Source organism: Crassostrea angulata, unplaced genomic scaffold, assembly GCF_025612915.1.
Source record: "Crassostrea angulata isolate pt1a10 unplaced genomic scaffold, ASM2561291v2 HiC_scaffold_140, whole genome shotgun sequence".
In the NCBI taxonomy this organism is placed as follows: Eukaryota; Metazoa; Mollusca; class Bivalvia; order Ostreida; family Ostreidae; genus Magallana; species Magallana angulata.
This window is the reverse complement of record NW_026441695.1, coordinates 1-144179: the sequence shown is the minus strand read 5'-3', so window position 1 is coordinate 144179 and position 144179 is coordinate 1. Positions and strand designations below refer to the sequence as shown.

Genomic DNA, 144179 nt, shown 5'->3' with positions numbered 1-144179 from the left:
CAATAGGTATTAATGAAAAATGTTATGATAGATTACATTATATAATAATATGATTTTAAAAAAAACCCAACCAAATATACATGGGTTAGTGAGTAAAAGAAATATTTTAAAGTACCTACTTTTTATCACCCCCCCCCCCTTCAAAGTGTCTCCAGTGGACCATTTACTGCTTGAATAACCCTGAAAATGAATTATATGTCATAATTAGCAAACTATTGTGCTGAACATACCATTAAAATGAAAAAGAATATTTAATTATTGTGCAAATCTATAGCAGTTTTAATTTCATTAAATCACAACAGGCATCTTTAAATATTTATTATTTAAAATGTGTGGAAATTCTATTAGGACAACATTTTAGTTTTGTCCATTCATACATGTAATCTTTATAAAATAAAGCTAAATGAAATGTACATAACGAACAATGCAGTCTTGTCTATATTTAATCCAGTTCCTCACAGTAATCTTTATAGTGCTAGCAAATACAGTGTTTGGACTTTCCATTCTTTACCTTTTCTTTGAACATGGAGGAAATGCGAGCTGTAATATTATCACGATATGAGACAAGTAAAAATCTACCATGGGCCTCAATCCTCTTTATGATCAAAGTTAGCGAAGTGCAGAACATTTACTTTGGTCACCAAAGTGATGTTTTAACACAATATTGCATGAAAAACAAAGTTAACGTAAACAAGTAAACAAAATTGAAGCCGAGGAATTTCGCTTCGTTTCTGTTTCATTCCACAATATTAAATAATATAAAACAACATGTAGGGAAAGTACATATAAATCCTACCTTGTTCAGTTAAATCCCATCTCGATTTCCATCCACTTGGTTGTAAATGAGTTAAATTACCAGATATATCTCTGAAGTCCACATTTTTATTCTGATTTGCTGCACAGCTGAAAGCGCCGTTGTGACGAAGTCAACCTCGACACGTCATCAGACGACTAAGGAATTTTATGATATCGCGAGATATGAAGAACAGTTGATGTTTTTGTTTCAGTACACCTTTCTTGAAGTAATCTAACCCAATACTTAATCATATTCATTTTGGTAGATGTTTGTTATAACGGAAATGCCCAAATCTCGTTAAATCTCATAAATAAAGGACGGGGCTTATGCAAATTTTTCTAAATTTCTTAACAAAGCTAAGTGACTGTAATGCAAATGCATTATAACTTAGTATTGCTTATTTATATTAGAGATTCCCAGGCAAAATGGTTTGCTTAAAAAGTGCTGACATGGCATATCAGTGTTCTGTCATGGAAAGAGGAAGCCTTAAAGGCCGGATCTGACCTAGTTGAATATCCACACGGACGGCAATTAAGCATGTTAGGGAGAAGGCCACACCCCCAACTGATAAGACTACAGAGTGAAGCTATAATTAGATACCTGCATAGCACAGAAACGTGTTGAAATAAAAGACGGCAGCACATGGTTTCCCTATTTATTTTTCCCGCTTTGAGTATACTTGTTTTATATAGCGCATCCATATATTATTTCTAAAATCAAATGTTTTCTTTTTATAGTTTTTTTTTGCCCTTTAGGCGTCTAGGGGCTTTCGGATCAGCCTTGATTGATACTGAAGTATGTTCTCTATTCACATTTTCATTCAAATGCAGAGATTTAAGGAAAGCACGCACTTTATACTGTTCACTTCCAAATGCTATTCTTTTGTCTTGATAGACATTTAAAGTGTTATTATAACTTTCCACAAAGTATGTATCTCTCCCTAAATTGAAATGATCTGAATATTTATAAATAGTGGAATTTACAATAACACTTTTGAGTAATTTAATTGCCACAGGATTTTCAAGTACAACTTTTGATGGTTCATTATTTGGATATTGTTTACTTCTTGAGCTAGGGTGGCATCGCTTGTGGTCATTTTGGTAATGGTCAACAATGTTGTCTAACAAAGTTCTCAAAGTAGTAGAATTGCCCTGACAATGCTTGGCAGCCCAGTAAAAATGTGTCGCAATAGGTTCCACTTTATCGACAAGTTCTTCGGACCAGGTTTTTCTTTCCTTGTATCTTGGTCCACTTGAAATATTAGTCAAGGCCTTTTTGATACTTTTGATGCCATGCCAAAGACCATTTTGATTACATGTAAAGCCATGTTCCCGTTCTCTTACATATTTAGTAATGGCCATGTTCCTGTTGTTGGTATGCACATTCACAGAAATGTCCCTGTTGTCAAAATCTTCATAAATTGTTCGTGTTCCAATTGTCTCATGCCTTTGAGAAACAGGATCCTCTGCATTTGTTACATGAGCACAATTAAGAACTTAATGTGATCGCTCCCCAATTGCAACGACACTGGTGTCTTGACCATTTGTTCGCCATCCATGCCGTGCATCAGTAATTATGTCTATTCCATCCAAGTTTTCATATAATCCAACTTCTTCAAGAATGGCAGTGTTGCACGAAACTTCATATTCTTCTTGTATAATTGGTTTATACATTTTAAAAAATGCGTCCCTTTTTTCAACGGAGAGAACACCAAGTCCTGCTGCATTACAGAATCTTGAATAATGAGAAGGAAACATTCCACTGCATAGAAATGCATGGTTGATTCTTTCATTAACAAGATACTAACCATTTGGTAGGTATGGAGATGATGCCCAAATGTAGGAATGTTTTCCTCTATTGCCCCTGGTACAAACTAATTTCAATGAACTGGCATGACTTCTCTTTGTGACTTTTTTAACTTCAAGAGTCCTTTTACAGTACTTCCCGTGGGATGCTGAAACATCGATCAGTTTTCTTACAGCTTGCAATGATGTCCCAAAAGTTCCTGCTTCACTTGACTCTTATTTACTTTAGTGTAAGTTGCAGGTGATTTAAAATCATCATCATTCGTTTGTAGAGATTGTCTCAAGGTATCCAGCAATGATTCCATGATGACCGTGTTATTAACTGGTCTCCCTAACTTGCTGACCAAAACTTCCCTCACATTTTGAAGATTTTACATAATTTCCTGCTTTTTTCCCTCGGTAATTGGCATCTCAAACTTGAAATTACCTGGCCGTTTTCTTGAAGTCTTGAAGTCTTCCAATATCTTTACAATGGTTACTTGCTATGTTGTGAAATGTAATTATATTGCTTGCACGTTTACGTTTCATAATACGGACTGGATCATTTCTTAATGTGGTGTACAAGGATACATATATTTATTTCCATAGGTATATTTATGAATCAAATATGATTCAAAGTTTACTCTTTATGATCAAGTGATTTCATTATTACAGAGCTAAGTGTATAGACCTTAGGGTTTATATATATATATATATATATATATATATATATATATATATATATATATATATATATATATATATATATATATAGAATAAAACAATCATCAAAAATTTCAATTTACCCTTTTGTAGAAATATAATGGAATGGACCAGTTACAATGAATCATGTGAAGTTGAAATATTTTACAGTGGGGAGGCACTCCCTGCATCCCGCCAAATGTCAGTAAATCTATTAATCAGCCCATCTCCCGGGGTGGACCCTCAGTGGGGATCAAAATATTTGTGGATGCGGGGGAAAATATGGTGAAAGTTATTATGTTGTAATAGATTTCCATGTAAATATTTAATAACAACTTCGATGGACAGAAAATAAGAATTTAATGCGTATAAAATGGCCACATACATGATGCCATGGTAGAGAAATCTCCTTTGGTACCCCATGCCCTAAAACTTACCCTCCAATTCTGGCCATCATTCTTGTAACAAAATGGAGGAAAATGAGGACACAAGTATAATTACTTTGAGGGTGAACTCTGATCAAAGGGAAACAATAATTCAATTCAACAATTTTAATGAATGGGAGTTAGAAGAAATGATATGTGACGAAAATACAACTGGGAATGAGGACATCAGTGCTGACGATTTTGAGAAGACATTCTGTATCCCGAAAAGTCAAAACTGTGATGAATGTGAACATTGTTTTTGCAAACCCTGCATAACAGACGGGAGAAATAGACAGATGTGGTGGCCTTCTGAACCAGCATTAACTGACAGAAGAAATACCTCGTTCCGAAAGGAAAAGTATAAGTTTTTCTGGCCAATGCTTTTCCATAGAGGAGTTTTTCTTGATGAAAGATATAGAGAGAGAAAACTAAATGTTCTTCAGTTAGACCCTCGGTTTACCAATGTTGCAAGCCATCGTAGGGACATTCTACGAGAATGTGTTGCAACTTGGTGCGAGTTTGGTTTCCCAACCCAAAAATATCCCATACATGGGACACCGTTGGCAGTGACTGTGTTATTTTTTTTTAAATTAAAAACAATATAATTATACACATTATTTTTATTTAAATCAGAAAAGTTTGTTCAAAATTTCTTTTTATTGGAATTTGTTTCTGTGAATATTACATCTGCCATGGACTCTTACCTGGTCAATGAAAGGTTCATGTAAACTGTGCTAAGAGCAGTGGTCAGGAGATAACAGCCGGACTCGGCAGGATGCACATTCACGCTTACATGCAGTGCATGTATGTGTTCTTTATTTATCAAATAAATGGATTTATTGGACTTAACTCTTTCTCTCTTTGCTGAGGTAGGATGATTAAAACATAATCTTATTAGCAACCATTTTGAAAGCGTCTGTGGAGATTAGAGCTTCTGGTGTAATGTAAACAAACCTCTGCTGTCAATCAAAATGGGCTAATTTGAAAATCAGTGTCACTTAAGAATTTTAATTGATTAATTCTCCCTTATTACGTACATTTGAAGTAAATTATATGTATTTTCAAATGCAGAACACATAACTTTATATACACAACAACTATCGTAAAGCGGTAATTGGTGATATTTGTATAAATTTGAAAAAAAATATCCCCTGAAGAGAAGAGTGGCAAGAAAATTGAAATGTCCTCCATTTCCCCGATTGGCTGCTATTTATTCCCTAGAACTGGCCTTTAAGATCAGCTACCTTTGTTCATGTTTATGGTATTGTAAATCAGGATTCAATAACAGCAGCTACCATTCTGCAAGATACTTTGAGTCGAATAAAGAATCTTAATGCAGCAATGCAGAATTTTTATGTACGGTCTGACAATGCTGGCTGTTACCATTACGTTTATGGCATTGGAGCTGTCCATGCATTACCAAATGAACAGAAATAATATGAATATAAACCGAACTGATTTCTGTGACCGACAAGACGGTATATCAATTTGTGATCGAAAAGCTGCTCATATAAAATGGTACATAAAAGGATTTGTGAATGAAGGAAATAATGTCTTGAACGCCAGTTACTTCAAGGCTGCTCTTGAAAACAAGATCAACAAAGTTCAAGTTATAGTGTCTTTGCCACCAAACTACCAAAAGTGTTTCTGAAATTACAAAACAGCAGTCAACTTTTTGATTTCAGTTATGACAACAGAAGTGTGACTGCTTGGAAGCAGTATGAGATCAGAAAAGGCAAAACAATGAATTATGATACTGCAGGAATTAATTTAAATTGGGTAATCCCTAAAAATACTCCTAAGTCTGTATCTAAGGTCACAATAACATCTCCACCCATGGAAACACAGACAAACGTAGATTCTTCATCACCATCATGTCAAGAACAAGATGCAACAGCATCTTAAAGTATAGATGTCAGCAACAAAGAAATGGTGGAATCATCGTGTGCAGATGACTGTCGTTTTCTAGGGTATAAATGTCGTTGCTATGGAGATTTCTGTTCCTATTGTTTTGTAAAAAGGTAATACACTTTGCGGAGATTATGGTTAAGTACTAATTTTTCGTAAATTTGGTATCTAACTGTCAAATATCTGTTGTAATATAAAAAAACAATGCCAAAACGTGCAAAAACCCATTGATTGAAAAAAATGCAAATTTTGATTCCTGAAAAAAGGACCTCTGACTACCAGTTTTTCTTTATTTTATTTCCTAGTATTGGGATATATCTTTAACTTGATATGGCATATATTATCTCAGGTAGTTGCGTTTTGTGAGTATTCAACTTTTGAAAAACTTAATTTTCCACAGATATTTCAATCATGAAAACCTTGTCATTTTTCGGTTACCATAGCAACCATACCAAACTTTCAAAAATTACGCAGAGACATTCAAATAATATCTCTCCATGCATCTTTTATTTTTTCAGTATCAAAAACAATTTTGACCTTCTCATTGATCCCCCTCTGCACTTGAATATGTCTAAGTTTGCATTTTTTTTTACAATGTTTCATTAAGAATTTACTATGCAAATCATATATGTTGCCATGGAAACCAATAGCAATGAATAAATTTGTTAAATTTGTCTAAAATGTGTTTTTTGTTGTTGTTCAAATGTTTTAGGGTGATTTTTGCCCAAAATAAAAAAAATTTGAATTTCCATGTAAAGGTCAATGATAACTGACACGGCCTTTTAAATACGTGTTGAATTGATTAATAAATTTATTTCTGATTTAAAGAACATGCCCATGTGCGCTAGAAACATAAACCACGCTGCGTCAAACACCTTAATAACATATTTATTTGTAGTTGACTTTTTATTTAAATTAAATAGTTATTTGTCAGTTTGTTTTAGCAAAAGAATACACTTACGAAGCTTTATTTGTTTTATATCTATTGAAATGCATACAGTATCACCTACCTTTGCACAAATTATTCTCTGTATCCCATTCTGTGTTTGGACAACATCCATACGGATACCTTTAAATTTTGATAAACACAACTTGTTTACCTTTTGAAATGCATGCTAACTACAAATTACTTTACTTACTTCTAAGTCGCTGATTTGAATTATAAATTAGCAAAGTAACATAAATTTGTAAGGATGCATTGCATCTTGTCATAAATTAGCTTTAACATAAATTCCTTAAAACCATTATATGTATATCTACTTTAATTGAATCATTAGTAATTTGATAACGAGTTGGCTTCTCAAAATGAAATTATATAGAATATTCCTGTTTATGTGTATTTCCATCTTACATTTTCTTCTACCTGGCCACTTTCAAACTAAAACCTTACCCGCTACATGGCCCTTCTTCAGCATCTCCAATGTAAAGTAAGGGAACAATAATTAAGTAACTTACTTTACTGATAATCGACAAATATATGCACACAGACATCATCTACCAAACGACTAATTTGAAGTATTTTTGTAATGTACATGCGATGTCATTCACCGATGTTTACTTCCCTGTATGGTAGACTCACCATTAAATATTTTCATGTCTGTAAAATTCCGGTAACAGATCAATTATTAAATAACAGAATAGCCTTTTTACCTTGTCAAATATAAATGATCAGCAGAGGTTAATTTCAGTTTGACGTTCAACAGAAAAAGCACAATCGATACACTAGGTCTGGATTAAAGTATGAAAATATACGTCTGATATTGTGATATCAGTGAATTATATAAATTTGACAAACTAGTTACGAGTATATAATGATCATAGTGAATAACAAATTCAGCTACTTGTGGCATTAAATTAGTCTCAGAGAGTACTAAAGGGATATTTGTTTCATGTCTGAAATATTTTTTTTTACTTATGTGCCACCTAAAATCTTTCATGTTATGTTTATACATAAATATTTCAAACACATACCTTAATTCAGATACAAAAAAAACAGGGGGACAACCAACACTTTGAAAGACTTATTTAGCCAAATGTTGACCATATATCATATGCCCCAAGAGAAGTTTAAAGATTTCTTTCTTTGAGAGAAGACCAGTTCATATTCAGTCCGACTAGCGAAAATTACCATGAATTTGTAAAAAAAAAAACACGTTATCAATATATTTAAAAAGCTTTGTATCAATACAAAACACTGCATTTATACAGGAAAGAGATATTAACTAATTTAATGTTTATGTAAATATTGCCACTGATTTTAAATTCGAGTAGATATTTCGAGCTCTAGTGAAAATCCCGTTTGCATTTGCATTTTTAATGTTATACGCGCCTCAGCTTGTGAGCATTTGATGTTAAATAAAAATGACCACAATTATATTGCTCTGTTTAAAATCTTATAAACATGTTTCTTTTTATTATTGTTATTTTTATATAACATCTGAAATTGTAAAATAAGTATTTTAATATAAGATAAAAACATGATTTCATTCATGAGTTCTATTAATTAAACAATGTTCCTTACAGAATATAATGACTCATTTCCCTAAATGCATTTCTAGCAAAACCTCAAGATCTTGCATTATATCAACAAGGTCCAAGGGATTTTTTTTTCATTTCAATTATTTTACCCATAAATTAAAACGTGAAAATATAGCTGTTTTAAATAGCCATTATTGACAAACTTGTTAATTGTTTATATGTATTCAATATTAAGGATAGGAGACATCTCACTATAAAATGTTAATTTTATCGCGGATTTCCTAAGTAATTCCCTGTAATTTCTTTCCTGTTTTTGTTTATGTGAATAAAAATGATATAACTCTTATTAAACGCGCCCATACTTATTTTTATTTGAGGAAATGCGAAAGAGTCAAAAGTACTACATGTTTTTAAAAATCTCCTATCACATTCAAATAAGTTTTTGAGAAATAAGACATTAAAGAAGTGGATAGACTTGTCATAAGTGGGGTGGACACGGCGTTTTTATTGACATTACTTTTGAGTATACATATTTAATACTTTTTCAAAGAACATTCCCAATTATTCTAAGTCAATAACAAACAAGAGGCCCACAGACCCTATAAATACTGGCATAATCAATTTCGTTTAGTAGGAGTGACATCATCTTATCTGTCACCTGAGTACCATAGCCCATTCTAACGCACAGGCCTGTCAGAAAATAACGAACATATCAGGAAATCTTACACATGTTCATTTAAATAATTTTCATTCTGGGCTAAAAAAAATATTGTACATGTCATGACCCTTACCCCCTTACTTGAAATGACTCTTTAATATTAATAATTTCCCATTTTCAAGATTGCTTTCATTTGGTTTTATTAATGAAGTATCATTATATGATTTTTCCGCTATTTCTAAAAATGCACTTTGTTAACAGAAACACTAAAAGATTACTAGCCTTCCTTAACCTAACTTTCTAAGGGGCTAGACAGATTTTCTTTAGCTAGGGTATTTTAATGAAAGATAAAAAAAAAATCCATGTACACTGCCTTTTCCCCCCATTAGATTTGCATCAAATCATTTGTCAGCAAATCTTAAGAACTGGGCCCGATAGCATTTTTAAAGGTTTAAAAAACACCCTCTCCCATGTTACTGAACTAGCTATTACAAACATCGTCATTCTTTCCTATTACATTAAAGCAATGTGAGCTTTATTTTTTACAATTTTATTTAAGTGCAAAAACCTGATAGTATAATAAGTCTGCATGTATCTTTTATTTTTGTGATAAATAAGATAAGAACAATCATTAATTTTTGTAAAAAGAAATATTTCTTTTCTAAGGAATATATAGCAAATCAATTTTTGTACAGGATGACAATAATTCAATTTTGCTCCAATTAAGGCTTCTTAACGCCTTCTCCCACAACAAAATATGGATAACAGAAATTTAAAAGCCATGACATGTTTTGGCTTTTAACTAGAAAATAGCATTTTCGTAAAAAAAAAATCAACATGAAAACTGCAGCTCATATTGTTTTAAATGTGTGTTCATCATTTATCTAAGTGCATAACCCCCTCTTTGGAACTAGACTCCTTCCATGGGTGTCATGGAATTAAAAAAGAAAGCGTTTGGTCTTTCTAGATATGCAAAATATGCAGTCAGTTTCTATTTAATGTAAGTATGTAAAGGGGACAATTTTTAACTGAACATAAAGTAGAATTACGCTATGATCATTTTGGAGCAACCCTCGAGCGAGATCCCCAACCCATTTGGTCGAGTTCAGATAGAGTTTGTGTAGAGAGATTTATTTTCCTTCTATACAAGGAGACGATTTTTAAACATTATGTATTATACACTGTAACACTATATGAAAGTTTGGCCCCGTCAGAGTGTCAAATTTTTTAATTTAAGTACTGAGTATAATTAATACAAAGACGGAAGCAGTATAGATAACACCTCTTGTAAATATTATTAAAAAGTTTGGAATTGGGTTTCAATTAGCCAATAATCGGTTTAATTAAAATTATTTTAAAGCAATTGCATCAAATGATGGCTTTCCGATCCAAATATTGTAGTTCACTTTTAATTCCATTTTAATTTTGTCTTTTTTAAACACAAAACCAAACCAGGAAGAAATAACAGGGAAGTACTTATAAATAGTTATTCGATATAAATCAATAGAATTCAATTATTAATTCAACAAGAGCGAAGAATTTAATCCTTGAATATGCTTTATTCAGGAAACATATATAACACGAAGACACTATATCTGCTCGTGCATGCCTAATACTAGAATGAACTTTTTAGCAGTACACAAAAAAAATTATAACTCTTTAACACGTCATACACAATACATACATACACACATAGTTCTAAGTAATTCCTTAAAAACATGTAAATATGTTCAGTATGTACATACAAAAACAATTTAAAACATACTGATACTATTAATCTTTTTAAAACATTTTTAACAAAAAAACTCAAAACATTTGATTATATACTGAGTATAATTAATACAAAGACGGAAGCAGTATAGATAACACCTCTTGTAAATATTATTAAAAAGTTTGGAATTGGGTTTCAATTAGCCAATAATCGGTTCAATTAAAATTATTTTAAAGCAATTGCATCAAATGATGGCTTTCCGATCCAAATATTGTAGTTCACTTTTAATTCCAACTGATAGTCTTATATGACGGCGCGGCTTAAGTGTCTTTCCTTCCTGGAAATATAACATAGAATTATTATTAATGTGTACAATATCCGGCAGTTATTTTATGGGGACAACATGTGTGGTATTAATAAACTATTTTTTTGCTGGTGGTGTTAGTTTATATATATCAGATGTCTACTTTCATTGATTTTGTTTACGAATAAACATCGACGAATTTTTACTCTTTTCGCGTTTAGATTAACTACTGTTTAAACTCCAACAGGTAATTACATGTACCTATTCCGAATGTGTTTCGTGTTTACCGTAACAGAGATTGCTATATAACTAAAACAAAATGAATTACATATAGATTGACTGCCGTCACTAAAAAGTGTCATTAAAGTCGAAATTTCACAAATTTACTGTTTTGTATACTTGAGTACCAGACATTTTTTAGTACAGATGTGCATGAAAAATAAAATAAAATATCTTAAACTCCTTTTAAGTACAGGTTCACGTAAGAATCAGGCAAACAGTGATAAGTCATATGTTTCATATTGAGATGATAATTTACTTTGAGAACAGTATATATAAGTGTTCTCAAAAAATGATAAAATTTTTAGTGAATCGTGCATAATTGTGAAGCTGTGTTACTAAAAATAGATCCACTCTGTCACAGTTTTTAAACACAATGAAAACACTATGGTATGAAGATCTGACAGGATTTTCAGAAATTCAGTGTCAATTCATTTATTCAAAAATGTTGGTATGAAGAGAAGACAATGCCCTCTTCTTTTTTCTAATGTTAAAGATGTAGTATCCCATTGGTTTCCATGGCAACCACGACAATAATGAGCCATACAGTCTTTAAAATTAGAGAAAAACGATCACTTTTATGTCTCTTTTTAAAAAAAACAGCAAACATATATGACTGTGTATTATAAATAAATGAATAAAGGATATTCTGAAATATTTTTTTACATAATAAAAAGTTTTGAAAAATTAACAGACGGTTTACATAATCTAAGCAATCATGTGGGATTCCTAACAAAATTTTAAAAATCTTTATCATTTTTACATGTATCTAAGAGTAATATTATAATTATATTGCATATTCATAGTTTCATTTTAAAACAAGGATTATACTTTAATTTCATTGATGTGTAAATGTTATTGTTTTAACCCATTACCTGTGAAAATAAGATCGTACATCATTATTGATCGGGATCGGATTACCAAATATTGTGTTTCAAATTTATACCGAATTATCTCAGACTTCTAAAAGATACGTTCATAAAGCAATCGCAACTTCTCGGGCCTTTCCGGCAGGCTCGGAAAAACACCTCGAATGTATTACCTAGGCGTCCATGACAACCCCCCTTTTTATAAAACTTGATATATATTCAACACATTTTACGATCTGTTGAGATGTAAGCTATACTTCATTAAAGTAAACGATATACACTAAATATAACACAGAAGCGACATACAAGGCTGTCTAGCCTATACTTAATTTAATGGGAAGCGACTCCATTTTGTATAAAATTCTTACATCCGGTGATGTTAATACATTCGAGGTGTTTTTCCGAGCCTGCCGGAAAGGCCCGAGAAGTTGCGATTGGCACGGGCCCTGGAAGTTATTGTAAATATATTGCATGTGCATGTATAAAAAAGTACTTTTTTATACATGCACATGCAATATATTTACAATAACTTCCAGGGCCCGTGGCGATTGGTTCATAAAGTTATCAAAAGTTTAGTTTTCAACAATATTTAATGATGTATCACAAGTCTTAAAACAATATACAAGTATGTCTATCAAAAAATAATGGAAGTAGCCAAAGTTAGCAAGTCTTACGATAACTAACAGGGAAAAGGAACATTATAAACTGTCCGACCTGCTGTATATCATGGTTATAGTGAGTAATATGTACAACCATTAAAAAACTTATATACAATATTGTTTGTCTCGGTGGTCAATAACACCTGAACCTACATGTACTTTTTAGGAATTCATATTATTTTTACGTAATTTTAAATGAGGTTGTTGGGGATGTTGACTTTAAAAAAAAATAACGCAATTCTTTTTTTTTACAAAGATGTCTGCAGATTTGTTAAATACCATGTACACCATATTAAGCAATTAAAATGAATTCATCTTTTTATGTGGACCCTTAGCCCAGCCTTTCCAATCAAAAATAAATATATTTTATACTATTACAATGTACAGTAAAACAGGCTCATATCTGATATATAAATTTAGAATATGTTTGTAGACTATATGGGGGGGGGGGGGGGTCCTCAGTAAGCATCAATTTATTGTAAGCGTAATTATTGTAACCCTGTATTATTTTAGATAATGTGCATTGGATACAGTTTAACCATTAAGGGCATGCTTTATATTCCAGAATTTAACAAAACATATAAGCATTTTTCACTCCCTTTATATATATAGATATAGATATACATTTTTAGATATTTATTCAAATATACTACAAGGTAGTATACTTAATAAAAACAACCATATGTAGAAAACATGTGTGACACCATAACAAGTACTTTATTAAACTGACTTCCAGTCATACATATAATAAACAAGTTGCACATGAATAACTCGATATACATGACACCATACATGTCAAAATGTATCACACATACTATAGATGGCTATATCAAACATCAACCAATAGATTACATATTGATTTTTTTCCCTCAATTTGGACCCTGGAAAGGCTAAAATTAAAGTTTACAATTTTTTAAAAAGAAAATCCTAAGTGAACGATTGCACACAAACAAGACATGTTTGTGAAACAACTATGCCCCCTCCTTTGGAAACATCTGAGAAGAAAATGCAAATAATTGGAATTTTTTTTAATTCCAAGGTCAAAAATTGCTCAATCATACCCAAAAAATAACTTTGCCTAGATCTTATTCAGATAAATCTGTATACCAAATTTCATTTCAAAATGTGGAACCCCTGCGAAGAAAATGAATGATAACTGTTGGTGGACTGGCCGTCTGACCAACAGACAGACAGAGAGAGAGACGCACAGCAGCAAAGTGATATGCCATACCTTCTTCGAAGGGGGGATAAAAATAGTGCATACATTTATATGAATGTGCAGCAGTTGGGTAAATGCTGTGTATACAAATTTATGCTATTAGAATATTCCTATATACATGTATATGTAGTCCAAAAATGTAGCTACCATCATGGTAATTACATAAATACAAAATATGAATTTCATGAAAATGCATTAATTTTAGTGCATATCATGCAGTACATTTCATCAGATGGTTATATTATTTTTACTCGAAGTGTTTTTGCCCCGGTGTGGGCCCTTTAACACTGCACCGTGCACCTACTCTGACAAATTTCCCCCCATGCATCAAACATTTTCTGGGGAAAACACTGTATGTAGTCCAAATAATGTAGCTACCATCATGGTTATTACATAAATACACATATTGGTAATTAAAGATGAAATCATGATATATCATGATAAGTACAAAGTATTTCACTTGTTATTATAAAAATATCATAGCATTCTGAGATTCTTTTTTTATATTAGAAATTCAATTAACTTAATCATTAGTTATTGTTCTGTCTTCCTTGGTTATTAACCATGCAGCTAAATTTGTCTTTCTTAATGCTAATTACACATAATTTTTCTTGAAGTAATGAGATATAAAATTTCTTTATTCTTTCTATACATGTATAATGGACAATCAGTGAGAAAGGGACATACATATATGCACTTATCTTCTACATAAATTAGTTATACATGTACATCTTATTACTGTTATATATATTAACATAGTTTTTTGACATTGAAAAAATTTGAGTGTGAAGTTCAATGTTAGTTATCTCCTCATATACATGTAGTTTGTAAGCTCTTTATCTGTTGGAGTTGTTTAAGGTCCTAACATAATCAATTGTTTTAATTTCTCTGATTGCCCTGGTGCAATCAGATTAAGCACTGGGTCAACACATTCTTCGACTTTTCGCTTGTTGAAACATTCTGTAAGATATATTCTGCCTCATCAGTCCAGTTTGATGTTATGACAGGGTCTGTGATTGTCAAAGTTCTGAGTCCTGAAATAGAAAGATTTAAAAACTAGAAATATTGTTACTTGTCATATGTAATGTAAAACAACATATAAATATTAATACACCAGTCATGTCAATAAAGCCTAGATAAAACATTGATTCCTATTCCAGTCTGAAAAGAAAGAATCAGTAGATAGGGAAAGTTGATGGTTGGGTGGATTGGTCTATGGGTGGATTGGTCTATGTTAAATAAAATTGAAGGTAGGGCCAATTGTGGAACCCTATTAGACACAATTAAATCAATGTAATCTTAGATGAATATTAATCAAAGAAGATTTGAACTTCTGCAATAGGATCTACCATGACCATTTATGATACACTGAATGGTTTGGAATAGGGAAAAACAACAGGGGATACTTGCCAAACCATTACATAAATTAAATAGATCTTCAAATACCAGCAACAAATATAATTGTTAAGGGTGGGGTACATGTGAATTGACCAATGAATTATAAAAATATGGGATAAGAGATAACCCCCGGGCATTTGCATACCAAAGTAATCACCACGTCTAATCATGAGCTGTATCAAAGAATTTACATGTACCCGTACATTTAGGGATGGGGATCTCTACTGGAACACAGCGAATTACCAGTATATATTAAGGGGGTGGAAATGACCTAATCATTATTTTAATCTTTGCAATTATTTTATGAAATTATATTATCGGTCAAATATTGTTAAAAAGAAATTTCTAAAAGAGTGAAAGTGTTTTGATTATAATATACATGTACTTTTATCCACATCAATACCGACAGGTGTTCATACCCCCAAGTTTAGTGAGGGAAAAAAACCCACCTTATTTTTACCCCACAATGAAAACAGCTGTGAAAAAAAACTACAATGTGGAACTTTTCATTCAAGATTGACTGGTGTTTTGTTTCAATTGTTGATTGAGGCATGAACATATATTAGTTTCTAATATACATGTAGGGATACATCATTTTTCAATGTATCTGAAAACAAAGGGCAGTGTAAGGCTACTGCAGTACATTTATTCAAATCAAGATATGAATATAAGTTATAACAACGCACCTTTTATAATTAGACTTGTAAATGAACAGATGAAAGCATACATTCGTAAAGTATACAGTTATATTTGAGTGTCCGGATAATTGCCAAAATCAATCGCTTTGATGTTCTAAAAATAGATTCGGGGAAAACCAGTATGATCACCGATACATGTAGTGAAATATGCTAATAAAACAAGAACTTCACTGCAGTTGTTAGTTAACTTATATCACTGTTTGAAAAAGCTTATTTCATTCAACATGTATAGCAATAAGATACCTGTATATAATGTGATTCTTTGGGGTATGACTTCCTTCGCTGTCCGCGGTTGGGTTGGCAGGTTGTTTGTCGGCCATCACTAAGTTTTAAACCTTGCAGATGTCTTGTTATGTCTCTGCAACAATTACAAAGGGTCACTGGAGTTGTTTATTCTGGATCGGCTTTATACAGACTTGTGAAACTGTTTGCGTAGTGTCCCGAAACCGTGTAGTCTTCTCGAACTTCCATTTTCGCGCACTAGCATACGTAGCAACGAGGCGCCATCTAGCGACGATATTGTGAATCAACCAAGAAAGACAACCAGATTTCACTCGAATTTGCTAATTTTAACGGCAATTTAAACTCGAAACTCAAACTTTTCAATACTTTTTAAAATTGGAAATCATTGTGCTGAGTGAGTTTCGTAACTATTTATAATCAAATTCTCTCGTAAGGTTTGCTGTTTTTAGTAATTTGATAAAAATATATGCTATTTTACTAAGACTTGCACGGCGTCAAAATTGAGCGCCTTGTCAATATATCGGGCCCGTATTCAAAAACGAAACGGAATATTTCAGAATAATTTGGCATATACATTCTAAACATCCCAGTTTCTTGCTGGGTAAAATTTCGTTTTATTTTGCGTCTTATCACTTATCACAAAATTTCGATATTGCCTGATTCTTACGTGAACCTGTACTTAAGTCGTTACTTTTTACATTATAGTTTACATGCAATATTCTTTCGCAAAATAAATAAAATAGTTGATAAATAATTTTAAACGCCATCAAAAGAACTATTATAATTCTTAAATGAAAACTGTCAGGGTTAAGTGATGCGTCAATGAATTAAAAACGGATTATAGTTATCATTACACTATCAAACGATATTATAGTTAATATTAAACCACTCAGTCCCCTTTCAATAAATAAAGAGACAGAAACACTCCCTAAGACGGCCGAAGAGTTTATAAATGAAATCAATAATGTATTCAATAAAGTATAATATTTTTCAATAAATTAATCAAATACATGTATTATAGTAGTCTGAAAGCATTGATGTATTTCGAGAAGGGTATGAACTTTCTTTAAATTATTACAATATATTTATCAGGACATGTATATACGTTAAAATGACTCAATGCGCATTGCAAACTTCACAAATAAAAGCCATCAAATCATTTTACGATGCCTGCAATCGTGTGTCATTTCCTCAGATGCATATATGCACTGAACAAAATACACTTCACTCAAAACAATCTGTGCAATAAGATATGATACGATTATTGACCGTATGGATTTACAGTAACATATAGAAAGACCATCTGCAAAAGAAAAATAAAGATGATTTATATTTTTTACGTTAATATTCAAGATATATATACATGTATAACTTTTTTACCAAAACACATACCATGCACTAAGTATAAAAAACTAATGATGTGTACCTTTTTTTCAAAATTGATGGCAGAAAAAATAGCATCAATTTTACGAAGAATATTGATGGGTTTTTCTGGTTCTGTAGAATTTTATTTTACAAACACAACCCGTAGTTGCAATGCAGATGGTCTGAAGTGATGGTATTTACGAATTCGGAAAGAGGTGGAAAATTAGAATATAAAAATGCCTTCCTCTTATACTAACAAATTTTTTTATCAAATACGGACATTGTTACTCTGGCCGAATTCTGGACAATTTTTGCTAAGTCTTTTAAGTATTTCGTATGTATGTTCGTCTCAATCTACGAATATAGTAAAATTGGTGTTTTTGGAGCATCACCGGCATGCAACACAGCTAGGCAGGGACTGGTAGATCATTATCTTCGCCATATCTTAATATGTTTTTCACCCTTTTCCATATCATCAAATTACAAGACATGATCCCAGTTTTCCCTTGTTTCTCTTCGACCTTGGAATTGGGCCATTTTCCTTAAGGTGATGTGATATATTTGTTTTCAATATTGTTCTGCATTTGTCAAAAATTAACAAAAATGCTTGCTTGCAAATTTCTCGATCATTATTATTACACAAGTATCTCATAGTATTAGTGGCCTATTCGTATCTTTCAAGACATCGCATGTGCTTTTGCTGTTTAACTTACACGTACCAATAAAAAATATACATTTCTGTTTATGTTTATTTGACTCGTTTAGGGATAAAATTGGAGCTGAAATGTCTCATTACATTTTATATGGAACCCACAACTTCTTTTTACTTTTTGCTTTACAGATGCAAATTAAAACATCCTCAAAAAGTGTCTCATATTCATTACTATTATCATCATCGTAATCATGGCCATTTTGGTCATTCTTCATAAGTTCTTAGATCAGAGTCACATCAATAGTACCAACAAATACACGTTGTATGATGTGCTTGCCTGGAAAATCTATGTTATTCATTGCAGTATGGAAGACCACGCATATTCGAGGGGGGGGGGGGATGACGATATGGGAAAAAGGGCTTATATTCTTTTTTGTATAACGCCACTTCAATACGTAATGATATCAGTATGGTATATAATATCAGACTATAACAGCTTATAAACTGATTGGGCTTGAAGACATAATGCAGTTAAAACAAACGGTTTAAAGAATCGTTGACGATAAATTACCTTATGCGTGACAATGTATTTCAAATCTTAATTATTTAACAAACCTTTGGGCTATAGCTAGGGCATTTTCAAAATTACACAAATGAGAAAAATGTAACGAAACGTTTACATGAATTTGATTTACACATTCAGTGTAAATGCACATTGACAACCACAAAACTCGATGCCCTACATGTAGGAGAGATTGTGCTGACGTTCGACAATTTAATTTAATTTGATTTTTACCAAAAACATGTAAACGACATCCAATATTCGTCTTTATGGAAACAAACGGATGCAGTCTCTTAACAGTACTGTTAAGACTATAGCCTTCCTCTGCGTCCGTCAGTCTGTCCGTCCGTCCGTCCGTCTGTCCAACTTGAGCTTTCCACATTTTTTTCTTTATGCGTTTGAGGAATAATACGAAACTTGCTGAACAACTTCAAACTGTCAAATTGCAGATCTAGTTTTCACTTTTGAGAAGATTAATTTTTATATTCCAATTTTTTAATGTTCGGGTTCGTAATCGGGCTCGGTGTGTTATAAATATACGCGGCCAGTATGTGGTCGGTATTGATATCGTGCGTTACTTGTCCATTCATTTTATCATTTCTAACAAACAAATAAAATTTGTTAAAAAGTGTTAAGCATTGTGTTGTTAATTTAATCGACAGGGGCAGGTTTCATCAAAGGTCGTACGCCCAGGCTTAGCTCTACGTTTAATCGACAGGGGCAGGTTTCATCAAAGGTCGTACGCCCAGGCTTAGCTCTACGCCGGGGTAGTTCGGGACTAGCGGGCTATTTTGCGCCAGACAAAACTTAAGCCAAAATTTTACGTCTACTCATGGGTAGGCATAAGTTACAAACATTAACAAAAACATGGCGACTTTGCTCTTGCATTGTTATACCAATTAAATGGGTGAGTTGGTTGGGAGAAACTGCATTTCTTGCATGAGAATTTCTGGTCCTTGAACAAGCTGTGGCGGACCCATAAATGCGATAATTAAAATACATCTGTTGAAATAAAAAAATAAATAATCAAATGTAGAACATGTGATCGAGATATTGTCTAGAGATGGTGTTAACAATGAGTTTAGATTAAGGGGGATGTTTACACCAAATAAGTGTAGGAGATTTTTGTTGCATGCATTTGTTACTAATAATAGGCAAAGTATTCAACAATAATAGACCTCAAAGTACAATACCCTATTTTTAAGAGAATTTTTAAAATATCAGTCTGCTTCCAGATGCTTCCTTATATGTACAATTTTTAAACATTTCTGTTTTAAAACTCTAATGAAAGTGAAATGTTATAAAGTTTGAAAATGAAAAAAAAAATAATCATGAATGAATTTTGTATGATTTTTATTGGAATCAACATAAATATGAAACTAAAATATTTAAAAATTCTTTTAAAGCAAACTGCTGGATAAAATCCCACAAAAATCTGAAAATAGAAACAATATTCGTTGCTTAATGAGATGAATAAAAGAAAATGAATGAAATTGAAGAATTAAAAGAAATACTGAATTATTTCAAAAATCTTGGTTTGAAAGATCCTGTTTAAGAGTTGTCCTTCTTGATTTTACTTGGTCTCAAATATCTTGGGACCAATTTTCTAATTTAAAAAAAATCACGAAGAAAAATTTAAAAAACGTAAAAGTATATGTCAAAATGTAGGAATAAGGTTAGTAGTGCTTGTGATAATGATGAATGCATTATATTTATATTTAACTCTTTAAAACAAAATGTTAGTAGTTACATTGCCTTTTACTTTTTTACAAACAATACAAATTATAAACATATACATACATTAGATGTCCATAGTGATACACATGTATGTATGGTAATTAAAAACATGCTCTTTTTCAAGATTCTGTCGTTCCCTCATTTGGCTTGGAAATCCGGCTTCCACTGCTATTGCTAGCCTACTTAGCTATATCTATTTAAATTAAAATACATTAGCTAAGTTTCAAACTTTCAATGCAAGTCTTATACTGCAAATGTTTTAAATTTGGGAAGTTGGAATCAATTAATACAAGAAATGGTACTACGGAACTTTAGTTTTATATTAATCATACATATAGGGTTCAAGTGAAAATTATCTGCTCACCTTTATCGATAATCCTTCACATATTTATGATCGTCTGTTGCAGATGACATGACAAATTTGTATTGCCAATGGCAGGAAAACAGTATATTATTAATGGAAGGAGTCTTTTCATTATCAAACATACTTCTTAATAAGAAATTCATGAAATTGTGACACATTCAAACGGATTATACTGCCTAATGATTCAATCAGTTCAATCAAATTTGACCTTTTTGTTTTCGCATAAAGGTCAGGTCAAGGTCACTACCTTTTTCCTCAACGTACAGGATGATAAAAATAAGTGTAGCTCTTTGTAGTTCTGTAGACATTTTTTTAAGATTTGAAGATTCTAATCTTCAATGAAAGCATAGACCATCAAAGTGGTTATCAGCTTATACAACTAAATTGGAATAAATATTTAAACTAAAATTGATATTGCTTAGCCCGCATTTCCCCCTATTTTCTTAAATTTTGAAGAAAATTTGATTATTTTTTTATACTTCCAATAATAATATATTTCTGATTTTTATGTATTATGAAGACTTTATATAAAGATAAAAATTGACAGAGAAGCTAATATATTGACCATTTTATAAGAGAGAAAAACTGATTTTAGTGATTTTTTTCACAAAAATCAATGTATAGAATGGGCGCTTTAAAAAGCTTATAAAATGTAGATTGATAGGCAAATCATATTTTAAAAACATATTCTGAAACCCAAGTATCATATTATTAGTTCACATTAGTAAAAAAAAAATCCAACATTAAATTGTTATTGTTTTTAAAATGCCAAAACAGACTCATTATAATCTGCAGCAATTCTGAATTGCACAACATGTGATATTTTCCTACGCCAATATTACGCCAAAAATATAGTCCTTGTTTGATTCTAAACATTGTTTACATTTTTCTGTGCCAAGTTGTATGATAGTAAAAAAGAAAGAAAAATATACTATTTTAATTTCCTTTCATCTTGATTTAATGAACAATTAATCAAATTTACGTTTGACAAGTCGAAAACCAGAAAAGACTCCTTCCTTATATCGATTTCATGTTTTCTCTACATAACAGCTGATAATCAATGTTAGTTGAAAGCTTTAATCACGAATAGAATTGACTTATTTTCTAAGCGTTTTGGTGATTTCAATTCTTATCTCATCTTCCTCGATAGAAGAGTTCAATTGAACGGTGTATAGCTATTTTGTACCACGACATAATGCTATCAAGCCGAAACAAAATGGCGTTTCAAACGGATGTCAGACATATTGTGACGATGTAGCCTTCCACATTAAAACTTATTTTCGTGAATTCAAAAACATTTTATGATTTTATTCAAAGATTTCTCCACATCAACACGTGTTTTCCCGGAGCCGGTCAGAAATAAATATATACAAATTATTTATTAGGCAAACACATTAGCTATTGAAGCTTTATTTTGCTATTCACTGGAAATAAATAAAGGTATAACCACGAAATTGTTAAAAAAAAGAAGAAGAAAAACAAGATATATGTGAGCCAGTGCTCACTAGTGATACCCCCGCTCTGATGTGAATATGCAAAATAAGCAAAGTCGACATTTAAATGAAAGCTGGTATCCGATCGCGATTGGTACAGAAATATATCCAAAATATGACCTGCTTTAACAAATAGTGTGTTAAAATTTCAAGCATCTGCGATCAATAGCTGCTGAGAAATCTTTGAGGAAAATTTGTTTGAAAATTTTGACTAAAATAAACAAAGTACTCATTTAATGGGAAGTTGACGTCCGATTGGTACAAAAATATATCCCACGAAATGGCATGCCTTAACAAACACAGCGTAAAAATTTCAAGCATCTGCGATAAACAGTTGCTGAGAATTCTTTGACAAAAATTTGTTTGAAAATTTTTGCTAAAAATAAACAAAGTCGTCATTTAACAGGAAGTTGACGTCCGATTGGTACAAAAATATATCCCATGATATGGCATGCCTATACAAATATTGTGTCAAAATTTCAAGCATCTGCGATAAATAGTTGCTGAGATAAATGCGACAGAAATGTTCGTTACGGACGGACAGACAGACAGACAGACGGACGAACAGACAGACAGACAGACACACAAGGGTAAAACAGTATCCCCACTCTCCTTCGGAGCGGGGGTACAACAAAGAAAGACGTTCTCTATCGTAACATGGCTGCTTATACATGTATATTCTTAATTCTGACTGATTTATTGGGTTTAATGTGCACTTGTATGTTTATATATACAAAAGTTAAGGCTAAACACCATGTGTTTAGCTGGATCTTAGTTTGTATCATATTGTTCATTACCAAGAATTATACGATTCATAAGTTAAAAAATATATACATAAGTAAAATATATATATATACATGTGTATATGTAGACAATTTTAAACAATGGATAATTTTCTCTATATTGTCATTTTTATATCTGTTTTTCAAACATAACGGAGTAGCGATGTTCCCGAACTCAAAGGACTACATGCCTTGAGGGCTTTCACACCTATCAAAAATAAACCCTTTCCTCACCTGAGATTTACCACCTCTCGAGTCTTTAGTTGTTAGCATGACTATTTAAGTGTCAATAAATTATTAACTAAAACATATGAAAATTACGATAACAGTTTGTCTTGTGATTCGGGGCTGCTGAGTGCAAAACTTTACTTTTAGCTCAAAATATAACACATGATTTATATAGATGAAATCAGAAAATGATATTGAAAAAGAAAGCCAGTCAAATGCCGTACAGGGGCATGCACAGGGAAGTACAGAGACTTACAGGGGATGCCAGGGGCTTACAGTGGTACACAGTGGATGTGTACAGCGGCTAGCAGGGGATCACAGGGTGTACAGGGGCTGTGTTCAGGGGCTGACATAGTGTGCACAGGGGTGACAGGGGAAGGCAGGGGATTTTCATACGAACAGGTTTTTTTCAGCCAGTAGTGTAAAAGGAAACTTAATCAAATATTGACACATCATTGCGATTAACATGATATGTTTCGTTTAACTACTCACGAACTCACACAAACTCTCTTTCTCTCTCTCTTCTCTCTTTCTCTCTCTCTCTCTCACTCTCTCTCTCTCTCTCTCTCTCTCTCTCTCTCTCTCTCTCTCTCTCTCTCTCTCTCTCTTAGAAAAGATGTGTTGCGTAAACAATGTGTTTGCTTGCTGGACAATCAAATGGATTCATAGACACGAAACATCTACTTTTTGCTTTCATATCTTATAACTGGATGTTTTTATAAATTATTGAATATTTGTACAAAAAGTACTTAAACATGCCGAAGTTTGGTTCTTGTGGCAAACATTTTAAAGGAAATATAAGACTTAATTTTTATACGTTTTATAATCTAGAGGAAGACATAGAGTAAAAGATAAAGAAATTAAAAGTATATGCATGTACAGGTATAATTAACCTTGTATTTTATTATTGCGAAATGTTTTCGAACAAGTATTGTTTATTTTCTTCATAATAGGAATGAAAAGTGTATCACATTAAATCGTAGAAATCTTTCTCCGATAACATTATACATAAACGCAGCACTGCGAGCATTCAACAAAATGGTAATGATACCGAAGAATGCCTTTTCATATCAAGCCAAAAAATATGAAATGGATCCAAAACATTTATATAGATATACAACTGTAAAAATTTCACGAGTTTTCGAATATTTGGCATATTTACAAATTGTTTAACTAGAATAGAAGCAAAGTGCCTAAAGGCCAATGTACACAACAATGTCAACAGTTCTGAAATTGTACCAACATGGATGTGAAATGTTTTCCACGGCCATATGACTTTCGTTCTCTTAAAACACGAGTTTTGTCCTCAATATAATTTAAAAAGTAGAGAGAATGCAATAGTTAGTCTTTGAAAACATTATAAATAATAGGAAACTTAATAAAACTAATGATTTCCTGATGGTTTTTCAAGACTTAGAAATATATTTGAACGATGACGTGCTTGAAAATGGGGTTGCTATGAGTCTGCATATGCTACAAGTGGAAAAATATATTCAGATTTATTAGCTAACCAGAAATGAGAAATTGATATAACTTACTATATAATGTCGTAAATGTTTAATTTAATAATGTTCTATTGATAAATATGTTGTTTCTTGAAAGAAAAAGCAAATGCCTGAATTGTTTCCGAACAACCCTCGAACAATCACGCTAATTCAGTTTTTTTTTTTTTACAATACGTATTCTGAAGTTTGTGAATTATGTGTGATATGTAATTGTTTTTCAGTAATAAAAAAACCTGAACTTCCTTATCATAATAATTGCATATCTACACTTTGTAGTCTTGAAAGAAAGACTTGTGATTTTTTTCGTTAGCCATACGTATACCTTGTATCACCAAAAAAAGCACGTCTTGTAATCACGACCAGTATACGCTTTACCGAAAGACTCAGAGCATTGCCTACTAGCGTTGCTCTAATAAGCTATCTTGATGAATTCAAATTTCATGAAACAAGATGGATATAATATTTTGAAATGAAAGTTATTGGGTGTTATTTGAACAAATATGTTATATTCATATGGGTGTATTGATCAATATTGTATTTTTTTTTTCAAAAAAGATGTTACTGTCATAGATTGACGAAGAACTTGATTGGATAACTCTATTCAAGCAACCATTTGGCGATGAGCAGATTCCACCAATTCCAAAACTCGTGGTCAGAAGACGGGCATTCTTAAGGCTGGATGGAGCTGTCAATATTGAAAATTATTTTGTAAAAAAGTCACAAAAATACCAAAAACCCATGTTCTATAAATTTGTACAAATTTACACATGAAATGAATGAATTGGCATTTGATTATCATTTTTTTTATTTTGTATAGTAGCAGGTATTAGCTTGTGCTTGTTAAACGGAAAGACATACTCTTAATCAAATCAATGTTAGCATAATTATAAGCATCATATTGCTCTTGTATTATTTTTAAACATTTAACACATTCTCCAAGCACCTTACTTTATTTTTCTCCTGATATTAGAAAATACACTCCTTACTTAATATATGTAAAACACAGTGTACATGTTCACTGTTCACATCGCCACTTTATAACTCAAGGTTTTGGAAATTTGTTGGAAATCTATACATGATCTGAACAACGGTGTTCACTTATCTCGGAAGATTCGTACTTTAGATAAAGCTATATTATTACATGTTTCAGATTTTTTCATATCTGCTGTTTCATTTTTTAATACATTAAAGTCGAATTCGGATATTCTTGTTTCTTTTCATATATGTTACGAACCTAATAAGTAAACATTTTAAAATCCCTTGTATATCAGCTATTTTGCATAAAGAGCCATGCGATTGTAAATACAAAGAACACACTTTTCTTTATAATGAACACTGTTGTATAAAATATCTGATAGTGTATTTAGTGCATTTGTCCTCCAACTAGACTGACATTTTGTTATAACTCCTAGGTAGAAGACAACGACATTGATGAATATGTCAGCATCTAATGTAAATGACATCGATATACTTGCCACGTTTACATCCACTGATGTAATCACATTCGTCTTTTTCACAAGAACACGTTTGACCACACTTTAATCCATAGTAAGGATATTGACAGGGTTTGCTGCAATTTATCCAATAGTATCCACTTGGGCAATCTTCATGGAAAAGAAACAAGTTTTATCTACCATTCTGTTTAGCTGTGAAAGTGTAAACGTTTAACATTTTTATTTACTTCTTGTTCTTATTTCATTCATCTTTTATATGCAAATGATCAGTAAGGATTGCCAGTGTTCTATTAATATACATGAATGCAGGATGAACTAGTACACCTACATGTATGTGTATGTATAAATCATAAACAAATCAAGAATAAATATTAAATAATACGTTTAATATTTTGAACATAAATCTCAAGTTTATGATACTTTTCAATCATATATAAAAGTATGATTATATATATATATATATATATATATATATATATATATATATATATATATATATATATATATATATATATATATATATATATAAAAGAAGCACTAGCAAACCAACAACACTCGTTATCTAAAGTGTCGGATCAAAAGAAACACGGTTATAAGATGAGATATAAAAAAGCATTAAAAATAACAAACGACATGGACTATAAAGTAAAATATTGTCAAATTTTCGGGACAACCCGTCCCTTCTTCAGGACAACAAAAAAAAAAACTACATAAGAAAGAAGAAAAACATCTACAAAACTAGCACTAAACTAAACTAAATAATATATAAAAACTAGATAATGTTTAAACACCGGATCAAAACGTGGCATCTACATCTTTTTATTTAAGAATTCGAGCCCGAGAAAGAAATATCCCGTCCGACGCAGCGGACGGTCTGTGAAGAAGTGCTGAAAGATAACGCGAACGAATTAACTTGCTAATTGGGGGTTGCTGTTAATTAAGTTGTACTAGTAGGATAATTCGTAGTGAAAGTTTGTATGGAAGATTGGCCCTGTAACAGACCACATAAATAATCATGAATGTAAAAACTAATGGAAGTGAAATAAAGAAAAATAACAAAACCGATTAAGGAAATAGCTAATAATTTGAATAATAACATGATTAATAGTTTGTACATGGACCGAAAAAGAAGAAAAATGGTGATACTGCTACGAAAACAAATCAGTACTTAGTTGATGTTCATTTTGGTGAAGTCACTTAATTTGTTAATGCCGTCAGGGCGGAATGACTTCAGTCTATGCATCCAAAATTTTTCTTTATTTTTTTCTCTCCGCATCTGTCCAGTTAGGGTTGTGATCAAAGACCAAAACCATCATGTTCTCCCATTTGTGACCATCTAAATTAAAATGTTCCCCGACGGGTTCTTTAATTTTCTTAGTTTTGATGGTGGAACGATGATTATTGATGCGGCTGCGGAGGTCTCCTGTTTCCCCTACGTATTGTTTCTGACAAAGTTTACAATTGATGAGATATACACAATTGTCCGTACGACAAGAAGTATTTGCAAAAATTTTGTAAGTACGGCCAGTAATGGGGCTAGAGAAGTCGGGTTGTCCCGAAAATTTGACAATATTTTACTTTATTGTTCGTGTCGTTGGTTATTTTTAGTGCTTTTATATATATATATACTTTGAAAAATACACGTTTTTTTACCGAAAAAGTATCCATCGTCCACTACTTAAAGCATTTACATTGTAGGAAATTATAATTTGCTAATTGGCATTCACCTTTATAACACAAATGAGAACACTTACCAATGCATATATTCATTTTTAAGTTCCAATGCGTGTTTGGACAACATCCCATGACATATCTACAGACGATATAAAGGACTTAAAATCCATAGTTAGTGGAAGTAATATAAATTTGTATTATGTAACAGATATGATTTTCTGTTTAATGTTTTCTTCAATTAAGGGGTTGTTTAGCTTGTGTTAAGACTTAATAAACAATGTCATAACATTTCCATACGGCGTTTGTGGTTTATATTAATTTTCGTCACTACCAAAACTTTTTAACTTCATCTTAATTGTTTTTTTTTATTATTCTGTTATATATTACTATTGAAATAAAAATTATTTATTTTATTTCAAAATCGAAAAATGAAATAGCATTTCTTATGTTTTGAAAAGCCCGTCGGTCAGTTAGTATTTCAGACCATCAGTCATGTTTTTTTTCTCATCTTAAACCACTGCAATAGATTTCTTTTTAAAAATTCAGTCTTAAGGACATGATGTGTAGACGCACGCACGCACGCACGCACACACACACACACACACACACACACACATATATATATATATATAACACAAGCCTTAAGGCATTTCGAATCTATTACGATTTATTTCGGTCTTTTCGAACTTAATGTTGGCCACGTATTAAACAGAGTAAATTAAACAGTTTGCAGGCGCAACGCCCTTAATCTGCTGCACACAATTCTGCTAAAAAGTGAAGGCATAAAAGGACAAATGTGTAGGTGTCTATATTACAGAGACATTTTGATTTCCTTTATTTTCTGGAAATTTCAGACCTTTTGAGCTGATAATTTTTGTCATATATTGAATAAAATAATGAACAGTATTTCAGCAAACGCTTCTGAAACCGCTGACAAAAGCATGATGTGAATATCGCAAGAAAATTCCAATTTCATTCTATTCAAATGTTTGATGTACCATGAATATAGAAAACTGTACATAAAAAATATTATTGGTATAAACCAAGTACGTTTAAATTATTACAATTTTAGTCAACTGAAAATACTACCGAGTTAAGTAATTTAGGAAAATATCTTTAGAAACACTCAGAAATGTGTTGGTTATAGATAAATAGTCAAGACTTTGATGAATTTAATACGTATATTGCTACATATTATGTCTTACGTTGTATATACATTATGTTTTCTTTGCATCGGAGCCATTTGTCTTACGATAATAAACTAAACTAAACCTTACGTAGATGACCTTAAAATATCCGTATCGCTTGAATAGCCCCATCACCCTAGACATATTACGTAATCGAGTAATCGAGTATATTTACATAGCTGGTATTCTCGTAAAGTACACAAACATTTTACGCGCATTTCTATCAAACGCGGCAACCACTATTTGATTTCATGAAGGCATATTTTAATTAGATTTCCACTGCCAGCGTGTTTAGATATCCTTCTTTTGAGCTACATTAATAAATCTGATTCTGGCTCTTAAAAACCGCCAGAGTTGTATTTTCATGATTGTATAATCATCGCATGTTTTTTTTTTAAATATTTACATAAACGCCTAGTCAAAATAAAAAGGTGAAACAATTTATCCTTACATATTTTCATTATATCACTATAATTGCTTCATCACTTTTTTATGATTTTTTAGCTACCTGCACATGTATCTTAAGTTTGACAACAACATACATTCCCGGGTTTTCCATTTAAGGGAAATAAAACAACGTTGTTTTACTTGTTTTTATAATAAAATGATCAGTATTTATCCAAAATAGAAACTTTAGAAAAAAAGTCTTACTCGTCGCATGGTCCTCTCTTGCTTGATCCTAGGCAAAGAAATTCAATATACACAATAGCGGTGATATGGACAATTTGTGCAAATGTCGAGTACATTTTAAATCATTCAACTTTACAAACCATTTGTATTTGCTTCATTTGGTGACAAGTTCCTGGTATATATTATGTTTTTTTAATCAGATTGTATAAATAGTTGACTGGTAAAGCGTATTATTCAACTCACAGACTCACTGACCTTTTGTTGACATTTGGTTTTTTCTTTAAAAAATATGATTTATTCATCTTTAATTTGCTATAGAAAGGCTTACAATCGCATTTCTAAGATGTGTATGTATATTTTTTATTGGATAAAATAGGCGTTTTGTTTGATTTTTAAATACAAAGCGTTGAACCTTGAATTTCAATGTTGATGATCGAAATGTGTATCTTTCCCTTTTTAAGATATTGTCAACATAATACATGTACGGCCCAATGATGTATCTCGACGTCAAATCACAAGCATTTTGTAGTCCTTGTTTTATCTCTCGCTTTCTTTTTTCTCAATGAAATGAAATTGTTCGAAAATTGATATGTCGCGGTGATGAACTCAATACATCATATTCCTGATACAATGTAGTGATTGGGGTCTAGCAAATTGTTTTGCTTGTTAAGGGTTTTTGTGTATGTAGCAGAAGCGCCGACTTTGACGCTGTTAGATATTAATTTTCTTTTGTTATTGTGCTATTAATGAAACTGAAACAGCAGATAATTGCATGTTTGGGCATGAACTTTGTTTTTGCACAGCTCGGCAAAATACACTTTTGAGGGACATCCATATCTTTAGTTATCAACAAAATGTTAAATGATACAACTCTAAAAAAAAAATAGATCAAATTGATGAAAACACTTTAAAAAACGTCGCTTATCATCAATGGAATTCCTTATATCGGAACAAATAACTTCCTTGTTTTATGTTTTAAATAAAACTTATACGTATACATTTTACCATGAACTTGATATTGAAAAATAATAAATTTGTACAATCTTTTCATAAACTGAAAAAAGCAAACAACTGGATATGAAAACGTACTTCATCTCATTGATCAAGGAATTCAAAACTTGATAGTTTAACAAAATATTAAAAGAACTACAAGCACAATAATTAACTGCTAATTGACGTCCGGATATTTCATATTATCAATATTATATTATCTATAGAAGTGGTGCTGAAAGTGTCGTAGTACAATTTTATAAAACTATAGCCATTTGTTTTTCAAAACTTCCGTTTTTATCCAATACCATTACAACTCTTCGTGGCACAGAACGTTAAAATATAATACAAAATAGCAATGAATATGATTTTTCTCTATGTGTAATATTATCAAGTACATTATCAAGGGGAAACATTTTGCGTTAATAAATTGTTAAGTTTAGCCACTTAAACATTTAAGCTATTTCGGTATTTATAAATCAATGTTTTGTAACACCGAATGAATTGCTTCAATCAAAAAAATATGTTGAAGGTCATGTACATGTCTGTCTGTTTTTCTTTAATTCTAAATATACGTCAATAAAATTTGAATGTGTTATCAGGAATTAACAAACTTTTATAATTTTTGTAGTACATGTATCATCTTTGTAATACACAGTAAAGAAAATTTTCAACGTAAGAATAACTGCAGAAATTAAACTGAACACAAGTACACTTGTATTGAAATTTTAAAAAAAGGAATGCTAAGCCTTGTCAGTTGAGGACCTGATTTTTCTTTTACTCAGGCTTTTTTCTTAGAATACAAATCTTTGAAATTTAATTCGTATGTTTTCAAACAAAATAGAATGTGCAATGGGATCTAAATGCTCTTTGTGTGAGATATTTACCTGTCTCCAAAAACCGAGGAAATCATAGACCGATTTCCAGTTAGAAACACAATGTTAATTCATTGTTGCTATTAAAATGTGGGATTTACATGTATTGTATTTCGTGGAAATAACGATAAAATTAATGAGTTGAACGCTAATTCCAACGACCCCTATCCGTTATAGATATTCACTGATAAAACCTGAAAAAAATATAATGATTTTCCAAAATATCACTGTATATAAAGGGAATTTATTTTTTTAAAAATCCAAAAAAAAAAGAAGCTTTCGTTCATTTTGACATAATTGAAAAATATACCAGATGCCTTAAATAATTACGACCGAAAAAAAGTAACTTATTACAATGATATAATACACGACACAGAAACACTCCATATTATAATCCTGCCCCCCCCCCCCCCCCCCCAAAAAAAAAATGAATAATAAAATATATACCGAAAGCTAGTGTGATATTTTGTGAAGAACAAAGAAAGCAAAATAATTTTTTTTGAAGTCCCTATTGTAGCGTACTTGTATATTGTATTGACGCAATTTGAACTTTGGTCATTTCTGCACTTAATAACTTATAAAACAATCTATAAACGGATATGCAAAATTCTCCTGGTGATAATGGAATTGCAGCGCAATATCTATCGCTTATTTATATAAAAACAAAATCGGCGTCTCACACCGCCGAAAAATTAAATTCGTGTTGGGTCAGGTGTTATGAAACCATGAATGAACGTAATTTGTGGGGGTCACTCTCTTTTAAAAAGTTTGAATTGTCCTCATGGTAGAGGGAGGTGCGCCCTAGACTCTAGATTCAGGCATCATACCCAAGAAATCGTCATCTATCACTCAAAATCTCGTATTATTGCAACATGTTCTATACTGGAGCACAAAAGTTTGATATATTATTAAAAACATACAAAAACGTTTTTATTTACGTTGATGCATCCGTTTGGTAAACAATGCTTATTTCCTAATTTACATAATGATATCTAAATTACATTGGCATATTCAATTTTATACTGCGCTCGACTAACAGTTGCAGAGTAAAACATTAAATGTACACAGGAAAACTATGGTTGAAGCTTCAAATCAAACAAAGTACGTAAAATGAAAAAGGTCTAACATTGTTTACGTTAAAAATCTACTCACAGATTTAGAGACAAGTCATATTTGTAATGATAAAAAAGGAAAGAAACACAATTTCATTTATTTCACAAAACTTCTTTATTTGTTAAGAATATATATGTATCTTTCAAGTACATGTACTCTCTTTCTCTCTCCTTTCTCTCTCTCTCTCTATCTGTCTCTCAGGAAAGCTGTGTTGCGAACACAATCTGCTTAAATAAACTGGACTGTCAAATGGATCCGCAGTAACGAAACGCAAATCTATTTCTACCTTTCATATCATAAATCCAACTGCTTTTTTTAAACTACTACATTTTTGTAAAAAACGCACTTGAACATGTTGAAGTATAAGTTCCTGGGACAATCAATTTTAGAAAAATGTAAAACGTATACTTCTTACAAACTGGAGGTAGACTTATGGTTATTGATAAGAGAAATCAAAGTATTTACATGTATAACATTGTGGGTTTTTTTATTGCGACACGTTTTTGTACAAATACTCTTCGTTTTTCTTAAGCTGAAATACAGAGGATAATTAATCAATTACATTCAGTCATAGAAATCACTCTGCGATAGCAACATATGCTTAGACATTAACGCGGCGCAGCAATTATACAACAAATTGGTTAGTGGTTTCGAAGAACATCTTTTAAGACCAATATTAATAACGTGAAAAGGGTCTAAAGCATTTACAAGAACTTTGTACTGTAAAAAGGTGGAGAGCTTTCAAACATAAGGCATGCTTGAAAAATTGTATTTTAACTTGAATAAAAGCAAAGTCCCAAAGACCGATGTACACTGGTTACAATCAACAGTTTTGAATTCATAACAACATCGATGTGAGAGGTTTTTCACGAGCATTTGTGTATTGCATTTAAGTAACACAAGTTTTGTTCATAAAATGATTTAAGAATTAGAAAATATGCTATTGTTAGCCTTCAAAAACATGAAAGAAAATTTCATGTTTTCTGTTTGTTTCTCGAGACTTAAAAATATATAGACGGTGACGCGTATAACAATGACATTTCAATAAGTATACACATGCTACGAGTAAAAAAGAAGTATTCGGATTAAAAATCTAACGACATAATGATATAACTTACTCTTTTATTTCATAAATGCTAATTGTATCTTTGATAACGTTAAGTGATTAATGTGTTGTTTCTTGTTGTTTCTTGAGAGTAAAAGCAAATGCCTGAATTGTTTTCATACAGCCCTCGAACAATTCGGGTAATTCATTTATTGTTTAACATGACATCGATCCTGAAGTTGGTAAACTCTGTGTGATTTCTATTTTTTTATCAGTAATTAACCGTTCATTATTACAGATCTACACTTTGTAGTCGTAGAACAAAGACGTTTGAATTGTTCGTTAGCCATACCTTGTATTACGACCACAAATGTAACCTGAATGATTCTGATCAATCGTCTTTATATCGCATGCCTCATAGTCACAGACAGAGGGTTTACTGGTAAGACTCAGAGCAGTGTTTACTAGCGCCGCTCTATTCCGCTTTACTGATGTATGTAAATATTGGGAAATAAAATATAGATAATGTTTTGTTAACGCAAGTACTTGTTATTAGGACAAATACTGTTCTTTACTGTTTGTGTACTGATTAATAATATAATGATGTTATTTTTAAAAATGATGTTACTGTCATGGATTGGCGAAAATCTTGATTAGGTAACTCTACTGAACCAACCATTCGATGAAGAGCTGATTCCACCAATTCCAAAACGTGTTGTCAGAAGGCGGGTATTTTTTACGCTGGATGGAGCTGTTAGTATTGAGAATAGTATTGTGTAAAAAGTCACATTAATACAAAAAATCTTAAGTATCATTTAGGTGTAGAAATTATTACCTAAAATGTATGAATTGGCATGAAATAATCATTTTCCTAATCTTGTAAAATAACAGGCATTAACTTGTGCTTCTATCTTCAACGGAAAAACATATCAGTAAGGAAGGAATCTTTTTTTTCGACTTGTCAAAAGTAATTTTGACTAAACATGCATTTTATCAAGATGGACGAGAATCAAAATATCATATTTCCCTTTCTTTTTTACTATCATACAACTTGGCATATAAATAGTAATCAAAGTTTAGAATCTAGCAATGACTATATTTTATATCACATGTTTTTTGCAATTCAGAATTGCTGCAGATTCATGAGTCTATTTAACATTTTTCATATTACTGTTGGATTTGTTCACCTAATGTGAAGAAATGATACGATATTTGCGTTTCCGAATATGTTTTCAAAATATGATTTGGCTATCAAATTACATTTTTATTCGCTTTTTAAGCGCTCATTCTATACATAGATTTGTCTGAAAAATCACTAAAATTAGTTTTTTTCTCTTATTGAATGGTCAATATATTTGAATTTCTGTCAATTTATACCTTTATATAAAGTCTTCATAATATGAATTTCTCTCTGAGTAAATGGTTACTATATTAGTGTTTTTGTTGTTTTATATCTTTATATAAGGTCTTTAAAATGTGTAAAAAATCCCAAATATTTTAATATTGGAAGCCTTTAGAATTAAACAAATTATCTTCAAAATTTAGGAAAATAATAGAGCATATTTGGGCTAAGAAAAATTGATTTTATTTTAGATAAATATTCCGATTTAATAGTATAAGCTGATAGACATTCTGATATTCAACCATTTCATTGAATACTAGAAACTTCATATCTTAAAAATATGCCTAAATAACTGCCGATAAAAACATTTTTTTTTCATCATTTCAGTTGAGCAAAAAGAAGTGGTCTTAACCTGACCTTGATGCGAAATCAGGAGAGTCAAATTTGATTAAACTGATAGAATCATTTAATTATATGATTGGTTTGATTGTGTCAAAATTTCTTTAATTAATAATATAAGAACTAGGTCTGATAATGAAAAAACTCCTTAATCATAAATATTAGCATCACATTGTTTTTGTAATGTTTACCATTTTTGCACATTCTAAAAGCATTTTATGTTATTTTCTCCTAATTATAAAAATTACATCCGTACTTAAGGTATATTCCACTTTTCAATGTTCTTGCATCAAGAATTTCCTGAGAAGTATATCATTGAAATCCGTAGATCAAACATACTTTAAAAATACAAAAATAATAGGAGGTCATTTTTCATCCCTCTGAGTTATGGTTAATTTACCTTGACCTTTTTGCACCTAAAATGCGATTTCAGCCTAATCAGGGTTTGTTGTGAGTATTTTTGATTATGCAAACTTATTTCTTCAAATCTTGTTTTTAATTTCAATTTCAATCAATGGTCAGACTGAATAGAGAGATTACGAAAAAAAATTGTACAAAGCTGCATAAATTTTTGTATGATCTTTTTCACCTAAAATAGGCAATTTCTATAATAGTTACAATTTGATTTGAAACAAAAATGTTTTGAATATCAAAAATCTTGTAAAGATAATCCAGTTTGCCTAGAAATGGATTTAGTTTCATAATTTTAAATATATGGCTTCAAAAGTACAATTTTCGCAAAATTCAGCTTAAAAATTTCAAACATTTTCTATATATTTGCATTTTTAAATGCTAAACGTCTATCACTCTCTTAAAATTTAATCTTATACATGCCACAGAGGACCTAAAGAACATGTCACAAACCTATCAAATGTGAATAAATAATAAAATAAAAAGAAAAGTATATTGAAAATCTATACAATTGTCTTCGTTTTGTCCTTTTCGTTGAAAAAAAACCTTCCGCATGGAAAAAGTCCCCCCCCCCCCCAAAAAAAAAAATAAATAAATAAAAATCTATGTGATTCATGAATTCAAATGATTTTTTTCTTTTGGATGTTGTGTAATTATGAAATAATAACCTTTTTGTGATAACTTAATAAAGTAAATCATATTAATTTAAAATAAATTGATCATCTGCGCAACGCAGCACAGTTAAGGTTGTCAAAAAATTCCGTTCAGACAAAAAGTACGGGGAATGTGCATTATGACAAAAGTACTTACTAATTTATCAATTAGCAAAATTGATTTATGCTAATCTTTTAATTGAAAACAACAAATGCTATTTCTTAACAGTTTTGATGTCCGTTATATCGTACACACTGAAAAATATGCGAGATTTCGCTCTCGCTGTACTACAAAATATGACGTAATATGCTTCAAAATAACGTATTAAAGACTATCATGCGGTTTTTTTAGCGAAGAAAAATAAATGTAATAGATTAACGGAAAATTATAAATGAATATTTTGTTTAACGTTATTATTAGTAGAATGCTACCTATATAGTCTTATTTTCAATTTGTTATAAGTATGCATTTTTCAATAGGCAACCTCGGTTTGTGTAAAATATTGTAGGCCTATATCTGAAAGCTGAGTACCTAAATAAATCACTTAAATGCAAAGGCATACACTTAATTGATCCTGACAAACTTTTACATGTGAATTTGAAAGATGCTATGTAACTTAAAAACGTCTACGATCCCTGTAATATCTTACAAAATAATTATTTTTTAATGAAATTAACCCTGTGACCTTCAAAATTATTCAACATATGCATTATGAGTTACGGTTTCTACTAACAAATAATCTTATTTTACAAAGTTCGCAACGTTTTTCAAAATCCACGATATAACATCAAGTTAATTTATAATTCAGTTGTGAATTTTGACATTATTAGGCCCTTGCAATATTGAATTTTTTAAATGACCTCAAAAGAACAAATTTATCTGCTTGTATCATGCGACTGCCATATCACGTGACCACTATCAACGTAAAATATTGTACTGTTATATATATATATATATATAGAGAGAGAGAGAGAGAGAGAGAGAGAGAGAGAGAGAGAGAGAGAGAGAGAGATAAAGAAATATTTTGCATTTGAGTGACTGTTACTGATTTTAAAAAGGTCATGCCAGTTGAACTAATGTATACGTATTTTCATCACAAAAACTTTCCGATATTTTTATTGACCACCTTAACTGTACTGCGAACGAAGTCAAACGCGAGGAGTGAGATACCGTACTAAAACACAGTGTACATGTACATTGTACATATCGCCACTATATAAATGTATCTCAAGGTTTTTTAGGAAATTTTAAGAAAAAGCTTTCATGACCAGACCAACGGTGCTTATTCATATCGAAAAATTCTTACTTTTATATAAAGCTGTATTATTACATATTTCATAACTTTTTCGTGTCTGTTACGTTTCATTCTTTAATACATTCAATTCGAATTTGGCTTTCTCTGCATTATTTATATGATATATTACGACCTAATTAGTAAACTTTAAATTTTTAAATCCCATGCATACCAGCTATTAATCATATAGGGTCATGCGATTGAAAAAACAAAGTATTTATTTCCTTGCATTATAAACAAAATCGTTTTAAAGATCTGGTAGAGTATTAAGTCCATTTGTCCTCTAACTAGACTGACACTTTGTTATAACTCCTAGATACATATACATGTGGACGACAAATACATTGATCCATAGGTCAGAATCTACTGTAAATGACATCGATATACTAACCACTATTACATCTTCTCCTAAAATCACAAGTGTTTTTTTCACAAGAACACTTTTGACCACATTCTAATCCATAGTAAGGGTACTGACAAGTCCTGCTGCAATTTATCCAATAGTATCCACTTCGACAATCTTAATGGATAAAAAAATTCGTTGGATTTGCATTAAGTTTTTTGTTAAGTAATTATGTTATCATGAAATCAATGACATTTTAAAAGTCGGCTCTTAAAATGTACTCATGCATATATTTCAATGTATACCAATGCCAATTGTAAAATTAATACAGGATAAGGCATACGCGTGTATCTAAAAACATGTTGAATAAAAGTGCACAGAAAAAACTTTAGTTATTTGAGTATCAATGTCAAAATCAATAATATGTTACGAAATAGTTACTAAATAATTAACAAAATTCAATTTAATTCGTACAGTTGTTAATTTTTCGAGAAATAAAAGTGGTATTTGTTTTCAACTTTGAGTCCATTTAGACTTAAAAGTTAAAAAAAACAACTGTATCGTGTTGATCATATAAGCATGCCTTGGTTGTTAAGCGTAAAAACTACTTGCTCAAGGCAAAGTTTGATTTGCTGATAACATACATTAAAGCTGAACACCGCTCGTAAATAGGAACCGTCACACAGGTACCTGGTATATAAACCCTTCGATTTCGTTACACCCGATTGCACATCTGAAACTCGTGGCCGACGTGTAGTGTTCCTTTCGTTGTCTTTGGATTTTTATGTATTTAATTGATATTTGTGTGCATATTATGTCTGTAAATAATGCAATGACCAGTTCATTTGATGTTAGTACTCTCCTGGTTTGAAAAAAGTACGTAAAACTTGACAATTTCATCGCGACCGAGTAACATGGCGAGGCAAGATGTACGTCCACACAGGTGAGACCTCTACAGCGATATACTTTGAACTGTTAAGAGGTCTAAGGCTTATATAGGGGTGTAGGAAGAGCGGTGCTGAAAGAGAAATATGGCGGACAGTGCCTATTTACGAGCGGTGTTCAGCTTTAATTTAAAAAAAATATGATTAAAACTCAAACGTTCACGCAGAAAATAGACCAGGACGGTAAAACCGGATGCAATTAGGAAAATTCAGCTTGCGCATGAGCTAGCCTAGTTCTCGCACAAGATTATGGCTAGAGAACCAGGACTGCGTTTTACAAAAGAACTAACAACTTACAACTAAATAAGAGAATGCTAATTGATCATAAACTCATCAATGTTTCTATTCCCATGGCAGTAAAATGTAATTGTGGACATCGGTATACTTGTATATAAATGGTTTTGTTCATTAAAGATTATCCATGAGACTGAAAATAGTTACGACTTCGTCGTTACGTTAAGTTCTTGTTTAAAACGCAGCCAAGTCGAGCACGCGTTAATCTAATTCGGGGTCGGGATTACCTGCCATTACACGTGTTAAGTTTGAAGGAGCTGATGTTGTAAAGATGTAGGTTAACAATACAGACACAAGGTATTTCTTTTATATAAATGATCGGCATTTAAGATCAACGCTAGCAAAATAAAAATGTTTTTATAGGCTAGGCTAAAGTACTTTCAAATGAATTTCTTACGCATTTAAGGCAAAAGATGATTTAATAATATTGTGACGATATGTAAGTTCAAATCTCAAAGAAAAAAAATCAAAGTATAAAAATTTAAAAAATACATAAAGATGACCGCCGCATAGTAAGGTGTAATGTTTTTGCAAATAGTTAAGTTTGTCTGATATCTAATACGGACGAAGCTGATTAGAAAAACGGCCATTACTGACTTTTAATCTTTGCATGTTATCTGTTCTAATATTAGTCATAATTACGTTAATTAAATTCTGGGGTAACGGGTCAGAATACAGGATACAACGTACACATTTATATTGTTCATCGTTACATTTTTGCAACTGGAGGTATCTTCCAAACATATCATAATAAAAAAGCGTCAAAGTTAGAGTCGGGGAAATCTCGGATGTTTAGGATTTCATATTTCCGTTAGAAACGCATGCATATAGTCCAAACAATGCAGTCTTTTTTTAAAGGACAGCAACTTGTTATTGTTATCACTAACCAATGCACATATTCCCCTCTGAGTTCCATTACGTGTTCGGACAACAACCGTTGAGAAAACTGGAATTTACGAAAATGGTATAAAAAAACAAGAAGCTGATGGGGTTTATTTTCGAAGATGGTCTTTTTATGATTTTAACAACAATATAAACATCATAACGACAATTTTAAGAGTGTATCAAAGGCAATGACTTTGTTTTCAGTTTGTTGAGCTCTTTAAATGACTACATGAATATGATTTATTAATAATTGCTTTAAGAACGATATACGTTCAGTTGTTTCTTCAAACGTTGGGTAAATTGTGAATTCATGACCTATAAATGTGATAAAATGAAACCAGGTTAATAAGCTTTTGTTGAAATATATGTTGTGTGAAGTATATTATATATCATCTAACATCAAGTAACGTGTAATTTACATCTACGGTTATTGGCAGTTGTACGTGTTCAAAATATCAAAAACACTTACAGTTCACAAGGTCCCTTTTCAGCGATTCCAATGTAAAGCAAAATAACTTTCAATACTAATATTATGTTGATAAATTGGGCTAACATAACCATTTTCGACCGACCCGATAAGAATAAAAGATGTTTCAAAACAATTATGGAGTATTCTTCCTTGTACTCTAGCTTTGTGCGAGTTCGAATTAAAAAAAAACACTTCCGGTTATCATATGATAATTACATTTCTGCTGAGAAAAAAAACACTAATGAGTGAAATCGAATGCCATGTCTAATCTTTAATTGCAAATTCCGGCACTTATCGTTTTCAGAATGGCCTCCCTTTGTTGAATAAGCATAAAACACAATGTTTATACATTATGTTAAATGAGCCACAGAAATGCAGATCTCCAAAAACTTTAAGAACATCGAGTTTGTATGTATAAACACTGCAGCCTCGGTATTGCATGGTTCCTAAAGAGATAACCTTCGCGAGCATTGTGGAAAAAAGGACACGGGGTCAACAAAAAGTAATGTCATACAATGAACTACTCTTCTCTCAGGAGCTGTAATCAAAGACTCAGCCTTGCTAATAGATAAAAAAAAAGACAGAAGGTATACGCCCTGAAGGAAAAAGAAAGCTATGTCTTTGCCTCATCTACCATAGTATAAGGCTTCGCTCATGACAATCTAATTAAAATTAGATGTTAGATCCGCTCGCTTACTCGCTACACAAACATCTAACAACATCCCATAGAGGGTCACGTCAGGGGTCGAATTTGCGTAAAAATAGTGACCAATCGTTTTGGAGACGGAAATGCCTTCTTAACCAATGAGAAACGTCTTTCTTCTAATGTTCGGTTGTGCAAGCAAAATGGCGACGAAAGAGACAATGAACGAAGCAATTGAAATGGTGTTGAAGAAATTTAATATTCCGAGTTTGAAACGAGAACAGAGACAGATATTGCAGTGTCTAGTAAACTTGGAAGACTGTTCGGCGGTCCTTCCTACAGGATTTGGAAAATCTCTGCCATTCCAGATGGCAATTCCTGTCCGGAGGGAGATGGGCATGAAGGTTGGCAAAATTTTAGTATGTTGCCCGTTGATTTCTCTTATGCAGGACCAGGTGGCATATTTACGAAGTATTTCCAACTTGACTGCAGCATATAAAGGTTGGTGCATGAAAAGTTATATTGCATATTTTGTTTTGCTTTATTAAATCGGCTTTGAATAAAATACATTGAAAGCAGTGTGCTTTTTGATAGATTATAAAATAAATCGGCACATAGAGTTAACCGAAATGCCCGTGATTTACCGAAATGTCCGTTGAAAACACCGAAGTGCCCCTCAAAATTACCGAAATACCCATTATAACATCGTATAACATCGTAATATTTTGAATGAATTTACAAGAACATATACCGGGTATTCAGAATCTATTGAAATATTTATTTATAGGGTCCAGTGACGAAGATGATAGAAATATTCTTGACGGAAGAGTAGATATTGTGTTTGGCTCCCCAGAGGCATTGGTTGGCAACCCAGAATGGAGAGAATCAATGCGTAGTAGTCTTGAAGTCTCAACGATTGTTATTGACGAGTTTCATACAATAGCAACATGGTAAGTGCACATATTTTCAAGTTGCATATTGATACATAATATGTGTCCAATTAGTTGGCCTGTGGTGTACATGCAAATGACTGATAGTGAAACATTCTAATCTATATGTTGGATTCCAGAGGCGTAGTCACAAACTTAAAAGTGTGTGGGGGGGGGGGGGGGGGGGGGCTCAAATCCAAGAAAGATGTAAAACGTGTAATATAAAGAAATTAAGATGTAAAACATGTAATATCAAGTCCCTGTCTAAGTTGAATGAGAGGACTTCAAATAGTGCATTTAAAGTTGATTGACATTCATCACAAGTATACCACAATCAGAATCTCCAATACTGCAGCTATCTTGTAGAAATTACTAATCTTGATGAGATTCGGAATGGCTAGAATATATTCTAAAGTACATATATGTAAACATAAAGAATACTTTTCAGATGCAAAACAAATTTATTAAACTTATACATGTAGGTTTGAAAATGAAGAGTCCTTAGATAATTCAATACTTAATTCTTGGAAACCAAACTGAAAGAGAACAGTCTTAATAAAACTATAGTTAATAGTTTCCAAAGTACAGTTTCCGACTTGGAATCTTCTGGATGAATGACTTTGCTATTTCTTTGATGTTGACTTGGTCTGTTCTCTCTTTGTGAACAAAGCAAGTCATACAGTGATTCAATCTTGCCTGCGTCATTGTACTTCGGAGGTAGGTTTTAATCCTCCTTAAGGACGAAAAAGATCTTTCTGGTATGGCAGTTGTGACTGGAATGGTAAGATAAATTTGTACAAGATTCGTAACTTCTGACAGAAGTTTCTTTGTGATAGGCTCCTTCATGTGTTGACAAATTGTATCTATCAAGGTAACTTTTTTGATTTCATTTTCACTGTCAACTTTGAAAATATCAGGCAACATTTTGAGCTGCTGTTCAAGCCTTGGAAAAGAAATATCATCTTTGTAAAGTATGGCAATTTCTTCAGACACAGAAAACAACTCTCCATTTGCTGCATTTAACAAAAGTGATTCGATTTCCTTGACGATGGTCATGTTTTTTTGTTCAAATCTGTTTTCAAGAGTGCCTACAGCTTGTTCTAATGCTTCAAAGAACTGCTGTTTAAAGTAATCCTTGGGATTGTCATATCTATGGGGATTGGATCCATCATCTAATCTTTTGGGGGCACGCCTATATCTTGGAAGTGATGGTTCGTCTGTCAGGTCTTTTGCCTCTGCACAAACTGCATCATAAAAGTCAGAAAACACAGAGTCATTTCTCTGGCGCTCAAAGTAGGATACAGTGGCTTTTGAAGCTCTGATAGCATCCTGTGCTGAAGTATTTTTCCCCTGGATTGAAATGGATAACTGCTCAGATGCAGCAAATATTAAGTGTGATAGCTTCAATCCAAAATATGTTGAAAACTTTTCCATCATAGCCAGTTGTCCACCTGCTCGTCTGGAGTATTCATCATTAGTATTAGTATGTATGTCATCTAAAACGTCCTGTAGAACTTTGTAGTTCTGAATTACAGATTCTATAGCATATGTTCTAACAGTCCATCGAGTTGGACAAATTGGTCTGAGTTTTGGTGAACTAAGATTTGTTTCTTGCAATTTCTTTTGCATGAAGAGATGTTTTCTCTTTGGAGATAGACAAATAAGTTTTTCAATTTCAGTGACCAAGTCCATTGAGTCACGTATTGCGGAACATTTTTTGGTAACATCTTGAACACTAAGATTAATACAATGAGCAAAACAGTGGACGCTAATGGAAGATGGATACTGGTTCTGGATTTGTTTTGCTACACCTGTTAAGTATCCCGACATATTTGGCGCACCATCATATGCCTGACCCCGACATAATTCTAAGGGCAAACCACTTCTAATAAGAACATCTTTCACTGCCAAAGCTATAAAGTTACTTGTTTGTGAATGAATTTCAAAAAGACCTAACATATCTTCATGAATATTGAAGCTGTCATCAACCCATCTGACACATACAACTAACTGTTCTTTGTATGCAACATCCATAGTCTCGTCTGCCATAATAGAAAACCATTTTGCCTGTCTTACATCATCAAGCACAGATCTCAAAATTTCCAGTCCAATCAGAGAAATTTGTTCATTCACAATTTCTGGAGAAACATATCTCCCCTTTTCAATCCATGACAAGATTGTTGGGTTATCTTCAGCTCGCAATTTAAGTAGCTGAGTGAGGTGACCTTCAGATTCACTGTGTCCTCTGACTGCAAGTCCCTGTCGTAATAGAAATTTCAAGGAAGACAACTGACAGGAGAGTGCCAATCGTATTTTCTTCTGGTCTTCCTTTTCCTTTTTCTCTATCTGCTCACTTACAGCCATGGCACCACTTTGCAATCTCCTAATATTTAATTCTGCCTCTTTATGAGCTGATGAATTTTCATGTTCCCTGAAACGATTCATGGCCTTTTTCCAGTTTGAAAAGCCATTTTTAGAAAAGGCCAATTCCGCATTTTTACTCAGCATCAAAACTTTTCTCTTAACAGCCTTTCTGCAGAAAAAGCAGAAGACATTTTTTCTAGTTGTGCAAAGTGTAAGCCAAGGAAAATCATCAAACCAATTCCCTTGAACAGCTCTTGTTATGGTTTTATTCTTTCTCTTTATTGTGACTTTTGTTTGCTGTAGTATGGCTTTATCACGTGGTTGAAATGGAGTGTTACCAGTACAGCAAATGTCTGCACAGTCATCTGCGAGTGCTGGTTTTTCAGAGCAACTTTCGTCAGCCAATGAATCCATAAACTCTGTATTTTCTGTGTCAACTAAATTCTGTTTTTCTTCTTGTACTATTTCCCCTTCCATAATTTTTTGTGCACTTTCCTTGTTGCTGTTCTCTTCGGCAGAATCCTTATCTTCTATGACTTGGCATTTTTCTTCATACAGCGTGCTTGTTTTGTCACTCTGATCGGATTGAATGTCCATTTTTTCTGGGCTTGGGGTAAAATGCTGACGATGGACCCTCCACTTTGGAGGGTCCATAGTGGAGGGGGTGGAGCTTGGTGTGTCAGTCTTAATTAAGAGTCCGTATGATCTGTCATTCCAATTTCATCATGCACCAAATAGCTAAAACATATGGGTTGTTTATTAGAAATTAAAAAAAAAGGAGAGGGAGGTCCTAACATTTAATGAATTTAGCAACTTCAAATGAACTTTATCAGGATACATAAATTACTCTATGTTTGTGTAACAATTATTCTGAGTCCAGTGAGACTGTGAACAGGAAGTTTACTCACCTCAACGTTAGGAGAGATTTATCTTTTTTCCCCCGAGTAACAAATGTTAATATATTAATAGTAAAAAAAAATGCTATGGATGTTGACAATTATTTAAAGAAAAATTAAGAAAACCACCCGATGATCTTGTTCTCAAACAATATGATTATCGGAAATATCTGAGTCCGAATTCCAAGTCACCAAGAGTGTCAGCTTCGTTGCAAAATATGTATTAACAATGCGGATTGTTGTCGGAGACAATGTCCGGTGTTTGAAATGTCTCGCCATGTCATAGTGCATTTAGAAATTTCAGCACAATTATCTTCAGGACATAGGGACATTCAAAGGAAATGTAATATAAAATAAATTAATCATTTTTACAAGACTTACACTTTTGTAGAATAAAATTCATAAGCTGTTATAAATTTTAAAAATTTTGTCCATTTCAGCAAAAATGCAACTGTAATATTTTTACTATATACACCTTGTGTAGAACTAATGAACAATATGTACTTTTAAAAAACCCAGCACCTAAATGAAAGTGCCACCATTCGTCATCGTCAATTAGGGGAGAGAAGTTTTATGTGCTTGTGTTTAAAAGTCAAATAAATAAAACAATGTGCCACATTCTGTTTCTGATAACATAATTGGAACGACAGATCAAACGGACTCTGAATTAAGACTGACACACCAACCTCCACCCCCTCCACTATGGACCCTCCAAAGTGGAGGGTCCATCGTCAGCATTTTACCCCAAGCCTTTTTTCTGTCTCATTATGTATGATTAAAATTGATTTTTCTTTATATGCTGTAAATGTTGAAGGTTTCATACCTTCAGTTTGTTTCTCGGATGTTTTATTCTTTTTCTGAAAGAAAGAACTTATGGATTTCTGTTGCTTAATTTTTTTTCTTGATATCTGTGGACTTTCTGACAGTTTTCTTTTTTGATGTACTGATGTTTGTTTCTTCACGAGTGGTACAAAATGATTTGGTTCAAACAAAGCACCATCACGTGTATCAAAATTGACATCTCTAGACCACATGATATACATAATCTCAATGTGCCCTTCATTTGAACTTACTGGGTAAAATAAATTGTTGAAAAGTGGCCTGATTCCCATATTAACCTCAGGATAAACAGAGTATATAGGGCGTTGGAGAACTGTGGCCAATGCCATGATATGTATTAAACCAGACCATGCCCTATCTGTACATGTAGAAAGTGCAACATTTCTCACATTGGTTTCATTTTCACTGCTAATCTCAGCTGTAGGAAATATCATTGCTCTGGCATCATTTAAATTCCTAGACATAAATTCTGGGTTCTTGATGACAGTTTCTAGAGCAGGATGATCTGTGTACAATTGTCCATTGCTGAAGAGTTCGCAAGCAGTTAAAATGCGTAGACTTGTGGACAAATGCTCATCTCCACAGAGCACAAGTGATGCACTATTATATAAGCAATTTCAATTTCCCGTGCATTTCAGGGCTTGTTGGCCACCTTCATCTACATTTATTTCCGATGGAATTAACATTGACGCTAATTTATCTGATTGGAGTCTTTCATAATCAGGTTGACACGAATCACCCTGGACTCTTCGCAAATGTTTTAAACGTATGCTTACCACAGAGTCCTCATCGTTTATCTTCATTGCTGACAATAAATTGTCAAGTTCATTCATTGTTCTGAAATAAAATTCCAGGTGTTCAAATAGATTTAACTTAATTTGTGTTTTAGTTACAGTAACATTAATATTTCAATTTGTTAACTCCAGAATAGCGTGAATGAGTGGTCTTATACAACAGTTTCATCTATGATGTATTAATTCTATATCAATTTAATCATTTTGCTAATAACACAAAACAAAATAATCATAAAAACTTACTGATTGAAAGAGATGGTCAGACTGCAAGCATATAATCATTAATGAATCAGCAAATAATTAAAAAATCCAGAGGTTTGACAAATCTTACTTCACGGCCTATGTGTTAAACAAGAAATGAGATACAACAAATAAATAATGACTGTCAGATGTCAGCACAAGGGGCAGCTTGTACCTCTCATGTAATTTTGTTAGATAACAGATGCTGAGTGAAACAGAAACGTCGAAACTTAGGTCAAATTTATGACCCGCACTCCCTATCCCAAACATGCGAACACAAGAGGTCTCGACAGATTTAATTACTATACATTACTATTACTTCAAGAGAAATGCTTACTCAGTTGTTGCTGAAAATAAAATAAATTTGCCATAAAATGAGAACTGTTATAATGGTTTAATATAATTTCAACATAGCTGTGATTTTGTTCGACATTAAGTGGGGGGGCACAGACATACTCTTGCCCCCTTGCCCCCCCCCATATCTGAAAGTGGGGGGGCTAGTGCCCCCGCTGCCCCCCCCCCCCCCCCTGTGACTACGCCTATGGATTCAATTACAATTTCTTTAGAAGAATGATAATAGAGTTCATGGTTAATATTGAATAAATGCAGTTATCATGAAATAAATATTAAAGCTGTTTAAAGCAAGCAGATCTATATAACACCAAATTTTAATGAGATATAATAAATACCGTTAGACAATAACATTTTGTGTAATATGTTTTATAGGGGACAGAGTGAGAATGGCAAAGAGGCATTTAGGAAATGGTTTGGACATGTTGGAGAGCTACGATCATTATTTCCAAATGCCAATGTGTTGGCTCTGAGTGCAACATGCACGAAGAAAACAGCCAAACGTGTAAAGAAGTGCCTCAATCTTAGTGACAAATCCTTAGAAATCATTGTTTCACCTGATAAACCTAACATTAAATTAGTTGTAAAAAAGGTGCCAAAAAATATAGAAACTGCCATGTTTTGGCTTATCGACCCTCTCCAAGATTTATGTGAAAATTTCCCAAGGGTTATAATTTATTGTACTTCAAGTAATGATGCGACAAAAGTGTATAATTTTTTAATTGAAGAGGTGCCATCTTGTGTCCATCATATTGACTTATATCATTCAGAAACTGAAGACATTAAGAAAAAATTCATAATTAATGAACTGAAAGAGTCGGACAGTAAACTTCGTATACTAGTTTCAACAAGTGCACTAAGTATGGGCATAGATGCCAAAGGTTTTAACAGTGTTATTTTATATGGTGCACAGTCAAATGTCTCAGATTTTGTGCAAGAAATTGGAAGAGTAGGGAGGCACAACATGCCATCTATTACTTTAGTAATGTTTAATTCGTATCAGCAACGATTGGCTGATCAAGCCATTAAGAAAATACTTCTTACGAATGATTGTAGACGTCTTTGTCTTTTGGACAATTTTTTGGATGACCGCGAACTGATTAAAGTAAAAGAAAGTTTAGTGGGACAGCATGCATGCTGTGATAATTGTGCCCTCAAATGTATGTGTAAAAAATGTATATTGGTGCCAATTGAAAAAATATGACTTTAATGTGAACACAGAGGAAAGTGATAATAGTGACAGTGATAAAACAGAGGAATATGAATCTGATTGAGACTTATATGAACCATTATAACTCTATCCATCAATGTTAATCTCTTATTGATCTTTGAAATTCATTGTTATGTGCTGTCTTATTTACTGAAAACAATGTGTATAAGTCTGAATTTGGAATTTATCTTGAAATCACTGTAAAGGATTTACAGAGTCTTTTGATAGAGAGTGTTACTAGAGAAACATATACTTCATTTCATACCAAAACATGTTCAACAATGATTATATATGCATAAATTTGTTGAAGTTAAAATAAGTTTCTGTTTCATTATTTAGACATAATTGTGTCGATACCAGATCAGTTGGTAAAAAATTATTCTTCACATCGTTTTTAAAATTTTAGATATGATTTTAGACATAAGCTAGGTATTTTGGCTTTTTAAAATTTTACTGTTTTCATAGATCTCTTCTTCTGAACGAGATTAAAAAGAGTCTTAAAATGATCGGACAATCTAGTCTCTTAATAAACATTTACAACCTATATAATCAATGTAATTAGAATTTGCTACCAAATAACATCATAGAGAAAATGTAAACCAAGTGTATCATAATTGAAATAACATTCACAGTGAAACATCAAATAAGGTGGCTGTAGAATATTTATTAAAGATGCAATGCATATTTTTGATATTGTGATACAATCACAATGTTGCTCATTTATAATTACCCGTATGTCTGATTGACTTGATATAATGCTCCAAAGTTAGGTTGTACAAGTAACAATACATGTTAAACAGTAACAAAAAACACCATAGAAACAGTGTGTGATACATTATGCATGATACATCATGTACAACAGTACCTACCATTTCAAAAACTAGTAGCAGTCATTATGTACTGATATATGTAAAAGTTGCAGTCATAAGGAAGAAATGGCTAGAAAAGTTTGAGCATAACACAGTTATACCCGTGGATCTCTCAGGCGAATAAAAGGTTGGCTTGGTTTATGTCTATGTATCATAGTAGATAATCCAACAAATGCATTGTCAAATGGGTTTTTGTCCACTGAAATATTTTGAGACTTGAATTTTCGATTTGGAACAATAGAATTCATTTTAGTATTTTGTAAATCTTTTAAGACCTTTAAAACATCTTCCTTGTAACTAGGGATGTGATGGAAGCCCTTTCTGCTATGGATTTCAGTAATGACATCAAAGTGACTAACTAAATTTATTAAGTGGGAATATTCCTTTGAATGGGCAAGGATGCTTTCTTTTGTTTTATGGCCAGAGCAAGCAATCTTGCTGTCCCTATTTAACATTTCAAGGTATTCGTCCAATGACACATTGTTGTTTTTTCCACCTTGTAAATTTACGAAGCGGTTGGCTACTAGGCGTTCCTTTTGGTCATCAGGGAGGATGCCAAATGTTAACGATATCAAATGAATCGAGCCAATAGAATACTTTACTTTGTTTGTCAGATGGTAGACAGGAAGTTCATATTGTGCTGATTTTAAAGCCTCTCACCGTCACCCATATCAACAGCAGTGTCTTAATTCTTGTGCAAAATAACAAGCTTAAACAGCATGACAAGGTAATTGTGCATTTGGTCTTGAGTTTTATTCTTCTGGGTTTTTTTTATGGCTTTGCAATTTGAATGTCATGAACCTTCTCTTCGTGGGTTTGTAAAGAGAGAACACGTGCATATGTTTTGTCACAATGATGACATTTAAATCTTCCTTCCTTTAGTGTTGATGTCCAATAGTTTTCTGGGTGTTGTGGGTCACACACAATGTTACGTAAATTCTGAAAAATGTCATCTGTACTGTCAAAAAAATACTTCCTCAGAATGTTTTCACTAACAGAGTCAATGTACTCTATCTTTTCTTCAACTGACATAACTGCAAAGTTTCTTGGCAGTTCAATTGCATGTTCAATGTCTGGAACGTCAAAGAAATTCAGGAAAAGTAGCAAACAGATGGCGTCTAGGATTCCATAGTACAGCATCTTGTATGCTCTGTAGGCATTATACACTTGTCCTTTCACATTTCTCATGTTCAGGAGGTTCCTACAATCAATTAAATAAAAAATAATTGAAAGCCAGTAGCATGTATTTTCACAATAAATCTGTTATTATACACACATTAAATGTATGACATACGAGTCAAATAAACTTGCTTTATCATACCGATAGTAATATACTGTGCCTTGGTCCACAGCACTCTTGGTTGAATATGTCAGTTTGTGTATAGCCTAAAAAGAAATGGTACCATGAATTTCAAAGCATTTTAGCCTTCTTTAAATTTTACTTGAAACAAACAGTTCTTCTATAAAGCGCTGTCAATCAAGAAACATACTATTATGTATCAAATACATACCTTTAAGAAATTCATGAGTCTGTGGAAGTCCTCAATTTGGACACAAAGCCTTGTAATTATTGCAGCGGTGTTTCAGCATTAGCCATAGCTTTCTGAGCTGCTTGCACTCGTTCATCTGTTAATCTGTCACCTAATTAAAACATTCATTTGATTATATATATTAGTCTACCAATTAAACCTTTATTTAAGAAACACAAAGCAACATGAATTATTGCTTTTTTGCTTAATATTTAACAGAACCATTACAAGATAAATCACATAAGGATCTTTCTGTAGTATACATGTACTATAATATTGTTATCTTAGATGAACTAAAAAAACAACTGCAAGTCTCATTATTATATAAAACAAACCTCCAAAAAAGACAGATTCCACTACTTCTCCATCCTTGCATGGGACATAAACAGATAACGTTTTCAAAAGCCGAATCAACTCAGGTGTTTTATTCTCGTTGCAATCAAAAAGTCCAAGTGGGTACTTTAAAAAATAGAGAGAAAAAATGTAACCTTGTATATCTTCCATTAAAAGCTAAATGGTTTTTTATTATTTACTGATAAAATTAAAATGTTTCATAAAGTATATATTTCAATACTGAATCTGTTTTTTTAATAATATCCATTTACATTTAAACATCAATTAATACACTGAATTCTTCTGATTTTCAATGTAAGGAAAAAATATAATTACATGTATAACAAAATTACTTGTTTTGTTTTATTTCCAACACAGTAAGAATATTTATGTTCCAAATGCTTTGGGTAGATCTTTCCATATATTTTCTGCATTTAAGGATGATTTTTGATGACTGATGTGGAGTAAATAAATGTTAACTCTTTCATCAAGTTCTTTTGGTCGTCTATGGATGGAATGAAGGTTCCAACTTCAATGTCATGTGGTGCGGAAGCATGACAGCCATGTTCAGTTGGGATAACTCTATCCACGATGGCGTACACATGAAACAGATGAAGAGAAATAGTTTTCCGATCCGATGTTCTATATGATGGAAGTATGTTCTTGTCCCAATTGTCTCCAATTATTTGATATTTGACACTTCCTCCTTCAGCCCAAGAATCCCGAATCCTTAAAATTTCGTTGTCCAACACATCCTGCCAGTCAAGTAGCTTTCTCTTTATAGTGAGTGGATGTACTGTTAACCCAACATGAAATAGTCTTTCTATGTCCTAAAATAAACATAACATATCATATAAGAATGCTATTATACTTAAGGGTTAATTGTACTATGAAAATATAAATTTACTTCCACTTTAAAAATAACAGTACAGGTTTACTAAACAAGAGGCATCAAAGATTTTAAAATAGTATAAAAAAAAAATCTCTTTTTTAAGGAAATATTTCACACAAAGTACATGTATACCCGCTGTGTGCATCCACCATGATATAAAAGAAAACCATTTATGTACTGCATAACAGCCATCTCCTGACTTCTTTCATGAAGTGTTATGCCTACAGTTTGCAAAGCATGAAGAAATGGTTTGCTTCCAACAACAGGTGGAATGTCAGACACAGTAGCTGTTATTATAGATAAAAGTGCTGGACACATCATCTGCAGTTGTTGGTAGATATTCTCCCATCGGAAGTTGAAAAAATCTGCATGGGTTTTCTGTTGGAGTAGTGTTCCTGAACCTCTTTTTGAAACTGCTTTACATTCTTCTTGCACAATCTTCCGGGAGCCTTGCACTAATACCATTGGGTTATGTTTACGCAAAATGTCAACTATGGTACTGTCTGCGTTTCCACCTCTTGCTATAGCTTTGCAGATCTGTTGGTGGGCATCCTCTTTGATAGTCGCAGATTTTCTTCCACTTTGATAGTTCACCACAACCTGGTAGTTTAAAAAGCTATCAAAATTAAAATCAAATCATGCAAATATGATGAAATACATTTAATTAATTTTTGTCAAATTAGACATAAATATACACCTTTTCAAACAATATGATCTTTATGACTAATTATTTACTAATCTTCAATTACATGTATACATGTACGTTTTTTTTTAAAATATTTCTCATACTGATTTAAAGTCATTGTATAGGCTAATTAGTGAAATATTGGAAAACTTTATGTCTCTTTCTTTCTCATTCTTCCTTTCTGTGGTTAGTGTACAAGTTTTTTTCAAGAATTCTTTTGTAACATAATGTTAGAATGAACATAAAACAGAAACTCAAAAAATTAATAACTAAATTCTAATTCATCACATGCAGTAATCATGCACTGAGAGACCAATAGTTTGGAATAAAAAGGCTAATTCTTTAGGGTTTGAAGAATCTTCAGAATTCAGAATTAAATCAGTCAACTATAGTGGAACAACCTACAATAATGATGTCTCAAAAATCAAAAGAGCAGGATTCTCCTTCTGGGTGGGTTCTTTTGTCAGATATAGTAACCTTTGCAGATTTGTTTTCTTTTTAAGTACATAATTATGTATACCCAAATCACACTAAAACAAAGGTAACACAGTTAAATCTAAAAGTCAACAAAAATATTCATTACAACTACATGTAGTATTCTGCTTTTCTACAATAACTCAAAATAAATAAAACAAGAACAAATGTAATCTTAAAATAACCAAACAGATAACATGAAAAATAACAATTTTTTTGAAAATTTTAACATTGATCCTCTACTTTCGCATCAAGGGAACATTGGTCAGATTTGTTCTCTTTGACAGAGAAAAGGGCTCTCTTTGTTTTTGGAACTGGTTCTGTCACAATTACATTCATTATACATTATTACATGTGTTAAAGTAGGAATCAGTAGAATAACCCTAACCTAACAATATATTTAACGATTTTAAGCCGTAAAGACATGTGACGGCAAATTAATGATTTGTCAATTATGTTACCATAAACTTACCTGACAATTTTGTGTTTGAGTACTGAGTGAGCAAGCACATCTGACATAATTTTATTTTGATTGCTCCTATAACAACAGTTGTGCAATACATATTTGATTTGAAAAATACATTTTAAAATTCAATCACTGTGATCAGGGACATATATACTAATATACATCCCTGCTGTGACAGATACTTTAATCCAAAATATTAAAATCTATGTCTCAATTCTTATAAAATCTATTTGAAGCAACACACACAAAACAAAGCCATTTTTAAAGCATCTTATACAATCTAGACATATATGTACTCATTAACTTACCAAAATCTTGTTCTTTTTCACTGACTTTGCTCAGGATCTGAAAACATAAAAATACAAATAATAAAACTTCAATTCCTTAGTTTAAAACTATAAATCTTTCAAGAGAGACACTGAATGAAGATTTTTTTTTTACCTCAGGGTGTGATGCAATTTTTCTGTACTTCGTTAACTCACGGAATGAGGACAGTTTCACAGGTTAACCAAACGAAACTTTGGCGAGGGGGTTTGCCGGTCCACTGCAAGTACCACTCGTGTCAGGGGGGTTCGAATCAGGACGTAACATTCTCTTAGTAACAGACGTCCGTAGGGGAGGGATATGATTTGTGTTCTATATACAAAATCTATGCTTTCCCTGATCTTTTGTTTAGCAGCTTGGTTTTTCTCATCTGTTTTAATGACAGACTCAACTGATCTGAAGCATTTTCTGCATATACCCCCGTCACATTCTTGGATGTCGGATCTTTCACTTACTTTCTTAATGTATTCGATCCTTTCCGAGTTCAATTTAAGCTTTGACTGATAGAATTTATGAATTATGTCTTTACCGTCTGCAGTCCTTTCATGCTGTACGAAAGAAAACCCGCAAACAATGCACGAATCTCCCAAAACACACGTTCTCCTAGGTGTCATAGACTGCGCCATGTTTGTTTTCTTTCGTTTAGAACAACTCGGGTATCTACGTACGCTGATGATAAAGCCGAGAAGTTAGAAGTCTCACCCAACGAATCGGAACAAGTTATTGGTTAGCTAAAAGGTCACACTGACGTGACCCTCTATGGGATGTTGTTATATGTTTGTGTAGCGAGTAAGCGAGCGGATCTAACATCTAATTTTAATTAGATTGATATTTGTGTGCGCCGTAAATTGAAGTTTTTACTATGTGAGGCACTGCATCTATCAGGTCGTCCGTCCAAATTTTTTCAGACCGGGAGTTACAGACCTGCAGTTAGTTCACAAGTGGATGTAAAGCTGCATTATAAACGCGTTCCAAAATCAAAACAGAAAATCTTTTTGTTTGTTTTGAATATTTTACCTCATAAAAGCACAAATATAAGCAAATCGAGATATTTTAAGCTTTATTTTCCGCATAACACAGAGAGGACACATGTAACAAGAAACTCCTCAGAGTGGAAATTAACCCCCAAAAACTGACCAAGCATATCTATTCTATGGATTTAAAATTTAAACAGGGCGTTAGTAGAATATACATGTACAAGTAAAAGACAATTGCTATAGCAATTATTGGTGAAAATAAAGCTGTTTGGCATATCTTAAAAATATACAGTATATTTTTAAATGCTAAATACAATAAAATTGTTATTTCAGGAAGAAAAATCATTTTTCTACAGAGTCAATTGACCCCAAAATCAAATGCAGTTTTTTGAAGTCTTACTAAAATTCGACAATGAAAAATCTGCTACTCTGTTCGGGTAAATTTATCCCCAAGATAAAACATCGTCTTTACAAACTTGCAGCCTTAAAATCTATACAGGTATAACTTTTACTATTGTTTGGGGTATATTTACATGTACCACAAATACAAAATGACATTTTTAGAAAGTCAAACCTTAACAAATAAACAGAAAATTACTGTGTTACAATTCTTTGAGGGTAAATTTCCCCCAACTGAAGACAACATCTTAACAATCTCGAAGCCTTACCAAATCAAAGTACTGAAAGTACTGAAAAGCGCTAACCTAGCTTAGTTCTGAGAACATTTACTGTGTGCAAGCGTAGACGGAAATGAGCCTTATTGAAATTTTGGTTTATGTTTAATGAATATCAATTTAAAGTATCGAAGGCCAGATTTCTTTAAATATATGTTACTTTCTTAAGATGATGTGAATTAAAGCTGAACACGATTTGTATGTGGATACTTGCCTGAAAAAAGATATGTTAAAATCACGAATTATACCTTTTGAACAGTAATTTATCACAGTTTTTGACATTTTCTTGCAAAGAATCGATTTTATTTTTCTATATTTTAGCTTCTGAATACGCATTATATTTTTTCATCACTGCGTAGCTTCCCGTGCTGATGTACGTAAGCCCCGCAAACCAATCGTATCTACTCGGCCATTTCCGTCACCCAGATAACTGGTTCCCTATACCTCTTACCAGTTTAAATGATTTATATTTCTGCTCATAGAGGGCAGTTATTCCTTGCACCGGAAATAGAAGTCTAACGACAATAAAGCGCTGAGCTATGCTTAGCGCTTTAAAAATGACTCTGTTACAATTCTTTGGAAGTAAATTTCCCAAACAGACGAAAATATTAAAACAATCTCTAAAACCATACAAATAAACAAAAAAAATGACTGCGTTGCAATTTTTGGGGGTAAATGTCCTCAAACACAAGATAACATCTATACAAAGTCGATGCCATAACAATATACAAAAATATAGAGAAAAAGCTGTGTTGATATTCTGATATTCTTTGGGGTAAATTTCCTCCAACACAAGATGACATCTTTACAGAGTCAAAGCCATAAAATTATACAAAAAGATACAGAAATAAGCTGTGCTTCTATTTTTTAGGGTAAATTTCCTTCAACGCAAGATGACATCTTTACAGGGTCAAAGCCATATAAATAAACATAATATGACTGCCTGTGTTGCAATATGTGGGGGTAAATTTCCTCCAAAACAAAATGACATCTTTAAAAAGTCGAAGACCTAACAAGAAACAAAACATGTCTGTGTTTCAATTCTTTGGGAGTAAATTTCCTCCAAACACAAAATGACATCTTTACAAAGTCAAAGCCATAGAAATAAACAAATTACTCTTCTCCAATTCTTTGGTGGTAAATTTACCCCCAACACAAGATGCCATCTTTACAAATTCGAAGCCAAAAATTAAGAAAAAATACAGAAAATGACTGTGTTGCAATTCTTTGGGGGTAAATCTCCTCCAACACAAGATGACATCTTTACAAAGCCAAAGCCTTAGAAATAAACAAAACAATGGCTCTGTTGCAATTGTTTGGGGGTAAATTTACCCCTAACACAAGATGGCATCATTACAGAGTCAAAACCAAAAAAAATACAGAAAATGACTGCGTTGCAATATTTTTGGGGTAAAAATCCTCCAACACAAGACGACGTTTTTACAAAGTTTAAGTCTTAGAAATAAACAGAAAATGACTGTGTTGCATTTTTTTTGGGGGGGGGGGTAAATTTACCCCAACACAAAACGCTATTTTTACAAAGTTAAAACCTTATAAACTATATACAGATCATGATTGTTTTGCAGTTTCATGGGGTAGATTTACCCCAAAACAAGACATCGTAATTTTAAACTTTAATGTATACAAAAGGCATTCATGTACATCTTTAAATTTTTTTGGGTATATTCACTCTCAACTCTCGACACATAATTTAAACAATACAAGAAATGTATTATTGACTAATGAATATTCATAACACCAGTTAAACTACATGTACGTTGACGATGTTATGTAACAATTCACAATCAATATCAAAATATCATTTATTAAATGAAGATAAAGTTGCAAACAAATGAGACCTAATAAAAAAATGCCACTGGAAAACTAAACAATTCAATGAAACTATTTTAATAAAAAAAACATTCTAGAATGATAGACATACATGTTTTATAATTGATTGAAGTAGTTTTAAACAAACTGAGGTTATTATAATTATGCCTATCATAAAATTGAGTTCTGAGTATCATTTTCTGTCCACTTTCTCAATGTATTAGGTTTCGGACTTTAATCTTCAGTTTCTAGAAAAGTAAAGACAAACATGAAATTAATCACCTTGCTTTTGACAACTAACTGAGGTAATGTCAGGTGACTGTCATATAATCATTTCAAATTGTGTAACGTTCATTAGTACGGAGGCGTTGTTTTTTCAACTTATAAATTGTCCTTCTTTTTATTGTATTGTCAACATATAAAGTATTGTGACCTCTTATTTCTAAATGCAAATGATTGAATTGTATCATGTGATTTCTATTTAATTTAAATCACCTTATTGAATTTTACCAGTTTCATTGCTATCTGCGTTTTTTGACTTTAAAACATACTGATATAGAAAATTAGACAAAGAACAATAAAATAAATGCTTTAAAGTCATGTTGATATCAACATGCTTTCATTTTTGGGGAACATATTGCGAAAATATTATCGAATGAACTTTGCCGGCGTGGGACTTCTGAAAGCGACGTCACTGAATTCTGAATATAGCTGTAACGACACATGTAGAATGACATTGACACTTTGATATAAATCAGAAACAAAGAGCAGGGATTACTTTATAATAATTGAAATAAGCAACAGTATTTGTTATCGTAGTTAGAGGACTGCTGCATGAACTATATTTAAGCAGTTCTTTATGATCTTCTGTGTTTGGGTTATTTTCCAATAAACACGTGATATGATATTTGAAACAGATACATGTGATTGAACATTAAAACTACATGGGCCTCTTTACTTTCACGTATTATATTAACCCCCAACCCCCCCCCCCCCCCCACCATCACCACCACCAGAAAAATGTTTTATTTACCAAAGCGTCAAAACAAAATGTACGATAACTTTATTTGCTTTTAAATACTATTATGCATGAACTATTAGCATTAGTGTTGTCTTTACTCATATTCATGATTTGATGCGAGTTTCTTTACCACACCAATAAAGAAACCTTTCACATTAAATCAGATAATGAAAAAATGCAATGCTCATGCAGTTAGTTCATGCATGGTAGTATTTGGTATCGTATTTATATGTAGATTACATTGTACTTGAGAGGGTAGCTGATTCAAAGACGAATACAGATGGGTAAAACATTTTAAGCATGGGAAACGGTTGTATCAACTTGATTATTCAATCATGGTCATATTTTGGAGGTAGGACTGCTTATGTATACCACCCTTAACTACGATTACAAACGCAGATATTTGGATGCTTGATATTAATTCAAAAAAATGTCTGAATTTTAATGTTTAGATTCCTTCATTGTGGATTGAATTTCATTGAGCCAATATTCGTAATTTGCTATTTTTAAAACATAGGTTAATGGTAACATTTCGTGGAATTACAAGTATTATAAATAATAAATATAATAATTCTATTATTCATAAATGGTTGTGGATTTAAATTTATGGATGACGAAAATTAGCAATAACGAAATCCATGAAAATTGAGCATACACGAATTCCAATGATTCCACAAATGTCAGTCTACAGCTAGATTCAGAGGTGACGCACAATCAGCACTCCTGCCCCCGCGACATTTTATTCGATAATATTTTTTACCATATGTTTCCAAAAAATGAAAACGCATTTATGCTTATATACTTACTATAATATACATACATTTACATTGTTCTATGTCAACATTTCTTTCTCGATATAACTAAAACTCATTATTTTTTACTCCGTATTCTTTTAAATCGATATAGCAAAAATACAGATCCATTACAATAAAATGATTTAAATTATGTTAGTCATCTCACTACAATGGAAAATATTTGCATAATTACAACGACATAATAGTATATATGTTGATAACACAATACAAAGTATGACAATGTACAAGTTATTACACATCAAGTGTACGCCCCGATACGCTTCCGTACATAAGCCGCAATGACATTTACATGTACATGTAAAATATTCCCGTCAAATGACCTCTTATTTTTTTTTTTTTTTAGGGGGGGGGGGGTCACTGTAAATATACATCGTGTACTGCCTATAAGAATGTCGTTACTTCAAAATATATGTATAAAGGCAAGTATTTGTGGATTTGTATTTCCAATACTCCTGTCAATTGAAAGTGTAATTCTAATAAATCATGCACGACCCGTCATGACTGCTTTAAACTTGCTTGTGTATTTTTATATTGATTTATGAAGAGTTCATTTGAGTATGAACTTCATTCCGAAATGTGCATCATATCTAAAGGATTTTAATTTATCTTTCAAATCCCTCAATAAAAAATGCAACAGTATGAATCCAAATACATTGTACATCCTATTCTTTAGTTTTTCCTAAAAACGTACACATTTTCATTTATATCATCTGGTGATGCACGAACCGCGAGGGTTTAATATTAGTTATCGGACAGCGTATATCTGTAATGATTTTGTTACCGATGACAAAAATTACAACAATTGATAAACTCATATGTGTTTCTGAAGTGTGTGTACTACATGTAAAAGATTCCCCGATTTTTCAATACTCAAAAAATTGTATGTTGTATACGTTGAAAAAGTATACAATCTTTGGATTTTAATTACAGAAGCTATCGATTAAAGTTATGTGTTAAACATTTTTTATCTACTGTTTTGTTTCATCTAATTTATCTACGGTTTCTTGAAAAATCAACATGTAGGTTGGATATAAATAATGTTCAAATGACTTATCTTTGTTATCGCCTTATTTGCCAGTACGGCATGATTGACACATTATACCAAAACGTCCTCGTTATCCACTACATAGGCCTATATGATCAACGAGATGTTTCGAAAACATGCACAGATATAGGATAAGTCTTGAGAAACAATAAAATCCGCGAAAAGATTTCTCAAGTTCGAATTTCTAAAGGGTATAATGTATAGGGTTGTGCCGCGTTGTGGGCCGTAAGGTAAAAACGAAGGGTATGTTTTCCCGAAGGTCCACCAGTATACAGTTCCAGAGAAATAAACAGGCAATTGATGCAGGATCATTTTGAATTTATTGGACGCAAATCAACGATGGCAACATTATAACAATTTAAGATCAATTCTATGTAAGAATCAAAATTCGGTGGCCACGCATAGTCAAGGATTTTCTTCATACTTGACAATTTGATAGACTTTGGTGAGTAAAAAAGCCTAACACCATTTGTTTGTTGCTATGTGGTCCCTTTGCCATGGTAACCGAGGGTAAAGATGTAAAAATGGCATTTTAATGCTTATTTGAGAACATATTGTGAGTAATGTGCAGAACTTGGAGTTTCCTTGGGTAGAATATATTATGAAAAATAGTTGTCATTTTTCAATAGAAAGAAACAAATTAATGGAGAAACGCATATTTTTAGAGTGTTTCCATGGTTACTAAACAGAAATCTGTTTTCCTCATCTAATTTGAATAAAAAGTGCAAATCTTGGATTTTTTGGTAAACACTATTATGATTGTGCAATTAAAAATTCAAATATGAAAATTGAGAACCGTTGCTATGGTAATAAGCTTAAAAATAAGGAAAATTATAATATTTTTAGGCATCTTTAAATGGATATTATTCACTTATAATGAATAAATATATAAAATCAAATGGTGAGAAAAAAATAAAGTATGTCCTTAAATTTAATGACACTTGAAAAAACCCTGAAATTTTCTAAATATAAGTGCCGTTGCTATGGACTTTTCAAAAAGTAAGAATTTTTGTATGATTTTTTACGCAACTTAATTGTCCATAGCAACAACACTTCTCTATTGCATAACAAAGGTTTTTGTGGTGTATAATGAAAATTTAGATATATTTTTACAAGTTCCATCTAAAACAATTGCAAATAAAATCTAAAATCAGGAATGACAGCATATCAAAATAATCTTCAATTTTTCAGTTTTTCTTAATTTTTGGCCTTGTTGCCATAGCAACGGATGTCAATTTTCATGATAAAATATATATTGCTAACATTGATATGGATGTAAAAATTTAACAGTTTCCCATTTGGGCTTATTAAAAAACCGCAGAAAACTGATTTCAAAAATTTGAAACGGTTTCCATGATAATATTTTAAAAGTATTGGTTTCTCCATCAATTTTCTTATATAATTAAATAAAAAAATATAGGACAAAGGCTGCTTCGTATCTTTGATAGTTTACATTAGTGGGCAAAACCTTCTAATATGGCTTCAAATAAGGTAAGTTTTGCTATTTTTCCATCTTTAGCCTCGATTACCATGGCACCGGTTACCCCATGCAACCAACTTTTAGTGTTTTTTTTGTGTTTTACACTTAGGTGTGTCCATGTATGTAATATAAGGAAAATTGGTGACTATGCGTGGCAGACCCTTTTATAAATCATTGATTCTTACATAGAATTGATCTTAACAGACAAACATGTTACAAACGAGTCGGATATGGCCAGTAGTGGCCTCCGGACTCAAAACTATGGGTGAGTCGGACGTGGCCGGGGCTAGCCGTCGTATTCCAGACTGCCGATTGACAATTGTTTGGGAAGACGGGGCTATAATTTTGTCATTTTCGCAAGCAAATTTTAGCACCTATTTAATTTTTATAGAATCATGTTGCTTGTCGGGGTCAGCCCCCCCCCCCCCCCCCCCCCCCCCTCTGGCTGATGCTGCTATGTGCCTGTTTAAGCCTGTACATGTAAATGAAATACTAATATAAATGTGTACATGTAGTCTTTGTTAATGATTCAGATAGAAAGAACAAGTCAAAAACTTTAGTGGGTAGTATTAACCAGTGTTTTTAAAATTTTCTTTTCAATATAGATTGTCTCTTACATTGCAGTGTACAAAATTTAAACGTCTTTCTTAGACTGAAATTGACACATACACAATGCTGCAGTAGGTAGTTATATCGTCTGTAAAATTCAGTTTGGTTTCCTGTATTGCGATATACACAAGGCTTGTTCTTTTAAGTTACTTGTCAAACCAAAGGAGGATATCTTAAAATCATTGAGTTATAAGTTTGTTTTTTTTAATTGGTATACCTATGTCAATTAAAAGAACTCTCCAATTGACATTACACATCTTAATTTCAAAACAGAGATACTGATATAAAAGAAATATCCAATACAAAGTCACCTAATCGCTAATCTACTTTTTGAAGCTAGATAATCGTAATCTGACCAAACATTGTAGCAAATTTACTTCATTAAATTTGTGTTTTTATTGCATGTAACTTAATGCATGAAACATTTTTTATCAACATGTCACGGTGTAAAATTCAATCTTTCGGACTATTTTTAATAACATGTATTTTGTAAATTAATTTTTCGGACTTTGTGTTAATTGCTACTAAAACTTTTCAGATATTTCTACAACTGTTTTAAAAAAGAGGCACACTCAGTGATGGACAGCTAATCTTTTATTTGACTCCTGTTTATGTTTATCGAAACTTCTTTCATCTTATTATCCTTTTATGTACATGCTGCTAAAATGTCACGAATTACTCAATAGCTGTTCTTTAATTGATTTTCTGACTTCTGTACATATTATGTTAATCCTTCAAAGTGTTTTATTACAATAATTCTGAAATGTAAATTATAGGCAGTTGGAATCAAACCTTCGGTGCTGATGCATACCAAACTCACATAAAAGTATATTTCATGTAGTCTATATAAAAGTCTGAAAACTAAACGCGTGTTGGCTTGTTGTAGGTTTCATGAGGCTGGGTCCAACAACAAGAGAATAAGCTCACGGTTGGCCCAGAATTAGTCATGTACGAGAAAGAGCGCCCCGTAATAAACATCTTATTTCAAAATTATTAATACTTTAAACATTGCTGCGGGTACCTGTTTCACTACATGTAACAACATGTGTTAAAAATCTTAATATTGTTTCCTACTTTCTACTTTTTCTACAATAAATTTTTACTTATTGGTTTATATAACGAACGTTTTCAGTTGAAGCAATTCGCAACAATCTCAGAACTGTAATATATTTTCAATATTGCCTCGGGCACCTGATCATGGCATGCATCAAACTCATGTTGTATATCTTGTATATTCTGTGTAAGTTTCATTGTTTTTCTGATCGTTAGCAAATAAAATTGTCTTTTATCTACCTACTCATAGCAAGATATCAGTGCGTAGTACGTAAATCGCCACGACTTTTCCAGTTATAAATATCTTTCTTTCAAGATTTGAAAAAAGAACAGTATCTCAGATTTATTGTAAGTTAGCCTGGCGAAAATTTCGACTTTTTAATTGTAATTTGTAAGAAATTGTAGTGTAAATCGGGAAAATGTGACAGGGCCTAAGAATGGTTTTCGTAAAGGCAACAATTTATTCAAAGCAAATTGTAGGAGTGTTTGCAAAAATGCACGTTTATAATTCTTTATGTATATTACAATATGTAATAAAGTCTCGGGGAATAAAAATCACTTCGCTGTTAGCGTCAATTCATTATAAGCATGTTCGCTATAACCGTGTTTTACTGTAATAATCAGCGACCAATGAAGAGAGACACCGATTTATAATGTTATAATGTATATTACATCTTAAAGATGTTATACATTGTATTTGCCTTTAAGATTTCGAGTTAATGTGATCATACCTGACATGCGGTAAACGGCGCATCTTAATTATGCATTTACAAGTTTAAAAGTTGTAATGATATTTTAATTTCGTTCAAGTCACAAAGTTTTAATAGGTCAAAACCCATGGTCAGTCATGGTGTGTAACATTAGATTTCAGTTTTATACAGAACTTTGTACCCTCTGCATGCTTCTTTTAAGAGGTATGTCTCTTTTGAATATAATTTAAAATGAAACACCTTTGATGAATACAAATGCATCCGTTCCAAATATATAATATCCACATATAAACAATGGCATGCAGTTAAACTTCCGAAAGTGAACAGTTAATTGGGGTTTTCACAACTTGGTTGCAAAACATGTAACAACGCAGCCATGGTTGGTATCAGATACCAGATCAGTTATTAAGGATATTCCATAATATCAATTTTACAATTTAGTTGCAAAATATGTTTATGACATAGTTAATATGATGGGTTGTTGGTACATGTATCATAGAAAGATTATGTAGGTCGAAAAACAAACTGTATCACAAAATATTTCTATCTTTAGAATAGATATTGATAGAGGTTGTCACAACTACTTTAAGTTCCTAATTTACATACTAGTATAGCAAAAAACATGTAGGACCCCCTTCCCGAACAAAATGATATTCTCAACGAATTAGCTCCTATTATTTCTCTACAGCGAGTATATAGGAGGCCGGTTACATTAATCAAATCACAAATAAGCTATTACTGTACATGATATATCGTCTTTAAATTTTGAATAAAGTTAAAATATTTTGCTGATGATGATTGTTACTGAGGGTTACATTTCATATCCTGATGTTTTGTACATTGCATAGCGATACATCAGAAGTGCGGAGACAATGACCGTGAATGAATCCCCAAATCAGTGGACGTCGTTGCAAGTTAATCTGTATTTTATCAATGCCGTGAAGCATATAATTTAGACCGACCGCTGTGGGAATTATCTCTCATGAGAATAGTGATAAATTGCGATCTGCAAGCTTACAGAAAAGTCGGGCAAATTGTGTTGGAGGAAGTAAACAGTAAAGTGGAACAGCGATAAAGGTATCTGTTTAAAACTTTATGTTCAGTTCTTCTTTCAGAATATCTCGCATAACAGAAAACATTTAAAACTTGAAATAATGGAATCCACCCCATTCATACATGTATATTTATATTTTATATTAAACTGTCATTATGCAATGTATGATGAACTCGAGGGCTTGATTTTGTTTCAACAAAAACATGACCCATTATTCCAAGTTTGAGAATTCAAGTTATTATAAAGTAAATATATTTAAAAATTAATATACTTATAATTTTTTAGATATACCAGTCCTTGTTAATCTAAGCAGTGACATTCAAAAACTACTTTTAAATTTATATATGCACCGCGGTTATCCCACCAAAACCACCACATCACCTCGGATAAGAATTTTGAGGATAAGCATTTGAAACGCTTCATGACAAAATTTTTTGTATCATTAGGGATTGACCTTGTAGCTTGTTGCTTTTTTTATTAAGCATTAGTTCTACTTTGCATTCGCGACGCTTAACGATAAAATTGTATAATTAGGTAGCGATTTATCATTAGTGGTTGATATTGTCAACTGTTAATGCACGAATTTATAGCATTAGAGGTTGCAATTGCAACGCTTAATAATATTTGTATCATTAAGCGACGTTTTATCATAAGAGGTGGATACACCTTTTGTATTATTATTGCTTAAATGTTACTTCCATGCTAAATAAGAAAAATGCTGTGAAAAAGCAAATTTTAGCTAACTTCCTGAGTCGACCGAAAGTTACGCCGGATAAAACAAAATAGTGTACATATGGACAAATATAGGTCTATCATCCCGCAAATTTAAGTTGTTTAAATCATTACTGTTTTGAGATTTCTTCAAAATAAGGGGGGGGGGGGGTTTTGGGGGGGGGGGCAGAAAACGGACAAACGTAAGTGCTCAATAAAAAAAAAAATAACATTTCTTGTTAACTTGCCTATCATATATTATTATTTATGTCCTCCATTTATCTTATGCTAAAATGTGTGGAAACCAGTTCCATATTGGTCCTGCAGCTTTGTTAATTTTTACTCCTTCAAAGGGGCATGGTCACAATTTTGGTCAAAAATTATTTTTTCGATTTTAATGTTTGCAATGCTTAAGTAAGGCATTTTTATTACGCAACAAAAATTTGAGTGTCATTCGTTGAGTTGTAAGCGAGTTACAGAGCTCACAATTCTTTACTATGCAAACAATGCTTTTGTTTACATTTTGAATGTTGAAGTGAAAAGTCCAATTTAAGACCTTAAATGAATGTGTTAAACGTTTTCAACTTTTTATGTATGCTAAAGATGAGTTAAAAGATAGACAAATCAGCTTGAAAACTATTGTTTACTGGTATATTGAACCTATGTAAACAAAAACAGGGCACGAGCCTTGTTTACAAATCAATGAATTGTGCGCTCTGTATCTTGCTTATATACTAATGACTAACTCTCAAATGCCATTTGATCATTAAATATGCATACATTAAGCATTGTAAATAATAAAAACAGAAAATAGAGTTTGACCGAAATCGTAACCATGCCCCTTTAAACACTACAAGTCATTACATGAATATTGTCATTTATTAATGACGAAGATAAACAACTACAGTCATTTCATGAATATCTTTTACAATTGTATGATATGCTATGAGATTTGTATGCTATGCTATGTGATTTGTATGCTATGCTATGAGATTTGTATGCTAAGCTATGAGAAATTGAACTGAAAGGCTTAATGTTATGGTATGCTATGCTATAAATATTAAAAATAAGCCTCCACACACAGAAGAGTTCCACACAATTCGAAGTATAATAATAAGAACCCAAAGTTTACCACAAATGTATCATGTGAACATTTATTTTTTTAAATAAAAACATTTTAAAACCGAGTTCAAATAATGTTGTATGCTATGCTATGGTATGCTATGGTATGATATGACATATGTGATTCTATGAGATTGTATGCTATGGTATGAGATTCCAATGCTATGCTATGAGATTTCAATGATATGTTATGATAGTTCAATGCTATGCTATGGTGTATGTTGTAAAAAATATGCTTGAACCGACTGTAACTACAAATAAACTACCTTAACTACTATGGAGATCCCAGATAAACATAACAAGACTTATTAAGCACCTAATTTCAGACGGGCAGTGGGATCTCCCTAAAGACTGAGTAAGACATAATTATCATTGATGAATACATATTTAGAAGATGGGAGATCCCAAGATAACATATATCCAAACTAGTCTACAACAATGGCAGGGGGATCTCCCTGTCAATTGAAAAACCAAAACAACGTAACAATTAAGGTGGCATTCATATATTATTATTTATCGAAATAACTAAAACTATCAAAGGAAAGCATTTCAACTGATAAACCGCTTTGTTTGATCTCTTCCAGTGTTGACCGGAAGTGACGGTCGACAAAATAAAACCGTTTAAACACATTTTCAATCAAATGTTTATCATCAGTGAAAGTTTTGTGTCTTGATCTCTTAAAGTTTTTGAGATCTCGTGGCTACTTGTTTTAAAAAAAACTACATGAGATAACTGAGATATCTCAGCGGAAGTAGATTTTTTTTTTGGTTTATTTAACATTGCAGAGATGACATATGTAAGGATTTGTACTAATATATTTATTCTATGGAAAATAATAAATAAAAATAAATTAAATACGTAAAAATATAATTTTTGATGAGCTTCCTTCACAACCTGACGATATGACGAACAAAACAAAATAGTTTAAACACATCTTCAACAATAAGTCTATCATCCCACAAAGTTTGGATGTTCAAGCCAGAATCGTTTCTGAGATCTCGATGCCGTACGACCGGAAATGAATTTTTAAAAAATGAAGAAAAAAAACGCCTCGAGATATTAATATTTTCTATCATCCCTAAAAATTTCAGAAAAATCTATTCAGCTATCTCTGAGAAAGTTTGTCGACAAAAAGGGAAAAATAATAAGAAGAAAGAAAGAAGGAACGAAAAAACACTACAATCACTAAAATGTATTCCGTTGGAAACGGAAGACGTTAATAAAAACATAAGAATCACTATAAAGTCTTCCTTAACATTAAGACCTTAACTAGAGTCTTGTTGTTATAGCAACAAAAAGGTCTTTCGTTCCGCGTTTATTAATCTGTAAAAAAGTTACATTTGTCTTGTAAAAAGAAAATGGATAAAATATATACTGCGAATAAGTTTTCCAGAAATAAACTTTCTGTGAAACAAAACAAAAGGCATACAATCAATTGTTGACAACATCCTGTGACGACAGGAAGTTACGCCTGATCAAACAGAACATGGTAAACATATTTTCCCTATATTGTTCTGTATTTCCTTAAAGTTTGGTTGTCAAGTTTTTGTCAGTTTTTAGATCTCATGAAGATACGTTTTTTTGTCTCGCAACCGGCAACGGACAAACAGAAATGGTCAAAAAATTTAAAAGTAAGTAATTTTAGTAAATTTACCTACTAATATAACTGTTCATCAGACTAAATAAATCATTTAAAGAAAAAAATGTTTTCTAATTAAGACCTTTATTTGCCTGAACGCTTCTGATTGGAACCGGTGTTGTATAGCAGTTTTTCCCCCATAGTAGCTTTTCCCCCCCGGAAAACCTACTATATAGTAGCCTTTCCCCCCGGGGGGAAAAGCTACTATATATTATATATTATATAGTAGCTTTTCCCCCATAGTAGGGTTTCTCCCGCACGTTTTTGGTTCAGATTTTATAAAAAATATTTATGGAAATCCAGTAAGGATTAAAATAAATGTTTCTACACTCCCATGTTGCATACATGTATATCTGCATTCATCTGTACAGGTTAAGTTTCGTTTTGCCGATTTATTATCTTTATAGACGATGCTGAAAGTTGAACATGTGTGTAATGGAATTACACATAGAACTTATTTTAGGTAATTTATTGAAAAAGGTTTTACAAGTTAAACACTTAAATTCATAATTCTGTGTTCTGAAATTGTATTAAACGAGAATGTTTTAAGAATTTCTTGATAAATCTATCAGACTGTTTGTCTGTTTGTGAAAATTTCATCCAGGCTAAACCTCTGTTTTAGAGAAATTTTGTTTCCGATGTTTCAGAGCCCGATTTTTAAAATCCTATTATAATATTTATAGTGCATATTCTTTAGGGTCCAATGTCTCATAAACTAGAGATGACCATATCACCATATTGTTATAGTGGCAAAGATTTACCACTTGAAGATGACTTTGAAAATTTCAGCCCTCAGGATAGGGACCCTTAATGTTTCAGGGCTCGATGTTTAAAACCCCATTATAATGATTGAATAGTGTTCTATGAGTGGTGACCCGAATCTCAAATTCTAGAAATGACCAATTAACCATATTTTCACAGTGATAGTGGTATACCACTAGTAGATGACACCGAAAATGTAAGCCCCCCATGCAGGGTAGGAGCCTTTGTTGTTTTCGAGCCCGATGTTTGAAATCCAATTATAAAGAATATGTATTTTTAGGGCCCCATATCTCAAAAACTATAGATGACCACATGAACATATTTTTACGGTCATTTAAAAGTACAGCCATCATTTAAAAATACCCAACCACTCATATATTTCTTTATCAAAATGATTGAAAATTACTTTAATTCTGCTGCTTTTTTTTTTTAATTTTACAAACAAATTTTTTGAAAAGGTACGCGGCTAAAATTCTTTATTCTTCAAAACATTTAATCAATTCATAAGATGACTAATGATATAATAGATAATTAGATAAATAAATCAATGAACGTTTATTCATAAAAGGAGAAACCGAAAATCAAAAATAAATAACTAACCTAAGCGCATATATACGACTTTTTTTACTTGTTAGTTGATTAGAAAAACAAGCTTATATTTTAAAAAAAGTCAGCTCATCACAATATATGTGTTGGTTGTTTTTGGAGGGGTTTTTTGTTTTGTATTTTTAATTACCCTTGTTTAATTGTTCGAAGAAATAATATGGTACACAAGTAAATCTTTATTGCAAAAATATGAATCAAATAGTATAAATTTTTAGGTAATGGAATCGTACATCTTGATTTATATGGCATCGTTTTCAAAATTGTATATTTATAAATAACGTTGCAAACTTAAAAGTGGAAAAATTAGCAAATAGTGAGTGACAATATAAACAAGTTAGTTCAAGATCCATTTCACATTTTCCAAAGTAACCAGCAAAAATACCGACATTGTTCTGGTTGTGAAGACATTTCATTGTTTTTTAAAATGTTTAAATCATAATATCTCGCGTTTCGTAGAAATGTGCTTAAAAATATGAATATGCGTAACTTTAAAACGAAATGGTAAACACTAACTTCACATATGCTTTTAATACACAATGCAAAATACCCCTTACCCATGATTTAGAACCCCATCAATCAAAGTAAAACTAAAACATTTCAGTTTCTCATCAATCATTGCATCCTGTCTCCCGTTTGATATTTAGCATAAGAAATATATATATTGTCAATTCTAACGGTATTAATTTAAAATTGATAACCTTTTGGACGAAGGGAGTAATACATTTCCACTTTTTATTCCCCTCCTCTACAAAATTAAGTCAAGATTGGTGAGAAGCTTATACATTGATGGTAATACATTGGAAAATTAAATTTCCAAACCAGCGTATTTTCACTCAAATATGTTCTCGCGTGTTCATAACCTGTGGATAAGCATCGATTAGATGAAAAAGATTCGAGACATTCCGAAATCCGTGTAAAAGGTGTTCCAAAAAGGGGTGAGAACAGGAGAAATAAACGATGATGACACATGCATGTTATGAAGGCGCATGCCTTAGTTCATATTTGGGGTTGAAAAACCCTGTATTTTATTCTATGTATTTTATTAAATGCCATAATTATCCTTTTTTTGTGAGAAATTAATATCATATCAGTTATTGCAAATTATTGTCACGAGTGGTCCGCAATAAACATGGCCGGAAAGTAAAAATGGGGGAAAATCCACTATATAGTAGGTTTTCCGTGGGGGTAATCTGGCTATAAAAAGGGGGAAAGCCCACTATATAGTCAGCTTTCCGTGGGGGAAAAACTGCTATATAGCCATTTTTCCGGGGGGAAGAACTGCTATATAGCCATTTTTCCGGGGGGAAAGATGGCTAGGGGGAAAAGGCACGATATAACACCGGAAGTGTCAGACATCAAAATGCAGCCCGTTACACACATCATTCAAATATCTACCCGCTATATAAGTTTTGTGTCTTGATCCCTTACAGTTTTTGAGATCACTTGTAAACAACATTTGTAATAAACAAAGCTATCAGAAATATTTGAGATATATCACCTGAAATATAATTATTTGTTTTTTTAACCATGTGAAGATGACCTATGTGCTTCTAAATTTTATTTATATGCTAAATAATAAAAATAAATAAATTTTAGAGTTCTTCCTGTGATGACCAGAAGTTACGACGGATAAAACAAAATAGTTTAAACACGTGTTTATAGGTATACCAATTCCACAAAGTTTGATTGTTTTAGTCTTTACCATTTTTAAGATATCATGCCACGGGACAGGAAATGAACCAACGGAAGTGCTCAATGAAAATAAAAGTAAGTAGTTACTTTGACTTTACAAAACGTACACCATTGTTAATCAAGCTAAATAAAACTGTCAAAATAGCAGTTAATCTCATTAACAATTTGATTTATTTGAACTCTTCCAGTGAGGACCGGAAGTAACGGTCGATAAATTAAAACCAGTTAAACACACTTTCATTCCAATATCTATCATCTATGAAAGTTTCGTGTCTTAATCACTTATAGTTTTTGAGATCTCGTGGGAACAGAATTTGTTTTTAAAAAAGCTATCGGAAGTAGAATGTTTTAGTTTATCTAACATCTCATAGATAACATATGTCAGGATATATACTATCATATCCATTTTTAATGTATTATTTAAATTAAATACTTAAAGTAGATCCAGTGTTCTGTGACGTCACACTTTTTTGTAAAACTTTGAATTCTTTAAAAATTGTGCAAGATAGTTTTATTTATTTTATGTGAATATAATCAAATGGATGTAATTAGAATTATTGGTAGGTTCAAGATATTTTAGCACTTAATTTTATTCTAAATTACCAAATTTTTATATATGTTATCTATGCAAAGGGGAAATAACTCTTTTTCTAACTTTTCTCTCAGTTGTATGTCTAAATGCTATAGTTTTTCTTATTCCAACGATTAATTTTAAAATATTTTTGTAATTTTAGTTTTCTGATAAAGTTGACATTTAAATTAAACAAGAAAAATAAATTTCTGCCTACAAGATTTTACTTTTAAGAAAAACAAATACATTTTTCTAATGCTAAAATATGCTTTAGTTTATGTTTATCAGGCATCTCAAAAAAGTGTGATGACATGTATATTTTTTCTAACAATTGATGACATTTAAGTCTATTAAGTCGAAATCAGTTTGGTTTTTCAACTTTCCTCAGAGAATTTTACGAATATGGAGCTACCTTAAATAAAACTAGAGGTACTGTGAGCAAGCTCACAATTGATACCTCCCGCTAAGAAAAAAATCATAACGCGTGTATTTTTGCTATTATAGAAAATACTGGATGAATCTATTTCACTGTCCATTTTCTAAAAATAATAACTGCTTTATTTTTGAAAACTGTTAATGTTTAGCTTCTAATATTTCCATTAATACAAGACATGACGCAGACAGAATTTAGCTTTTTGAAACAATGACCTTGAACGTTCTCCTTTGACCTTGGGTCAAGGTCATGACACCCCCTTTAATCATAAGGAATTTTTGTGTGAAGTAAGAACTTCCAATGTTTCCCCATAAGAAAGATATGGACCGGACACGAATTGTGCATTATTTCTGCCATTGACCTTGACCTTGGCCCGAATGACCTTGGGTTAAGGTCATGACATACCCTTAGGTCATAAGCAATCTTCGTGTGAAGTAAGAACTTCCAATGTTTCTCCATAAGAAAGATATGGACCGGACACGATTGCACAGACAGACGGACGGACAGACAGACGGACGGACAGACAAGGTGATTCCTATATACCCCGCAAACTTTGTTTGCGGGGGGTATAATAATTGTTGAAGTACTTGCGGTAATGACCAGAAGTTGCGACAAACAAAACATAATAGTTTAAACACATTAATTTTACAACTATAGGTCAATCATCCCACAAAGTCTGGATGTTCAAGTGTTTGCGGTTTGCGAGGGAACAAGGTTTTTAGACGCAGAACAGGAAACGGACGGCCGGAAATAAATTTTGAATTTTTTTTTTAAAGCCTCGAGATATTATTATTCTCTATCATCCCTGAAAATTTCAGAGAAATCTAGCCATCTCTGAGAAATTCTGTTGAAGTGGAGAAAAAAAAAGAAAGAAAGGAAAAACACTACAATCACTAATTGATCTGCCGTTTGAAACGGAAGACGCTAAAAAAATTACAATCACTATAGGGTCTTCCTTTGGAAGCGGAAGACCTAAAATACTCAGAGTATGTTAGTAAATCATATATCCCTTATACTTATACTTATACTTATACTCAGCGTATATTAGGAAAATCATATAATCCTTTAAAAAGAACCCGTGTACTTCTTTTATTGTTTAAGGAACACGTTGCACTATTTTATTTTTGAGGAAAACTTTAAATATAAATGGCTCAATTTTGGCGAATGTTCAATGATAATTGAATAGTAAAACATGTCATCCTCGCATATCGCCTGTTAGACCAGTATACGAGGGTGGTTAAAAATTGATCTACGGCAAAATGACTGTGTACTTTGTAGGATGACGTATGTTTTATCAAATGACTACCAAATGAAAATAAGTATGCAAAACAAGCGATTTTTTGTTAGCATGAATTGGATTACGGAGCCCCATTTCATATTTCCGCGAGGTCAGGTGACGTCAAACTACTGAAAGGCAATATTTAAACCAGTCACTCTTTTTTCAAAGTAAACACTTTTTAGTTCACACACTTTTCATGGCATTAACCGATTTTTAAAACACGTGTTCTAAAACACATGTTCACACCATTATTTGTTAAATGGTTGTATAATGCCTTCTGTGTTATATCGTAGATCGTTTGGATCCAAAAATCTCTGTCCACGCAGTTTTGACATCAGATAAGAAAATAAAGCAAAATCCATCGGTGCAAGATCCGGTCTGTATGGGGGGGGGGGGGTTGTTCGAGGTGCTGCAAGAGCTCAATATATCAGTATTTTTATTTCAAACCTTCAATTCCAATTGTAGATCCAATTGTGAACCTTTGTCTTATAAACACAGCAGCATCTAAGAACCTTTTGGTCTCCATAGGAGATTTTTATGCGTGCACACAAAATTTGATGGCGGCCCGGTGCTCGAAGGTGTCCAATTACGATAACGTCTTTGATTTAATTTTTAGCGTTGGTCGTCCATATTTGGTGTTAAAACGGTCAATTTAATTGAAACTCTCACCACATGACCTTCATAACTTATTGTAACCTCATATGTCTTATGACCTGTGTCCGTTTTCCCTTAACTTAATACATTTTACTTAAGATGCGGTCAAAAAGAATTGGAGTATGATTAATTGCAATTGCATTAATAAATTATATTTATACCAAAGTCTTAAGATACGCATATTTGTAATTCATAAAGATGACACCAATACGATTTAAATAATTGAAATAAATATTAAATGTTCGTATTTAATGCGAACCTCAGTGTCTCTTATGGCTTCCTCAGTACCCTCAGTGTCGACCTCAGGTTTCTCAGGGCTACCTCAGTACCCTCAGTGCAAACCTCAGGGTCACTCAGGGTTTTCTTAGGGCTCTCACTGCAAACCTCAGGGTTTCTCAGTGTTTTCTCAATACTCTAAATGCTAACATCAGGGTCTCTCACGGTTTTCTCAGGGTTTTTTTTTATTTTTGTCTCAGGGTTGTTTCTTTGCAGTTGTGATATATTAAGCATTCCTTACATGTAACTTATTTACAATGAATACTGAGTGCCTTTCTTATCTATATCCAATTAAGATAACAGATTATGACTCAGACTTACCTGTCATTTCGTCGTCCTGGTTAGTGATATATTTGTAGATACACAGCTTGTTGTCCCACCATGATCCGACCCAAAGATGGTGAGTGTTAGCATCATAAGTCAGGCTCCATGGTTCACCTATCTCTTGTGATTCTGTCAGTAGACATGAGAGGAAGTGGCCGTTCTTGTCTATCATCTGTATTGTATCGGTTTTCAAATCACACACCAGGATGTGCGACAGTGCGTCAGTGCATATTCCACATGGCCATAATCCTGATCCGGAAGGATGACCTGTGTAGGAGAAACGATGTCTACCTCCACACTCTGTTACCACTACTGCACCAGACTCAAAGTCAGACACAACGACATCCCCATTAATGTTTTCTGTTATATAAAGAGGTTCTCTATACAGTGCAAGTCCGGTTTCGTCGTGTTGTATCGTTTGTGTCTGTTGCCCACTCTGGTTGTACCTGGTTACCTTCCCTGTCTGCATTTTAAAGCAACACATCCCGACCAGCAGGTCGCCACTCGATGGGGACGAGTACACACAACGCGGTTCCCACGTAGAGTCTGTGCTCTGTAAACATGTAGTGCTTGTTATCATATCCTTTGGTATTTTCTTGATATCACAATTCCTATCTATATAAATCAGTTCTTTCTCACTGTTCACTGTGTGCAATCCATAGAAATAAGAACCACTACATAAATTATCCACACCATGTAGAGTGACACCTGTTGAGTTTGTCAAGATGCGATTTTGTTCTCTATCACTAACCCAGACCTGATCTGGTGTCACACAGGAAATGTGATAACAACCACGGATATCTCTCAGTGTGAAAGATTTAAGCAATTTTGGAGGAGACATCAGCATCAGTTGGCACTTGTTTCCTTGCATTGGACCTTCTGTCCATGTGGTTGGAATTACCATGTCAAGTGACTGCATCACATGACTTTGATCTGCATACAACAAATATAAAATTCACTCCGTATAAGTACATTATACAACTCATTTTTAAATGTAAGCTTTTTTTTTTTTATAAAGTTTGCATCTCCGTATTGGAGTAAGTTTGAGCATATATAGATAAACAAATACAGGAAAAACTCATAAAATACAAGCATGGATATAGCGAATATAGAATAAAACAAAGTTATATGGAGTCCTCGGCTAAGTTCCTAACAAATCATTGCAAACGTTTACGGTTATAACGAAGTCGATTATAACCAATTTACGGACAGCAAATTAATTGTGAGTCCCGTAGAGTTGAAATTTAGCGGAATTAATTTTTTTATAACGAAATGTTTCATAGTTATAATTAGTTACAAAAATAATTGAAACAATTCTAAAATAGATTTTATCACATTGATTGATCAATTAATATTTTGAAACAAAGATGTCTCCTTTAATTCCTGAATAAGCATAAAAGGTAGACAGGTGAAAGGAACATTTTCATATTGCCGGTTCGCTATAATTTTGTCACAAAACCATTATGCGAATAAATCGAATTACGGATATACATGTAACGAAGTAAATCTGCTGGTCTCTAGGACTTTGCTATAACTGAATTTTACAGCTTAATAAGTGTACTAAATTAATATTTTACTATGACATGTGTGAAATAACAAAAATCAAATTCACATCTATGATATTTAGCACAAGTATTCCACACAATTGACAGTAATCCACACTTACCTGTGATATACCTGTAGACATACACTTTGTTGTTGTTCCATAATCCAACCCAGAGACGATGAGTGTTAACATCATAACTCAGGCTGTATGGTATACCCAGTTCTTGTGATTTTATCAGTAAATATGACAGGAACTGACCGTCCTTGTTAAGCATCTGTACTGTGTTGGTTCTATCATCACACATCAGGATGTGTGATAGCGCGTCAGTACAGATTCCACGTGGCTGTAGTCCTGAATCTGAAGGATGTCCTGTGTAGGAGAAACGATGTCTTCCTTGACGCTCTGTCACCACTACAGCACCGTACCTAAACAAAGATTTATAGTCAAAGTCAGACACCACGACATCTCCATTGTTGTTCTCTGTTATATAAATAGGACCAGTATACAGCTCCGGTCCTTTGTCGTCGTATTGTATGGTCTGTGTTAATTGGCCGCGCTGGTTGTAACGGGTTACCTTGCCTGTATCTGTATCAAAGTTATACATCCCGACCAGTAGATCCCCAGTAGACGGGGACCAATACACGCACAATGGTCTCCATCCAGAGTTAGCTTTTTGGATAAATGTGACGCTTGTTTTCAAATCTTTTGATAGTTTGTTTATGTTATGATCTCTGTTTATGTAAAACAGTTCACTCTCACTGTTCACTGTGTGGAATCCATATAAACAAGAATCATTACAAAAATCCTCTAGTCTATGTAGAGGTAATCCTACTGTGTTTGTCAAAATAAAATTATGTTGATCATCACTGACCCAGACTTGGCCTGATATCACACATGAAATGTGAAAACAACGACGGACATCATTCACTGTAAGAGATTGAAGTAAATCAGGACCAGACATCAGTTTCAACTGACAGTCGTTTACTGCGCGTCGGTTTCCTTTCTCTATGATTTGTATTTCACTTAGTGACTTAAGCACATCCTCCTTTTTGAGTGACTCAGTCATGGAGAGCTGACTTGTGTGGAGTGTAAGATGTATCTTGAAGAAATGGGATTTTATGGAAGAGAGGAATTTTAGCGGATTAGTTGATGACTGTTCATATCTGTGTACATATCTCTGTAGGCTGATACATTGTTTGCCCATTTCTTTCTTTTGTTTTAAACATCTGTGTTTGAAATTAAAATCACAAAACATGTTGCACATGAAATCGTTTTGTATATAATCAATAAGATGCTTCAGTTTCTGTGCCTTTGCTAACATCTCTGACTGATAGATGGATAATTCTACTCGACATGTTTGGAAATCAGCTTTGATTCCTGGCAGAAGAACTAGTCTGTAAAAGAGAGCTTCATTTCTGATAGTATGAATTGTTCCCCTGTGTTGTTGTCGCTTTGTTTTATATCCCTCTTGTATTCTTCTAATTCTGTGTCGTCTTTTTTTAAAGAGAGAAATTGGGAATTTGTGTGGTATATGCTCAATACAAGAATCGCACAAAGGAACATGACAAAGTTCACAGTAGGTTTTATAAACATTACTAGGGTGTCTCATACAGATCTCTGCTGAGATGGAATTCATTCTCTCACGATATGACACAACATTGTGGTTTATTGTTTGGATATCTTTTACATGGTTCTCTTTACAATGGGAACACAGATCATCCAGACATGATTCACAATAGTACCGTGTGTCCCCCGGACACTTAGAACACTGATGTACTCTATATAAGGTCCTTGCTATGTCCATGATTTGAAGGATAAAGGTCTAAAATAAAAAAAATAGTGTGTAAAACTTGATAAATATAAGTTAATCACTTTATTTTTTTCTCAAAAAACATTTTGTGATTGCCTGTCTCTTTTAGATAATATAAACTAAAATAATTCTCTCTCTCTCTTTCTCTCTCTCACACACACACACACACACACACACACACACACACACACACACACACAAATACTTTTCTTCAGAAATTGGTGATTGGCCTTATAAAAAATGAATTAAAGGTATTTGGGCTGTCTCTCTCTCTCTCTCTCTCTCTCTCATTCACACACACACACACACACACACACACACACACACACACACACACACACACACACACACACACACACACACACACACACACACTAATAATTTTCTTCAGAAATTGGTGATTGGCCTTAAAAAAAGTGAATTAAAGGTATTTGGGCTGAATGGGAACTGAGGAAATTCTAGTTACAGAGTTCCGAAGACATGCATCCCTTTGCTACAATGAATTGTATAAAAAAAAACAGTCCCCTGCCACTTAAGGGTCATGGTCATATCAGACCATGCAAAAATTCGTTTTTCAGAACATATATACTTTCCACTTACACCTATTTGCGTCATACTTCACATAAAAAGAGCTCTTGAGTAAAGGGTGGTTAGTGACCTTGCACCAATTTTCAAGGTAAATGTGAAGGTCATGGCAGAATTATATGAAAAGTCCTTGTCTAAAACATATATTTTCTCCTATTCCGCCAATTTGGCTCATACTTCAATCACATGGTGCATTAAATCAAAGGGTATGCAATGAATGATTTTTTTAAGTCAAGTGTCAAGGTCATTTGATCACATAAAACGCACTTAAAAGAGAATACATATACTCCCCAAATAGCCATACATGGCTAATACTTTACTTAGAGAGTGTCTTTTGGTTAATAGTGTGCAGTGAACTTAACCGAGTCAATGTGAAGGTCGTACCTGATCTCTTTATGATCTCAGACGATAGGTTATATGCTTAATCCTGCTCAGATTGAACAAAAGTGCCTGTATGAAAGAGGTCATGAGATTGGATTAGAAATTCTATGTCAGCAGGAAAAAAATCTAAAATATACGTCAAGGTCAAAGCAAATTTCTCTGATATTCTACCCATTCTGTTGTCCATTATACAAGCGAGGCCCTTTGATATGGTAACCATCTCAAATGTTGTCTAGTTGAATGTTCAAAACTTTCAGTGACAATAACTGCTAGACGGGGGGCTCGGACCCTTTCGGTATGAATGGATTGAAGAAGCCTCTAAGTGATTAAAAGTTTAGTCTCTTCCTCTACTGGTTTATGATGAGTAGCGATAACAAGCTTTTCATATTCATGAGCTATAACATTGTCAGTTCTAGGAACTATTAAGCAAAGGGTCATCTGGTAACAACGGAACAAATTCATGATAAAACTCGATACACTTTACTATTCGCTATGAATTATTCCTAGTAAATATGTACCTCTGATGCAATTTACTGGCCTCTAGTGTCATTCTTCATACGCGAACAGTTCATAATTTGACTTCTCATGAAAAATTACAAACCGCCAACAACAACAAAAAATCATAAAACAAAATACAGGTTTAAAGCAGAACAACACATACCTCTAAAAGATAAAGGGAGAATCAGGGGCTCGTAACATAAAGCATGCTAAGATATTGACTTAAGTAAGGTCATAAGTAGGACTTAGGCGGAATCGTAGGACCTACATAAGTCCTGCTTAAGTATGTCTTATACCGTAAACTTAGCAATGTCCTAGCTAAGTCATGTTTATGTTAAAAAGAATAAACGTATTTTTCATTTCTTTTGTCGAATTTGGATGTATTGGTAATAAAATCATATTTTTATAGATACACGTGCATGACATCTTTGATATTAGATGGGGGTAGATGTAATTAAATTTACATACAAAACATTCAATTAAGGTGGCATGAGTATATATACGTTTGTACCTAAAATTTTAAACATAACTCAAAGCGATGGATCTCGGGCTATATATTCAGGTTATTGTTGTTGCTTCTGTTTTGACGAATATTCACTATTTTAGTCGTTCTCGAAGACTGCCTATGGGGTAATATCGTGAGGCCGTAAGAACTTGATATAATTATATAGTGAATTTCTTTTTATCTTTTGTTCTACATCTTACCTCACCAATAAGGCAATTCATATATTCTGAGTATAATTTCTTCATTAAGTCGATATATTGAAATGAGGCAATCGTCGTCATTAAAATCGCTGAGGGGTTTTCTGTCTACAAACATCCTTTTTTAATTTCTCAAGTTTCGCAAGTTTATATATGCAGTTATTTCTTGTTAACCGACCATTACATGTTTACAACCTATTAGCAGTCCACTTGCATACTACTGGTTTATGGAAAATGTTACAGATCATTATGACCACTGTTAATATTTATATCAATCAAATCAAATATTTTATATTGATGAGTATTATGATATTTATTCTGTGTAAATATCATAATGTGATTAATACTCTGTAATCATATGTTGAATTGAAATAATTAACAATAAGTCTTCTAAATGTGTGAAAATAATATTTTTAAGACATACAAGTACTTAAGTCTCCTCTACCGGCCGCCTAAGTTTAGGGTAAATTGTCCTAGCTAAGCACTTTTCTAGTTACGGACTTAAGTCTAAGAATGTACATAAGTCCTACTTAAGCACTGTCTTAAACTTAAGTACCCTTTATGTTACGAGCCCCTGGTGCCAAGGAAACAACAACAAAATCAACTGTATACAAAAAGCAGGAAGCAGGACATTGCGCTTTTTTTGAAATGCCGGTTTTAAATATGACCTCATACGGAAAATATTAAGTTGTTTATCAAAATAATATACATTTCAATTTTGATATTTATTCCAATTTCGCAAGCGGTTTTTGTTATCTGATCTGTAAATTACAGTACTTGGCGAATCGCATTGCATGGCATTTAATTTTACATTGTAGAAAACCAATCTCTTATTATTCCGTCACTCACACAAAGCGTCTGCTGAAAACTAGATTTTTTTCAGAAAAGGACAACATTCTTTAAAAAATGAGGAAGGTTTTACAAGAAAATATTCCTTAAAAAACTGTTAAAAAGCTCAACACACATGGTCCATCATTACATATAACTACATTCGACCTTTTATAAGTAGAACATAACCGTCGATTTGTCTTTGTCACAAGAAAATTACATTCCTTTTTGTTAAGTACATGTAAATAGGTCATGATAATGTAAACGCATTTTATGAAATATATCCACTTCAGATACACAAGCTAGGCAGCAAACTTTGTTCTAAGCGTTACAGCAAACCTGGTTTTCTCCTATGTGAACAATATCCATAACCTATTTGTCAACCCTGGATCGTTAAACAGTACATATCAAGAGAAACAGTGAACTTACCACCCGCCCGCCATTTTTTCCATGTCATCGGAAAACGATAATAAATTGTGAACTAGAGCAGAGCTCGTGGCAAAGCCACGAGTAGGTCTTCCGTTGTTGCTGCGGGTTAAAAATATATGTGATATGGTGTCAAACGATTATAATGACAAAACTTTCAGTTCCACTTTTGTTATAAAAACGTGTCGTGATTGAAAACCTGTATATAAAATGTGTTTTGAACAAGACAGGAAGAAAATGTTTTTGGAAAACTATTTGTCGAACACAGTCTGTGTAATCGTTTCAAAAATTATATAAAAAGTGAGATGTTTAATGGCGAGTTAAATTTTCAAAGGGTAGCAAGCAGTGTTATAAAAAGTATGTACTCATAATTTATGTCAGGTATTGTAGTTTTTTTTTAAAAACCTAACCCACCTACAAAACACGTAACCTTTTCTCTAAGATAACTTGTTTATTTAAATCTTTCTAAATTTTTGAAGAATATTTGCAAGTTTAAAATTGTTACGTGCTGACAAAATTTAGTAATTTGTCAAAATTGATGGCATCTTTGAGATTTTCAACAGGGAAATGTGTGTCGTCTGATATTATTTAATGATACGAATAGATGTGGACATTCAAAATAATATATAATCAGCTAAAAAAGATGAGCGGGAGATTTTATGCAAAAGCTAGCATCTAAATTTTACACCAGATGGTGCTGTTTCATAGGGACACCGCTATGTAATGTGAATTAAATAACCTTATTTACAGAAATGAATATTACTTCTCTCGACAATTTAATAATATGCAAAATCCATATTTTTATGTCAGTGGGTTGACTAATTAAATTTAAAAAAAAACTTCAATTGCGCTTGCGTAAATTGGAATTATGGGAAGGAATTAGACAGTCCGTGTTAGAGAAATTCGAAGAAGTTATGAAACTGGTCAGTTTCTATATCAAACTGTGCATTGATGTATTAAAAGACTATCATTGGTATCGTCTGTAGCCATGGTCCGGAATCCGTGTGTGCAGTCATACATTGTATGTACATCGATACACCTATACCTCCTCATGATCACCTACAGCCATACAAATGAGGGTGCAACCTTCATATACACAAGCATATTAGTATTATAGTTCTGGAAACTATTTATCTTGTATTTTAATATATTTGGTATTCATTGTTCACATAAAAGCCACATATATTCCACTGGCTGTAGCTAACCTTGTAAGTAAATTAAGTTGCATAACAACCTCATAATACACAATTTCAATTAAAAAATTTTTTTTTAACCAATTTCCATACAATTAGCAATAAATAAAATTCCCAATAATGCACATCTATCTCACTTAGTGTAACTTTGAGAAGCGCATCTATTTTTGGGAGGCAGATATGTCGCTATATTATAGTCTGAAAGTCAGGTGAATTATCATGGTCTTTCAAAGAAATAAGAAATCCGTCGACAGTTGCAGTACTTTGATGATTTCTATGGTGATCGACTGCATTGCTTAATGTAGTCGTACTTCCGAAGAACAAAATTTTCTTTGTCTTCAAACTTTTAATTATAATATATTATGAATTTTTATGTTCATAACTATAAAAGTTTAGCGTGTTCAACAGGTTCATTTATTAGCCACATTCTTAGGTTACGATTTCACATCTTTAATGTGAAGATGATTGACTTCGAATAATAGTCTTTTTGTTTATAAAAGCACCCTTCCAACTGTTACTCAATTACATATGTTCTGAGTTGTGTGCGCTGAAGCGACACAAGATCTTCGGTCGCACGTGGCGATTGAATTAACACAGACTGACCGAATAAACACATGGGTGGGAAAATTAAACACGTTGAGGAGAAAATGTTACACATAAGAAGAAGTCACCAAAAATTATTTTCGACAGATCTGGGGCCCGTTTCTCAAAAAGGCGTAAGTCTGGGCCTAAGTTAGTCCGACTAACAAAGTTACGCCAATATTTAGTCGGGTCTAAGTTGCGTTTCTGAAAGAGGCGTATGTTAGGGTTTAAATGTCGAAAAACTTAGACATCTCCGCTGGGTACTAAGCATGCGCATAACGTATTTTGTTTTGCTTTGAGGCTTTGATTATATGTGGTGGATCAATTTTCCAATTCATAGTACATGTAGTACCCGAAAGTACGAATGTTATACTTTACCACTGAATGTGCATAGTTCAAGCTGTTCATGACATTTTATGTTAATTAAAGTAGAACATATGCCTATACACTCCTTAACATAATGACATTTTAAAGAAAAACAGTTGATATGAAAGCTGCATATATAAGAGGTTTCAGAAACCAAATATGTGACAATTAAATGCATTGTAGATGATATTGAGGCACAATCTTACATATTAATTGAACGATACAATACATAGAAATTAACTTCAATGTTCGTGTAAACTTCAAATATTTATAGAATACAGGGACAAGGTACAGTGGATATGCCCCAATACGTCTGCAGAATGAGAAGTATGCTTCATAGACACTGTAGATCTTTAGACATTTTCAGATGCTGGGATAAAGATTGATTCTTTTTTATCAATTCACTATATTATTTATAGAAAATAATATGACCATGAGTATAACAGCAACCAACTGAAATCGAAAATATCTACTGTATAAATAATATTACATGAACCTTGTCCATCCTCTGTTCCAATATTGAAAGAATGTAGACAATGACATGGAAACGATTCTTGATTTTCTGCGATTCAAATGATAATAGATTTGAAAGATATTAATAGTCAACAATTGACAACACAGGAATTATCAACATTTGAGGCCTGTTTAATTTTCAACCATTCCATCCTCGTTGTCAGCGGGCAAATTTATGTTCATTTTCAATATCTAATATTAAGTAACTAACAGCTTTGACTGGGCGAAGTCACGTCAGAGTGAAACTGTTTGCAAGTGTAGAAGGACGGAAATTACACGGGACCAAAATAACCCTGTACACAGTATTTTGATTAAAATAAAGATATAAAAGCAGTTATCTAAGAACACCCTTCCTATTTAAAGGAAGTTTTATAATTAAAAGGTTTTTACAAGTTTAATGAAAAGGGCATCTTAAAAAAATCCCCTATCCCTTCCGGATGAGACATTTTGCATCTTTGCGGTTTTAACAAGTGCATGTGAGTTTTACTTTTTTTCCCTATCTGCTTTGGGTTATTGTGGCGGGGGTGTATACAATGGTTTATATAATAAGTATGACAAATGCAAGCTAGTTAAATTTGTAAATAATGCACACTGTTGTAAAACTGCTAAAACAACGCTTTTGTATTGCAAGTCGACAACTTCGAAATAAAAAAAACCCTTGATATACGTACATCTAAAATATGATGAAACAAAACTATCATGAATTCAAGTAATTAAAGATCAATTCAATTAAATGAGTACAAATAAACAATGCATATGAATATGCACGAAAATCATTGATAGTACATGTGCCCCACACCTATTTTAAAAGAATTACGATCGATGTTAAATATGAACGCAATTGATCACTTCATCCTAGAATTAATAAGATTAATGAATTTGATTTCCAAAAATTCAAGGTGTGCATGTGAAATTTCATAATATTCCATAACCTTGACAAACGCTTGTCAACAGATCTAAAATTGATGCACACTCTGCACGCTTCTAAAACATATTTTTAGGTAATATTATAACAAACAAAAATTGATTATATCCAAATGCGAGTTCATAAACATTCCAAAATACATGTAGCTTTCATACGGTCTTGTAAAGATACTAGGAGTCAAAAATGAAAATGAGAATGCATACGTGTTGTAAAGTTTTCAGTAATACATGTATAGGTAAAGAACAAACAACCACACACAAGGACAAATTACAAATGTAAACGTTTTGAGTTGCTTCTACTCATAATTTTGAAATCAGTTTCGTTTCACAGGTTCAAATTTGATTAGAAACATTAAATTCTAGTTCATACTTACTGAGTATAGATTTAAAAAATCAATAATCTATTCGTACTTATATACATCTATCTTGTTGGGGAATACATATTTAATTTAGAAATAAAGCATCTTTTTAAATATTGTGTTTATATCGTTTATCGGGGTATACTCATTCTTCACACTTTAGGTAAATTTCATTACGAGTAGTAATGTATATAACATACGTTTATTAAGGTGAGCCCATTATTTATCAAATTGATTTAGTCTTAATTTATTTAGAAATAGAAACAGTTATCGAACAATAGGTATTTTTTTAAGTTATATGTACATGTACAAATATTTAAATAAATGTGAATGTTTTCTTTAATAACACATAAAACAAACCAAAAAATAAAATTCTCTGTATATTTGGCCTTAGAAACAAAACAAGTTTCCGCCTTTTTGTGAAACGCAACTTAGTCTGGTTTTGAGGTTTAGTCCCTGATTTAGTCCGGACTAAGCTTACGCCTGGACGTAGGCCTTTTTGAGAAACGGGCCCCTGGATATCTTTTCGCCAATTTAAAAAAAATCCAGCGCGAGCACTTGTCAGAGGGGCGGGAGGAGGGGGGAACGCAGCACTGAGTTCGCTTCCACACTGAAACGAACAACCATGTAGAAAATCAACAGAGTGATTAATATGTGACTGATAAAATCTAATCTATAATATTCTTTTAAATAATCATCAAATGCCTCAATTCAGGACATTCTTTTATCGTGCTAGCACCTACCGCAAACATGTAACATGGAACTTTGATTATAATTTGATTTGATTTTTAAACTACCTTGTACGCTATCCTTTAATTAAATCAATGCTTAATCAGCTGTACAAGTAAAATAAATACATTTATTTTCGTCATAAATCTATATAATAGTTGAAAACGTAATAAAATAGAGTTCTGTCCGTGCAAAATATGAAACATGAACTCGCGATAAGGTACATGTAGAAAAACTGGATCGCGCTGGATCTCCTCGGCCATGTGCGAGGGATGATCATCATTTCATATTGGGGGGGGGGGGGGGGGTTAAATTTTATTAGATATACAAACCAACCATTAATTTATGTCTGACTATGTTTCCGATTTGGAGTAATATCTTTCATTATTATTCAGTTACACTCAAATGTTTAATTAAATAAATGCAAGATGGACAAATTTTTACAATATAAAATTAAAACAGTTCTTGTATTTACGGCTCTATAAACTCAAACACGTTCATCTTCATCTAAGTGTGCGTCGCGGTGTGCGAATCCTGTGTATTAGAGAATCGCTTACCGCTAGTAGTGCAGCAGTGGCTGATCTTCTCGGCCGTGGACGAAGGATAGATTACGTAAAGGTACAACGCACAGCTCAGAACCCAGGAAGATTTGAAAAGTTTGCAGTATAATAACTATATTCTATCAAATAGAAGTTCTTTATTTTAAACTTAAAACCCACAATTGATCTATGTCTGATATTGCTTTAGATTGAGAATGACATTGCTTTTATTAATTAACTGAACGATTTCTTAATTGACACCCAATCTTTTAGTCCATAAACTTTTATGTGTAATCAAAACTAAAACAATTTTTGAGTTCGCGTCTAAATAAATTCATTTATGAGAGACGCAACTCTCGTGTATTAGATAACCGCTCACCGCTAGGTAGCCCAGCCGCGACCATGGTGACCGATTTTCTCGGCCGCGGGCGAGGGAGAGTTTCGTTAACTTGGCCAAATTGCCGCGAGTACTGGTCAACACGTATTACTTTTTACCCTCATATTATGCAATACACGAACAAAAAAAAACAGTTTTATGAGATCAATAAAGTCACAAACAACATTTTTTGCAGCGACGCCTATATCGAAAAATTTACCGTTTAAGAGTTATGAAGCAAAGACTTTTAAGAGATCTAGACCCCTCATTTTAGGGGCTAGCCCCTTTTTTAAGGTATCAAATGAAAGCACAACTTTTATTCTATATGTGTCTAGAAAATAATTACAACTAAAAAGTTATTGAGCAAAGATATACGCAAAATTTAACATTTTTTGAAACATAAATTTCGATGTAATTTTTAAAGCAGTATACGTGTGTTAATCAAACATGTAAAACTAGGAGGACAACGTTCAAGATGTCTACATTAAAGATTTGTAAATTAAAACTACTTGCTACGGATCAACTCGGAGCCTTTGCAGGTACACGAGACCCATTAAAAATATTCAAAGGGGAATAACTCAAAACCGGAAGTAGCGATTTCACCATATGTTTTGCTATAGTAAGCTATTGTCATTTACAATAAACCCTGAAAATTTGAATAAAATCTAATGACAAACAAGCGAGATATTACAGTTTAAAGAAACGTCTAGAAGAAAAAGAAGAACTAGAGCAAAGCAACGAGTGGGTCTTCCGTTAATGTCGGAAGTAAAGCTGGAAGTTCCTGTAAGAAGCAGAGCTCTTAAACCAATAACAGGAGAAACAATAATAAAAAGATGAAAAAATCGAATTATTCCTGGTACGACTTAAAAAAATCCGAATGATATTAAGTACGAATTAACGAAAACCTTTCTGATTTCAAGAACGACTTAACAAAAAAATCCGAATGTGTTCAAGTACGACCTAACAATAATTTTTGGTACGAGTTAATTTATCTTTAACATAACGCTATTTTCTTAACCAAGAACGTGGAATTAAAATTTCCGGAAAACTCAATTTTTAAATCCCAATATTATTGTAATGCATCGTCCGATTTTAGGACGGATTTCAGTTTAAAATTAAGCATAAAAAAGCTTCTTTGTTGCTTTATGATTAATATCAAATTTTTGGTGAGAAAAAAAGTTATTATAAAAAGACTTAATAGCCCTTCTGGTCCCTAATTTGAGGGGTCAGCCCCTTTTTCTTGATATCAAATAAAAGGTCTCGCTAATTTAAACATATTTTGTTTTACAAGTGTTCGCAAATAGTAAAATGCTATCGAGATATCTAAACAACTGTGTTTTAGGGGCTGACCCTTAACCCCTTATCGGGGCCACTAACAACAACATTTTTGGTATCATTTTGTTAAGAACATTATTTTGAACAACTTTTGTTCTACATTGCTTTTCAAAATATTTGTCCTTTTTCAGATATTAATGATCAAAGTTTTTAACTTCTGGCCCCTTGAAACCCCTAATTACGTAACATATGGCTTAGATATGATACTGTATAGATAAACAGCTGCACAATGAGCATTTTTGCTTCTGTAAATAATAACAAAATATTTTTCAGTAAAGAGTTATTATAAAAAGACTTAAGAGCCCCCTTGGCCCCTAATATGAGAGGCCAGGCCATTTTCCTTGATATCAAATTAAAGGTCTTGCAAATATAAACATATTTTGTTCAACAAGTGTTTAGGAATTGTTAACCTTTCTCAAGATATCTGTATAAATGTGTTTTAGGGGCCGACCCTTAAACTCCTTACCGGGGCCACCAACAACAACATTTTTGTTTTCGTATTGTTGAGAACATTATTTTAAACAACTTTTGTTCTACAGTGCTATTCAAAATATTTCTCCTTTTTCTGATATTAATGATCGAATTTTTCAACTTCTGGCCCCTTGAAACCCCTAATTACGTAACACATAACTTAGGTATGGTACTGTATAGATAAACAGCTCTACAATGAACATTTTTGCTTCTATAATTGATAACAAACTATTGTTCAGTAAAGAGGTATTATAAAAAGACTTTAGAGCCCTCTTGGCCCCTAATTTGAGGGGACAGCCCCTTTTTCTTGATATCAAGTTATAGGTCTTGCAAATATAAACATCTTTTGCATCACATGTTTTAACAAAATATGTATACATAAAAAGTTAATTCAAAAAATGTTCTAAAATTTTGTGGACAATTTTAGTGCTAATTTTCAGGTTCGGGCGAGCTTCAAGGCCTTAAGCAATTTTCATTAACGGAAACAAGGGGGTACATCTACAAACATACATCTACAATCCCTGTAAATTTCAAGCTTTTGTCTTAATTAGTTTCGGAGGAGATGCTTGGACAAAATGACCCTTAAAAATTTATAAAATCGTCAATATCTGAAACCGGAAGTGACATCATCATATGAAAATATAACAATATGTAGCGCCGTTAATGCTCTATAAATCCTGAAAATGTCGTGGAAATCGGTTGAATAGTTTATGAGATATAAGCCACCAAAAAAGTCGGAGGAAGAATAATAATAATGAAAAAGAATCCGAAGAAAAACAATAGGGTCTTCCGTTGGAAACGGAAGACCCTAACTAGAGCAAAGCTCGTTGCAAAGCAACGAGTGGATCTTCCGTTAATGTCGAGAGTAAAGCTTGATGTTCCTGCAAGAAGCAGAGTTTTTAAATCAATAACAAGAGCAACTTAAACAAAAAGATTAAAAAAATGAATAATTCTTGGTACGACTTAACAAAATACGAATGATTCTATGTGGGAATTAACAAAAACCTTTACGATTCCAAGAACGACTTAACAAAAAATTCCGAATGTGTCAAAGTATGACTTAACATAAATCAAATTATTTTTGGTATGAGTTGAATTTTACGCTATTTTTTTAACCAAGAACGCGGAATCAAAATTTCCGAAAAAAATCAATTTTAAACCCCTATATCTATTTAATGCATCGTCTGATTTAAAAACGGATTTTAATTTCGTGTCCGAAGTAAAACGATAGTTCTATCTTCTCTGTTAATGTCATAGCTTTATCTTTTATAAAAAATGAGAAAAGATCCGGACAAAATCACTTTTTAAAACGTGAAAAACGTCAAAATGTGACGAATGTGATGACGTCATCAAATACTTTTTTTCATATCAGAGATCTTTTAAATACCCATAAAATCTGTAAATTTTAAAGCAATCGATGCAAGCGTTTTTAAAATATTTGAGTTGGAAAAAAATAAGAAAACAAGAATTTAATACATAGCTCTGCGATAACCTTAATCTTATGCCTATAAATATGGTTCAAGGTCACTGCAATCCCTTTACCCAAAGGCACTCTGTGGATGAGTATGAACCAGATTGAGCCAAAGGGAGAGAATCTATGCTCCGGATAAGTGATCTTGACAGAGATCGGGCAGATAAATTTGCCTTTCTATCTAACTATGAAATAGTTTTAGTGCTATCTGCTATCGGTGAATAGTCATCAAAACTGTTCACCAGCAGCATTTATTCAATTTCTCTCATTTTCAAACTCAGAACACCTTTGATGTAATCCGATCGCTGCATTAAATTCTTAGCCCGATAACTCTGAGTTGTTTATCATAGAAAAAATGCTGCATTGCCGACAAATAAAGTTTTTTTTTGGATAATGAAATACATTTTTACTATTTGGACAATAGCAAGATTATTATCCCCCTCGACAGCAACTATTTCTCTCGGCTTGGCCTCATGATATAGTTGCTGTCTTGGTGGAAAAAAAAACTTGCTACATTCTCATAGCCAGTAAAAAGGTATATAATGTCCAATCCACCTACATTCCGAGTTATATAACCTGCAATATCACTGTGCAGTCAACACAACAGTCATAGCCGCAAGTTTCAAAATTTACTCCTGCTTTTCATGCACTTAACATTAGGAGCCTTCATATTGCATACCAATTCAAACAGGAGACACCCCTCTAACTAAAGATAATCATTAAAATTCATTTTATGAATCATTACAACACTCATAAGCCTTCAAGTACAGCAAATCTCAATTTTACAAAATTATTAACAGGCACTTTATTCGAAACTGTCCCTTGCTCCCTTTAACTTAGTACATTATCGTTTAATGAAAAGATGTTTTGTCTTAGACTTAGAAAGCTAATGCAATTCTGAGAAAAAGTATACCAAAAAGTCCCAATTCCATTGAAGTTTAAGAAAAATATGGCCATTGAAGTGAACCCACCATTTCAACTTTCCCTTATTCAACACAGCCTTATTGGGTTCTCCATTATAAAACATCTTTGCCTAACCTTTTAGAGGTCAATTGTTTATCAACCTCCTTCAATAAGAAACCTTTCTCAATACAACATACATCTACATGACATTATCATGATAAAAGCATCACATCACTTAGAAATGCCCTTACATGTACACTGTATACCCCCCCCCCCCCCCCCCCAATCTTTTGATTTTCATAAAAAGTCATTGTTTGAAATTTTTTACCTAATTTTATGAAACTTGTGGCAATTTTCACACATATTTGAAAATAATCATCAATGATACTAAATATGGATCTTTTTTTTTTGTTTATTGAATTATCATTATAATTAACAAATAGACATGTATTCCTGCATGTGAATTCTTTTATCCCTTAAAAAAAGTAAGCTAACAATCATATTAAGTGAATATTTAATCTATTCTGGTTTCTGGTCTCCTTTCAACTATGCTAAAACAGTAAGACCTACAAGTTCAACATCTGCCTTATATTAAAGTTAAATTCAAACACACCTGGGTAGCTGGAGACAAGGGAGACTTCCATGAAAAATGATCAAATTTTACTACAAGTTTTCCTACATTTGTATGCATGAATACATTATAAGGTAAGAATTCGTTGTTTCTTATTTATTTCAAAAGTAATTATCATGGCAGATGTTATTTGAAGGTCAAATTTACATTCACATATCCTTCATGTAATCTTAATGGTGACAATTGGACCGGAAAGAGTGAGGTGGTTTTTAAATTATAAACACATCTAAATATTGATCATTATAAAATTATAAAAAACAAAATAAAGGAAACATAATTGCATACTTTTATTGAAAACAAATTTTCACAGCTAACAATTGTAAATTACTTTAAACACTAATAAACAGCCTTAATTTTGTTTGTTATAATTTCTTATCAAACACAAACCACAACAAGGCATGATGCTTAACTTAGAGTTCCATTACAGTAACTGTTCATGAATTATCCGATTTAATTTGAATTATCGGTATTAAATAGTCTGTAGAACACAAGGAATATGCATGTGGGTAGAGGTGACAGGTTATCCTCAAGAGCTTGAAAAGAATCAACAGGTAAAAATCCACGTGGCCACCAATTGCTGAAATAAAAAAAAATCAATAAGCTGTGTTAACATACATGTACTACATGTAATAATAGATGTGTTTATATTAACATATTCATAGTATTTCTGAAAAAATACACTGACCATGCCGTGTAATTTGTATGACATATCCCGATACATGACATTATCATTTAGTCACTACAAAAACAAAAAATTGCATATCAAGTCTTGATATACCATTTAAAAATTTTCTTAGGCATAGACATATATCAAATTGAGAGAGAGAGAAGAGAGAGAGAGAGAGAGAGAGAGAGAGAGAGAGAGAGAGAGAGAGAGATTGATTTTTTTCTCATAGGCGACATACAAGGCTGATACATATTTTAATGGGAAGCGACTCCATTTTGTATAAAAAAAAATACGTCCGGTAATGTTAATAGATTTAAACAATTTCTCCAAGCCTTCTAGAAAGCCAAAAAAGTTGCTCCCTGAGAGCCCTCTATGTTTCTGAGCACATAATATGATTATTTTACTGTAAGAACATGTAGGTACCCGAATATCAAAAACTAGAGATGACCACACCATAATATTTTCGCAGATGTATAATTGGTTTACCATTGCCCTCTATAATAAATAGTAGTAGGGGTTCGAATCTCAATAACTAGAGATGACCACACTAGTATATTCAAACAAAAGTAGTGGTATACCACTTCCAGTCCCGATTTTTAACCACACCGCTCTCCCTAAAAGTAGGGTCCCGAATTTCAAAACCCTGAGATGCCATATCACTATATCTTCCCAGTCTTAGTGTCACACACTATTAGATGGTCCTGCAAAATTTCAGTCCCCAGGGTAGGGGCCCTCTGTGTTTTCGAGCGCAATGTTCAAACTCCTCCTCCCCTTATAATGAATAGTGAACTACATGTAGGTACCCGAAAACTAGAGACGATCATATTGCCATGTTTGCAGTGGTAGTGGATTGTTTTGAAAGTACCAGCCCCCTAATATAAATAAAAACCTTTGTAATGTGAACTGCGTTTAGTATGCAGTTCATCTTTGCGGGTGTATACTGTATGCAAGGCTTAAACAATTTTAACGTGATATGATTGATTAGACATTGATAATTAAAAAGCTTATAAACTTCCATTTCTGTTTTACTTTATTTCATTAGACCGTTACTTTGCAGGTGTATCTTATCTTCTTTGATGATTTCTTATTTTTGGATGTCGTCTGTCCTATAACACACCAAGCGGTACAGACAACGTAAATACCGCGCGTTATGACCGACAGCATTCAAAATTGAGCATTCAATGCTTGTATTGATGTCATTAAACTGATGTCTATTTGGAGGAAATATTGTGTATCATATGCTATAAACCCAATATATACGCTCTTAGGCATGGATAAGAAGCATACATGTAACAGCCGTACAAACATTGCCTTTAAGCTTGCGTCCGCGACTTTTAATCTTGTGCCCAAAATTTTATCAAAAAATTTTCTTTTATTGACAAAAAAATATGATTTACCGTTTATTTTCAATTAGTATCTATCATATTGGTTATGTAAGTTTAAAAGTTTCATTTAATCTCACAACAAGAATATATACTTAAAACGCATGATGAAGTTTATATTTGTGCATCTGGCGCATGAAATAGCTAAATGTATACACAGGAAATTAAACGTCGCATAATTCCAATGCAAACATAAGGGAGATATAAGCTGATTGTAAATATTTTATTATTAACGCGTAACATACACCGGTGATGTCAGGTGCTTTTTTACGCCTTCTGTTCTGATATAGGTTTACATAAAAGATTTATAAAAAACCTAAAACAGGATATCCGTTATTTGTATGAAAATCTATACTTCACCATATGGTACATGGACACTATATTGATTATTAACCGCCTTTAACAAATTCAAAATGATAACAATCAAGCTGTCGCTTAAATATCAGTGTCGATAAAGGCTTACTGTATTTCAATAGCTTTGAATGAAGTTCCTATTCATATTGATATGTATTTAATATTAAGCAGAACTTTACTAGACAAGAACATGAGTAGGTAAGTATATAGTTTTCTAAGTTTTTATTAAGTGAATATGTACAACCCATTCTGACGACGATAACAAAAACTGATTGAAAAACATTTTTTTTTATCTGCAGATTATAGCGATTTGGTGATTTGAGTTGATCAGAACAAGTAAGCATTACAATTATATACATATGTTTAAAGATATATTTTTTTTTTCACTTAGATAATATTTAATTTTTCTTTGCTACATTGGTACTAATTTGCATTTGACAACCTTTGTAATTTTAATAATAATTTAAAACCATTTAATTGCTCCACTGTTTTTATAATTGTTTCATTGTTTTCATTCAATTTCAAATTGCTTAGGTCAATACATGTAACTTAATCTCATCGCAACAAGTTCTATAGTGAAGCTTCATAAAGAACATCTGAAGATGAATGCGTAATGCATTTGAAATTACTTTTACAATGGAGTTCTGAAGTAATAACATCAATACAAAATAGAGAAGCCGTTTACATACACATGGGTGCACTATTCAGTACAAAAATAAATGCAAAAGGTAAGTTAAATTTTCAAATTCATTTCATCAAGATAAATGACTACAGTCCATTCATGTAAATCTTTCTGCTTTACTATGAGTTGCAATCTTAACGATACTCTTTGAAAAATGTATGCATTGCTATAAGATTTGTACGTGATACATAAGAAATCGAAATAAATCTGATTGACATGGTATGATATGCGATCCTATATTCAATATATATTCAATATATTCATATATATATATATATTCAATCATATTGTGTGCACATTAAGTGCCACGTTTCTTAATGCATGTACAGTACTATATAATTGCATAGTGTACATGTAGATTTATGCTTTAAGGCTGCAATAAAATATTTTAAATACAATTTCATTTTAAGAGCGCATATTATTTTTTATTAATACTTAGAAATATATGGTACATATACTGATTTTCTGATTAACTCATTGAACAAATACCATTAGTGTATTAATGAACCATGTTTTGATAATTTATAACAAGACGTCTCATGTAACCAAAATTAACGTTAAGATCAAAGATGATAATTCAATATAATTATGTTGTTGTCCTTAGTATTTAATTTGATTAATTTTGCACAAAAAATCTGTTTTATGTTTTTAAACCCAGATAGATATTTGTTATGAAACAAACAACACGCTGGGATTTGTGAGTCAATGTCCAAAAAATGACTCTCTTTTTCAAGAAAGATCCAGGAGAAAAAACTGTAAAACCTTACCACAATGCACAGGAGAACCACTGGTTTATCATTGTGTTAGATTCAGAGAGGAACTTGTTGAAGTATGCGCTCCAAGAGGTCTTATAACAGGTAAACACCACCAAACTAATTTGATCCTATCTTTATTTCCTTTTTGTTTTGACACTTACTATACACACGTGATAGTGTACGTACATCCAAAATATATGTTCAGAAAAAAGAACACCTTATTTGTTTTCATTCAAGCATATCCAACATGCATGCATTGTATTAAATTTAAATATTTCATTTGTGATGGTAAATATACACTCAATATATTTAATATGTGTTCGTAACAGGCTTTTTTTTTACTACAAAAATTTTAAACTTGTATAAAACTGATTGATGATGTCATAATAGCTCACGATATAAAAGTGTCAATCTGCATGACGTTAAGTTCAGATTTTCCCGTGATGAAATTCTGGCATCTAGACAGAACTACACTGGTACATGTAGCGACAGTTTCAGTCATATTTCGCCCTGTTTTCGAGTGATTATTAAAAAATATCACTACACTGTAAGTTCACAACTGTCGCCACCGATGAAACTCTCATTATAACTTTTTCGAATAAAATCACATAAAAAATATAAATTTCGTCGTGGGTCACGGCTGAGGACACATTTTCCTCTTAAAAATAACTGCATAAAAATGTGCCATTTTTTCATCATTTTTGACGTAATAACGAAGTCGAGATATGCCAAAAAAGCGAAGTCGTATTTGTTATTTAAAGAAAGAAGATGAACGTGTATAACCTAATGACAACGCTTCGTAATATAACAATTGTTATATATTGTTACAATAGCAATATTAAATTTACTAATTGGAAGGAGAGCGAACATGAGAACCTCCGTTCCGATCTCTGTAGAATTTTGAAGGAGACGGTCAACATAGATCTGGACGCGTCTGACGTATTAGCCATACATAGAGTACCGGGAGGAAACAGAGGAGGACCGCGCCCCGTCATTGCGAAGTTCCGAGACACAGACACAAAAATTAAAGTGATCAAGAATCGTTCCAAAGATGAAATTAAGAAGCGCATTGTGATGCACGACCACCTGACTCCGATGAACGCGCAACTCATCAAAACTCTAAATCTGGACGAGCGGATCAATGGCGCGTGGTACTATAACGGCAAAGTATTCGCGGAGGACCACGGTGGGAAGAGGCATCGATTCGACATCTTGGACAAGGTGTCAGATAAAGTCAAACATCGTCATGAGGAACAGCGGAGCAGTTTTTCCAATCGTTAAGATCGGGATCTGGAAACGAAACTTGGACCTTTTGTGATCGGGATCGAAATGTGCATATTAGCGTGTGAGTGTGTGTGTATGAATGTCGTGTTGTGTTTATCGTCTTTACTACCAAATACCAGTTTACCTCATTATTTCACTACCATTAAACTACAGGTAAATTTCTTTACATAGTCAACCTTGTTTTGTCTACAGTCTCAATGTGTTCAAGTGACCGAAGAGTTATATATACAACATAAACATGCATAAAGTCTGTCAATATTTCGTGACATTTATTTTCTATTTTTTTTTTCGTTTTGTGATTGTTAGAAATGGCTGATCTCATAAGAATAGCGTCTGTAAACTGTCAGGGCTCAGCTACGAGCTCAAAAAGACAAGATGTACTTAATTATTACAAAAAACAAGGCTACTCTATCTTGTGTTTACAAGACACCCATTTTATACCTGCTATTGAGCCACTTATTGAAACTCAGTGGGGTTATAAATGTATCTTTAATTCCTTTAAGTCAAATTCTAGGGGTGTCAGTATTTTTTTTAATAACAGTTTTGAGTTTAAAATACACAATGAAATGAGGGACGACGATGGAAACTTATTGGCTATTGATACTACCATTGAAGACAATCATGTTACTTTAATAAATATATATGGCCCAAATGCAGATAATCCGGGTTTTTTATGAAAAAGTTAAAGATACCTTTTTGAATTTAGACAATGACTATTTTATATTATGTGGGGATTTTAATCTTGTTCAGAACCCAGAGGTGGATACATTCAATTATTGTAACATTAATAACCCAAAAGCCAGAGAAAAGGTATTAGATATAATGAAGGATCTTCAGTTAGTTGATTACTATGAAATTCTTCATCCTGACAGAAGAATCTATACATGGCGAAAAAAAAATCCTCTGAAGCAAAGTCGCTTGGACTACATTTTAATATCAGAAAGTTTAACAAATATGGTAGAAAAGTTCTCTACTAAGCCTGGGTATAGATCTGATCATTCAGCTGTGGTTTTAGAGCTGAAATTTAATAAATTTTCAAGAGGTCGAGGGCTTTGGAAGTTCAACAACAGTCTTCTAACAATTGTGTTTGTACAGTTTAGTTTTATTTTTTTTAATTTGTCCAATTTTCTGTTTCTGATAATAGCGAATCAATCATAAAAAATAAATATAAGGGTTAATTCATACAGGTGTGAACTGGGTTGGACCGTCAACGCCTGATAAGCCATCAAATGCTCTATAAAAAGCATGATTTGGTCCATATTTCACGAGAATAATTTATGTAGCTATCCATGCCAATAATAACTCTATATTAAAAAATTTCAAAATACGGAATGGAGTTTTCACAATTATAATTTTATATTATTTTGAAATAATTAGGTTGCAAAGAAATCCTGTTATGTAGGTAGCAAATTCACCTGTGGAAATATTCAATGCAGTTTATTTAGATTAATTATTATAAAACCTAGTTCTCGGTCGATATACTCCCATCGGGCGATATACTCTCATCAGGTCTATAAATCCTTCTATTGACTTCATCAAAAGCCTTTAATTGTGTAATTGTAAATTGATTTTGTTTACTAACTTATAAGCAATTAATTTTATTTATAAGGATGAAACGATGAATAAGCTATCCGAGAAGTACAATATTCGTGGAGCCGAGCCGGAGGCGAGGTGACTATTGTATTTTGCGGGTAGCTTTATCGTCGTATTGCTAGAAAACAACAAAGAATATTTTATTATATTATTTAGCGAAAAATTAATAGACATATCAAATTGAGTGTCATCAAACGGAGCATTTAGTTTGAAACCATAGCCACCCAAATTGAGAAACGCGAAATATCATTGGACGATCTATTTTAAGTTTAATGATAATTTGACCTTTTATATCATGTGCAGGTGAGTAGAACGTTCTTTTTTCATGAAAGTTGGATAAAGGCAAACCAGAGAGTTTAGAATTGATCGAGCAATATTACAATATTACAAATGCATTCAGTTCTGCTTGATTCTTTATAAATTCATTAATCAGAAAATAATATTCCGACTACACCACATGCGTTGAAACCTACACTACATGCGTTGAAACCTACATTTCATCGGTTGAAAACCAACAAAATTCATTTTCTTAAACATTAGAAAATGTGTTTTGTCGGTTTAAACGCAAATATATTAAATGTTAATATACATAATATATTTGCGTGGAAAACGACAAAACACATTTGAAATACATTTCCATGTTGATAAAGTGCACATTTCGTTTGCCAAAGAATAAAGACCTTTATATTATCATTTACGACATTACAGGATTTTGTTGTGCGCTGTTTGACGAAGGAGTAGGTAGAGTGGTTGAGGATTACTTCAATCCCTGTTCGGATTGCCCTTTTGTGTATCAATCAGATGATGTTTCAAAATGTAAGAACTTTCATTTGATTTTTTATTTTACAATTTTCTATGTCGTAAGTCAAAACTTACCTACACTTGAATTGGAAATATTTGTCTAGATTCAAAATGTGTAGGAAAGAAAAAAGACACATCGACACCCGGACGTTATAAAAAGTACACAGCTATTGCTGACAAAAATAATTCTTTTGAGACGTCAAAAGTGTTGATCAGTCAACGATCAAGCTTTGCTACGGTAAATCATCCTGTCATGTTAAATGAAACTCCTGCTACCAAATCATTTACCGTAATGGAAGGAAAAGACATACAACAAAAAGGGTATGTTTCATGTTACAGATCAATAATTTTTACTATCAACAATAGAATCAAATCAGAGATAAGCATATAAATATAATATTATAATATAGCATATGGTATAATCAAGGCAGTACAAGACAAATAAAAATGTTGATATATTTCATGCCATGTACATGTACTATCAAAATAGTAGAGTTTTTCATTTCATTTACAATCCGTTTTAGTGGAAGTGTATTTCTAAAAGTAGTAAATTATATCAAATCTGACTTAAAACTCGGATACATGTGTAAATGTTCGATGTATCTTACGCAGTTAATCTACTTATATGACTTTTAAACATTTATTTAGTGACAGGTATGTGAAGATTTTTTTTCTGGCTAAATAACATTAAAGACAAGCTGTCCTGTGTTTTATTTCAAAAGCGAATGCCCATCATTTTGAAATTCAAACATTACAAACATTTTACAACAATTACTAGTAGCATAGGGGGAGAAAAATAAAACTACAATATCTCATGCATATTTTTATTGATGTACTGATTGATATTACATGTATTATGGAAATGATATTCAAAGGAATCGATCTTTTAACAGGAAACTTAGAGAAGGTCATTTTGTCAGTATTTCGTTTGCAACACTTGTTTTACTGGTTTTCATCATCTGGCTCTCAGTCCGATATCAGAAACGTAGGATATTTTGTTTCTTTTTAAACATGTATAAAAAGAAAAAAAAAATATTTGAATGGTTCTATAAGTACCTCATCACATTTAAGGTCAGACGACACGTTCCTCAATTTTATATAACTTTTTCCAGGAATTTGTTGATGGTTTACTACTATTTTCACAAGCTTTCTTGCAAAAAATTAGGGTACCTTACCAGGCATTTCTGCAAAATACTAGAGTATGCAATTTCCTATATAATCTTCTTGGAAATACACTTGAATTGCATATATAAAAATAAATACATATACAGCACAACAAAAATCACTATATTGATACTCTATCTCGGCCGGGGCGGGGCTTTGAACTCATGTAGAGCCTTTACGCTTCTGGCAGTGAGCGGCCACGGTTCTAACCACTCAGCCATCTAGACACATAACCATATCCAATTAAATTTTCAAAATTTTTATATAATTAATATTTTTTATTCGAACTGTTTATTACGAGGAGATGCAAAAAAGATTCTTGAGGAAAGTGTCGTCTGACCTTAAAGGTCATTCGATTTACATGATTTTTCTCTCGTAGAATGGTCTTGTGCAACACTTTCTTATAAAACTACATTCATTCTTTTCATGACTAAATCGAAAGTAACTTAGACAATACCTCTTTCTTTCTTTTTTAGATGTTACGCAATGTTCCTCATCATCCACAGAAGATTGGATTTAATGTGACTATTATCTGAACTGTATTTGACACTTTTTTAGAGTTCTTAACAACACAATAACAGCAGCATTACAATTTTACCGATGAAAAAAACGAAGTCTTCAATATAACAGAAGCAATTTGCTATGGTTGCTTTAAATTAACATAGGTTTTATTCAAAACGTTTGTCGATCAAACATATGTATCATATCAAATACAATTTTTAAGGTGCTTGTTTTTTACGCTTTACGTCATGTAAAATATTCACCAATGCTGTCTTTTGCCTTTTACACATTACTTGTTCTATGAACGCGCACAAAGAACGCTTGATTTCATATTTAATAGTTAATGCTCAATTTTAGTATTCTAACGTTACTTTTTATATCATCTCACATTATATTTTGAGAAAAATACTATTGTTTTACAAAATAAATAAATGTATGCCGGGTGTTACCGTTTTGCAATTTGTACCTTTAAGTGTTATGCTTTCTCAAACAAAAAACTCAGTATTCGTTTTTACGTTCAATTGGTTATACACATGTACTATATTGTACATTCTGAACGGTTTTGTTAAAGGTTTCTAATCTGAAGCCAAATAAACCACACATCAATTATAAAATTCCATGAAATAAGTGTTTGAGAGAAACAATCAATAAATTAAAGTTTCCCTGATAAGTCATTCTAATCTTAATAACCTACATTATTTGTGGTTGTGTTTATCACTGTGGTCTTGACGAGGTTCCTTGAAGAGAAAAACCATTACACACGCGATACAAACTACTGCTATGACCGTTAAAACTGTTACGAACGAATTTTTATCTGGATCTGGTTTTGCAATTTCGGTTTTACAACTGGACAACAATTGCTTGGTCGATATCTGAAACAAAAGTGCATAATTTCATAAAGTAAAACAGAAAATGATACTGAATTTACGATGACTTTCGTCATAAAATTCACCACCATTTATTTGTATATTGTTTTGAAAAATCTTCCTTATACATCATATACACATTTACATATTATTTTAACTCCTTTCACACTGTCACTATTAAGAGCTACGAACTATCATCACAAGTGCTGGTGAATCATAAACCGACAAAAAGTCTGCAATTTTGCATTGTATTTTGATGACGGGCAATTAACTTTAATTTATGCTCAAATTTCCTGTACATTGAAACGAGATTAGGCTGATACAATGTAGTTGATTTCGAACAATATGTATTCATTTGTTGGCTCTCATAGATATTTATCTTTCGGCCCGTCAAAGATTCAGTAACCTTTGCAATAATCCATGTCATAAAACAGAATAAGAAATTAAATAAAAATCTTTGAAACTCATAGCTTGTCGGGTGCATGTTGAGCGGAGATTGTGTTAATGTCCTCTGAGAGCGCAACACGACTCGCAACACGTTGAACAAATAGTCAACGAGGCGAAAAGCTCCAATCTAATACGAATTTTTGTCGACATGCACTCGAGACGACAATATGTTCAGCATGTCTTCAACATTTATTCGAGACTAAAACTCGGACGAGAATTCAAAACCGCTTAACATTTTCGCCGCTGATTAGCAAGCAGTGGCGGTAAAAAAAAAACACTAAAAAAACTAGTATTTATTTGACATGCACAGATTTGTGTTCGAGTCTTACACGGCATCCGAAGAGTTGTGGCGAGTTTTAACTCGCTACAATTAGAAATTCCAAATAGTAACAGTGTGATCTTGGCTGAAATTTATTCATAATACATAAAAAGCTGTCTATTTTTTTTTTACAATGAGTATTATATATTAATCCTTTATTCCTAATTTGTCAAAAAGTGAATCGAAGAAGCATCTTACTTCTATGAAATTTTTAAAAAGTTTTATGAAAATCAGGCATGCAAAGCAAAGATAAATTGGTTTTGATATTTTGACTATAAATGCTCTTTTTACATCCTTATTTAGTTTTTTCCCTTTTACTTTATAAAGGTATGAATATGTCCTACACTAAACAATGTTAGAAAATTACCTGATACCTTATATGGATAAGGGACGGTTATTTAAACTTGTAAGCAAATGGGCTTTTATTCTCATCAAGAAATAACCCAATTTTAATATCATACATATACATGTATACCAGAGTTAGCTTAATTAAAAAAGCAACAACAAAAAAACAGCACAGTTACTCACCAATACCCCTTCTTTTTTTTCACATTACCACAGAAAATCAGAAACATATGTATTGTTCAAGAGGTATAATAAGACCAGTAATGGCACAACTTCATGTTTTTTTTTCAAATTAAAAACGAAACGATCTTAGTTTTGATACTGATTTTATATTTTATCTGGTTATTAATGGAAACTATATTTTTTTCATAGTTTCAAACATTAATATGAAGAGGATGAACAAAATTAATATAAATGTGGTTTTACAACTATATTTAAAAAAAAAACATTCTTGTATACCACCGATATAGTTAAAAAAGACATTGTTTGATTGCTTGAACAGTCCTTCTTAATATTAAAAACGTCTGTTTCTTATTATAGTAATACCAAGATATTATAGGAAGAGAGACGGTGAATTTTGGAAGACGCCTTACATTATTATTTCTGCATCTAAAGGTCAGACGACACGTTCCTCGTGAATCTTTTTTGTACCTCCTCGTAATGAAGAGTTCCAATAAAAAATGTTAATTTTATAATAACTATAAAAATAATCAAAATTTACTTGGGTTTGGATATGTGTCTAGATGGTCGAGTAGTTAGAACCGTGGTCGCTAAATGCCAAAAGCGTATAGATTCTATAGGTCGTGAGTTCAAAGCCCCGCCCCGGCGGAGATTTAGTTCTATTATAGTGAATTTTCCTTTGCTGTAGATTTATTTATTTTTATATCAGCAATTCAAGTGTATTTTCAAGAAGATTATATCGGAAATTGCATACTCTAGTATTTTGCAGAAATGCCCGATAAGGTACCCTAATTGTTTGCAAGAAAGCCTGTCAAAGTAGTAGTAAACCATTAACAAGTTCCTGCAGGAAAAAGTTATCTAAAATTGATGAACGTGTCGTCTGACCTTAGGATAATACAATACATTGCTTAATATCCTGACTTATTTGGGGCTTCATACATTATATAAAACACAGGTTGTACTTACACCCAAGGCATCCTCTCACAAAGTCAGACAGGTCCTTTTCACAGAAACAATTTTCGTGACATTTATATCCAAAGTAAGGATAAACACACCTCCTACTGCAGTTAATCCAGTAGAAACCTAATGGACATTCTACAACATACACTTTCATGTATCAGTCTTTTTATAATTCGAAAAAAATATAATAACAACAGGAAAATTTTAAATGATACAAAAGATATAAAAGCAAAGTTTAATCAAATTAAACTGTACTTTAGTAAGATTTGGTTAATTGAATATATATAATGATGCATTGTCCAATGGCACCTATTAACGAACTATATCGATATAGATTGTTTTGTAAGGAAACACATTTATTCCCATGATAAATAATGTATGTGTTATATCATGATAAGCATTATATTTCCTAATTAATAATTTAAAAATACATATTTATGTATAAACAAAAAATAATCAACGTACTGATAGTAGTAAAAAGCGCTAATCCAGCTTCTGTATGTATATAACTGATATATGTATATAATATTTCAGCTTCCGTATATGCTGTATATTTCCTTATCCCCTACAATGTTGGATGTAAGCCCCGTACATTAAATTCACAATTATAGCCTGTACATTAAATTTACAATATCACAGCTAATTGTGCCACATACGTTTCACATATGTTTGAACTTAACACACGTACAACATACGTTAAACATACGTTACACACATGTGAAGTCAAACCGTACGTTACACATATGTTGAGAAACGCATGGTTAACATACGTGTGATAACATACGTTCAACATCACATATTTTTAACATACGTTAGATTTTACATATGTTAAACATATGTGAACCATATGTTTTACATATGTAGATCTCAACCACATGTTACACATATGTTAATAAACACATGCATGGTTAACATGAGTTCTAAAAACCATGTTACTCGTGCGTTAATAATATATATGTTTTACATATGTGTGAACTGAAGGCATGCATTTGAATAACTTTACATTAGATGCGTTCAGAGTTAACCAGATTGTTACCAACGGCAAGTTCGGTCACCAATGTCTACAATTGGTTACCAGTGGTAGCAAGTGGTTACCAATGTTGACCATTGGTGTACTTTCAATTTCAAACGAGGTCACCAAATCTACAGGCACATAGAGCTTGGGCAAGTTTGGTAGGTGACGCCATTATGCTAACTCAACATGGCAGGATATAAGATGCCTATGGATACTGATGTAAATAAAGACTTTAATACAATAGGATGTATGCATATCTTATTGAATGAATATTTTGAAGACAATCTAAGACAACCGAGGGCTTCTAAAACCCGTTTCTATACCAGGAAAAATTTTAGTATTATAGTATGTGATAGAGAACCGGCATTTTGAAATTCGAGCTTGGAATTTCGGTAAGACTTTACTATATCTTGCATCAAATCAAGTTAAAAGGATGTTGATATCGATCGAGTGAAATATGCATAGATTGCATAGAAATTGCTTTATAGATTTCAAAGATCCATGGCCAACAAAGAAATTATTGATAGGCCTATATCACATTGCTGTTTGGGACAACTACCCAAAGTCCAAGCTCTTGTTAAAGAATGGATTCTATTTATATACATTCTTGATAGCGTTAAATATTTATTATCAATTTTGCAATTAATCTTTACTTACTTTGTATTAATGATGGATTGGTAGTCATTTTGTAGACTTCTTTATATAATTGGGAATTCAACAAAATTGTCATCAAAGTTGTGTAATGACTTTTTAAGCATAATAAATCACTCAATGAAGCTGTTTTAAAGGGAAAGAGTCACACTTCACAGAGGAAAGGTATTTTGTTTTGTTTTCAACTGTTTTATATGTCCAAATTGTTACAGTTGGTAACCAAGTGTAACCAAAGGCTACCATTTGCTTAAATTTGACAAAAAAAAAACGTCCATTGTACTACCTCTACAAATTGCTACAAATGGCAGCACTTGGTGACCAATGACCACCATAGTTCAAAGATGGCAACCAAATGCTACCAGCGGTAGATTTCAATTTCACCAACGGTACAACTCTGAACGCACCTATTAAAATTATCTGCATGCGCGGATCTAAGGGGTCGGGGGGGGGGGGATCGAAAGGATCCCAACTCCCCTCCCCCCCCACCGGAAAATGAAAGTGAATGAAATTTACACAGTAAAATTATCGCAAATATGCCTCGGATCCCATCCCCCCCCCCCCCCCCCCCCCCCCGGGCAAACACAATTATCCTTCGGAACCCCCCCCCCCCCCGGAAAAAAAATTTCTGGATCCGCGCATGATCTGCATGTACATGTCTGATGTTGCTTTATCACTCATGAATGTCTTTGAAATGAATGCATGTGAACATGTGTGAAGAAAAGCCTTGCTACTATGCGTGTTTATTGGTTTAAACTATGCATAAATAAAGTTGTTTAATTAACAGAAGCCACGCGTCTTCTTAAAACTAATTCGATAACGAATCTGGAATTAATACGAAATCGGTTTTAGATTTGTCGATGACAAACTATACGTCACATTTTTACGTCACGGAACCAGAAGATCGAACTGCAGGATGGATTTGGCAGAGGTAATGATTGTCAAGCATTCGTTTTTATTTACTTGCATTTGAAAATTATATCGTACAATTACCGATGTCAAAAGAGTAAACATGTAGCGCGGAGCTGTAACTGTGTTCTCCGGGAAAATTCGGGTTGAATTAATGACGATAAAAATGATGTTTCTCCAGAGAGCTACAACTAAGCAGCTATTTGGTTTAGTTAATATAGAAGAACCAATACTTATTAAAACCCATAAAATATATGTCGATCTTGGATAAAACGCATTTGAAAACTGAAATATTTGAAACTAGAGAAAAACTAGAGCAAAGCTTATGTAAAGAAACGAGTAGGTCTTCCATTGCAACTAAGTGAAATAATTATTGAATTGCCTCTAGTAAGTTGTATTCTTATTGCATGATAATTGAAATTTTTTTATAGGCATGCATTGGCTGCTTCACATATCACTGGAAGAGGACACCAACTAGCCAACACAGTCAATGACAGATGTCTCTTTGAATTGATAAAATCATAATGTAAGTACACATACCATTGCATTTCACAATTTAAACATTTTTTAAGGGTCATCAACACCGCTGGGAAATGTTTTCCATACAAATCCAACCTAATAAATAACTCAAAGGTTTGGATTTCTATGACATACTTCATTAAAAGTAGAAGTCACTGGGTGTTCAGGATCATTAATGATAATCTGTTGCATGACACCTACATATACATTTGTATTTCTTAGTAAGTGTAAAATGTTGATATATCTATTTATCTAATGCATGTATTATATTTTGTAGCAAATGGATATAATACAGAAGTTTCAAAGATCTGTTTTGATGTAGCCTGAAGATTTTGTAATGAATGATCCAGGATCCAAAAGTTCTTCGCGGAGTTCAAAGACAGTTGCAATGTGGTTGCTAATTTAGTGACAGATTAAGGTAATTCAATTTAGATAAAGATTAATACAGACATGTATCCAGTCACCCCCAACCCAATACCCCCCTATTTTTTTTTATTGTTGCAGCAAAGATTTTTCTTAAATTTTCATATAAAAAGTGAATTATCAAGGAGGTGCCCCCCCCCCCTCCAATGCATGCACACACACACACACACACACACTTTTCTGGGGACTATGTGTAAGTGTACTTTAGAATATCATTTCACCCAAATGATTCAAGCTTATTTGCATAAAAAATATTTTACCTGTATAGGTTGTTTTCCGCTTACATGTATAAATTATTTTTTTTAGCGTGTATTTAAAAACTGTAATGATTGTATGTACTTAAGTTTGTATTAATATTTTAGAAAGAAGTTCAAACAAGCATTGTCATGGGAAAACATTAAAAAGGAAGAAGTTGGAGGTGGACAAAAATCAGGATGAATATACTAAAGGTAAAAAATTATTTTGTCAAATTAATACTTGTGATTGACCTTCTATTTTGCCCCCCCCTTCTCTCTCTCTCGCTCTCTCTCTCTCTCTCTCTCTCTCTCTCTCTCTCTCTCTCTCTCTCTCTCTCTCTCTCTCTATGAGAGCTTGCAAATAAAAAAAAATTATTAACAATTGTAAACTTTCTTCATGTTGTATTTGCAATAAAAACTAAATGGATCGTGTCATTCTTTAACAATATTGTTAAATAAAAAAGCAACCGAGGCATTTGTTAATTTTACTTCATCATAGAATGAAATTTAATGTAAAATTCTTTGTTTTTTTTCCAGAAACTATTAAAGCACAGAAGAATGACAACAATATAAATCTAAATGTAATCATTCACGGAATTAAATTCATTTTTAATCTCAAAATTGTCTTTTTTCTGTAACTCTAATTTTAGATTAACAAGTAGCTGGAAATGCAAAATGAATGTTTCCAAAGATTCACTGAAGTTACTGAGTAATTAATTGAAATGATTTAAGCAGCAAGATGAAGTATATCAAGAATGAACTGAAAAATTAAAAATATTCAAGTAATTTGATTAAGCAATTTACATGCGATATGTATGTAATTCATGTGAAAAACGTACGTTGGATCCACATACGTAAAACGTATGGAATGTATCACGTATGTCTAACACACGTGTAACATACGTTTCACATATGTTCATTAACGTACGTTAAACACACGTGGTACTTAAATCACGTTAAACGTACGTGAGGTCACATACGTATCACACACGTTTAACGTATGTGAAACGTATGTGGCAAATTTTGCTGTGTAGCCTGTTCAGTTATGTGCATTAACCCCGAACCAGTTGAAATGATGTATACTTCTGTTCATAGGGAGCGGTTATTCAGTGCACCGGACGTAGAGGTCTAACTACAATAAAGTACTGAGCTATGCTTAGCGTTTTAAAACCATGTCAAATGATGATCTTCAATTTATCAGCACCCAAACGTTGTTTAAAAATCATCACACGTGTTCTTTTATAAGTAATGCAGGTATTAAGCTTACCGACACATTGTTTCTTTGCTGTATCCCACATTGTCGATGGACAACATCCATTCGGATACCTAAAATAAGTTTCATTATTATAATACTACGGATGACATGTTTCGTTATACAACAAGTGACCCGAAAAGAGAAAGAAATCACATTAATCCTTATTGGTCTTATATTGACCATACTTACTGAATACATGGTCCCCTTTTAGAATCCACAAGACATTATAACGTTACGTGCAATAAGGATAGCACTACACTATTAAGAAAATGTGTACACATTCTGGATAAATTAATCAGACAGTTTTTCCCGTCCACACTCATTAAGTGGGCTTTCTATTTTATAATACAATAGTTTCCTTGTTGATGTTAAATAATAATATCTATATATCAAATGCATTAGAGAGTTTACGTTTAATGACTAAAGAGATTGATAATTACTCTTTACCTCATGTTTAAATTAAAAATAAAAATAAAAAGTTAACTTCTCTTAAAAACGTTACTTAGTCTTTTTAAGGAATTTGGATATTTGTTTTTGATATTTTGGTAAAAATAATACATTATTAATCTTCCAGTTAATGCATGTATTGGATGATTTTAAGTACAGTAGACCCATGCTGAAGCGTACTAATGTCTATATATACATTTTTAATTTTTTTTTATAGAGATTGCATTTACTGTGGGTTAGAACAGATACATGTATATAGATGTCTACATTTGTAGGTGTGGGCATTGTTGGTTATTAATAAAAACACATGTTTTAAATACCATATTAAGTGAATGGTTAACAAACACGAAAAAGAAAGAAAATAGCAAAACCCATTGTCTATCATGATTGACATGATAGATGTTATAGTGACAGAAAGACTAATTTATTTATTATCACACAATACTTACGTAATCGCATTATTCAAAAATGGAAATCTCTTGTCGATATATACAGTGTAAGAAGTCTCCAGTTGAATTGTAACGTGTAATTGTCACGAATCATTTCTTTTTTAAACAAATACGTCACCTTAAAAAAATGTAATCTTTTTTTCAAAATTTTAAGAAGATTTATTTTATAAAAAAGTATAGTGTTCATCTCAACGCAAAACACTTTATGTTGTTTTTTTTCCTTAATTGCATCTAGATTTATAAAACTATTATAAATTCTAAAACAAAAACTATTATTTACAGTGTACTATTTAGAAAATAACAAACACTCTGATTAAGAAACAACTCGTAGCCATTTAAAAGCTCTCTTCAACACTCATAATTATATCCTACACGCACAGTTCTAGCCAACATATGATATGACGAGAGGTCGCGTCAGTGTTAATGCAATTAAGAATATCTACACCAATTCACATTATAAGCACCAATTGTGCAAAGATATCGTGAAAGACACATCCCCACATCAAATGCAAAAACAAGATTAGTACCTTCGGAAGACGTTCCACACGGTTTATAAATAGATATGTCTTTCGTGTAGTTATGCTTTGAATGTATGATACATTTTACTAAAACTAATATTTTTAAATTGGTATTTTTTGTACTCCATATTTGCAGATAATAAAAACACTGTTAAACTCTATTGATAAAATGAATAAAAAAAAGGATAGTTCTGTTACTGAGTTCACAAATTGTACATGTATTATCAAATTTTATATAAAGAACAAACATGTAATAATTTTCAATTGATTAAATACCTGTCGAATTAAATTGGAAGACAAAGATATGTAAAGTACAGAGAATATCACCTTTTTTAAAGCTAACACACGCCCGGTCGTGATTTAAACAGTAAATTCTATTCAATTATTATCAGTTAAACATATGCGTGCATATTGTACCTAATAAAAGTAAGGAAATAAACTATATAAAATAATTCCTCTTAACATACGGTCGCCTACACTAGGCTTCTCATAAGTTGATTGACACGTTCAATTTTTTTTTTAGTACAAACAAATACAGGGTGTTTCAGCAAACGTGTCCCCACTTTACAGTTTTATAATAAAAGTTATGCTTCATGTATGAACTGAAATTTTGCTAAAATGTTATGAGCAATTGCATACAAATTTATCAAATCAAAAGTTTTATTAAAGCTAAATCATTTATTTTCCGACAGGCATGACAAATTTAAATTATCTCAAAAGAGGAGGGATCATTCGCATCTACCTCAACGTACCTGATTTTATTTTAAGTTATCGTTCGTCACAATACAGAGCAAGGTCTGTCACTATACAAAGTTACTAGTATATGTAGGAAAGCTATATGCAATGATTGTCACAATTTTAATCGGAGAACAAACGGAATGGATACGCGGATGGTTGGATGTCCAGTTTTACATAAAATAAAGATGGTTTTGATGGGATTGACGCTTGACATAACTTTATCGAGAAGTGGATATGTCATGAAAATACTTTGTGGTTAAAAAACATGGAAACACTTTATATAATGAGAAAGAGGTCATCCTTATATTATTTCATTTTTTTATTTTATCATTCGTACTTATATTTCAGATATACTTAGTCTATTTAACAGTAATATCGTGGCTTCATAAAAGAAATCGTATTAAGTATCTAAAATCAGACGTTTGACATTCACTTACGTAGAGATCTTCATCGTCTTACAGGTAAAATATAAAATATTCTGGATATTAACATCTGGATGGGTATGAAATAAATATATATGTAGTGGAATAATACATTTTCTAAAAAAAAAATTCTTCGTACACAAAAACAAAAGTCATCCTGCACAACGCCAAACTTGAGTGACATTTTTTTTTCTCAACCGTTCTCATATTCGCTAGCTGCATTTTTTCAATGAGTATTCCATATAATGTGACCTTTCAAGGACGCTCTAAATGCATTATCATGTTTCCGAGAATCGCAAGCAAGTGATATAAACACCACAAAAAATGATCATCCTATTTTTTAACCCACACTAGCGCACAGTGAAAAAGATTCGATACTGAAAGTACACTGGGCCTCTCCAGACTTCAAAAGGAATTTTATTTAAAATCCCACATTACTGTATTGTCATAATTTTGATTGTCACAAAATATGGAGGGTAATCGTGTTAAAAAATCCAGACATGTAAAATTGTAAATCCGAATATGCATTTTTGTTGAGGTGTGAGCCTGAGTATGAATCCTGATCGTGTAACCTATAAAACCCGGGCATAAATACGTGTAAGATTTAAATTGACCCAGTTCCTTCGCATGATGCACATTTCGCAACTTTAATTGATTGTTTACATTAGTTGATTAAACCTTCAACTTTGCACACTTTCAATCCGTAGTTTCTGCATTTGTAACTTCAGGCTCGGCAATAGCCATCTGACATGATACAAATTAACAAATGTTAATTAAGTCTACAAGTTTGTCGAATTTTTACATGGCCTTATATGGCAGCTGCCTTGCTGCTGGAAAAGACATGCCGTAATCGCCGACATGTAATTTAAACTGAAATATAAATAATATTGATACGTACTCTTTTCTAGAAATGAGACGGATCAAGAAATTTCCTGAGGGGGTAAATAAATTTAAGCGGCATGGGGTTCGAAGACCGCCGTGAGGTCTCATGTATCTCCATTGCTTCTGAATTCTAAGAATTTAGAGAGATAATTTTTAACCGAGTTTCCAATTCTTGAAATAGTAAAAATGGCGGGCGGGCGAGTGGCTGTCAAAAAGGTACCCTTACTGTACCGATAACTCCTCAAATAGTTTTCAAAATAGGAAGTTGTTCTTTTGCAGATCAATTAAACATATATCAGAGGTATGCAAATTGCTAGGATTTTAATTTCTGATGATTAATGAAAAAATATCAGCTGTTGAACTTAGTCATCATTGCATATAGAGTACCCCATTTCTTTGGATAGGTAGTATTTATTAATTCAGGATTGACAAATGGATTATGGATACTGTTCACAAGAAAGAAAACCCGATTTGCTGTCACATTGACAGCTTTACTCTTTTATTTTTCTGAATTAGTTGAATAAAGGACCTGCAAAGAGTTGGTAATTTTTCGCGGACAAATTTATGTTACTTTACATGTATTTATACTTTTTTTGTTGTGTAAGTGAAAGATGAATAATAAAACAATATTCAAAAAATTAAAAAAAAAACTACAGTGTAGCGCATATTTTTGTGCGCCGTAAATTGAAATATTTACTATGTGAGGCACTGTAGCTCCCAGGTCGTCCGTCCAAATTTTTTTCAGACCGGGAGCTACAGACCTGCAGCTATTTCACAAGTGGCTGTAAAGCTGTATTATAATAGCTCTCCAGAAAATTTTTATCAAACAACTTCACAAAGAGAGTCTGTATTGAACCGACATTCAGGACGTCATACTTATATCCCGTAATAATTGCTTGAAAAAAAAGCCAATTTTTACCTGCATGATAGGCTTTTTCTCTTTATATGGCCGAAAATGCAAAAAAACATTTCTTTAAAAAATGTATACACATTTTAATTTCACAACAGTTAACCTTATCTTTGGAATTTTTTTTAATTTTTTTTTTAAAGAGGGTGTCGCTTCTGACATGTCTTCTTTAGATAGTTTGTTTTTCTTACCGATAACTTTGCACTTCAGCTGGCCGTGTAATTTTTCGCGGGGTGTGTGTGTGTGGGGGGGGGGGGGGGGGGGGGGGGGTTGTTCTTGTCCCAACTTTGTGGTAACGTTAAAGATGCTTTTGACGATGTTTTCCGAGGCCTATACTTTAACAATTTGTTGCATGTACTCTAATAACAGTGTAGGTGTGTGTGTTGGGAGGGGGGAGGGGGTGGCTAAACTAATCATCAGAAATATTGACAAGAATTCCCAAAAATCATGAAAATCCTAATCCGGGGGGAGGGGGGGGGGTGTTATACATATAACTCCAATCTTACCTGCCCAATTTCCCCCCAAAATCATCAAATTCACAATCCGTTGGGGTAGGTGTGCTAGTATACCTACTATGACTACAATTTTCAATAATTATCACTATTAATATTTCATTCTTTTTAAGGTCTTTTAAGGATCAATTTTTTTTTGTTGCGAGGAAAAAGTGTGTGTGTGTGTGGGGGGGGGGGGGGGAGGGGGGGTCTGGACCCTCCCTGAAGCTATGTTCCTAATGGTTAGGTCCAACTTGGCCAAAAAAAAAGGGGGGGGGGGTTAATAACATTTAATACTTTCTATGAAATGTTGTTATTCAGAGATAATATGATTATAGGCCTACCTAATATTTTTTTATTCAATCCGTCCCTATTTTGGCGTTTACGGCATGCCTTTGCCTGCAGCTAGCCTTTTTCTATTAGTGACGTCACTGTTTCCATATATGGTCATGTCAAAATTCGACAAACTTGAAGACTTTACATTTGTCAATTTGTTACATGTCAGCCGTGACATTTCAGAAAACGGAAAAACAAATGCAGAGATTACAGATGGAAAGTGTGTATTTTAGTAGCAGGTTACATGTTAATAACAAATAGCATTTTAAAGTTGCAATTAAGCATCTGTAGGGAAAATTAGATTGAAGGCCTGTGGGGTCAACTCTAAAGTGTTTATCCCTGATTTTGTTTAGGTTATACGATCAAAATTACACTCATTCATACTCAGGCTTACACATCAACACGGTTGCATACTCGGATTTACAAGTTTACATGTCTAAATTTTTGAACACGATTACCCTCCATAACAAAATTCATAAATGCTGTTCTCTTTATAGTAATATTATTTCATCCCGTAGATAATCGTTAATATCCTTTTACAACTTTTTTTAATAGTTGTCTTATCGTGTCCGATGCTGCAGCGGTTTATCATAAACTGAATTAAAGGCAATGCCTACTCTAAAGATACAAAGTCATTGCTACAAGCAGTTTTCTACTAATAATAAAAATAATTTAAAAAAAAAATCAGCGTCATAGGGGTTTATCGTTTTTCTCCCAAATTTTAATAAAATTATGTCATGCAGATTTACACATTCCCATGTATACTCGAGATAAAATTATAGCTTTTAAACAGAGTTTATTCATTAAATATTAACTAAAACGGAGGAAGAACCAGACTGATATATCCCTATACATGTAACTCATTCCTTGTAGAACTGGATTTTTTTATTGCATCAATAATTTAAATTTAATTATTAATTGAATTATTTATTTTAATGATGTTACATGTATTTTCAAGCCCCGAACCATATAGCCCTGTACTCTGTGCCAAGATATCCTCGTTTCACATTCTGCTTAATTACTCGATATTTATAAATACTTCAGGGTCCAAACGAAGTTCATTCAAAAGTATGGACTTTTTAAAAAGAGTTCTTCTTTGAAATATCTCCTCTAGCTTAACACGTTTCAATACACGGCTAAAATGTGATGTCTATGGGGATTTTGTAATAAACCAGACCCGGATGGAAACGTTGAAAAACTGGGTGAGGTATTCCGAGTGACTTTCGAATGGAGAAAATATGTCAACCTCCCACACTTTAAATGTTTGTTGATTCCTTTTGTGATGTCTTTGGAGTCATAATTCTAATTAGGCTGTGTAATATATAACAGTGCGACCAGTGATCAAAATTCACCTGTATAGTTTGCACTGTGTCTACTGATTACTGTGTATTATGAACTGCGGTGAGTGCAATTTATGGACACTGTGCAACGGGTTCAATATAAATAAAGCACACCATTGGGAAATCATAGGATATTATATCAAATTCCTAGTGTATTGCGCTAAAATGTCTCTGATAGAAAACAGTCAGTTTCCATAATGAAAGTCAAATTATGATAGATGGCGGCTGTAATGAGCGAGTGTAATGATAGTGATCTTACGCTGTTATAAATGCATTAACTACTGACCAAAATGATTTAAAAACTGACAAAATAGCTACGTATACCTAAAATTGCACCTGGCCGAAATTGAAAAGAAAATTACGACAATTTCACAAATCAGAGAGGATGTAGATAAGAAAAAAACATCCAAGGTCAACAAAGGGTAACGAAGTTAAAAAGACTAGGGAAAGCTAGAAGCTAATGAAAGCATGCTAGGTGGCGAATTTGATACGGTTAAAGAATTAGCGGATACCAAAAACACGAAGAGAGTCGCTTAATTTCGAAGAGAGGGTGTGCAAGGAAATAGCTGGCGAGATCACCAGGTCATAGAATTAAAGATGTCAAAACATATAATATGCGACCATCGCGAATATACCTTTAAATACCTTTGTATTCATTGGTATTGAAGATCAAAAGGAATATGGAAATACGGAAGCGATTCTGCAAGATTTCATCCAACAAAAATTAAAATCGGATTAAGAGATCTCGTTCGAGAGAGTATATCGGATGGGTAGATGGAACGAGCTAAACGCCATATCGTGACCAAATTTATATTCTTCAAAAACCATGAATTCATATGAACACGTTTACCAACAATATTTAACCACCGCAAATATATAATCTATATTGATTTTGTCTGGATTCATTGTTCAAATTTAAAATTCAGTCTAATTACACTGTAACTAAAGAGTCGATGAACGAAGAGGTAATTTAGGCGTGTAACGGGTAAGTTGAAGGGGGGGGGGGGGTCCCAATTATTTATTCAACAGTCTTTGATCTGAAATTCTGTTTTAGAACATTGATAAATATTATAGTGAAATTTGATTTCAAAACAAAATTTAGAAATACGACACACTAAACACCCACTTGGTTTGCAATGAATTTTAAAAAAGTTTGCTATTTTTTTTCAAGGCAGTTGCAACGAAAATAATATACACCACGTACATGTATATTTCATCCATTTCATATTATCCATTTCAGTTTAGAGTTTCAACCCTGTCCGCTCTTAAAAAAATATCTGGCGGCTATTTGATATTAAGGACAGTTGTGTATACTATCATTCAGAGTTTTAGCTCGCGCATGAAGTTTGGTACTATTCAGGGGAGAGATTGTTACATTATGAAATGAAATTAACAATTTTTTGAAAAATTGCAGCTTGCGTTGTGAACTTTTCCTTCCAGTTAACCTTCAACCCCTTGTATTAGCTAATGAGCTCGTCTGCCAACTGGATCGTCAAAGACGTTGCGCAATCAGTTACGTAACTTATTCCACAAATCGTTACAACAATTAAACCCGAGCAAGAATATTTTGTTCAGTACAAGATATCTGTGAGCCAATGATAGTAAAACCCCCGCTCTGATGTAAATATGCAAAATAAGCAAGGCCAACATTTACATGTAAGCAGGAAGTTGACATCCAATTGGTACAAAACTAGATCCCAACGTATGATATGCCTGAACAGATAGTTTGTAAATCTTTCAAGCATAAGAAAAAATTAATTGCTGAGAAACCTTTGACGAAAATTTGTTCAAAAATGTAGGTTAAACATAAACAAAGTCGTCATTTAACAGGAAGATTATATCTGATTGGTACAAAAGTATATCCCACATTATTGCATGCCTGAACAAAAAGTGTGTTAATATTTCAGCATCTGCAATTTATAGTTGTTTAGAAATCTTTGACGAAAATTCATTTGAAAAATTATACCAAAATAAACAGTCGTCATTTAACAGGAAGTTGACGTCCGATCGGTACAAAAATATATCCCATGATGTGGCACGACTAAACAAATAATGTGTTAAAATTCCAAGCATCTGCAATGCACAGTTGGTGAAAGTTTTGTTAAGAACAGACAAACAGACAAAAGAACACCCTGACGGACGGACACACAAGGGTAAAACAGTATACCATCGGGGTATTTTATAAAAACTATTTCTTTATTTTCTTTGTACAATTTAGATTTTACATAGAGGACCTAGAGAGATTTAGTGTGCGTTTTCTTTTTTAAATACATTTACTGAAATGTATGAATATCTTCTGCCCTCTTTTTTCAGCGTAAACGCAATTCATGTGATCTTCGCGCGACTTCCGGTTTGAGACTTCGGTAAACAGTAAGCTAATAGAACTGGGTTACGTGATCCTGTCTGAAATTCGATGCTACAGAAATTAATTCCAAAAAAAATTGCTGGCATGTGTTCAATAATTATCTATTTTGTTGGCCAGAATCATAGCTTTTGCAACAAGGTATCTGTGAGAAAGTGATCACTTGTGATCCCCCCCCCTACTTTGATGTGAATAAACAGAATAAGCAAAATTGACATAAAAAAGAAAGTTGACGTCCGATTGGTACAAAACGAATCCCTTTATATTAAGTATATCTCTCTAACTACCGGTATTTTTAGATTCGGTAGGACAACAAAGTAGTGTCTTTAAGCAAAATAATTCCTATACTTGCAGAGTGTATAAACATTTTAAATCAGAATGCTTGACAAACATCAGAAAAGTAGATATAGAGTTTTTAAAACAAGTGTCAAAATTGAATAATCATTTGAAAGAATAAATGGAAATTGATTGATGTACACCCTTTCCGAAATTGTGAAATTCCCTACTTTAACTTCCAATTTCAGAGTTTTTCTATGCAGACGCATTTTACCGGAAAGCGAACCTGACTTCATGCCACGAAAGTTTAACAGGAGAGAGACAATTTGACGAGCTTTCATTCAAGCACGGATAACAATACGACAACAACAAACTTAACGCTAGCCAGCAGTGCCGCACGCTTGCGCTAGAAAGGCCATAACACCAGTGTAGGTGGTGAAAGCGTTACATGCAATGAGAGAGAGAGAGAGAGAGAGAGAGAGAGAGAGAGAGAGAGAGAGAGAGAGAGAGATCCTTTATACATTGATATCATAATATTGATCATTGAACTCTCTTTGTGTGAAAAATTGAATGTATTATAAGTAGATTATGTGTTTAATTCAAAAGTAAAAATTTTATGATTACAAAAACAAGTGAAGCAAGCGTTACTCAAGCCTTAAAGTTTTGGTAATAGTATGTACATTTTGAATAGAAATCTAATTTATTAATAATCAATATTTTATTTAATGTATATTGAATGGGACTGGACAGCAGGCACAGCCTATGTTAGCCCTCTCCCTAAAGAAGTAATAGAAATTTGAGTTATTCAGGGGTGCCCCCCCCCCCCCCACCACGCACACACACCCCGCTCTAGTATAACTGAGTGGTTACGCAGGATGGTCGAATTCCCACCCAAAATTACTCTTTGTTCTTTTTTAAATTAATTTTTGATCGCATAAAAAGGTAATGCCCGTATTCTGATTGTTTTAAACATAATCAATGTTGGAATAAATTAGTTTTAATTTGCTTGTCATTATAATATTTTACGCGTGTGCTGAATTTTTTTTTTCAACGTTACTGACATTGTTCGCATTATTAACATGAACTGTAAGCATCTACAGCTGGACGAGGGGTTTTTGAATAACATAACGCATGAATCAAGAAAGTTGTTTTTTTTTTCTCAAGAAAATACGTCGTTTTATAAACGTATTGGTTGACATCGTTAAAAGCAAGTCATGCACAAATATATGAATGAACTATCTACGGTTTTTTACTAACAGTCAAGATCAAACTCAATTTAAACGTTTGATGTGATCAATTCATTTTATGGTGTGGTAACATCTTTATCTGTAGTTGAGAGTGTATTTGGTTCGAGAGAGAGAGAGAGAGAGAGAGAGAGAGTGTGTGTGTGTGTGTGTGTGTGTGTGTGTGTGTGTGTGTGTGTGTGTGTGTGTGTGTGTGTGTGTGTGTGTGTCCTTTATACATCGGTATCATAATATCTAATTCTTTTTGGGTGAAAAATCAAATGCATTATAAGTAGTTATAGAGAATGCGCTTCAGTTTAAAAGTAAAAACAATTACAAAAAAAATGATTGTACTTTTAAGTATTTAATACCCTCTACCCTTCTAGATCCGCGCATGCATTTACAAGGTAGATCATTTATGCATTCGGATGTTAACATAAAAGACTAAAAATAACGTCACTTGAGTGAAAAAACCTGGTTAATATAAAGCAAACACCAATTCCCCTCTCCAACAAAAAAATATAAAGGTTTTATAACAAAGTTCGGTGTAATCAAGTTTTGTTCTAAGTGTCAAAATCGTATCATCTTATTATCACCGTGCAAAATTCACTGTTTAATTATAACTTTATTTTGGACTTTTCTTTTAAAATTCAACATCTGTTTCGTAATATTTTCTCACAATTTATTTCTTACAAAGTTACAAGTTGATTTAGTGATTGACACTTTTTGATTTCACAAGTGTTCAAAGAAAAAGCTATTAATAGTAAAAGAATGTATACTCTTCAGAGTAAGTAAGCAAATATTTCTGACAATTGATAAAGAAAATTACATTTAATGGAATGCACAGTAAAGTTTGGATCGTGTCGGCAATCATGAGCCAGATATTATAAAATATGAAATAAATGTCTTTAAATAGAAATTGTTTACAAGGGTGAAAATGCCCATATAAACACGAGGACGTGTTTTCCCCGGAGCATTGGGAAACTATCACCGTGCAAAATTCACTGTTTAATTATAACTTTATTTTGGACTTTACTTTTAAAATTCAACATCTGTTTCGTAATATTTTCTCACAATTTATTTCTTACAAAGTTACAAGTTGATTTAGTGATTGACACTTTTCGGACTCTATATGTGATTTCAAAGAGACAGAGTGCCATGTCTTAAGAACTGCTAATCTCTTAAAACAACATTGTGCAATTATCAGTTTTCCATGTCTTGGACATCAAAGACTCATTGAGTTTATTTAATTATTTTATATCTGTGAAACTTTCACTCAGCTTACTTATGTCATCACCTGTCAATTTATACTCATTGTTCAGTTTCTTATAAATAATTATGTACAATTGTCAATCGGCAGTCTGGAATACGGCGGCCAGCCTCGGCCACGTCCGACTCACCCAGAGTCTTGAGACCGGAGGCCACTACTGGCCATATCCGACTTGTTTGTAAAATGTATGTCTGTTAAAATGTTTTAATGTTGCCATCGTTGAATCTCGGCCAATAAATACGGAATCCTTCATCACTTGGTTTATTTCTCTGGAACTATATACTGGTGGACCTTTGGGAATACGGCAAACCTACCCTTCGTTTTTACCTTACGGCCCACAGCGCGCCTCAACCCTATACCTTATACCCTTTACGCCAACATTCCTTCACCCCGTCCGTACTGCACACGGCGGATACAGCTCCAGAAGAATTCCCTAGCACCGTAAAATCGGTCACATTATATGGCAAATACCTAGATCATATTACAATGAACAAACACAACGTGTCTGCATGCCTGTACCCCTATTCTTCACAAAATTCCACTCAGGTAAGTCAAGTATTTACAATGCGAATTTAAAGGTAAGGTTTGCGGCTTGCATTTTTTAGAGGTTGTACCAAAGTTACATACCATTTTGTTTACTATACTAAAGTCTTTTTTCTAATAAAATTCAAATGAATTTTGCCCGTCCCGTTTTATAACTACAAAAGGTCAAAGTTCATGATTTCCAATTTTCATTTTGATAAAATGTAAACAATTTCGTGAAAATATGTACATTTTATGTGACTATTATGGTGGTTATTTATGCTTAAAATGTTCGAAAATAATATCACTATTAATATCATGATTTACTTTTATTAATTTCTGATGAACTATCTAAAAATAGAATAAAATGCAACAATAGTCTTAATTTTGGACTATTATGTAAACGAAAACATCTTATTTGAAACCTTTCCAAGTCCACCGATTTCAGGAAAACCGTATCTTAGAATATGTGTACATGTGTAATCTGATGTTTCTAAAACACTTTTCAAATCCATATGATGCGGATTTCGTTTTCGTGGAAATTGATTAAATGCTTGTGTCCTCTTATTTTTTCATTGAAACTAAAAAAAACCACGATATAAAAAAAAAAACTGAAATCAATTATGACGTCATATAAATTTTGACGTCATAACTGAAATAAAGGGTAGTTGGTGTTACATCACAATGAAAATGTGTGAGTTATCTCCCTGTAACCGCAAACCTTACCTTAAATGTGTAGCAATTTAATCTAATAGTATGCAGTTCTGACAACACTCGAAGGGTGACTTTTTTAGTGGTCTAGATCTTTTTATATTGGTATATCAGTATCTTAAATGGTCATTGTGGTCATCAACATACTCTCTTATATTATAATGAGTAACAATGTGTATTTTAAAATAACTTGAGCCACTCAGTTGACCTATTGCCATGGATTTCGGCCGTCGTTGTTCGCATGCAACTTTTGCTAACAATTTAAAAATCTAACTTTTCCTCTGAAAACCACACGACCAATTATTAATAATGTTCATTTGAAACATCTCATGATCATTGTCGAAAAGAAAATTCTTAATTGTAAAATGTTTGACCTTATCACACCCCTTACCCAAATCCCCATACCCGGTATGGAACCAAATATGCACAAAAAGTCATATGACGACGAATCTCTGTGTCTATTCCAACCCATTTGGTAAAGAAAAGACTAATAAGTGGTTATATATGATGTCAATGTACCATTTAACCAGAATTTTAAAATAAATAATCCTTTGTTGATGGGTTCCTATCGTGAGACGGGATCCACTTGGCTATAAATTGAACATGAATCAAATAATAGGGTTTTCCTTATACTATCAAGTGGGTTTGATAAAACGTATATTTATGATGTTCATATTACACTACTCCCTAATTGGGTCACACATGCCCTTCGGCGGGGTCAATATTGTCATAGAGATAAACATCAATACTTAAAAATTAGGATTTTTACAAATAAATAAAAAAATGCCTGCGCCAGAGTAGCTGCTTACACCTTCAGTATTTAAACAAGTGTGAGATGATGTCATTACGGTACATTTATAATGAGTAGTAATTGTGAAATTGATGGAAAACCCTACTTTCATTTTCGATAAACAAGACCGAAATAGCAAAAACAAAGTAAGGTGGTGGACACGCTTCGGCAAATCTAACTAAAGAGTAGTTCTTATCAGAATATATTATTGCATTGAAATAATATTGAAAAAAAAATACGTAAAGAGTGAATATATTTACTGGAAACTTAGTTAGAGTATACATGTAGCTTCTCCGCCGTAATGTCAATTAATGAAAATATGTTCTTAGTTACATGTACCCCGTCTTGGAAAGTCTTTTTCTCTTTCAAAACTAAAATCAAACATTCAACAAATAAATTTGCTTTTTTAATTTGCTCAAATCTTAATTTTGATTACATACTATAAATAACATTCCGGTAAATAAATTCTTTCTTACGAAATTAATCAATATCTTTTCAATGTAAATATATATTTTGTTTTAACCTTACCCTTAACCTTACTCTCGTTTTTGCTATTTCTGGTAGGTTGATCGAAAACAAAAGTAGGTTAACGTTGTTTAATTAATCTTACAATGAATACTTATCAGGTGAAATTCAATAATAGTGTACAAACACCATCCAACACATGTTGGTGTTGAAATACCAAAGATGTAGGTAATTGGCAAATTAATTATCTTAATTCATAAGTATAGATTTACGACATTGTTTTGAATACATATTTTTCAAATAACGAAAACCCCTGTTTTAAAGAAATTACAAATCTAACATTTGCTCTGATTTTGACTTTATATTGTAATGTAATTTTAAATTAGGCTGCAGTGGTATTCGAATATCGTCAACACTTCCCCTCTGTGATGTTTGGAACAATAGGAAGAAGTTCATCGAGCGCATGTGTCTTAATTGTACCTATATTAATAATAATGCACGTGTATTCCATTGAGGCTCATCCGCAAAGAAGATATACTGAGGTATTTAAACGTTTTGATATTAAATGCGTTTGTTTAATCTCTTTCCATTGCTTTTTTTAAAATAAATTATAATTGTATCGTATCCTTATAGGAAAACATACCCTTTCCGCCCTGTGCGATATAAATCGAAAATTCGCCTACCGGTGTGATAGAAACCTCAGGGGTGTGATATAAGATTTTTATCTCATACGTGTGGTGTATATTACCCGTGTGATAAACCTTTGCTTGATCAAACGGGTGATGCTTTATCAAATACTTCCGGTCCGAACTATTTTTGACACAGCCCTTCGCTTCAACGCTTCAATGACCTATTTTCGAAGATTTGCTAGTACTTTCCAAATAATTACATCTACTACAAAAAGTGATATTACTGTATATGGATTTTGTCAAAGATTTAAATTACAAATATGAAGGAAAACACATCACTGCGTAGCACAGGCGTCGGACCGGGGGAGGAGGGGGATGGGGGGGGGGGCTTAGCACCTTACCCCCTTTTTTTGCAAAGGTATACATAACCATTTGGTGACCATAAGACCCTTTATTTGTTTGTCAAGATTGTATGTATAGGTTTAACCCCCTTCCAACTTTAAATTTGTTTTGTGTAGTTTATAAAACTGCAAATTACGTAAACTATCAAGGAGTTCATCCTGACGACGCGATGAAGGTTGTGTTCATATACAAGAACTTACCGAAATAATGTTTTATAAGACTTTTATTCCACCACCAGTAAGCATCCTTATTCACTATTTTCAATTTTGAATCATTACATGTAGGCTAGTTTTTGTTTCATAAAACATCAACAACTGTTCCTCATTCGAGTCACTTCAAACTAACGAGCATTCCCAACTTTGTGTATGTCAACAAACTTGATTGTTAAAGTCTTCTGATCAGTATTTACATTTCATCAAGTGAATAAGCTCTAAGAAAAAGTTATTTAGAGCTAAAAAAAATTTTCAAGATTTACTTCAGAAAAACTTTACATCAAAACAGTTAGTTTTATCTAAAAAAAAAAAATGACGTACTAAATTGAATTGCGCAAGGTCACAACAACCGCGTAACACAACGTTGCAGCATCGTTTTTAATCTTTGAATTAAAATCAATTCGGGTCATATAAGGGACTGTCTGAAAAGCTTCAAAATATAATCAAATGTATGAGATAAATAGAACATCTGTAATTGTGTGATTTTATATTTGCTTTATCCAAATCGTTGAAATGGTTATATTCTCTATATATCACACCCCTTTCCAGCAATCTTTGGGTGTTATATCACACTCCTTTCCGTTAATCACCGGCTATTATGACGTAGAGTTCGTAATGTGTCGTTGAGCCCCGATCTCCGAGTATGACTTCAAATAGTTACGTCGACGGCACAAGTTTAACAAACAGCTGGCGCAAAAAATTCAGGGAGGTTTATCAGAGATGGAATATATTGACACGGAGCGATTTGATTCACCACATGATGTTTTTATTGTTCCGTTAATATTTTCTATAAATATGTGAAATAAAAATCATAACATGGCAATTTTTATATCGCATCCTATATAAGCCCTCGTTCGCTCTCACAGGATGAATGACCATCTTTAAGTCCTCCTTAAAGATAGCTTAAAGGTGTTTAAAGATAGCTTAAAGACGATCTTTAAGCCACCTTTAAGCTACCTTTAAGCTATATGTATTGCTTAAAGGTGGCTTAAAGAAAGCGTAAAGATGGCTTAAAGGCAGCTTAAAGACTATCTTTAAGCCACCTTTAAGCCACCTTTAAGGACAACTTATAGGTCCTTAATGTCTTAACTTCTTTAAGCCACCTTTAAGCCACCTTTAAGCTACCTTTAAGCCACCTTTAAGCCATTAAAAAAAAATTAATATAATATTGTGCTTTATTTCCAACAAAATGTATTAACTTTATGAAAGAAAAGGTATTAAAACGGTTTTTGTTCTAGAAAGAAAAATGAAAAAAAAAACACATAAAAAAACCCGGCCACGGCGAGAATTGAACCCGGGACCCTTAGTTTACTAGCATCACCACACATCCTTTGCGCCACGGCAACTTACATATATATGAGTGTTTTTATATCCTATATATCAGTGGATATTGAATCACTGTATTGAATGTGTTTACTTGAAAAGATTTTGACAAACCATTCAGTTTGTAACAATCAATTATATCTAATTTATAAATTACATGCATGCATGTATTTAGAATGAAATACGGAACTTGGTCTTCAGTGAACAAAAATATATTATACCTAAATGGAAACCGTTAGGTTCACTTTAGTAGGCTTTCTTACATGTAGTTAATAAATTTAAACCGAGTAGATATACGTTCATCTTATTTATAGCTATGAAAATGTAAGAAAGAAAATGAAATCATTTCCCGCAATTTCCCGGTTTTCATGATCGCGGCGCCGTTCCAATATGTTTAAATATTTACATGTAATTGTATGTACATGCTTTATAAACTATCAATTCTATAACAAACAAAATGACCAATTACCGGTGACGTATTTACTGCATGTGGCAATTGCAAATGACTTGTACATACAATTGTGTGATGTACCAGGCCGGGTATATTTGACATATTTACCCTTATACATATATTTAAATAATCAACCCCTATTTATGATCACCGGTACATTAATTAATTAGCCTCAAGATTTTACTCTTACATACACGTATCGTTAATTTGTAGATATTAAGATACATCCTTGAAACCCATAGCTAGGAAATAATACTTTGAAAATAAATTACAAATGTGAATTAACTTTTATTCATTAGACTTATCGTATACTCGTACATACTAAGATTCAACGCCTTTAGAAACCCTGACGTGCACCTGGGCACACGACACACCTGTTGTGTATATCTTGTATATTCTGTGTTAGTTCCAGGGGTTTTCTTAAGTTGGACAAACAATAGACTTTAATTAGATATACACAAACATGCACCTGGGCACACGACACACCTGTTGTGTATATCTTGTATATTCTGTGTTAGTTCCAGGGGTTTTCTTAAGTTGGACAAACAATAGACTCTAATTAGATATACACAAACGAACAAAACTATGTCTAGACAAACAAAGCAGTAATATCCTGCCCGATATAACATAGGCAGTTGAGAGTCTTTTCATCTTTAACATGTATCTAGCAGATCTAGAGTTAGAAATAATGAAAATTGAAAAAATACAAACCTTAAACCGATTAACAAATTAAATCATGCATTTTTGGTTCATTATCTTTATTTTGTTTAATAACCGGATGAACTGAGAGAGAGAGTGAGAGAGAGAGAGAGAGAGAGAATGAGAGAGAGAGAGATTTTTTTCACTGATTAATTTATAATAGGAAACAAACATACTTTAATTAGTTTTATGCACATATTAAGATACAGAGACTGCGCTCATCCCTACAATAATTTTGAAACCCCCAAAAAATTATAAAGAATTTTATAACGGCAATCTGTGTCCATCGGAGCGGTGCTGATGATAGCGATCTGTGTTTAATGGAGCGACGATTTAAACCGCCTGGAACACCCCCCCCCCCTTCCTTGGAAATTATATTATCACTCGGATGACCCCCTCCCATCTCTATAAAAGAGCTTTTGCATTTAGTATATGTTTCTATTGTTCAGCTTGATCAATATTGACTTAAAGGCCACTTAAAGACAGTGTAAAGGCAGTGTAAAGAGAGCGTAAATGCCACTTAAAGATGCTTAAAGGTGGCTTAAAGGTGGCTTAAAGAAGTTTGGACATTAAGGACATATAAGCACTTGCTTAAAGGTGACTTAAAGGCGGCTTAAAGGTTGTATAGCCTTTAAGCTCCTTTAAGTCACCTTTAAGCCACCTTTAAGGACTTGCTTAAAGATGGTTTTTCGTCCTGTGTCTATATCAGCCCTCGAGCCTGACGACTCTCTGGCTGATATACAGTAACCTCGGGCTAATATACGCTGCGACATAAACATTGCCATGTAATAATCTATATATAATTGTGCTCGAATTTGGCTGCAGGCATGAACATGAATGGTGAATCAGTGTACTAATAGTTAAATGGACCTAGACACAGTTTGAGCTGAACATTTTCACACTTTACGTTTACATTTGTAGTATCTAAAATAGTCAGTATGGGTATTTTTAATATTCGCCAGAATTTGAAAGTCAAATATTAAGTTTCGGGCCTGATATAGAGTTCGAAATTTCTTTAATTTGGTCTGTAGACATAGCACGACTTTTGTTATTTTAGGTGTTCAGATTGTAGGCTTCGATTGGATTGTAGGATTGTAGCACGCGAGGTTTATTTTAACTAATTATTTGGAAAGGCATGCTGATCAATCATAATGCTTTACAAAATTTGGTATCTCTTTTACAAAACTGAACTGCAATGCCTCTGTTTTAAAAAAAATGTACTTGGCTCAGCGGTCTCAACCTTTACATATTAATTAGTACAGCCCGTATGTGAGGTTGCCATGAACGTGTCTGTCTATAATTTGATAACAGCAAAGATGGTAAACGTTCAGTTTGATTTACGTGAGGTTGATTATTAGTATTATTTCTATTGCAAACGCTTTTTTTTCTTTATACTGAATTGAAATGTCACACTTTCATTGTTTTTAACATAACACGTGACTTCCTCATATATTTATTTGTCCGTTCAGTGAGAGTGAGAGTTAATTTTCGGCAACAAAAAGTGAAATTCCCTGTGCTTTATATATATATATATATATATATATATATATATATATATATATATATATATATATATATATATATATATATATATATATATATATATATCAAAGTTATAGCTTCACTTTTTGTAGTTAATACAATAAAAACAGGATAAATCTTTTTTGTAGTAAATGAAATGAAAAAGGGAGAAATCTAATTGGTCAAAATGTCTATGTAGAAAATGCATATGGTTACATCTTTAAGAATGAATAAATAAAATTGCATGATTAAGAGGGGTTGGGTGTGGGACATGGATTACATAGTATATTAAGCATGCGATATTTATCAAATCTATACTTATAAATTCAGGCATTTTGCAAATAAAGTACAACATGCCTGCCCCAGATTACTTGATTACACCATTGATTATTAAACGCATGTGTGATGATGTCATTAGGTATATGTTTAAATTTTAACTGATTATTTTTTATTGTGAAATTAATAAAAAAAAAAACTACAATTCATTTTCGATAAACAAGTACGAAATAGCAAAAATGAGAGTAAGTTGGTGGACGCGCTTTGGCGGATTAAATTCCTGAATAATCTCGATCAAAATGAATGCTTGCAAAGAAATAATATTTAATGATTACATAAAGAGTGAATATATTCACTCGTTTCTTTAGTGGACGATTTTAGTTTTGATACTTATTTATTCGCTTGCAAAGTAAAACCACTGGTGAGAGAATGAGATATAACTTTCGAGAAGACGGATTGACTAATTAAAGCTGCTTGGTCCGATTTGTTTTGTTATAACAGTATCAAAGTTTTTTCCATACAAACCTTTTATCTTAGAATGTTATGGACTTTCTCCTATTTACACGAGCAGAATCAGTCTCCTTTCAAAGTTAGAAATATTCAAAGTAAATAAAAATAATTTCTTTTTGAGCAAACGAAAAAACAAACCAAAGTGCATCACGGGAATTCTTAGAAAAGGGAACCGTTTGGTTTCGTCCCCCGAATGATTGGGGTTATTCAATGTGCATGCTATAAATCGATTGTAAAGAAAGCAAACTTCAAAAATATTAGCGAACAAAATGTGCACATGTTTATTTGTAATTTGTCTGATTATTTCGACCTTTATTAAATGCGATGTCAAAGTCGTAATAAAACCATACCCGTCTCGTCGTCAGGGGGTGAAATTTAACATGAGGCGAAATAACGCGGTACACTTGTCGTTTATTTAGTAAATTTTGTACCATTTTTTTTCTTTCTTGAAATTTGGCTTAATTGACAAGAAAAAAAAAATACTGCAATGTCTATTATTATACATATACTAAGCATAACCATCGTTTAAAAGCGTGCATAAAATTTGATATAAATCGGACCAATCAGCTTTAACGAAAAGTGTAGGACGAGTTCATCATGCATCGCGGGCAGATTCCTTGGATCGGAATTCTATTAATACAAAAAGTTAATAAATTGGAACAATTAATGCGATTTTAGTATAAATAGAAAGAACTTTCCAGAACGGGGTGCTAAGAAACGGGTTGACTAATTGACATCATGGTGAAAAGTGTAGGGCGAGTTAACCATTGGGCAGATACTTTGAATCTTAAGTTATAGGTTGAAAATATGCATGCACATGGATAATAATGCACAACCTAGCGAGTTTTAATTCCATGCTTTTTTATACCACGACAGATTGGTTGTAACGTTAGACATTAATTTGTTAACATTAATGATTAATGAACAGATTATTGTAATCTACTTTTACGTCTATATGAATAAATGGTGAGATTTAAAAGTTTACATAACACAAAATTTGGGCCCGCGCCTTGACATCATTTTAACAGTTTTTAATTTTAGCTAACACTTAAATAAGCATGCAATAATATTTGTTGATTAAATTTCAAATAAATCGAAGTTATTGCTAAAGTATGTCTACTAAACTTGGTGAGTATGTGATGTTAAGTTAAAAGCTATATTAAATGTCTTCATATTTTTTATTTACCTTTGGAATTGTATGAGTGATCAGAACACCGAAAATGACACAAGAATTACGAGAACATTGCATATGCAATGCATTGTACATGTACATGGCTCATAGCGTTTCCCATTTTAAAAAAAAAAAGAGTAGTTTTGTGAGTTGAAGATGTAGGATTTTGTGGCTAAAGGGAGATGACTTAGATATTCAATGTGACGTTACATCAGCTACCCTTAATATGACATAATAACTGATTCAGTAATTATTTGAAGGGGACTTGTTGTTTACCTTGAAAAATTAACAGATACAAACATTTTTTTTTTTAACAAAAACCGATGTCTGCAACATATAGATTTGAAACACCAGATTGTACAATACTATGTAGAGTGAAATCGATGGATTTTGAAAGGTTTTATTTAAGTTGTTACCGTTAACATCAGAGTAGTCCAAGATACTGACTTGTTTCTATATAATTCCGTTTAGATTGATGAAAAACAAGCAAAATAGTGATATTATTCCTGACATTACATTTTCAGAATAAATAACCAGTAAACTTGCTACATAAATATATAATGTACGTATTCTAAAAAAGTTCTTGGTTTTTATCAAAATGACAGACAGTATGATATCAAGAATATTAACTTTTTAAAGTCATAAAAACATGTTCATAAATAGTAACGGTAGTCTAACTGGTTAGGTTCTAATATTTTATGTGTTGGGTGGAATAGAACAGTAGCATATGCATGATTATTTTCCGTCTTCATTTGTTTCACCTTCATTAATTGGAACACTGATAAAAATCACATTTAACAATTATTACATTGATATCTGTTGATTAAATGTAAGGAAAATCAAACTTTATTTCTAGAGCAGCTTTTGGAACCCAGATAAAATGTTTGAAATCAATTCGCCAAACTGTAACTAAAACAAAGTCTTGAAACAAAATCGGAGATCTAGACATAGAGATGCATGTAAAGAAAACTACATGTACATATGAATCGTCAGCTATTATTATTTTTTAGGTTGTTGGGTTGTGTATAAAATGCAAAATCATACTGTTTAGTGAACACAGATAACTTAATGGTTAACAAAGAAAGATATTTCCATCGATGTCAATGCTTAAAATAGACCATAACAAATGTTTCTGTTCATAAATATTATTATTTTCCTGTCATCCACCTAAATATGATTTGCACCGTAGAAGTCTGTGTATGTAGTCTCTTAGATCTAGAGGGTAAGAGATGTGATTGAATTCTTTCTAACATAACATTACTTCTGAGCTCAGTACCTCGACGGAGTAAAACCAAAACTATTTACCAATTTAAAAAAAAAAAGATTAATGTTTCAGGAGGAAATTTGTTATGAAACAAGGAAAACATTCGAGACAGTGAAAAAATGCCCAGAACATCACAGCGTTATCATACAAAGATCACAGATGAAAAATTGCAGCAAATATCCAATGTGCCATGATAAACAATTGATATATCATTGTTTTGGATATAACGAATCCTTTGTTGAAGTGTGCGCTCCAATAAGTCGGATAGTAGGTAAGCAATGTCATTTATCAAACAATTTATTTAAAACTTTACAAAACTGTTTTCCTAAAGTATTGTATTATTGAAATCAAGTTTCATGTATTAGGAATATATATTCATTATGTAGCACTTTTTCATTTAAACAGGACTAATCTGGATCTGTATACATTTTTTAAATCGCAAAATCATGAATAAGCGTTGCTTATCATAACCTTATTTATTGTTGAATTTAATGTGAATATGAGAAGTAGCTATTAACGTTTCTTATTTCTGAGTCCTTCTGCTTTTTTGTGTAGAGAATATTAAGCCCGTTTAAGTTTTAAAAAAACATATCTACAGAATTCAATCGTAACGTTCATGAGTACTAATTAGAGGCGTTTTACGTTTATGGTGACTTCCATATCATTTGTAATAGGATACACAATAACATGAAAATGAACGTTACAACCAAAATTGTCCTTATATAAAAACTTTAAATTTACTTAAAACCATTTAAGGTAGAATAGCACATCATCACAAAATGTCTGAACTCTGACTGAAACGACAATTGGTTTTATTTAAAGGATTTTATCGGCGACAACATGTGAATGAATCCATAGCCGAGTGAATAAAGTGTCAGGATTGTGGTCCGTGCATCACGATTTCGAATCCCTCGAGGGTCTTACATTTTTGCTCTTACTGAATTGAATTGATAGATGTTCAATTTTAATCCCCTAAACTGCAAATTGTTCGCTCATTTGACCGGTGCACAGTGTTTTGTTTTATCAACCTATTTCTTATGGCCAAATAAATTGCTTTTAATTTGAGAAACGTTTTTGGTTGTAAAACATCACAACCGAGGTAAATGAAAAAAGTTCATTAAAAACAAGATTGTTTTTCGTAAAGACTTAGTGTAAGAAAATAAAACATCATTCGGCCCCGCAAATCTTAAATGTTAAGATTTGCTGAACAGGTAAATGCAATGCTATATGATACCCTTACGGAACCAACAGACGAATCGAATGATAAATCATAAATAAATAAATGTAATTAAGAAATATCTCATGATCTGTGATGCTATATAATTTTAATCCAACAAGCAGAATCCGTTCTTGTTGTTCCCGATAAGGCATTTTGTACATAAGCAGTAGCATTATCAACTTTTTTAAAGGTAATTTCTGTGTTCTGTTTGACTACGGAGTTGGAAGAATATTACCAGACTACAACAAGCCATGCCCCGAATGTCCATCAATATACTCGTCAAATGAATCATCAACATGTAAGATCATTTTTTTAATCATATGGTAGAAAAATCAAAATCAAATATCCATGTAAAATTCATCGTTATATGTATGTTATGTTGAAAATTGTATAATGACAGATTTATCGTGTGTTGCACCAATTTTGAGTACATCTACAACTAAAACTGTTTTTGATTCAACTTCTGACCTTGCCAAATCAAACAACTTAAAAGAAAAACCAGCTAAAGGACACAATATCCGCCTTATTTCAAATCTGCCCGAACGCACCAACAGTGCTAGATTGACATCTGAACCTCTGGTAACATCTACTCGTTTTATGATACCAGGGAATGACACCATCCATACACGGTATTTATCCATAACATACTCTCACTCAGTGAAGTATTACACTTTCTAATTTAAAACTATCTAATTAATTTGAAAACACTTTTATCAACACAGGATAAATGATGAATGACCTTTATCCTTTGAAAGTAAAATAAAATATCACGATTGTAATAAAGTTTATATATGCCACACAGACCTACAGATTACGTTTGTCTTCATGTTGTCATTATATAAATAATGCATGTTTGGGAGAGTAACAGTTGAAATTGTCGGTTGACAATAGTTTTCTCGGGGTGTCAATTTCAACTGTTTCCCACCAAACAGTCACAATTTATTTGATTATACTGACTGACTTAATTTTAAGGAAACTTTACATGTCTGTGAGCGTCTTTTGAATCGTTAAATTCTAGACAGTGATGTTAATTTTGCAAGTGTCTTTAAATATTAAGAAAGACCATAGTTTATGTTGTTCAATGTTTCCTCCTTGGAAAAACTGCTATGGGTGTAAGTAGGATAACCATGTGGAAAACCTAGTTCTTTAAAATGCAATTTATATAATGTAATATGCCTTACAAACAAAGAGAATGTTGCTTTTAACCCACTCTGACAAGGCATCAGTGTCTTCTTTTTCGGATTTTGCCCATCTTGCCCAGATTGCGTAATCTTTAACAGAATTCATGATGTGTATAAAGTTTCGACGCCTTGCGAAGGTTCTAGGTTCCCTAAAATTTGGTCCTTTCATGATAAATGGTCTTTGTTGTTAACGGGGTTAACATCACCAGTCATGACGAGTCTGGTAGGCTTACTGTTGTAGGATGAAGGAGAGTACGTTGGAGGATTATCTTTCAGATGATCGATATTAAGGTCTTGTAGAGTTTATTTGTAAATAAACTGACTCCAAGAGCTCATATTTAAAAACATATATGTAAAAAGTATTATACTCAGTAAAAAAAATATGTTAATTGTGCTTAAACATGAAACAGCAACGGAATTGCTACACACCGAATCCAGGAGAAACGGGCAAACCCCGGCCCATTATTGTGAAAGTACTTAACCCAGAAATAAAAGTTAAAGTCATAAAAAGCGGTCTGAAATAAAGCGCATTGGAAACGGTCTCAAAGACTAATTTTGCGCTAACATCCCAGCTGCTCGGAAAAGAAGATACAGAGTCTGCATGGTACATCAATGGATCTGTATTCGCGAAAGCCAAAGGAAAGGATCGAAAAATAAAATTCGACGTGACGAGTGACTTGGACACAAAGATAAACAAAATCAGTAAGTGAATTTTTCCCGGAATGGTGAATTCTGCTACCGATTTATTTACTTGTTACGAACTACCCTTATACTTCCAGTTTGATTTTTTGCAATTATTCACAGCGAACTATTTGTGTCGTATTAAAGTTCATTTACAGCTTTTATTTTGACTTTGTTTTCTTTTCATTTTTATTTAGTTTTGGTTTTGTTTTATGGTTTGGTTTGTTTCAAAGAGAAATGTAAATAAAATGCCGAACCAAGTTAAAAAAAATGACGCCATATTGATTGTGCCATATCGAATCCGGGACGGTTCCTTCGCACCTATTTTTGTTCACCCTGAGATGGTTCGCACCTCGATGTTTCGAACGACCTCTGAGCGAACATCTCATTTAATCAGATTTTTATTGTTACTGTTTCTCTAAAATTAATCATAACCTATAGAAGAATTAAAATTTGTATTACAAAAACATAAGAACAGTGTTTTCGTTTATACATGCATGGTCAAGATAGCCTGCTTTGTTTTTTGGAATGTGTATTTACCAATTATTATGAAGCCTTTGCAGCGTAGAGCTAGAGGTGTGAATTGTGTTGTGATAACAATTGTAGCCAAGCCTGCCTTTCACTTGAGTTTTATCAGCATTTTGTTATGAGAATTTTGGGTGTGTTTTTTTTTATTCCTAGTTTTTTATTTTGTTCAAGCAGATACGTTCCCACTAGGTGCTTTCAGAGTTCACCAGATTGTTACCAACGGCAAGTTCGGTCCCCAATGTCAACAAATGATCCCCAATGGTAGCAATTGGTTACCAATGTTGACAGTTGTGTACTTTCAATTTTAAATGAGGGCAGCAATTCTACCAGCAGCCTAGAGCTTAGGCAGGTTTAGTAGGTAACGTCATTTGCTAATTCAACATGGCGGGTTATAAGATGACTCTAGATACTGATGTAAATAAAGACTTCAAATTAAAATATATGCATATCTCATTAAATGAATATTTTGAAGACAATCTAAGGAAACTGAGGTCTTCTAAAACCTACTTCTATAGCCAAACACATGTTGTTATTATAGAAAAATGTGATAGAGAATCACTTTGATATTCAAGCTTGGAATTTCGGTAAGACTTTACTATTCCTTGCATCAAATCAAGTTAAAATGATGCTTATGCACAAATTAAGTAGAAATGGCTTTATATATAAGCCAAACAAATCTTGTTGATTTCAAAGATCCATGGCTAAGTGCCCAAGAAAGAAATTATTGATAGGCCTATGTTACATTGCTGTTTGACACAACTACGCAAAGTCCAAGCTCCTGTTAAAATTGATTCTAATTTGTATACTTTTTGTTGGCGTTTTCAGGATATGTTACAGTCCGGTATATTTGTATTGATAGACAACAATGCGTATTTTATTGGAATTTATTGACGATTATTGATTTCCAAGCTGGTAAAATGGGTAGGCAATCCCGGGTCGACATTTTACGGGGTTGTGGGCTTATTTAAGAAAAAAAACCTAAATGATTAGGGCCCCGCAAGGATTTGCGGGTGCCCTATAGTAATCACTCTGTCCGTCCGTCTGTCACTCTTCCGTCCACAAATTTTCTGTTTTTTTCAAATAACCTTTTTTATGGTTGCCCAATCAAGTTCAAATTTGGTATGGTAGTTCAGTAGGCAGAAATACAAATTTTGATGCTAAGTTTGGTTCTCTATGTCTTCTGGTTTGGAGCTGGGGTGGTGGGGTAGATTCCTTAACTATATGCATAAGAATGAATGGGCAAAGAAAGATAACTGCTGAGAATGTTACCATTGTATACTTTTAAGCATGTGCAATATTTGTCCTTTGGGATTAATTAACCTTCCACAGGAAGAAAATCCTAAGCTTTATCTTTATCTGTCACATTGAGATTAATTACTGCACTGCCTGTGTCTGTAAATGAACTTTGTTTTGAAGTTAAGGTCAATTTTGAATGATGTGTAGTATTGTGTACATTCTTTGAAATATGGATTTAAAATATAATATTCATTCTTTATTTTGGTTAAAATACCGTACACAATGATTTATAATAATTTTTTTGAATTCTAAAATCAAGATATATATTAAGATATCCTTTTTCACTATTTCATTTTTTAATTATATATTTTATTTCTTAATTATTTATTTTTTATTTTTTTTCTGCCTTAATGCTGGTAATTTTAACAGGTAATCAGATAATAACCCCATTCTGTCATTTCTGAAAAAAAAAAATCTTATTGTGAATTTAGAAGAAAAGGATGAGAGAGCAGAACAATTGATCCCCTGGGATTAATTATCTTGCCTGCTGCAGAAAATTTAGAGGCTTATCTCTATCTAGCTGTCATATGAAGATTAATGAGGACATGAGGTTATCCCTGTTTTATGCAGATACAAGGTTACTATTTAGAGTTTTGGGACATTCAGGAATTATCTTCAAATTTTAAAAATACAGTTGTTACTTATAATTTTCATTTTTTTTTTACCACCTTATATATATTGCAGTTCTTTACATCTTATGCTGGGTATTTATTTTTCATCATTGTTAATATAAAGCGGATGGAATTCAATATTAATTGTCATAGCGGGGCCCTTCCTGACTGGTCAGTTTTCTAGTTCGTGTTTAATTCCATACTTCTAAAACAAGGTTTTTTTGGTTTACAGCATGATGTATGATAAACGGGTCGATCTGACAAAGACGAATTTGTTTGTTGTGCAATAGTTCGCGTGCGAAGGGAATCTTTGAAACATGCAAAATGCATTGATGCCGGTTTTTTGAAGTAAATTGGGGCTAAATATTTCAATACGTTGACGGTTTTCACATATGACGGTGGTGTTAGCTTGTTTTAATTTTTGTTTCGTTTTCATTATTTATGCTTTGTAACCTGAAAACTATCGCCTATATTTTGGAATTTTTACGTGCAAATTCAAACAGAGACTTCGGTAAATCAGAGAGTTGACTGTTTACTTGCGCAAAATATACAAAAGCTGATGTATTAACAAAGTATTAAGATACAATTTATTCGATCGGTAATTCGGTATCATCTTTTGCGTAATGGTTTTTTAATGAAATGTGCTCTGTTGAGATGCTCAGCATCTATAGAGTTTAATATCGAAGTTGTAGAAATAAAAGGTCGTAACTAAAATTTTCATAGTTTTCAATATCAAGGAAAATTGTATTAAATGGTTACCTTTTCTAGATGTATTAGTGAAATATTTACGCTTTTATAATTAAGATATAGCATGATTTCTACTAGATTCAAGGTTAAAATGGAAAATAAATGAATCAATAGATCAGATACGACTTTTCATTACTTGGTCACAGTGATTTGAAAAGTTGTAACTGACACTTACAACTTTATTAAGGTTTGGTTTTGAGCAAATTATGGTCTTATGTATCGCTTACAACTTTTAAGTTTTCTCTATAATTATTTTAAGAGTTTATACATGCATTTTATCTTTTCAATATATAATATGGTTCAAATCCTTTGCGTATTAATGATATATAGCTAAAATGCCTCTGTATATAATACTATTTTTTGTGTCATATTTCCATAAGCATCGCAAATAATTCGCAAATAATTCTTAGAAAAATAATATCCAATATTAAATAAAGTGCAAGGACATAGTCAGATAGATAGCTGTAGGTCTTTAGCTCCAGGTCTGAAAAAAATTCGGATGGACGACCAGCTTTTTTCAGACCGAGAGCTACAGACCTGCAACTATCGTATAGCCAATATTTTACGGGTTCTTTTTCTTCCAACAAGCACTTTCCTGATATAATTCATACATTTTTCTGATTGAGCTGAGGGTTTTTTTGGGGTTTTTTTTGTTTTTGTTTTTTTTTTGTTTTTTTTTTTTTTTTTGCTTGTCGTTTTCCTATAATAATCAGGCTGAACTGTACGGAAGGATTCAATTAGCTTAACGTATATGACACTGTTTCCCTCTTATATTGAGTGTGTCTATGAAAATTGCATTGCATATCCAGTTTTCTTTCATCAATTCTTTCAACAAAATATAGACAAAACGTCAATACAGTCTAAATATTTTCTGCTGATCATCTTAACTTTTTGAAAGCATTTGAATCATGTGCAATTTTTTTTGTTTTACTGTCTCCCCCTTGCAGGAAGTGCATTCATCCCCTACATTTCTCTTTCTTATATTTTGTTTCCACAATTCAGGATTTTTCAGTGGATGTCGAAATCCAGTTGTTTTCTCTAATTCACTCCCTGATTCAGGTATATTGTTACTTTTTCCAACAAAATTGTCTTCCAATACCTCTACATGGAACCCCCCCCCCCCCCCACACACACACAAACACAAAATTTTTGTCTTATATAAAACAGTGAATCATCAAGAAGTTTGTTCCCACATTTTTGGGACCCTGTGAAAAATCAGAGTGAAAAAAAAAGGATCAGTGAAACTGAAGTTATAGTTATGCAACCTACACCTCCAACGGATTAGGATTTTCATAATTTTGGAAATTTACTTTTTTATGCTTGTCAAGATTTTTTTTAGATGAGTCTGCCCCCCCCCCCATCCCTTTCAAAAACGATGCCACGTACCTGGATGTTCCCGTATTAAATATTTTCTTTGCTCAAAAATATTAAATATTTTCTTTGCTCAAAAATATTAAATATTTTCTTTGCTCAAAATATTTAATGTGTTTCAAAAGATATATCTGGTTGATGTTATTCAAAAAGCAGCACTCCCAATATGACAAGTAGGAGATGTAAAGATTGTATTTATATTGGTGTACACCTCTTTCGTGTATAGCTATATATGATCTTTGCTAGTTTTCTTGTAGTAATAGTAATTCTTTCTCAGCAGTTAGTTAAATTTCTGTACTTGATAAGAAAAATTCACAAGCCTTATCTGAAATGCACGTATTTGAAAGGTCGTAAGTAATACAACGTATTAATATACATTTTTACATATATTTTATACAACGTTCGGTTGGTATTGGTGTTAGAATTAAAAGTAAAAAAATACCGGTATGTACTTTTCTTTGCAATTTTTACTCACCATTTATCACATTTATTATTTTTTCACAAGCTTCTGCAAATCTGTAAATTTTTGTTTGCATCAGTTAATGCATAGGGAGTTGGAAGTTAACAGTATACCCTTTCCAAACGTGAAAATGGTAAATTCATTTTGACCAATATCTAATAACATGCTGTCAAATATCCTGTTCTTATGTTTGACATTAAATTTTATAACTAACAAAAACAAGTTTGTCCCAACTCAAAAGTAGGTCACTTTTAGTTTAACCTCATTTATGGCCATACATATCATATCTGGGCCGTACCTTTATAGTCAATGACTATCTTGTAGTGTATGTTTTTTCACAAGATTGACACTTTAACCTTTTTGAAAAATATTTTATGGTGTACATATTCAATGAATTTCAAGACAAATGTATTATGTTTATGTAACAGTGAACTTTTTTTGGTTTATTCATGTATGCATTTTGTAGATAGCATTCATATTGTTTTTTAAGGAAGACCTTTTGCATTTTTTAAAGGGAGGTTTGATATGCAATTGATTGAGAAGATAATAAGTATGAGTACAACCGTTACTGTACAAATTTTTAATGGGAGGTTTCATTGTTGTGCAATTTTATCATTTTTTTTAAAAGTCCCTGATAAGGGAATTGTCGTATGACTGTTTCTCCATTATTATATTTTGGCTGTACTTTTTTTTGGATTGGAAAGTTGTTTGGAAAGCTTTGTATACAAAATAAATCCGGATCGGTTTGAAATTGTGTTGTTTTTACGTATATTACTTGAAACTTTGCAGAGTTTTTGTAAAAGCAAAAAAAAAAAAAAAAGTAATAAGTTTCCGTTGCGAAACCTTTTGTAAACAATATGTATCCCAATCGTTCTTGGAGGTTAAAACTATGCAGAAACTTCAAGTTTCAGTTGCGGAGACCATATGAATGCGTGGACAGCCTTAGTTAAAACATTGCGGAAACTTAATGAAACTTGAAGTTTACTTGCTGAAACCTTTCAGAAACTTTAAGTTACCATCAGTTTCCGCTACGTTTCTATAGGGTGTCGGCAGCGCTGAAACCAATTATTTCATCCTGTAAGTGTTCAGACTTTGAATAGGTTTTATATCCAATTATATCATTAATTATTTATTTGACCATAAGACAACGTGTGTTATTATTATGATAGAATGTGAAATGTTGGTATAAATATTAACGATTTTCTGCAATTCGTTTAACATGTTAATTGCATCTTTTTCAGAGAGAACAGTAGTGATTCTGCTGAAATGTATATCATAATAATTGGTTCAATTTTCATCATGATTGTGGTTGGATTTGTTTTGTACAAAACTAGACGTAAGTACCTATTAATACAACTACACTGTACGTTTATAATTATATATGGCAACTCTTGTTTTTCATGCAAATTGTTTTTTCTCATACTTGTTTATCTATTATTTCTTATTTGGTATGTTACTGAACGACTACTAATATACATTGGGTTGATCTATCTCATAGATAGCGAGGCGAAGCCGAGCCGTCTTTGAGATTAGCCAATCCAATATATTTCTGTAGTCAGTCAGTAACAAACTGTATAAGTATTTTGTTTTCCCGAGGACTATCACGTTACATATTTATTCATGGATTTCATGTTAGGCAGCTTATTTCTGCATCCGACATTAAACTCACATGAAAGTTTTTATGTAAACGCGTATTCCCTAAATGAATTAAGGTTACTATTAATTCAGATTACCTAAACGAAATAGACTGCAGGACATTATAACAATAACTGAATAAATCATTATATAACTGATTCAACTGACAATGCAGGTTGCAAGTATATACATGAATAGTAAACATGTATATCTATAAAAAGCATGCAGTTTATTGTTAATTTAAACAGTCTGAGGAATCATCCTTCGATTCAGACTTCTCACTTACATCTGGAATAACAGCTGAACTTATTCAATGCCTTACAGATCTAAAGGAGTCCATGTCGCTTCCTAAACTAATATACCATAAAACTGCGGCAATGTGGGCACACATATCACTACTCTTGCCCCAGCATGACATCTACAGTACTATCCAATAACGCTTTCCTCTCCATATCATATCAACAGGGTTGGCAAAAAAGCGGGAAATACTCATATTTCCCAGGACGGTAGAAAATACTAGTAATTCCCGGAAATTACTGGTATTTCCCGGTAAATACTGGGTATAGCTACATTAGTATAATACATATTATGGTACTTCATACTTAGTCTTAATCACATCTTTTGGGATGTAGACAATCGTACACCTTGTCAGCTATTATATTCTATTATTGTCTTTGATTTTAACAAGTTTTGACTGGCCAGTAATGCATTGGTTATCTTCTTATGAATATTCCAAACATGGTTCATTCAGACACCATAATGATTGTTATTTGTTTTTAAGACTTAACTCAGGTATAAAATGTAGGTGCATCTATACAGTTTCATGTATCATAAATATGATATCAAAAGTAATTTTTTTTCTGGTTATTTGGTGTATGTGAAAATTGACCAAGAAAAGTATGAAAAATAAAGTGTGACTTGTGTCACTACCCCAGTATGTAACACACTTGAAAAGCCAATAAGCCCCACTCATAGTATATATCTCCCTCAAAACAGGTACACAAAACTGTCAAGAGTCAATTATATATTGAAACAACATGTGTGTTTCTTTAATTGTTACCTGTAACACCTACAGTAATTATAACAGTTGATTTTGTGCTTTGAATTATAAATCTGTAAAAAACTTAACTTAGGGTTAAAAAACCGAGACTAATAGTTGTACTCTAACAGTTTTAGAAGTGTTGGGGAATAGGTGATTTAAGATTCATAAACCGACAATGAAATAGCAAAGTATGCTAAATTGTGTTTGATGGTTAATGTTAATATCTTATATCCTAAACAGAGGTTTTAAATTGATGATTAAAGAAATAAAGATTATAAATTCGTTTTCCCCAGTATTTCCCAGTTAAGTGAAAATCAGAAGTATTTACT

The 144179-nt window shown here is 32.6% G+C and overlaps 3 protein-coding genes, 3 long non-coding RNA genes and 3 pseudogenes across 11 annotated transcripts; 4 read left to right on the top strand and 5 right to left on the bottom strand.

Moving 5' to 3' along the window:
• Positions 1 to 13478: 13478 nt before the first annotated feature.
• LOC128169468 (uncharacterized) lies at positions 13479 to 16818 on the bottom strand. 2 transcript variants are annotated; one of them, XR_008241541.1, is made up of 3 exons: positions 16132 to 16392; positions 13805 to 14826; positions 13479 to 13748 (listed from the first exon to the last, which is right to left on the bottom strand). It is a non-coding gene; the product is annotated as an uncharacterized LOC128169468 (long non-coding RNA). The 2 variants fall into 2 exon arrangements; XR_008241540.1 differs by lacking the exon at positions 13479 to 13748 and having other exon boundaries at positions 14413 to 14826; positions 16132 to 16818.
• A 9476-nt stretch (positions 16819 to 26294) lies between these two features.
• LOC128169466 (uncharacterized) lies at positions 26295 to 29901 on the bottom strand. The gene is made up of 3 exons (XR_008241539.1): positions 29786 to 29901; positions 28028 to 28086; positions 26295 to 26423 (listed from the first exon to the last, which is right to left on the bottom strand). It is a non-coding gene; the product is annotated as an uncharacterized LOC128169466 (long non-coding RNA).
• An 11932-nt stretch (positions 29902 to 41833) lies between these two features.
• On the top strand, positions 41834 to 49153 carry LOC128169470 (bifunctional 3'-5' exonuclease/ATP-dependent helicase WRN-like; annotated as a pseudogene).
• Positions 49154 to 50724: 1571 nt separating this feature from the next.
• LOC128169465 (uncharacterized) lies at positions 50725 to 53260 on the bottom strand (annotated as a pseudogene).
• A 5068-nt stretch (positions 53261 to 58328) lies between these two features.
• On the bottom strand, positions 58329 to 79360 carry LOC128169478 (uncharacterized). The gene is made up of 3 exons (XM_052835615.1): positions 77666 to 79360; positions 75997 to 76932; positions 58329 to 58390 (listed from the first exon to the last, which is right to left on the bottom strand). The coding sequence occupies exons 1-3, from the start codon at positions 79347 to 79349 to the stop codon at positions 58377 to 58379; spliced, it is 2634 nt and encodes an 877-aa protein (XP_052691575.1). The 5' UTR covers positions 79350 to 79360; the 3' UTR covers positions 58329 to 58376.
• Positions 79361 to 95654: 16294 nt separating this feature from the next.
• Positions 95655 to 102813, top strand: LOC128169475 (uncharacterized). Of its 5 annotated transcripts, none has more exons than XM_052835609.1 (8): positions 95655 to 95768; positions 95870 to 95906; positions 96105 to 96298; positions 96911 to 97109; positions 100593 to 100700; positions 100790 to 101006; positions 101579 to 101670; positions 102326 to 102797. In XM_052835609.1, the coding sequence occupies exons 3-8, from the start codon at positions 96290 to 96292 to the stop codon at positions 102367 to 102369; spliced, it is 669 nt and encodes a 222-aa protein (XP_052691569.1). In that variant the 5' UTR covers positions 95655 to 95768; positions 95870 to 95906; positions 96105 to 96289; the 3' UTR covers positions 102370 to 102797. The 5 variants fall into 5 exon arrangements, with proteins under 5 accessions (XP_052691569.1, XP_052691574.1, XP_052691572.1 ...); XM_052835612.1 differs by having other exon boundaries at positions 95664 to 95768; positions 96147 to 96298; XM_052835611.1 differs by having other exon boundaries at positions 95695 to 95764.
• Positions 102814 to 102997: 184 nt separating this feature from the next.
• Positions 102998 to 110795, bottom strand: LOC128169476 (uncharacterized; annotated as a pseudogene).
• On the top strand, positions 107914 to 110244 carry LOC128169477 (uncharacterized). The gene is made up of 4 exons (XR_008241543.1): positions 107914 to 108565; positions 108836 to 108976; positions 109344 to 109430; positions 109755 to 110244. It is a non-coding gene; the product is annotated as an uncharacterized LOC128169477 (long non-coding RNA).
• Positions 110796 to 125015: 14220 nt separating the features above from the next.
• Positions 125016 to 142503, top strand: LOC128169472 (uncharacterized; the record flags this gene model as incomplete). The annotated part of the gene is given in 5 exon segments (XM_052835605.1): positions 125016 to 125163; positions 133152 to 133350; positions 134489 to 134596; positions 134699 to 134927; positions 142415 to 142503. Coding segments are annotated over 5 exon segments (739 nt in total), but the record flags the coding sequence as incomplete, so codon positions are not given.
• Positions 142504 to 144179: the final 1676 nt, after the last annotated feature.

Excerpts from the sequence above, each read along its gene's own strand:
- LOC128169475 (XM_052835609.1), top strand. Across the intron at positions 101,007-101,578 it reads AAAGACATACAACAAAAAGG|GAAACTTAGAGAAGGTCATT; the intron begins GTATGTTTCATG and ends ATCTTTTAACAG. Across the intron at positions 101,671-102,325 it reads CTCAGTCCGATATCAGAAAC|ATGTTACGCAATGTTCCTCA; the intron begins GTAGGATATTTT and ends TTTCTTTTTTAG.
- LOC128169478 (XM_052835615.1), bottom strand. The coding sequence starts at position 79,349 with ATGGACATAGCAAGGACCTTATATAGAGTACATCAGTGTTCTAAGTGT. Across the intron at positions 76,933-77,665 it reads TGTCTACAGGTATATCACAG|ATCAAAGTCATGTGATGCAG; the intron begins GTAAGTGTGGAT and ends TGTTGTATGCAG.